The sequence below is a fragment of the Pyrus communis genome, chromosome 14 (assembly GCF_963583255.1).
Source record: "Pyrus communis chromosome 14, drPyrComm1.1, whole genome shotgun sequence".
NCBI lineage: Eukaryota > Viridiplantae > Streptophyta > Magnoliopsida > Rosales > Rosaceae > Pyrus > Pyrus communis.
In genome coordinates, this window is record NC_084816.1 from 18,128,974 (window position 1) to 18,268,319 (window position 139,346).

General features: G+C 36.8%; 14 protein-coding genes, 2 long non-coding RNA genes and 2 pseudogenes across 21 annotated transcripts in view; 7 read left to right on the top strand and 11 right to left on the bottom strand.

Moving 5' to 3' along the window:
- The window catches only part of LOC137714092 (GDSL esterase/lipase At5g55050-like), a 2,794-nt gene extending 2,703 nt beyond the window's left edge, over nucleotides 1-91 (bottom strand). Inside the window, exon 1 of the mRNA XM_068453381.1 lies at nucleotides 1-91. This exon is cut by the window's left edge and continues 281 nt beyond it. Coding sequence (XP_068309482.1) covers nucleotides 1-23 — 23 coding nt within the window. The 5' untranslated portion in view covers nucleotides 24-91.
- Nucleotides 92-5,605: 5,514 nt separating this feature from the next.
- LOC137716447 (5'-adenylylsulfate reductase 3, chloroplastic-like) lies at nucleotides 5,606-8,391 on the bottom strand. Its single transcript, XM_068455908.1, has 5 exons — nucleotides 8,216-8,391; nucleotides 7,682-7,837; nucleotides 7,430-7,556; nucleotides 6,273-7,086; nucleotides 5,606-6,172 (listed from the first exon to the last, which is right to left on the bottom strand). The coding sequence occupies exons 1-5, from the start codon at nucleotides 8,286-8,288 to the stop codon at nucleotides 5,942-5,944; spliced, it is 1,401 nt and encodes a 466-aa protein (XP_068312009.1). The 5' UTR covers nucleotides 8,289-8,391; the 3' UTR covers nucleotides 5,606-5,941.
- Nucleotides 8,392-12,518: 4,127 nt separating this feature from the next.
- Nucleotides 12,519-16,032, top strand: LOC137714200 (lactoylglutathione lyase GLX1-like). The gene is made up of 9 exons (XM_068453471.1): nucleotides 12,519-12,572; nucleotides 13,641-13,750; nucleotides 13,865-13,992; nucleotides 14,139-14,203; nucleotides 14,301-14,519; nucleotides 14,625-14,672; nucleotides 14,986-15,096; nucleotides 15,561-15,713; nucleotides 15,967-16,032. Exons 1-9 carry the CDS (start codon nucleotides 12,519-12,521, stop codon nucleotides 16,030-16,032), a joined length of 954 nt encoding a protein of 317 aa, XP_068309572.1.
- A 9,195-nt stretch (nucleotides 16,033-25,227) lies between these two features.
- On the top strand, nucleotides 25,228-31,618 carry LOC137715979 (uncharacterized). Its single transcript, XM_068455359.1, has 9 exons — nucleotides 25,228-25,760; nucleotides 26,226-26,271; nucleotides 26,416-26,494; nucleotides 26,581-26,626; nucleotides 26,724-26,822; nucleotides 28,088-28,156; nucleotides 28,248-28,581; nucleotides 28,829-28,974; nucleotides 29,077-31,618. Exons 1-9 carry the CDS (start codon nucleotides 25,356-25,358, stop codon nucleotides 31,042-31,044), a joined length of 3,192 nt encoding a protein of 1,063 aa, XP_068311460.1. The 5' UTR covers nucleotides 25,228-25,355; the 3' UTR covers nucleotides 31,045-31,618.
- A 6,505-nt stretch (nucleotides 31,619-38,123) lies between these two features.
- Nucleotides 38,124-40,791, bottom strand: LOC137715127 (autophagy-related protein 8C-like). 3 transcript variants are annotated; one of them, XM_068454356.1, is made up of 6 exons: nucleotides 40,644-40,791; nucleotides 40,444-40,513; nucleotides 39,724-39,779; nucleotides 39,238-39,290; nucleotides 38,556-38,674; nucleotides 38,124-38,462 (listed from the first exon to the last, which is right to left on the bottom strand). In XM_068454356.1, exons 2-6 carry the CDS (start codon nucleotides 40,478-40,480, stop codon nucleotides 38,374-38,376), a joined length of 354 nt encoding a protein of 117 aa, XP_068310457.1. In that variant the 5' UTR covers nucleotides 40,481-40,513; nucleotides 40,644-40,791; the 3' UTR covers nucleotides 38,124-38,373. The 3 variants fall into 3 exon arrangements, with proteins under 3 accessions (XP_068310457.1, XP_068310458.1, XP_068310459.1); XM_068454357.1 differs by having other exon boundaries at nucleotides 40,444-40,528; nucleotides 40,642-40,787; XM_068454358.1 differs by having other exon boundaries at nucleotides 40,444-40,510; nucleotides 40,644-40,757.
- A 6,312-nt stretch (nucleotides 40,792-47,103) lies between these two features.
- LOC137714149 (CASP-like protein 2D1) lies at nucleotides 47,104-48,531 on the bottom strand. The gene is made up of 3 exons (XM_068453427.1): nucleotides 48,295-48,531; nucleotides 47,986-48,097; nucleotides 47,104-47,475 (listed from the first exon to the last, which is right to left on the bottom strand). Exons 1-3 carry the CDS (start codon nucleotides 48,432-48,434, stop codon nucleotides 47,212-47,214), a joined length of 516 nt encoding a protein of 171 aa, XP_068309528.1. The 5' UTR covers nucleotides 48,435-48,531; the 3' UTR covers nucleotides 47,104-47,211.
- Nucleotides 48,532-50,142: 1,611 nt separating this feature from the next.
- On the bottom strand, nucleotides 50,143-55,365 carry LOC137715333 (probable beta-1,3-galactosyltransferase 2). Its single transcript, XM_068454623.1, has 11 exons — nucleotides 54,798-55,365; nucleotides 53,854-53,947; nucleotides 53,709-53,770; nucleotides 53,421-53,632; nucleotides 53,265-53,328; nucleotides 52,599-52,671; nucleotides 52,307-52,427; nucleotides 51,983-52,070; nucleotides 51,775-51,900; nucleotides 51,576-51,685; nucleotides 50,143-50,672 (listed from the first exon to the last, which is right to left on the bottom strand). The coding sequence occupies exons 1-11, from the start codon at nucleotides 54,908-54,910 to the stop codon at nucleotides 50,524-50,526; spliced, it is 1,212 nt and encodes a 403-aa protein (XP_068310724.1). The 5' UTR covers nucleotides 54,911-55,365; the 3' UTR covers nucleotides 50,143-50,523.
- Nucleotides 55,366-60,709: 5,344 nt separating this feature from the next.
- Nucleotides 60,710-62,190, bottom strand: LOC137716215 (protein S40-7-like). 2 transcript variants are annotated; one of them, XM_068455634.1, is made up of 3 exons: nucleotides 62,105-62,190; nucleotides 61,913-61,976; nucleotides 60,710-61,705 (listed from the first exon to the last, which is right to left on the bottom strand). In XM_068455634.1, the coding sequence occupies exon 3, from the start codon at nucleotides 61,682-61,684 to the stop codon at nucleotides 61,061-61,063; it is 624 nt and encodes a 207-aa protein (XP_068311735.1). In that variant the 5' UTR covers nucleotides 61,685-61,705; nucleotides 61,913-61,976; nucleotides 62,105-62,190; the 3' UTR covers nucleotides 60,710-61,060. The 2 variants fall into 2 exon arrangements, with proteins under 2 accessions (XP_068311735.1, XP_068311736.1); XM_068455635.1 differs by having other exon boundaries at nucleotides 60,710-61,701; nucleotides 62,105-62,188.
- A 13,762-nt stretch (nucleotides 62,191-75,952) lies between these two features.
- Nucleotides 75,953-77,112, bottom strand: LOC137714490 (ATP synthase gamma chain, chloroplastic-like; annotated as a pseudogene).
- Nucleotides 77,113-84,008: 6,896 nt separating this feature from the next.
- On the top strand, nucleotides 84,009-85,321 carry LOC137714158 (uncharacterized). Its single transcript, XR_011065406.1, has 4 exons — nucleotides 84,009-84,068; nucleotides 84,326-84,377; nucleotides 85,113-85,178; nucleotides 85,260-85,321. It is a non-coding gene; the product is annotated as an uncharacterized lncRNA (long non-coding RNA).
- Nucleotides 85,322-85,526: 205 nt separating this feature from the next.
- Nucleotides 85,527-86,434, top strand: LOC137714156 (uncharacterized). Its single transcript, XR_011065405.1, has 3 exons — nucleotides 85,527-85,618; nucleotides 85,753-85,797; nucleotides 86,027-86,434. It is a non-coding gene; the product is annotated as an uncharacterized lncRNA (long non-coding RNA).
- A 360-nt stretch (nucleotides 86,435-86,794) lies between these two features.
- On the top strand, nucleotides 86,795-91,534 carry LOC137714491 (aconitate hydratase, cytoplasmic-like; annotated as a pseudogene).
- Nucleotides 91,535-91,731: 197 nt separating this feature from the next.
- On the bottom strand, nucleotides 91,732-96,652 carry LOC137716184 (syntaxin-61-like). Of its 3 annotated transcripts, none has more exons than XM_068455592.1 (8): nucleotides 96,523-96,652; nucleotides 95,517-95,591; nucleotides 95,097-95,210; nucleotides 93,690-93,803; nucleotides 93,157-93,341; nucleotides 92,582-92,672; nucleotides 92,286-92,351; nucleotides 91,732-92,131 (listed from the first exon to the last, which is right to left on the bottom strand). In XM_068455592.1, exons 2-8 carry the CDS (start codon nucleotides 95,568-95,570, stop codon nucleotides 92,021-92,023), a joined length of 735 nt encoding a protein of 244 aa, XP_068311693.1. In that variant the 5' UTR covers nucleotides 95,571-95,591; nucleotides 96,523-96,652; the 3' UTR covers nucleotides 91,732-92,020. The 3 variants fall into 3 exon arrangements, with proteins under 3 accessions (XP_068311693.1, XP_068311694.1, XP_068311696.1); XM_068455593.1 differs by having other exon boundaries at nucleotides 95,517-95,586; nucleotides 96,523-96,641; XM_068455595.1 differs by lacking the exon at nucleotides 96,523-96,652 and having other exon boundaries at nucleotides 93,690-93,807; nucleotides 95,517-95,593.
- An 838-nt stretch (nucleotides 96,653-97,490) lies between these two features.
- LOC137716435 (AUGMIN subunit 4-like) lies at nucleotides 97,491-102,165 on the top strand. The gene is made up of 13 exons (XM_068455894.1): nucleotides 97,491-97,823; nucleotides 97,897-97,944; nucleotides 98,052-98,123; nucleotides 99,223-99,546; nucleotides 99,766-99,865; nucleotides 100,492-100,537; nucleotides 100,906-100,999; nucleotides 101,096-101,167; nucleotides 101,319-101,377; nucleotides 101,490-101,558; nucleotides 101,636-101,687; nucleotides 101,781-101,858; nucleotides 101,938-102,165. The coding sequence occupies exons 1-13, from the start codon at nucleotides 97,686-97,688 to the stop codon at nucleotides 102,013-102,015; spliced, it is 1,230 nt and encodes a 409-aa protein (XP_068311995.1). The 5' UTR covers nucleotides 97,491-97,685; the 3' UTR covers nucleotides 102,016-102,165.
- A 96-nt stretch (nucleotides 102,166-102,261) lies between these two features.
- On the bottom strand, nucleotides 102,262-104,353 carry LOC137716436 (uncharacterized protein At4g14342). Its single transcript, XM_068455895.1, has 4 exons — nucleotides 104,197-104,353; nucleotides 103,206-103,291; nucleotides 102,981-103,104; nucleotides 102,262-102,573 (listed from the first exon to the last, which is right to left on the bottom strand). The coding sequence occupies exons 1-4, from the start codon at nucleotides 104,200-104,202 to the stop codon at nucleotides 102,526-102,528; spliced, it is 264 nt and encodes an 87-aa protein (XP_068311996.1). The 5' UTR covers nucleotides 104,203-104,353; the 3' UTR covers nucleotides 102,262-102,525.
- A 3,850-nt stretch (nucleotides 104,354-108,203) lies between these two features.
- LOC137715024 (protein translation factor SUI1 homolog) lies at nucleotides 108,204-109,526 on the top strand. Its single transcript, XM_068454227.1, has 2 exons — nucleotides 108,204-108,281; nucleotides 108,944-109,526. The coding sequence occupies exon 2, from the start codon at nucleotides 108,987-108,989 to the stop codon at nucleotides 109,323-109,325; it is 339 nt and encodes a 112-aa protein (XP_068310328.1). The 5' UTR covers nucleotides 108,204-108,281; nucleotides 108,944-108,986; the 3' UTR covers nucleotides 109,326-109,526.
- A 356-nt stretch (nucleotides 109,527-109,882) lies between these two features.
- On the bottom strand, nucleotides 109,883-114,181 carry LOC137715023 (calcium-dependent protein kinase 2-like). Its single transcript, XM_068454226.1, has 8 exons — nucleotides 113,168-114,181; nucleotides 111,757-111,900; nucleotides 111,492-111,644; nucleotides 111,278-111,393; nucleotides 110,974-111,141; nucleotides 110,761-110,888; nucleotides 110,422-110,521; nucleotides 109,883-110,343 (listed from the first exon to the last, which is right to left on the bottom strand). Exons 1-8 carry the CDS (start codon nucleotides 113,916-113,918, stop codon nucleotides 110,269-110,271), a joined length of 1,635 nt encoding a protein of 544 aa, XP_068310327.1. The 5' UTR covers nucleotides 113,919-114,181; the 3' UTR covers nucleotides 109,883-110,268.
- A 5,613-nt stretch (nucleotides 114,182-119,794) lies between these two features.
- On the bottom strand, nucleotides 119,795-122,926 carry LOC137716541 (uncharacterized). Its single transcript, XM_068455995.1, has 4 exons — nucleotides 122,784-122,926; nucleotides 120,926-121,993; nucleotides 120,219-120,449; nucleotides 119,795-120,048 (listed from the first exon to the last, which is right to left on the bottom strand). Exons 2-4 carry the CDS (start codon nucleotides 121,684-121,686, stop codon nucleotides 119,919-119,921), a joined length of 1,122 nt encoding a protein of 373 aa, XP_068312096.1. The 5' UTR covers nucleotides 121,687-121,993; nucleotides 122,784-122,926; the 3' UTR covers nucleotides 119,795-119,918.
- Nucleotides 122,927-139,346: the final 16,420 nt, after the last annotated feature.

Consider the following 139,346-nt stretch of genomic DNA (forward strand, 5'->3'; position numbering starts at 1 on the left):
ACATTCACACTGCCCTCCCCCATTACATTACACTAGTAAATATATCAAGTGTAAGGAGGTGAGGAGTTTGGTTTATACATAAAGAGCATCAGTAAATGAGGTGTACATGTCCGTTTATGAAATTAAAGTCTATACATATGGATGAGAATTCCCGTGAAGATTCCGAATATCACTTTATTCTGTCTATTTATTGTACATTATATGATTAATTTTTGTTAGATATTTTTTTTATTCAATTTTAAGTAAAATATTTAAAATAATTTATAACAGCAGGATAATAGATGAACAAGATGAAGTGATTCTCAAGATCTTCACAAAGAAGATCTGGATAGGATCCTATTTCTATATATATAACTGAAATATGAATTTACTTTTGTAATTTAATTTTCTTTATTTAAAAACTCTCTTAGTCAACCAAAAGATAATGAAAATATTATTTAGTCTTCTTTCACAGCAAAAAAATGATAGGCAACAAAACCAGATTTTGTTTTTTTATTAAAGCCTCACCTACATATGATTTTAACATATCCAAACTACAAATTAATAAAATCATTTTTGTCAACCAAGAAAGAGTAAAAAAATTATTTAGTCTTTTATCACAACAAAAAAAAAATAATGGGTAATAATGTAATTTTACAAAACCAAATTTTGTTATTTTTTATTGAAATCTTACCTACACGTGATTTTAAAATAAATCTAATATTAAAAAAAATATAAAATAAAAAGCAAAAACCTCTCTTCCCAGTCCTCACCCCCCTCCCCCCACGTTGAATCTGAATTTTCACCGAATCCTCTTTGTGAGGATCCCGATGATCCGTAAATCATATCCGTTCATCGTCCATCGTGTAGTCAGAAATTATTTTAAATAATTTTATTTAAAATTAAATAAAAATAGTATCTGACAAAAACTAACCGCACAATGTATGATGAACGAATACGATTTTTGAATCCTCAACATCCTCATCTAAAGTATCATGAGAGGATCCTATTGGCCCCATGTTCTCTTTCTCTCCTTCCTATTTTAAAAACAAAAATAAAATGTTCACACACACTGGGCATATGCTAATTTTTCTCTTAAAAAAAAACCAATAACTAGCTCCAATTAAACAAATTCATTAATTAAGTTCCCACTCCTCAACCACTAACTCGTTTGTTCAACAAATTCATTAATTAAGTTTAACATCTAATTTGTCTTTTTAGATGTCTAAAATGCTTCTAATCACATTTTGACTTTGGATTTATAAGATATTTTAGTCAAAAATTAATTTACCCATTCGCATATCTTTGGCTTCACTAAGATGTAGATAAAATAGAACCCCACATCTAATCGGTTTTCATTGACTGGTTATCTTGGCTCCACTAAGATACAAAATTTTCATTATAGTATAACAATTAGGAATTGTTATTGACAATCCTAAAATCTTATTTTACACTCCAAATTTCTATAATTAAAAAGAAAAATAGACTTATAAGAATTGTAAAATAAGATTATTTGAGTGCTAATAACAGTTCCCTAACAATTTACATATAACAGATTCAACGTTAATATAACGTCCTGGTATAGAGCAATACATCTCCATTATAAGTTGCGTTTGTCAATGAAGTTTGGGGATTTGGATCCTCTCCTAAGCTTAGGAGGACCTCCTAAGCAAATCACATGGGCTGTTAGATTTTGATCCAACGACTACAAACAGGGTCCTTCTAAAAATTATAATAATTGTAACTATTGGATCAAAATATAACGACCTGTGTGATTTGCTCAGGAAGCTCAGCCTCCTAAGCTCAGGAAAGAATCCAAATCCGAAGTTTGGTGGGATTTTAAAGTCTCATTGAAGCAACCTCTAGCTACTCGTCAAATGAAATGGCATCCCGTATTCCCTATTCGGAATGAAAGCTATAAATGTAGTTTGCTTTTATATTTGGTTGAGACGAACCTGCAAAAACATATATCTTATCGACCCTTTTTTTTCTTCTTCTCTTTTTCCCTTTTATATTTGTATATTCTTAATTACCCAAAATCAGTCACTTAGTACTACAGTTTAGTAATATTCTTTCACTTGTAAGTGAGAGGTATTAGGTTTGATTTTCACCAAAGACGAATTTAAACCACATTATTGCTACCTATTTGTAAGGATTAGCTCACCCCCTTCCTCTTAATATAGATAATTTTGTAAGGATTAGCCCACCCCTTCCTCTTAATATAGATAATATCGTTTGTTAAAAAAAAAAATTACACAAAATCATTTTCCAAATATTTTCATAGCACGTATCATGTATCCTCTATTACATTATTGCCCTAGCAAAGGGCATTTAACATAAAGAAAATTAATAAAAAGGGATTGAAAACTTTGAGTTTTAACGATAAAGATAAAATAAATGGTAAAGTTAGTGAATAGTATCAAGATTGACTTTTTAGTGTAAAATATGATTTTTCGTTAAAATGAACAGTACCGGAAACTTTTCGTTAAAGTTATCTTTAACATATGCTTGATATGCATGTTTTTCCAAACCGTCTAAAGGGAGATGCATCTTTTAAAAAAAAAAGGTGTGCTACATTGTCGAAGCCATCCTTCGAGTTTGGTATTGATAAAGCAAGAACATTGTTAAATTTCATAGGGTGCCAAACCTATATTTATCCGAGATATATATAGGGTTTAGGGCCAACAATATAGAACAATTATTATTCAATAGTCCAAACTATTTAGTAGTACGAGAAATGAAGGGGCAAAATTGAATTGAGGAAATATTATTTTTGCTTACTTCCTAATCTAATGGATATAAAGTCGGACTATCTAATAGTTCGAACTATTGAAGAGTTAACCCTATATAGAATAAGAATTGTCCATGTTGAGTAGTTTTCAGCAGTGCGACATTTGTATGTTTGGAAGTTCTCTTAGAAGTCTTTTAGATGTTCAAAAGTACTTCTCACAACGTTTGAAAGAAAAAGTTACAAGTGTTTATAAGTTACAAAGTAGTTAGGTTATGTTGCTTTTTCAAAGAAACACCACTTCAAAAAGTATTTTCAAGTGCTTTTCTTCTATTTTTAATAAAAGTTTCAACACTCTTCTAACAAAAGTGCTTCCATTGAAAGCACTATAATTAAAATCCCTTATGATTTTATAAAAGAGAGTAATCACTCAAATAAATTAAGCACAACAGCAACAAGCCCCCTCATTAAAGAGAATTAACTAGCGGAAAACATCGTTTCATGTAAGTCTATGTCTTATAATAAAAGAGAATTGTTATTAGTACTCCAAAAATTTCATTTGGCACTCCAAGCATTCTATAATTAGAAAGAAAAATACACTTGTGAGGAGTGTAGAATGAGATTTTTGAAGTGCTAATAATAATTCTCTAATTAAAAATGTATATTGTTATATGAGTCACGTAACAAGTGGGACCATAATTCATGCGTCCTCTGCAATGTCCATTCTATATGTAAATGACGATGGAACTGTTTTGTGACACTTGGTCTTCTAATCTACCTACATTGCGCTTCGATAAGGCTTATACGTGGTTCGATCTCATTTAACGATTGATATATTATTAATTAGCAATGCACTGCCATCCGGATGCTTAACAAAACGGAGTAGGATTCTCTTCTTTTTTATTACCATCCATTTCCATTCCTTCTTCTAATACTCTTCTTTTTGTCTTATTCTTTATATAAAAAAATTCAAAACAAGATATAGACGCGGCGTAATCGCAACCGTTTAAATAAAAAGAGATAAAAGGGAAAAGAGATTAGGAAGGTTCCTGACAAAACAAGATTTTGGGTGATTATACTATTTGTTGTCGCTCGTGAGTCCTCGTTTTATACATACATGTGTGTGTGGCGCTCGCGCGCGTATTGGTGCATGCTAACTCGGAGTTTGCTGCTATTTTATATTTAATTTGTCTCTGTCGACCAATCTTTGAGAAAAATCAACGGCACGCCACATCAAGAAAAAAAAGTTCAAAGTTTATCAACTTTGGGATGGCTACCCAAAAATTTGGAATAAATAAGAAGAGGATTTCATCTTCATACGCAATGCAAGCATCCAGACCCACACTAGTTCTTGTGTGATTCTTTAGTTTTCTGAAATTTAGAATTGTGTTTTAATTTTCACTTAATCTTTTAGAAAAGAGAAGTAATTTCACACATTCATTTTAGCTTGTTACACACTCCTATTAAATCTTGATCATTGATTTCGCTTGATTTGTTTAATCTGATGACCATAAGTAAAGAAAAGTGTGTGTGAAGCTAAAAAAGTATGTGAAAATTACCTCCATTCAAAAATTCTCAAACAAAAACTTTAATGGCAAAATCGAAAATTCCAATCCAGCTTGCATTCTAATACAGTGTGCTATGTGTGATCCTTCGTTTGTTTGAGTGCTCCTTTGTTTGCATTGACCGGACTACCGGTTATCTATATACATACAAAAGGAAAAGATATAAAAAGGTGAAGCTTTCATGATACTCAATTGTCCTTCTTCCCCTAAGATTTCAAAAAATAAATTTACAGAAAAAACCATGTAGGGTGGTTAGTAAATTTATTATTTTTTGAAATATTAATACAAAATAATAATATCTAAAATAAGTAAAATTAAGACAAAAACAGTAATAAAGAGCTAATTACCACATGTGTGAGTATGTGGCAAGAGACTAGCTAGTGTCTATATGTTAGGCGTTCAAATAGAAAGTGAGCTAAGTACCATATGCATAGGTGTGTGACAAGAGGTTAATGTCTATATGTTAGGCTTTTCGATAGAAAATGCGAACAATCGGATGTACTGTTTCTCATGAATCACCACTAGTGGTTCCTTTATGACTTGGATCAATAAAAATAATTTGTAGTACAAACAAAAAAAAAACACTCAATTAACTCAGCAACCATATTTAGATATCCCGAGTTATTCCTTGCCGGAACACACAAAACAAACATATGAACTAGGTAAAGAGAAATGAAAAAGAGATGTTTCCATTTCATCAAAATCATAAACTTTTTCTACTGTCGTATGATCTACTTCACAGACCTCCCACTTAAAAAAATAAAACAAATAAAAAATAAATAGTCAGAATCCAATATAGTGGATGCTTTCAATTGTGATTTCATTTGAAACGCTCACTCTTGATCTGCCAATACCCAAGAGGCTTTCACATATTGAAGAGTAATGTGTCGGTTTCGTCCTGAAATATTATTCGACCAAAAATTAAGTTCCTAATTTCCCCCCTTTAATTGTCAACTTCACCTCTACCATAAGTAACTGACTTGTATGTGATACACTTTGGAGAATACTTCGGCAGTTTTTAATGAGTTTACTAACTAATTTTTTTCTTTAATAAATAGTGTATGGAGTCAACTTTAAAGAATAAATTGTCAAATAGATTCGCTAACCTATATACAACGATAAGAGCTTATGACCAAGAAAATAATTGTAGTATCCTTTAAAACATGTCATGTGTAATTCAGGCGACTTAAATAAACAAAATAGAATAGCTTCTAATATTATAGCAATGACGAAATAAGCAGTTTTTAATACATTTTAAGGACTTAATTTTCTAAAAAATATAGTTCAAGAACTTAATTTCACTGGGCGTAATAATTTAGCAACTAAATCGGCGGAGTACTGCATATTAAAATTTACTTCTTTCCTTAGGTTTATACTGTTAAGGCTTTAAGTTCATCGACTGCAACTTTGGGGGAATAGGTAGAGGATGGAATCCACTGGTCAGCTCCAAAAGGATGGTTTTACAAAAGATGAAGGCCCTTTTTTATTCAGCAAAACATGCAGCAGAGATCTTACCACCATATTTACACTACATGCCTACTCTGCCTAAGTACACCACAAACACTTCCATTGATATTCAGATAAGGACTGCCTAAATTTGTCTAAGACTAACAAGAACAGTTTCTTGTGCCGGTGCTTTCCCGTAACAGTTATCAGGTGCATCGAGTTCTCACCGGAGAGCATTCACAAAGGCCAACAACGACGCTGCATCCCTATTCTCTGATGGATACTTGACGGGCTTTGACGAGTGCTTGGGGAAGAAGAGAATTGTTGGAAAGCTCCCCAGCTTCAGTTCTTGCTGTGCATATTTCTTCTGTTCCCCATCAGCTCTGAACTTACCCACCTTCACCCCAGTTCCTGCCAGAATCTCTGCTAATTCAACATATGATCCTTCCATTGCCTGCAAACAATTGAGAAACGAAGCAAGTTAGATCAATCAAACTCAACACATTTTCGGCTTTACAAGGCAACCATGTTAATAAAATGTGAATAGTATCCACCTGGCAGAAACGGCACCATGGTGCATAAAGCACAAGAAGCCAAGGTTCACTTCGGTTTTCCAGTCTAGCCAAGTTCTCTATCCCAGTCCTGCTCAAGGAAACCAAGTTCTTGCTGTTAAAGATGTCTGGGACATTGGCACTCCCATTTGTTGTTGAGATCCCATTCCCATTGCCATTCAGGTGCAGCGCCTCTTTTTCTTTGATATTTCCGTTATGGAGGCCACATTCCTTTGCCTTAGCATCCTCCCACCACCATCTTCCCTCCCTTTCATGCTGCCCTGGCAGCACCGGCCTTGTGCATGGCTCGCACCCGATTGAAATGTATCCTTGCGAGTGCAAAGGATTGACAGGTACATTCATGACTTGGAGGAAGTTCCATATGTCATGGCCTTCCACATTGGCAACAGGATTCCATTTCACCAAGCTGCCAATTCCACCATCAATTCCTTCAAACGATGGGTCCACCTGGACAACCGGAATTTCAGCTCTTGTGCCAGGAGACTGGTCTTTTCTCTGCCCAGTGATCCAGGCACGAAGACCCTTAAGGGCTCGCCTTAAAGGCCTAACCTTCCTTACCCTGCAGCACTCCTGGTGGCCGTCTTCATAGAATGAGAACAGTCCTTTGCCTCGCACCAGTGCTTGAACTTCAACAGCATCAGGAAACATGTATTCAATGTGAATGCCATAGTGCTTCTCAACAGTGTCAAAAAACTGGTATGTCTCTGGGTTAAGCCTCCCAGTATCCAGGCTGAATACCCTGAAGGGCCGACCTGTTAGTTTGGCATACTCGATCAAGGCGACGTCCTCAGCTCCGCTGCACAAATGAACATTAACTAAACTTAATTTCTGTCATCCTAAATGAAATAAACTCAGGTAAACCTCTAGAAATTGTTACCGCTAATTGTTACGTATGCATTGAAATATTTTCTTAGCCGCTTGTCCTGATTTACTTACGAAAAAGTTTAATTCCCTTTCGTTTTGAAAACCTCGAAAGTAAGATGGAAAAGATTCCATAAAACACTCTGTAAAATAGTATTACAGATAACAAGCCCGTCTAGTTTAGTTGGTGGGTTCGAGCCCCACACTGAGCGCGCTTCAGTTTTTAGTAATTTAATTCATTTACCAGAAACAAGAAATTAGTACTAAAGTGGATTTACCTGAAAGCAATGGCAATGTCATTCCCAAATTTGTCAAGAGCCTTCTTCATGAGTTGAAGTGGGGAAGCGTTTTCCAACTCTTTTGCCAGTTTTTCGTAATCTTCTCCTACCACATTGTTGTCAACATCTACAATAATTCCGACAATCAATTTACACAGCAATTCCTTCACGTCCTCGCTCGAGGAGAAAACGAAAAGATTAATTTCAAGCTTCTCACAATGATACAACAGTTACAAGTTCACACATGTATACCTGGAGATGCCATTTTTGCAGCAAGCGGAACAACTGATTTGCTCCCTTTCGATTCTGCGGAAAGGGGTTTTGCCAATGATGGTCTCTGGAAAGAGGCCACAGCCGTCGATGCAAACGAAAATTGATCCGACGGATTCACAGAAGATGTCCATTGAGCTAATGGGTTTGAAATAACAAATTAAAAAATGCATTAAATCCCATTCAAATTCAAGTAAACAAATTGCAGAGCAGAGAAGAAAATTACACAAAACCCAGAAAAATTAACCTTAATTTCCAAGAATTCAATCCCAAAGAATCAAAATTTAAATAAATAATTAAACAAATTTATCATTTGGGTATTCACATTTCTCATTGCATGATCATGAGCACCAATTCAACTCAAATTTCAGAACCAACAAGTAAAGTCGATGAGATCAGAGTTAGCTCAGACAGCCCATTATCAAGAACCGCATACATTGCAAACAATAATAAATATAAATAAATAATCAACAAAAAAATGGAAAAAAATAAATTAAAGGAGGGAGAGAGAATTACCTTTGGGCTCGTGGAAAGATAGCGAAGCGTGAAGCAATGATTGGGTGGAAGGAGACGTAGCTACGAAAGCCATGAGAGAAATTTGAATGCTTAGAAAGAGAGAGAGAGAGAGGGTCTGTAATGTGTTGGCGTGGAGGGCACAGGAAAAGCATTAAGATGGGGTACGGGAAACAGTTGACGAGTGTCACGGTTCATTGAACCTGGACGCGAGTTCGTTCATGAAGTTTCTACATTTTTATTTAAAGAATAATGCTAAAAATAAAACAAAATAAAACCAGGTTGCGGTGCTAAGCCCAGACCCAACAAAGGTTATTACGTCAACGTCCATGGGCCTAGGATTAGCAACACCCAAAATCATAACTTTACAAAATATTTTGTAGACAAATTTTCAGTTATGATTTTGCTACAAATACGATATTCTTCTTCGTTTATAAATAGGAAATTGTACTTTCATTTTTTATATACAATTTAGCAAATCATAAAATGTATATGAAAAAATAGAAGTACAATTTTTAGTTATGAAAACACCCATATGAAAACATCCCTAACTGAAAATATGAGTACACTTTTTGGAATTCAATTTTCTTTCACTAAAACTCATCATGGTAAATTTTCCTAACAAAAACCCTAGTGACTAGGCTTCAACAAAACAATATCCATAATTAAGTTTGACTTGGCAAAATTTGAATCTTTAGATGTCCAAATTACGCCTAATAACATTGACTTTGAGTTTGTTACTTATTATCTATATTTAGTCTACATTATTTAATTAATTACCTATATGAAAACACCCCTATGCTATTTGAAAACATTTAATTGAATGAAATAATGTAGAATAAATATAGATAATAAGTAAAGGATATAAAGTCAATGTTATTAGGCGTAATTGGGAAATCCAAAGATGCAAATTTTGCCAAGTCAAACTTAATCATAGATATGCTATATGAAATTTTCCTTTCTCTCCAAGGCGAGAGATTTTCTCTCAGAAACTGAAAGTCTTTCTCACTGTTTGTATGAGACTTTTACACCTAAGATTTTTCAGTGGCGCTGACCCCAGCTTCGACCGAGGTCAGCTATCGTGTCCTCTTCTCTCCTTTTTCCTTCTTTTTCCTTGCCTTTACTGTTGTTTCTCCCAAATTTTAACTTTGGTATGTCCAATTCCTTGACCCCAAGGTTATTCCTCTTCCTGACTCTTCCTTGGTTCGATATGCAACCATGTTTCCTGTTGAGATTGTGTGTAGAGTTTTGGTGTTTACACTCGGGTGTTTCCAACACCATCACTTTCTCTTTGTTGTCTACCGGTTCCAGCAACGTCGCTCATGGGTTTCCATAAAGTTTCATATTGGTAGTTAGCTTCTCTCACTTTGTTGCCAACTATCCCTTGTTTATGGTTGTGCTCAGATAGCATATCAGGGTTGGAGGTGGCGTATGGTGAGGCAATACTCGGCGATGGACAGGGAATCGTTTGGATTGACTGGAAATCTGATGGTGGAGATGACAGTGGAAGCTTCTCAACTACTGTGTATTTTTTTGGGTCATACTGCTTGTTGGGCTCTCTTTATGTTTGTCTTTAGTCTTAGGCCCTTTTTTTGTAAGTGTACTTGGGCCTTTGTGTGTTGGTTGTTTAATAAAATCTCCCTTTCAACAAAAAAAAAAAAAAAACTTAATTATAGATATTGCTTAGTTGGAGGTTAGTCATTGAGTTTTTGTCAATAAAATTTACCATGATGGGTTTTAGTCAAGGAATTCCAAGGGGTGTACTTATATGCCTCGTTTAGTACGCCGTATTAGACTTCGGATAGGAATAATAGTGTGGGAGACTTGTTTGGTGCAGTTTTGGATTAAATAGCCGAATCCTCTTTGTGAGGATCCCGGGGATCCATGAATCATATTCGTTCATCATTTATCATGTGGTTAGAAATCATTTTAAATATTTTTATTTAAAATTAAATACAACAATATCTGACAAAAACAAACAGCATGATGTACAATGAACAAACACAATTTACGAATTCCCAGAATCCTCCCAAAAAAATCCACAAAGGATCATGTTGGTAAATAGCCAGCCGATTAAATATCTCGGGCCCACTCATTAAGTCCGGCTCACACCTGCTAAATATTTAATACTCACCAAAAGCTAAGGATATTTAAGCAGGTTCAAAAGCTAAAGCTAATTTGCGTTCTCTCTTCGGGAATCGGATCCTTTCCTAAGCAGGAGATCAGGATCCTTCTGACCCAACAACAAGGGCCGTTGGATTTTGATCAAACAGTTACAAATATGCGCCTTTTCCTTTCACTTTTCCTATTCATTGCAAACTCCATTTGATGTGCTTTGTTCTTCTTCCTTCTCACGAATTTCATCTGCTATACTTGGTTCGTCTTCCTCCTATTTCTCCGCTCTCTTTCTGATCTCTATGTTGAAATTAGTTGATCTGTCTTTTTCCTTGCAAATTGATGTCTTTTCTTCATCAATTTATATCTTCAATTTATTTAGTAGTATTGTTTTGGTTGGTGAATCGAGGTGGGTTTTGGGAGATTGAAGAAATGAGGAAGTGGGTTCGCATGGGAGGATGAGATTTGATGCGGGAGAAAGATGATGAAGAAAGGATGACTTTGAGAGTAGAAATTTTTCATTGTGACGGGAACATGGTGGTACATCACGTGTTTTTATATAAGTGGTGGGAAATTTTATTTTTTAAGTTATTAACTTTTTAACACACAAATCCTACCATTTATATAATGCCACGTGGTGTAACACCTCGTGTGCTAGTTACACTGAAAAGTCTCTCCTTTGAGAGAACCTGGGTTTCTTTCCTTCTTTTTTTTAATGTTTATTTTTTCAATTTTGTTGGTGTAATGATGATCAATTTTTGTTTCTCTTCTGTTTCTTTGATTTTCTTCTTTTTTCCATTTTAACAGGAATAATTTTTTAATTTTCTAGAAATTATTGTTGTTCGACCTATTATTCGATGTACAAATAATTCGATATAGAATTAAATGCCTGACTAATTTAATGAGTATTATTCGATGATTATTTATCATATCTGACTAAAATAGTCAATATAATCTGAGCTAACAAACGAAACCATATTAGACCATATTTTCAGTTATTCTATTAGAGGGCTAAGAAAAAAGAAATTTGACAGACCATATTTTCAGTTATTCTATTAGAGGGCTAAGAAAAAAGAAATTTGACAGACCATATTTTCAGTTATTCTATTAGAGGGCTAAGAAAAAAGAAATTTGACCGACCATATTTTCAGTTATTCTATTAGAGGGCTAAGAAAAAAGAAATTTGACAGACCATATTTTCAGTTATTCTATTAGAGTGCTTAGAAAAAAGACATTTGGCAGAGAATTCATTGTATGTTGAATTTTTTCTCTTTTGATGACGGTACTGAATACTTCATAGTCGAGAAAATTCAAACAGAGAATTAATTAGGTAAAAAGTATACGTAATCTAAAGACAAATCTATGCCATCCTTTTCACTTTATGTAAAATCAATAGTTCTAAATTAAGTGCATCAACCTCAAAATCTCATATATATATATATATATATATATATATATATATATATATATATATAAAAGAGGCCTTTAAAGGAGGATATTTCAATTTTTATATAAAAACGATTAATTGTTGGACGCACATCACATCAAACTTCAACGATTTGAATCGTTTATTTTTTAAGTTACACCTCTTAGATCATCCTTGTAAAATATCAATTAATTCGGAAATATTTGAAACATCTAATTAAAATCAAAGAAATTAAGGAATACTTTGTTTTATAAGAAACAATGAATTTTATTGTGATAATTAAATAGACAAATAGTTTCAGATTGAATTGATTTTTTGCAACAATGATTTATGAATCAAGACTTACAAAATGTATGGTTCGACTCATTGAAATTCGATATAGAGTGAGTCTCACAAGTAATACCTATTTTAGAAAAAAAATAAAGATCCTTAAAGAGTAAATAACTAACCGTCTAACATGAATTGTGATCAACCTAGAGACAAATATCTAGCCAAGTCAAAGAGGGTACGAAAGAACCGCTCAACTTTATATTAAGTTTCATAATTTGGCCAAGATGGAATTATATACATAGCCACGATATCGACGAGGATTATTATATATGCAATATGGTCTACCCATTTTTCAATCGATGAAAAGTCAGAAAAACCCATGAGTTTATATATAGAGGACAAGAACATATCAGAATCTATACAAGTTTTGTAACTATCATCTCTTACATTAATTCTAACATTTTCCTCAGCGTCCAGAAAAATATGAATACGAAGATGGTGATCAAGTACGAGCAGTTGGTCTGTGCTATTCTTTTGTTCCTCTGTTTGGTAAGCTCTCTGTGTTTATGACCTAACTTGTATCTTTGTTTGTAAAATGTACAATGTCAAGATCATCATTTACATTTTTTTTTTCTAGTTTTTTGTAACTAAGCAACTTAATTATACAGATTATTCATAATCGTCTTCTAATTAGAATCGTTAATCTTGTGGCGTACTTTTAGTCGAATAGGCTTGAGGAATGTCGATATTATTGTTTGTTTAAAATTCTATTCTTCTGCGTTCTATAAAAATAATGGAGGAAATTAGAAAAATGGTCTATGAACTATGATTGAATTGTAACTTTGGTCTTTAAACTAGAAGTTCATTAGAATTGGTCCCTGAATTTAACAAAATGTGGAGCATTGATCCCTCTATACTAACTCCGTGAGATTTTCTGTTAATTTAATGACGTGGTCTTTGTGGGCTTCATATTTTCTATTATCTCTCTCTCTCTCTCCCCCCGATCTTCCCTTCCGCCTCACCCTCCTCCAAACCCCAGCCACAACGTTGTAACACTCTCCCAACAACCAAAACAAAAGAAAGTTTCTAATCCAAATTCGGAACACTTCTCCGGATCTCCCTTTGCAAACGAATTCACAATGACATCCGTCCACGCTGTCTCGACAGGCAAGATTCAAGAATTTTGTGGGATGCGGGTTCGGGGTTCGGGTTCGTGGGCTACAGATTGGTGTCCGCTGGGGAGTGGGCATTAGCGATAGGGGGTTGGAAGTGGGAGGTTGGTGGGGAGTACTGTATCAAAGATTGAAGGCGAAGGGTGGGCTACGAGGGTTGGTGGGATGAGGTAGGCCTGCACTTTCTGTTGCAAACAGTTTTCACTAACGAGTAAACACTTTTAACTAACATTTAACGGAATTGGTAACGAAGGACTATTCCTCCACATTTTATTAAGTTTAATGAATTTTTAATTTAGAGACCAAAACTACAGTTAGATCATAGTTCAGGGATCATTCCTCCCATTTTCTCAAAATACTGATATCTACAATATTCAAAAATTAAATTATTTGAATTGTCTTGCTGTGTACATGTGTAACTGTGTATATATAATATACGGTTCAGTTTGTAGCTAGGGCAGTAGCCCATGATGATGTGTTAGAATGGATACAAAAAGATAATCATAGTTTCCTCCGTGCCAATATCCGAATTGGTGATCTCGATCGCACCATTAAGTACGTATTTACCTTGGCAAAGTATATTCTTGCATGCATGCAAATTTGTTTTAGTTTACGCTTGTTTAATATATAATTAATTAATTTTTTTTTTCTCATAATATTAATTGTCAGGTTTTACACAGAATTTTTTGGAATGAAAGTACTCAGTAAAAAAAATTTCCCAGCAGAAAAATACTCGAATGCAGTCGTTGGGTTTGGACCTGAAGAATCTCAGTTTGTCATAGGGCTCACAGACCATCGTATGTTAATTTCTTCACTCCAAAACTTTGTCTAATCGCTCAATAAATATTTGGTAATTTGATCTTCTGGTAAGGAAGCATTGAACTCGAGAGCAGAAACCCTAATATTTTATGCATGTATGTACTCATACAATCTTAATTCACAGACAATGCAGTGGACAAGCTAGACATTGGGACAGCCTTTAGTCATTTTGGAATTTCAACCCAAGATGTGTGTATCATTTTGTTCATTAAACTTTTGCTTAAGCTTTTGAGGAGTACTAACCGTTGGGTAACATTTTCGTTTCTGTGAATTAATCAACCTTCAGATTTACAACACTGTTGAAAAAGTTCGAGCTAGTGGTGGTGTGATCACTCGTGAACCTGGGCCGCTCGTAGATGGGGGAGAGGGAACCGTTTTCGCCTTCATGAACGATCCCGACGGCTACAGTTTGGAGCTCCTCCAGAGGCCGCCAACTCCACAACCACTTTCTCATATATGTCTTAATGTTCTTGATTTAGATCGCTCTATTGAGTTCTACAACAAGGTTTATTTGCGTACTTTCTCATAAATAAATAAGCCCTTATTTGATCTTAGCTATGACCATCAGAATGCTTACACAATTGCATTTTTATGCTGAAACGCCATGCAGTCCTTGGGCATGAACCTACTACAAACGTTTGACTTCCCTCAAGAGCGGGTAAATATATATTTTTATTTTACCACTATAGTTCATTTGTATACTTTCTTTTATAAAATGATATTTTCGACGAAAATTTAGACTAAGTCACATTATGAACCAATTATAAATTGATATAAAGTGAAAATTTGGACTAAGTTAAACAATAAGTCAGCCATAAATTGATATCAAATTCGTCACCAAGGACATCAAACCTATGTCTCACATATAAGTTGAGAAAAAACTACTAAATTACAGTATTGTGATGGAATTATTTTTATACTTTAGAATCTAGGCAAAACAAATGTTATATTAACTATATCTTGTGGTGCAGTATACCGTAGGTATGGTGGGGTACGGATCCAATCTTACTCAAACAGTTGTTATCGAGCTGAAATACAATTATGATGTGACGGCATATAGAAGAGGAAATGGTTATGCACAGGTGAGATTCAAAATCCAAGGAATTTGGATTTTCTTGCTTTCTTGCTTTATGGCTCGAAGCAAAATCCTGAACCTGTCTTCAATAATATGTGATTACATCTCATTCGAATTCTCAAGTTATAGTGTCTAGAAACCGGATCACGTTAACTCTACAGACACAAAAATCATACTTGCCTTGCCCCCTGATTTTCAGGCCCACCAAACCCCGTAGTCTCACTCTCACTCTCTCTCTCTCTCTCTCTCTCTCTCTCTCTCTCTCTCTCTATTTGGCCATAATTTGAAAACTGGACTAAAGAATTTCTCTTGATTAAGAGTCATCATCCCGAATGAGATTAAATCCCATTCTCTTCTCTTTTTTCCCTTTGTGTCTTGGGTTTTGTTGAGTAACTCCAATTAAAAATTAAGCCCCTGGTCATTGATTTCTATGTTCTAATTTTATTTTTTGTTCAAAAATTGTATTTGAAGGTTGCTATTGGCACTAATGATGTGTACAAGAGCGCAGCAGCTGTAAGACTGGTAATCAAGGAAGTTGGAGGGGAAATAATATTACCACCAGGTCCAATCCCAAAAATCGACACCAAAATCACTGGATTCCTTGATACAGATGGCTTTCAAACGGTAAGGAGCTAGAAAACCACATGAAAACTATGTTCTTTGATAATTTGATTCTGTCATGCTTTCGTTTTGCTATGTACATTGAAAAGAATTGAAACCTGAGTCTATCATAATCCTAACTCATTGCGTCACACTTTCAAATGACTTGAGTTACCCGCAAAGGCGACCTGAACCTCCTTTCATTACATAACTCAAAGATATGTTCTTTTTTATGGGCGCAAGCTTACAGAAACACTCTTCGTTGTTAACCCTGTAGGTGTTGGTAGACAATGAAGACTACCAGAAAAGAATTGAAGAAAGAGAGATGAAGCAAAATCCTTAGCATTTGGTATTGCTCGTGTATTTGTAATTTTTGTGTACTCTGCTCATGTAATTCTAGTTGAATAAAGAAGCCCTGATTCGAATGTGTATTTGTTTCTAGTCAATATTCAACTAACAATCCATCCAAGAAAAGAACCAGTAACTAAACCTACTATAAGATCGTATTAACTTTCTCCGATTATATGTCTCTGCATCCTTATTAGGTTTTCTCTTTTATGTTCTTTATTGTTTTTAGGTTAATGATTCATTTTGCCCTTACTATGACTGAGCAAACTTGGATTTTGTTCCTACCTTGTAAGTTTTCTTTCAAATCCCCTTCAACAGCTTTTTGAAGCTATCCTCAGTGCGTTCACCGCGAGGTATGATCTTTTAATTCAGAACAAAGTGCCAAGACTTCATAAGGATCCATGCGCTTAAAAATTCCCGGGTCGCAGGTTCTTCAATTTATACAAGATTGTTAAGATGGTATCATGAGCTAGATATGCTTGCACGATTGATTTTGGATGGTTCTTTCCGCTGCTCCGTTCAGTGAGAGTTTCTTGATTCTCTCTTTCGATTTCAGATTTATGTTGTGGCGAAAATTTAGGATTTTTTTTTTTTTTTTTTTTCGGATTTCGATTGTTTGTTTACAATCTTGGATCCATCTATGTTAAAGGCCAATGCCTCGATGAATCATTACATATCTTGCTTTTAGTTGAAGATTTGATTGTTATCTTGAAGGCCGATGCCAATTATTCTCGTAATGGTTGACGAATTAAGGTCAATAACCAATTGTTCATCACGATTGTAGATTCTTATTGTTAATTTCTGCGATTTGGGAGATTTTTCTACAATTTTATATCTAGGTTTTTCTGCTCATATTTCTGTGTTGGGCTCTCTTTGGCCATATAGCCCTCCAAGAAATTAATATTTTAATGAACAGTGTCAGGCCATTTTTACGTCTTAGATTTCGAGTGTCATGTATCTATCTGTGAGTAACTCTCTAGATTTCTTGTCGATATGTAATCTCAATAATTTTTCGAATAGGATTTCGAGTGTCACGTGGCGAGATGTAATTGATTATGGGAATTTTTTTTTATAGGATTTTTATTTTCTTCCAAATGTCCATAAATATGGTGGATATTGGCCTATAATTCACACACTTTCAGCTTTGCCCTCTCCAATATCTCTTTCAATTCAAGTTTGCAATGAATTCCAACTTTGGATCCTCTTCGGGTTCCAATTGGTGGTCCTTTTCCAATTTTGAATTGGAAGACAAATGGGTGCAGATGAGGCGAGAAGATGAGGAGTCCGATGAAGAAGATGAAGCATGGCGCAATACATCATATATGGCAGCCATGGTTGGGGTCATGGCTTATCAGGCAACTGAAGAACAACCTCAATGCGGTGGCTCTATTGTTGGTCGTGGTTACAAGCCACAAAATAAAGAGATGGCGTATCAGAATCTGATGAACAACTATTTCAACCCTAACTTGATGTACAACGAAGAGGATTTCAGACGTCGCTTCCGGATGATGCGTCATGTCTTCTAGTGTGTACTTCATGATGTCTAGCATGTCAATCTATACTTTAGACAGAAAATGGACAGAGTAGGCCATCCTGGTTTTTCACCGCATCAGAAGGTTATTATTGCACTCCGAATGCTGGCATATGCTTCCTTAGTTGATGCGATGGATGATACATATGGTATGTTTGAGTCTACATGCCTTGATACTCTTGTTGAATTCTGTGAAACAGTTGTTCAGCTTTACAAAGAGGAGTACCTCTGCCAACCAAATCGAGCAGATCTAGAGCAGCTCCTTCACAAAGCTGAAGATCATGGCTTTCCGAGCATGATAGGGTCACTAGATTGCATCCATTGGTAGTGGAAAAATTGTCCAATTTGATGGCAATAAGGCTTTAGCGGAAGATCGAGAAAGCCAACAATTGTGTTAGAAGTGGTTGCATCATTTCACACATGAATCTGACATGCTTCATTTGGAGTCCCAGGATCCCAAAATGATATTACAGTTCTTGGTTGTTCACCCCTCTTCAATAACCTAGCGGAGGGTAAATCACCTCAACTTGACTACTACGTCAACATGCGTCAATACAACATGGGGTATTACTTGGCAGATGACATCTACCCAAAGTGGGTGACACTTGTCCAAGCAATTGCAAACCCTGCGAATGATGTTGAAAAGTGATTTACCTTACACCATGAAGCATACTAGAAAGATGTTGAGAGAGCTTTCGGTATTCTACAAGCACGGTGGAAGATCATTAAGGAACCAACAAGGGGGTGAAGTCGAGAAAATTTAGACTTCATCCTGATGTCTTGCATCATATTACACAACATGATTGTGGAAGATGAGCGAGATGAGTATATTGATGGAGAGTTTGATGACGACCAAGATGATCCAAATAGGTCAAGAAGGGCTTGTGCAAAAATATATGATGGGCCTAATTTGCCTTTGAATCCAAGAACTAGTAATATCTCTTTGAATGAGTACATGAGGCGCCATAAGATGATACGTTTTCGTGCCACAAATAAGTACCTATAATAGGATCTTGTTGTGGGCCAAAAGAAGCATGGAGTAGACGTTTAAGTTTTATGTTGTTAAATATTTTTAAAAATGTTGTTTAAGTTTCATGTTGTTAAATATTTTTTTTATGTTGTATAATTTTTATGTTGTTTAATGTTACTTAATGTTATTTAATGTTGTTTAATGTTGTTTAATATTATTTACTATTGTCACATCCCGGCCCAGGGGGATCATTTCCCGGGCCTGCTCTACCACCGTAGCACGATATTGTCTGCTTTGGACTTACCATTCCCTCACGGTTTTGTTTTTGGGAACTCACGAGCAACTTCCCAGTGGGTCACCCATCATGGGATTGCTCTAGCCCCCTTCTCGCTTAACTTCGGAGTTCCTACGGAACCCGAAGCCAGTGAGCTCCCAAAAGGCCTCGTGCTAGGTAGGGATGAGAATATACATTTAAGGATCATTCCCCTGGGCGATGTGGGATGTTACAATCCACCCCTCTTAGGGGCCCGACGTCCTCGTCGGCACACTTCCGGCCAGGGATTGGCTATGATACCAATTGTCACATCCCAACCCGGGGGGGGGGGGGGATCACTTCCCGAGCCTGCTCCACCACCGTAACACGATATTGTCCACTTTGGGCTTACCATTCCCTCACGGTTTTGTTTTTGGGAACTCACGAGCAACTTCCCAGTGGGTCACCCATCATGGGATTGCTCTAACCCCCTTCTCGCTTAACTTCGGAGTTCCTATGGAACCCGAAGCTAGTGAGCTCTCAAAAGGCCTCGTGCTAGGTAGGGATGAGAATATACATTTAAGGATCATTCCCCTAGGCGATGTGGGATGTTACACTATTGTTTCATGTTACTTAATGTTATTTAATGTTGTTTAATGACTTTGGAAGTTATAGGGAAAAAAATAGCATTTAAAAAAAAACTTAAATAAAAATTCAAATAGAACGGCTAGCTAACGTCAGCAACTAGTCGTTGGTTTCAAACATTTGGCCCGGTGGAGCCCACGAGCCATTTGGCCTAGCCCTCGGTTGGAAACAGCTTTCGTGTCATTTTGGGCTATTTTCGACCCTATGACTCTCTGGCCGGATCGGTTGGAGATGACCTTACATATCTTGTTTTTAGTTGAAGATTTGATTGTTATCTTGAAGGCCAATGCCAATTATTCTCATAATGGTTGACGAATTAAGGTCGAGAACCAATTGTTCACCAAGATTGTAGATTCTTATTGTTAATTTCTACGATTTGGGAGATTTTTTTGCAATTTTACATATAGGTTTTTCTGCTCATATTTCTGTGTTGTGTCAATTTCTACTCAAGCATGATGACCGACTCGGTTAAACTTGAAAATCTTTTGGGAATGTTGACTATTAAGTTGAATGACGACTATGCCATCAAGTGGAATTTTCAATTTTGCTCTGTTTTTTGTGGCTATGATTTGTTTGATCATTTTACTGGTGAGTCTCATTGTTTTCCCAAGTTTGTTCTTACTCCTGAATAAGGGGTTGCCACTGAAATTAGTACTACATATAAAGCATGGATTAAAACTGATAAGTCTCTTTTGAGTCTTCTTATTCCCACTTTGAGTGATGATGCCATGGAATATGTTGTTGGTTGTAAAACTACTCATGAATCTTGGACTGCCTTGCAACATAGGTATATGTTTGTCTCTAGTGCTAGTGTGAATCATTTAAAGGCTGAGTTACACATTATTTAGAAAGGAAGTGATAATGTTGATAAGTATTTGTTGAGGCTAAAGACAATTAAAGACAAACTTATTGCAACTGGTGAAAAGATCACAAATATTAATTTGGTTATTGCTGCGTTGAGTGGTTTGCCTATTGATTTTTATATGATTAGAACTGTGGTATTAACCAGAAAAAAACCTATTTCATTGAAAGAATTCATGGCTCAACTCTTAGGGGTTGAAAATACTATATGAACTAGGATGCATTCTCTTGTTCAAAGCATGACCAATATGTACGTTAATGGTTTAGTTCCATCTTCTTCTTATGTTAATTCTGCATATCAGTCAGTTTCACAGGTATTTAGTTCTTTTACTGGTTCTAGTTCTTCTGTGCCATTTCCACCCAACTTTGGCTTTGGTCTTGTTGCTCCTAATTCTTCTAATTTAGGTAGTTTAACTTCTTAGTCTTATCAACAATTTCCTCCTACTAATGCCAATGGTTTTAATGGGTATTTAAATCATTTTGTCAATCAGGGACCTAAGTATTTTTTGTAATAATGGCTATACTTCTTCTGAAAATAACTATGGCAATCAATTTGGTAATAATTTTGGAGGTAATGGTTACAGAGGTAAAGGTAATGATGGTTATAAACATAAGTTCAATGGTAATAGATTTGGCAATTACTGGTCTGTAACACTTCTAGTAAACAAAATGTAGTTCCTGAACGTTACATTTGTTCAAGGAAGAGGCATACTGCAGTGACTTATCTGTACAGAAATGAAACTACTCAGGTTGTGCAAGAATGTCAAATTTGTGGTAAGAGATGTCATATTGTCATTGATTGCAGACACATGGGTAACTATGCTTACCAAGGTGCTCATCCCCCTCATTTACTCAATGCTAACCATGCATTTCAGGATTATTCTTCTCAGTTTCAGTATCCTATTGCTCAATCTCTAGTTCAGTTTTCTTTACAAGGTTAGATATTGCATTTACGGTTTACACCGTGTGCCAATTTATGAATGCCCATACTGATGTTCATCTTGGTTTGGTAAAGAGAATTCTCAGGTTTTTACAAGGCACAATGAAGAATGGATTGACATTTACTTCTGGGAATGAGATTGATATTAAAGGTTATAGTGACTTTGATTGGGATGCAGATATTAATACCAGAGGGTCTATCACAGTTTATGTCGCCTATCGTGGTGCCAATCCCATCTCATGGCAATCTAAGAAACCAAGTTCTGTTTCTCGTAGTTCCACTAAAGTAGAATATAAAGCTCTTGCACATGCTGCTAATATGTCATGGATTTGGTTGATTTTGAGTGATTTATGTGCTGTTGTTCCCAATCCACCTCTTTTACTATGTGACAATCAATTTGCCATTGGCTTGAGCTTGAATCATATTCATCATTCAAGGATCAAGCATTTAGAAACATATTTTCACTTTGTTCGAGAGCGTGTTCAAAAAGGAGACACGGATGTGCAGTATGTGCCTACATAAGACCAAATAACAGATATACTTACAAAGGGTTTACATGGAACTAATTTTCTTCGACATTGTCACAATCTTAATATGAGGTACCCCGGTTAAGATTGAGGGGTATTGGATATACATGTGCCATATAAGGCAATTGCCATGTCAGCATTAGCTTCAGATATAAGCTACCATTGAACTATTGTATAAATAGGCTTTCCCTATCTTTTCATTTAGTTAAGTCAGTCATATTGTAAAACAGAATATTCAGAGAAATACATTTGAGCTCTTTTTTCTTCATCTCACAAGTTCAATTCATACAAGATTTTTAAGAGTATGATATGCACTCCCCTCCCAACTACCTGATAGTGTTTCAAGCTAAATAGAGGAACGATAATCACCACTCACTACGCAAAACTCTCTTTAAGTTCTCTTTTTCTCTTAAACTGCTTTTCTGACTAGGCATCAGAGGCTATTTGGTGTGCACCCTCCCCTTTTTTATAGGGTGCTCGTTAATTAAGGTAACAATGTTTATTCTTTTGTAGGTAGAATTTCGTCATATCAACTGTGTATGAAATTTGCATCCACAATAAATGTTACTGGAGTTAAATAATGAAGGAAAAAAAAAAACCCACCCATGTTCATCTTCCCCCACCCCCCCCCCCCCCACCCTCTGCAACCCAGAAAGAAAGAAGAAGAAGAAGAAGAAGAAGAAAAAAACCCATCTTCATCTTCGCTGACCCCCCATTCCCTGCAACGCACCCCTTTCTTCCCCCTCTCGTCTTCCCCTCCCGTCTTCCCCTTCCCTCCACCTCCGCACCCACCCTCTTCCCTCCTCTACACACCCCACTCCTTAAATCCACACCCATTCCCCCCATTTTCTTTACCCGCGGAATCGGTGGAAGACAGGATTTGGGTTACAGGGAAAGGGGGATCGGGGAAGATGAAGATGGTTTTTTATTTTTTTTATTTTTGGGTTGCAGGTAGTGGGTGCAAGGGTGGGTGTGGAGGAAGAGGAAGAAATGGGTGGGTTGCAGGGAAAAGGGGTCGAGGAAGATGAAGATGAAGATGGGTTTTATTTATTTATTTTTCTTCTTCTTTCTTTCTGGGTTGCAGGGGTGGGCGGAAGACGAACATGGGGTGGGTTTTTTTTATTATTTATTATTTATTATTTTTTTTTAATAATTTAATTTTTAATAATTTTTCTTTAATTAATTAATATTCTTATAATAATTTAAAAATATTAAATGATTTTTTTTTAGTTTTTAATAATATTTTTTTAGTTTTTTTAATAAAAAGTGTGCCACGTCACAAGCCACGTCAGCATTTAACGGAGGAATTGATAGACAACTGACGGAAGGTATGACATTGCAACAAATTCGAAGATATGATATGACCTTAAAACTTTTTAAAGACGACGTATGAAACTATTAATGACCTAATAATTAAGGTAGTTCTATGTAATTTACCGAATAATTAATTATAAAAAAAAATAACAAAAATTGAACTCATGTCAAAATACATAACACATGAATACATAAATTTTTAAACTCATCTAACCATAAGTAATTCAGATTGTCGTGATCAGCATGGCGGTCGACAGTTGAACAAAGCACTCTTTGAAATTCTTAACAAAACAAAATAAAATACATATCCAACAACTTGTGAGGGCCCATAGCAGAAATTAGCTTCATAATTTCTCAATTACGTGGGACCATGTTACATATGTGGATACATAGTACTAACTCGTTGAATTTCAGGCGGCCTACACCAACTAATTTGTTATTCTTCAGTCTAAACCTATGGCCCACCATAAGACCTCATCACCGTCTGATTAGTCATAGCAGATATATGAATTGTTATAAAATTACATCGCAGCAGTTGATCACATCAAATGGAAAACCATAATGAAATGACCAATGAATCCAAGCACTACATACAAGAGGAGCGGGAAAATCAAATTTCAATTGTCGTTTTAGTTTAAGGATAAAATGGACATTGGGCTGAGGCAAGGTTTCTTTTTCCACGTGGCTCATATTTTTTTTATTCTTTTCAATATTTTGAAAATTAAGTCATCTCTAACCGAAGCAGGGTTAGATGACTCGTTTTAGCCGTATAGCTCTCTAAGAGAATTAATATTTTAATTAATAGTGTCAGGTCATATTTTTTACCATCTACAACCGAGGGGCCAGAGGGCCATAAGCCAAACATAGCTCTGTGACAAAAAACCATCTCCAACCGAGGAACTATAATGCCATAAGGTCAAACATAATTTATTATTTTAATCTAATAACTGCTACAACTTAAATTTAAAAACTACAAAAACTTAAATTTAAAGTCTATAATCATCATCATCTTCATCATCCGCTATTATAAGAGTATAGTCAGAGGTAAACAACTGTCGTTGGACCATAATTTTCCTCTTTTTCCTATCAAAATAGACCTTACTCATTGGAGTGTAATTCAAAGTGTTCCTCTGTATATTCCTATTATTCATCTCTTCTTGTATTTATTTGGTCCGTTCTTCATGTTTACGGTTCCTTTCTTCAACGACAATGACATTTTGTTTCGTCATGAATCGCAAAATAAACCGCCAGTTCCTGTTGGAGGATTTTTATTGTGCGATGTCAATTTGTTTGCATTAATGTCATGTTTTGACATTGTACTCCTCCAATTACGTGGTCCTGAAGGGAAAGGGCAAATAATCCCTCTAACACCGTTGGTCCACCAACATAGCATTGTGAATTAGATTATGTCATCTAGTCATACCACAAGACAGGGAAAGAGGAATACACAAATTATTTTATTTTTTAAACAAACGATATTATCTATATTAAAAGAACAAAAGAGTAAGTTAAGTCTTACAATGATTAGCAATAATGTAATTCAAATTCACATTTCCTTGTATAAATTCATCCTCTAATTTAGATCATGCAATTCATTTTTCATTAACTTACTATATTTATAGTTTTTTAATTTTTTATTTTTTCAATAAAAAGGATACAACTAGCCTTAAGTCATGATTATCCATCCCTTCAAAGCTTGTAGAGATTATAAGGAGTTTTATTTTGCTGTAACCACAATCAAACAAACTCATCAACTCAAAATATCAAATCAGAAACCTCTCACATTTTTTAATTTCTGAAAATATATAATCCTTTTTTCTTCGCCATAATTCAAGTTGGAAACACACGTTTAAATTCATTTGGTAAGTTCGCGGGGCGTGGAATGTCGCGCCAAAGACGAGCTAACAGTAATTGATAGGAAAAGGGCAAAGTGACAATTGACATAAAGCATCGCGGGTAGCACGCAAGGCAATCCGGGCAACGGGCAGCACCAAACGCCGTCTTCCTCAGCCACTGACGCCGTTTCGGCCAAACACTAGCAAAAAAGGTAATCAATGATTTATTGACCTACTAGCACCCGAACCTGAGGCTCGGAGTCAGGCTCGGACCTCACATTTCGAAATGTCCAAGCCACTGGCATCGAAAATAATGCAGGCAAAGCAAAAGATAGAGAGAGAAACAGAGCGCATTTTTAGAGAGAGAAAGAGAGAGAGACAGAAAGACAGAGAGATAGAGTGAGGGTTTTAGAGAGAGAGTAAGAGAGAGAAAAAGTGGGGGATGGGTCAGATCGTGAGGAGGAAGAAGAAGGGGAGGCCATCGAAGGCAGATCTGGCACGCCGGTCCGGCGAGCTGCCGGCGAAGCCGACGAAGAAAGAGTCGGACGTCCGGCGGAGCCTGCGGCGGAGAAATGTTAAGTACACCATAGACTACGACGACTACTTGGACGAGGAAGACGAGGAAGAAGACGAGAGGAGGAGAGAGAAGAAGGTGAAGCTGGTGATGAAGCTCGACCAGGCCGGAAACCGTTCGGCGCGTGATTCCCACGCGCATGATTCTGGCGGCGATGAGGATGAGGAGGACGGCGAGAGTGAGAGGAAGCAGCAGAAGAGGCGCCGGATTAACGGCGGCGATGATTCCGATAAAGATGATGACGGAATTGATGACGACGATGATGATTGTGAGGTATGTGTTTGTAGATAGGGTTTTAGCACCAATGCACGGATCTGATGATGAAAGAAGGAGAGCTCCTTTGAAATGGGGAGAGGGAGATTGTGTGCGCGCGAGTCCAGCTCAAAGTAGTGTTCTGATTGGTCCAGACTTCAATATTGCACACTCTCTCTCTCTCTCTCTTTCTAGCTTCTCTCTCACTCTTACACACACACTCTCTCTTTCTCTCTCTTTCTCTCTCTGTGTCTGTTGATAATAACGGTCGGAGTCAACTGTCAAAAACCAACACGAATCTGATCACGCTCTCCCCACGTTCCTCTCTCTCTCTCTCTCTCTCTCTCTCTCTCACACTCTCTCTCTCTCTCTCTCTCTCTCTCTCTGTCACATTAAACCGCAGTCTTTCTTGCTTTTACATTTTAATTTCGTTGGACTGTTTATTTATTTCTTTGGGGTTGTCATGGGGCCTATGGATTTTGACAGGAACGGGGTCGAAAAGCTGACTCGAAGCGGCCTGATTCCCCTCCAGGTTTGTTTTTGGTTGATTGCATTTCGATTTTTCGGGTTTCTGGGTGAATTGGATGTATGGGTTTTGGTTTTTTGTTTTTCGTTCTGAGTTTCTGATTTGTGAATTTGATATGGGGTTGTTGAATTGTTATTGGGTTTGTTTCAGGAACGCCGTCTGATCCTCATGCTGCGATTCCGTTGCCGGATAAGAAAACGTTGGAGTTGATTCTTGACAAGCTTCAAAAGTATGGATTTGCCCTCTGTTATTAAATGTTGGCTAATTTCAAAGCTAAATGCTTCTTTTTCTGACGCTCACATCTCGTTGTGGCAGGAAAGACACTTACGGTGTATATGCAGAACCAGTTGATCCTGAAGAGGTGCGGTTAATTTTACGCCATGAAATCGTTCTGTGTTCGTTCAGAGCTCTTCGCTATTTCAGGGGTTAGAGTTTCATAAGGTGTTTTAATGTTGCAGCTTCCTGATTATCACGAGGTCATTGAGCGTCCAATGGACTTTGCCACGGTGAGAAAGCAGTTAGCAAACGGATTGTATTCTACGCTGGAACAATTTGAGGTGAGTGCTCATATGTTACTAACCACGTACTCTCATTAATCTTCAGGGGATTAAATAGGCTTTGTTGTAGAAACACTGCATGACTTTCCTCAATATCCGACAACATTATAGGATCTTCTTAAAGTTAAGGGTGGGGGCTGAGGGGGCAGAATAATTTTTCTTCAACTTTTCCCTCCTTTTTAGTTTTTTGTTACGGTGATCACCTCTGTATATACTGTTGTGGTGTTTGTTAATTAGTTCAGGGAATTTGGGTAGCAAAGTGAAAGAGGGAGTACTGAACAAGTAATTTAGATACTAGTTGAAAACAAGTTGGGCAAACTGTGTTGTGCATATGTTAGAAGGAGGGCGAGAGAGATGGAGGATATTGGATTTAAAGCTCCTAAGTTTTAAGGGCGCAGGATGTGTATTCTGTGCAAATTGTTAGTGATAACACTTCACAATTGACTGGGGAAGTGGAGTCAGACCAGTGTTAATTGGGAATAAATTTTGGCTAAAATTTCACAGTATCTTCAATCTAATATAGGATTGCATTTTGCCTGATTTTTCCTTGGATATGCAATTGAGGATAGAAATGTTGATATCCTTTTTTCTTTCTCTGTTCAACATACCCTTAATTTTTTTTTTTTTTTTTTTTGGGGGGGGGGGGGGGGGTTGTGTTGGTGTTGGGGAGGGGGACACTGTAAAACATCTCACCTTTAGCACTCTCAGGGTTTGGAGTCAAATGTGATAGCTGATGTTTGCTTCAATGTTTGATATAATTTGATGAAGAATTAGGATCACACCATCTCTTTTGCTACCCCATTGCGGATTTCAGGCACATCATGCTTTTGGTTTGTGTTGATCATTATATCCATTCTATTAGGTCGATGCTAGGTACAAAGAGTTGTACAAAATCTTTCGTACAAACTAAGATAACACTTCTCTCCCTCTCTCTCTCTCTCTCACACACAATCTAAGATGACTACACTTTCTCAAGAGAACTAAAGAAATTTATGGAAGGATTTAATCTATGAAGATATTCTTGCTATATGCTTAAAAGGGGGGCGAGGGAGAGAAAAGTGCATAAATTCACATTTGAAATTGACTATTCTTGTAATTTAATAATTTTCTTACACTACTGTATCTCTCTCTCTCTATCCTAAACACACATTTTCTCTCTCTAGAATGAATAATTAAATAATTTTCTTACTCTAGCTCATTTCCATGAAATTATGTTACAAGAGGAGAGAAGTGTCTTGTTGGTAATCTGTTCCTCTTGGCTGCAGGGTGATGTTTTTTTAATATGTTCAAATGCAATGGAATACAATTCATCAGATACGATATACTATAAACAGGTAATTAACTTTTGCTGTCTTATTATTCAAGTCGTCTTCTTCTGGTTTATCTTGTTTGTTTCTTACCACTGTCTTGTGATATTTTTGAAAGGCATGTTCAATACAAGAGCTGGCAAAGAGAAAATTTGATAGGCTGCAAAGTGAACATGAACGCTCGGAAAAGGAGCTCAAATTAGTGCAGAAAACAAAGTCCAATTCTTTGGTCAAGAAACAGACAAAGAAGCCTTTGTGTCGAACATTACAGGAACCCATTGGCTCTGATTTCTCCTCAGGTGCCACTCTTGCCACTGCTGTAGATGTCCAGAACACTTCCCTTCCAACACAAGGTAGTGGTTGTGAGAGACCTAGCAACATTGATGGACCTGTAGAGGGTAATTCCTCTTTGAATGAAGCTAATGTGGAGAAGCCAGAAGATATGTCATCAGGTGCACAGAACTGTTTGTTTTCCTTTTTGGTAATGTAGAATTACGATTTGACACAAAAATGAACATGTGGATCTCAATGTTCTTGTTAAAATAGTGGATTAATTGGCAAAGTTGGTTTCTTTCCCCTCTCCTTTGATAGACACGCATTATCTTATCTCAAAAAGGATCTGAAAAAACTTGGTCATCATAATGTTGTAACATAGGAGAGGATTCACCTCTAATTATTTTATTCTTGTACTTTTTCTAGGGAAGGGTCTCATATCGAAAGTTGGGAGGAAGCCATCCGTGGTTGATGAAAACCGCCGTGCAACCTACAACATATCCACTCAGCCCGTGGTCAGATTAGAATCTGTATTTACTACCTTTGACAGTGAAATCAAGCAATTTGTTGCAGTATGTAACAAGGAATCTAGTCTTCACATTTAATCTTTTATTTCCCTACTAGTTGGCTTTTGTACTAACTTATTTTAATAATATTTATCCATATCGAATCAGGTTGGGCTTCATGCAGAATATTCATACGCTAGGAGCCTTGCTCGGTTTTGTGGAAATCTTGGATCTGTTGCTTGGAAAGTTGCGTCAAAGAGGATCGAACAAGCACTACCTGATGGGTGTAAATTTGGCCGTGGCTGGGTTGGAGAATATGAGCCACTTCCAACCCCTGTATTACTGGTTGACAATAGTACCCAAAATCAATCTGCTTTGGCTTCAAAGTTTTATTCATGCCCGGAATTGAGAAAGGATGACAGAACTTTTAGGACTTCAGTTCCTGCTAAGGAGCACCCTGTTACTAGGCCTGTTACAAAAGAGAGACAGCGCTCTGTTAGTGTGCCTACTTCAGGAGGGAGGCCATCTTTTCTTGGTTCTACTACTAGGGAACATTACTCAGAAGGGAAACCGACTGTGATCCGTCCTGTTGGAGCAAAACCTAATTCCACAGTTAATCCACAGAAAAACCTGCAATCTCGGTTTAGGGAGCCTGAGAAAAAGGTTCAAAGGGAAGTTGAGTTGAACTCCATACCCTCAGTTCATCCACAGAAAAACCCGCAATCCCGGTTTATTGAGCCCGAGAAGAAGGTTCAAAAGGCAGTTGAGTTGAACTCTATACCCTCAGTTAATCCACAGAATAAACTGCAATCCCGGTTTATCGAACCTGAGAAAAAGTTTCAAAAGGAAGTTGAGTTGAACTCCATACCCTCAGTTCATCCACAGAAAAACCTGCAATCCTGGTCTATCGAGCCTGAGAAGAAGGTTCAAAAGGCAGTTGAGTTGAACTCTATACCCTCAGTTAATCCACAGAATAAACTGCAATCCCGGTTTATTGAGCCTGAGAAGGAGGTTCAAAAGGAAGTTGAGTTGAACTCCATACCCTCAGTTCATCCACAGAAAAACCTGCAATCCCGGTTTATCGAGCCTGAGAAGAAGGTTCAAAAGGCAGTTGAGTTGAACTCTATACCCTCAGTTAAGCCACAGAAAAAACTGCAATCCCAGTTTGTCAAGCCTGAGAAGAAGGTTCAAAAGGAAGTTGAGTTGAACTCTATACCCTCAGTCAATCACAATAATGCCAATCTTGTTGCAGAAAAGCAATCATCAAGAAAATCGGAGGCAGAAGCTTCTAGGCCCAGAGATACAGTATCAAGGAACATGAATCTTCCACAACCTGCACCTTTTAAGATGCCGGATTCTAATGGAAATGTTAACCGAGGGTTGCCTAATGGGAAAAATGTTAGTGCTTCTCTGGACAACCGGATTAGTCCATCTGATAGTGCTCATAGTCAAATGGATAGGACAGCAGCTTTCTTTCCTCATGGACAGGTGCAGGGTCGTAGCGACTCTGTACAGTATTTGAAAAACTTGGCAGAAAAGAATCAAAAGCAACATAAATCGTCAAGTCAAAAGCAACATAAATCGTCAAGTCAATCATCAGTTGATACTCAACCTATTGGGTCATCGGTTCCATCAATAAGAAGAGATGATTCTGGCAATGCTGCAGCTGCTGCTGCCCGGGCTTGGATGTCTATAGGTGCTGGAGCATTTAATCAGCCTACAGAGGATCTCACTAAACCCAAAAGTCAGATATCTGCAGATTCATTATACAACCCAGCTAGGGATTTTCAGTCACAAATTTCACGAGTTCGTGGGGAGTTTCCAACGCAATTTCAAACTCAGAACAGTTTTTCATTTCCAACCTTTTTACAACAACCTGTTCGTATGGCGAATGAAGCACATTTTCAAGGCCGACCTACAGTTTTTCCTCAGTTACCATCAGCTGACTTATCTAGATTTCAGGCGCAATCACCTTGGCGGGGTCTCAGTCCAAATGCTCAGCCAAGACCAAAACAGAAACGGGAAAGCCTTCCTCCAGACTTGAATATTGGTTTCCAGTCCCCTGGGTCTCCGGTAAAACATCCCTCTAGTCTTCTGGCCGACTCTCAGCAGCCAGACCTGGCGTTGCAACTCTGAGTCTAGATACGTATTCAGAGGAATTAAACAAAAGAGTAAAAGGATGAGATGTCTCTGGCTTCTGGCATCTGTCTCAGGGATTCACCTCATGTCTCTGGTGCCATGGTTGCATCCAGTGTGAGAATGCCAAGGATCTTGTTATGACAGAATGATTTTAGAGGTGATGTTTATCCATTTTTGACTTCAACAAGGAGTTGTCCACACGTAACGAAGGATTGTCTCTGGTTAGATTAGCTTGCTCGACCTGATATGATCAGCTCAAACTTAAGAAGCTATAGGTTTAACAGAACTTCATTTTCTGGCCCAGATAAGGAATACAGACTTGTCGACGCAGGTGTTCGTCTCGGCAGGAGGAGGATCCATCTGAAGATTTATATCAAATCGCTTAGGAGCTGTTATATATCTGGTTGAGGCCTTGTACATTGTTACAGGTTGATGGGTAGAATTACTTATGTAGAATTTAGTCATTTTATGTATGTAATTGCATTGAGAATTCCACTTTATACTACTGCTACGCTTATAATGTACATGTGAACTATTGTCTCTAAAATTCAATGTTTCTGTTTTATGTTCACGGTCAAGGGTTCTGCCAATAATCTCTCTCCACAACCGGCAAACTAACGAAATTTTGTGATCGGTGGTGTCACTGGGAGAGCATCTTGGTTTCAAGAGTCTTTAGGTTGATTTGGTATTGCTGTGCTTTGAAAAAAAATTGCTTTTGTTGTGCTGTGAGAATAAGATTATTTTTGCTGTTTCATGTTTTTAGTTTTTTTTCATTCAAAACTGTGAAAATAAACTATTTTTAAGTGTTTACCAAACATCTTTTTGAGGTCAGTTTTTTTTTATACGCATTTTTTATAATAGCATCTCAGTACCAAACCAGTACTTTCTATGTACACCTTCATCGCTTTCACCTTACATATATATTAATACTAAGTTTCGAAGGAAAGACCAATAAGTCGTTTGGGGAGCTCCAAATGAGGTATGCCAACTTATTTTTCAAGTACTACACATCTTATCGCAGTTATAAAATCTTTTGAGGTTTTGAGAAAGATTCGGTAGTACCTACCCGAAATAAAATTTTGGAAGAGATTCGACAAATCCCTAACAAACTTCAAGAAGAAGTTCCGACAACTCTCTGCTGAACGGCAAGAACATTCAGCATCAGTGACAAACATTTTGCGCGACAAGCCATGATTTTCTCATAAAAAACTCGAAAATCTTCTACTTTACGCATTACATAATAATCCATCACTCAGTACTACGGTTTGGTGATATTACTCTTCACTTATAAGTGAGAGGTCTGTGGTTTGAATCTCGTGGACGGTGAATTCAATAACAAATTAGATTGCCCATTGTATGATTTAGCCGAATTTCCCCCTTCCCTTAGTGTAAAATATATCGTTGTGCTAAAAAAAAAAACATTACATGATAATCCAAATCTATAATTAGTCACAATCCAATCTCAAAATCAAAGAGTAAGAATTTAATTTAGTTATATCTCGATGTGCTTAATTGTGCTCGGCCATTAAGGGTGATTGATCCCCAATTTGATTTGGAATTAAAATTCTAAAATTATGTTTAAATGAGAAGAAGTTGTTGGATAGAAAGAGAGAAAAGTGGAAGTGTGAATAGAAACTCCCTTTACGTTTCAACATATGCAGTTTCTTTTGATTTTGCTTGAGCTATGTTATGAACAGAGTCATTGTCGTTTGACCAAAACAAATACTGAGATATTGACGAGGACAAAAAGATGGAGAAACATATTATTCTCTATGCCGACATGCAGACATTTTAGTCCACATCATTTTTTTGAGCACTACGTAGTGTTTACATCAATATTTTAAAAGGTAAAGGCATAGGTAAGGTGTTTTATGGGTAGTTCTATCTAGGTGAAAGTCTTGAGGCGTGAAGCGAAGCCTTACGGAATCTAGATTTTTTAATATATATTATACATGTAATTGTATGTATAATATAATACTTTATAGAACAAATTAATCAACAATCAAACAAGCAATCAAGACCAAATTGATATTAGAATACTAAAAAACTTACTTGAATTTTGAAACAAATTGTGGGGGTGTGGAGAATTTTGAAACAAATAGAAGTATGAGATTGTGGTTAAATTGAAATATGGTATTGGGGATTGGGAATTTGATTTTAAGATCTTTAATTTAAAAATAAATAAAAAATCTAAACCATTCTCCCTCCCTCCGCTCACATTTTCTCTCACTCTTTCCCTCTCTCTTTCAATTTTAAAGACAAAAAGAAAACATTTTACACATTTCGTGTGTGGGCATATACTAGTATTAAAAAAAAAAAAAAAAAGGTTGATCTATACAATGTCGTTTTGGGTCGAGTCTTAAAAAAAACTTTCTTTTTCTTCTTTGCAGCTGTCTTCTTCATGAAGACGCAGCCACTACAACAGAAAGAAAATCAGATGACAATCACTGCAGCAGGAAAAAAAAAAAAAAAAAAAAAGACCAGAGGGCAGAGCCTTAGAGGCCCAGCCTTTGATTTCAAGGGGTGCCAGCAAATTTCAGGCAAGGATTTTGGGCACCTCAAGATGCCCTAAGGCGTGCCTCGACCATGTTTAGGTAAGTTTTCGCCTACTCCTACAACTGGGCAGTTGCGATTTTACTCCCACCCCACCTCCAAAGTTGACTAGGCGTACCTCGGGGTGCGTTTTTTAAAACAGTGTTTACGTATAAAACTTGATCACTTTTTTTTATTTTTTTTATTTTATGAAAAATGTATTTTAAATAAACCAATTTTTGTTTAATGGTACATAACATTCAAACGTACCAAAAATTCATATAGTTGAGCATCAAATTAAAAAATTAATAATTGTGGAAATTAAATCTAACAGTTAAAACAGTCATGACATTCATAAATAGCATTGAAACATGCTGAGAATTGTGCAGCATGAGAAGTCGGGGGATGTTCATACACATTCACATGATATCATTCTGACTTTTCATTTCCTACTGCCTGACCTTGAATCTGCAAAACCAAACCCGCCGCCATGTGCGATTTCACGGCAGAAATAAATGGATAATACATGCAGAATTGCTGGAGCATGGAATGATAAATTATACAAGAAATTTAAAAATTAACCAAGTTATTATATTTTAGAATTTTAATCACCGGAAGGAGTTCGAGCGTTGCTCGAGGAGCTCTAACGAGAAGCCGACAATAGGAAAAACGGAAAAAATAAATATAATGATTCATACAGTTGGGGGAAAAAATGATGACATAGATCCTTAGAAACTAAATAAAAGTACTTAACAGTTAAGTACTTGAGCTGATTCTTCTGGTTCAAACAAACGAGACAAGAAGTTTTCCTGGATATACAAATTAATCCTTTTGCCATTAGAGGCTCTCCGTACTTGTACGGTACGTAAACACAATTCCATGCTCATTAGCTTGAGTTGTTGTGCCTATAAACTTTTAACCTTCTGAAAGAAAGGCGGGCGAACGAAATCCTCATGCTCGGTTTTCGCTTGTTCTTCATCGATCTATTGTTTCTGAGAACACAAACATCGCCATTGCATACGTAACGTTTGTTTCGGTGAGAGGCTTCTGAAAAGCAGCTGAAGATGTTTGGGAGAAAATGCAGAGTCATTGAATATACAGATAAGACTGCTAAAATTTAAACAACACAGACTGATAAAGTTCTCTCTTTATTTTCTGAATGAATACAGACGGACTTATATACATGAATAGATTATAGTCTTGGTCCCTCTGTGCACATATTACATGTCCTAATTAATATAATTAGGTATGAAAAATAATAAATAAATAATTAGGTCAATGTTGGATGGCTCTTCATCTAATTTTAGCAACACACCACACGGCACACGGTTGATTGCCATCCTCAAAATTCCAACAAATTGTTTTCCACAGACGTGTTGGTCTCATCTCCTTTCAAACTCTCAAGTATTGGGTGTCTTGCACATTGTTATTATTATTATTATTATTATTATTATTATTATTATTATTATATTATTTATTACAACCATAATTAGAAAAATAAATTGGTACTGAACTCGCTATTCATGATATTCAAGTTTAAAATCTCTCAAAAAAAAAAAAATTATATATATATATATATAATTATATAACACCATTGTATTAAGTGACTCACCTATTACTAATTGGTTTTGAGTGTCTGTAATGAGTTTTGAGTATGTTTTATTCTAAACCACTGTTCTAAAAATCCCCGCATAGCGCTGCCTCGGCTCTAGGCGGCTGGCCACCATCCCGATTTATGTCTGACGTTTGAAAATAAAGAAAGGGCACTTAGCCTGCTGAGGAGCCCACCTAGACCACCTAAGCAACCCGCCTAGACCTCCCAGACCATTCTAGGTTGCGACTCACTTAGACAGAAAATAGATAACTTTCATTTTGCATTTTATTTTTTTCAATAAATTGTAAAAGACTTGTTGAATACTTAAATGAACAGACATTATATGTTTGTTCCCCATGTTTTCACTATGTTCCAATACTTCATAATATATATATGTCATTCTATTTTGTAGTTTATGATGTAATTATGTATATTTTAAGTATAAAGAGACACTTATTTACACAAAATATAATAGATTTACTTAAATCCGCTTAGTTTACCTAGGCCCCACCTAGCCGCCTAGGCGCTAGGCCCCACCTAGCCGCCTAGGCGCTAGGCGCTAGGCCCCAGCCCGCAGCCCGATTAGTGCCTAGCGCCGTTTAGAACTTTGTTCTAAACTCTCAAGACGTGATTTTTACGTCATATGTATTTATATATTTCATATGATAGCACATGTATTAAACAATCTAAATTTTCTGTATTGTGTTTCTAGTATGCAGAAAATGAACTCTTTATATATTCGCTCTCTTGGTTTTTGCTAATGTTTATTTATATTAAAATATCACCGATCGACTTTGTCCTTTTTCTCTTAACTGCATAACCGGAATGGTAGAGTGTTGATAATGAATATCATAATGATGAGAGGAGGGATTTTTTTTTATTTTTTATTTTATTTTTTTATTTTATTTTTTTGGGAACAAAGGCAACATATATTCAACCACAAACATTACAGCATAAAGGGCCAAAATATACAACACAAAGGCCCAAAAATGAAACACGTAAACAAAGAACAGCAGCCCAACCAAAAGTTCAGACCAAAACAAAAGAAAACCCAGAAACTTTCGCTTCCGCTGCATCATCCACCACCACCGCCACTGCAACCACCAAAAAAGCAGCTGTGCGTGTCGATCCATCCAAAATCTTGCCCCAAAATAAACCACGCCTCATCTATACCTGCAACCAAATCTAAGCTTCACTCTGAACATAGCCACAGACCACCAAGAACCTATAGCCAACTGAAAGAAGCTCGTGGGAGTCCACGAGCAACACTGCCAACAAAGGCAGACAACAAAGAAAGGGTGACGGTGCAAGGAACACCCAACCCAGTGGAAACACCAGATCGATACACACCCACTCAAAACACCGCAACAAATCGTGGTCAAAGGTGACTGAAGCTCGGAAATTGGATGAAGATGGATGAGAGACAGTAGAGGGGAGAAAGGAAGGCAGATCAGCCAAAAAACCCAAGGAAGAAAACAGCGGATGGAAGAAGAGAAAGAGAGGAAGAAAAAAACAAAAGAAAACCCATGGATCCTAGCTGTAGCTAGGATCGACAGCAATAGAAAGGGACTCGATTGGGAACCACTCACATAGAACAGTGAGAATCACCCTCAACCAGAGGGAAGGTCTCTCACAGGGAGCACCTCCACACATTGTTAGCTTATTGGCTAAAGTTATGTAGAGGAGGAATTCTACATGAACTTATAAGTAAATTGGGTTACTCTTGGAGCAATAAGACTATTCCAATTAAAATACTCGTGAAGAAAGAGTCGTAATAAATGTAAAGAAGAGAGATCTACCACCCAATAGCAAAGGGTTTGAACCAAGAGATTTCAATATGAATGGGCTCATATTGCCAATTGATTTTTATGGTAGAACCTCAATTTCACGTCACCTAATTTATGTTGTCCATATGTGGCGTTTAAAAATACACCATATGTAAAGTATTCATTCTCAACATGTTTCTCATGCTCCTCTCGCAATGTCTCTTCTCTCATGTATTTATCACGTTTGAATTGTCTGCGAGACTTTTAATTTGTCTGTGTCACCCTAGTCTTTAAGACTTGTTATTCTTCTCACCTGGCAAGTCTGTTAAGTTTTTCGTTTAAATTAAAACAACTTATATATTACGAGTAAATTATTACGTGACATTTCGTACTAATAAAATAAAGATATATTGATAAAACTCAAACATAGTTTAATTTTATTAGCGCGAGAAAGCTATCGTGACTATATATCCTCATATACCGTATAAGCTGTTGTCATAAATGAGAGTTATGAGTCATGACCCAATGCCCACCCTGCAGGAACGTTTGCCCCCACATCTTCCAACCACCCAATTGCTAATATCCCCAAGCTTCACAAAATTCAACCACCCCATTGATCAACTCTTCTGAAGGAATCGTATCGTATTCTAATGATTTGTCTTTTACAATTTTAAGAGTATTTTTCTGTCGATCAAAGTAAATTTCATTAAAAGAAAAAACTAGTACAGAATAACGACAACTTAAAGGAGTCCGAGGTGGCCAAAAAAAAGCTCAACTCCACAAAATAAAAATTATAATGAAATAGGCTGAGACATGGCAAACATAGCGGTAGAATGAGCCATGGCAGCTTGCAAGGTCTGATGCCTTCCAAGTTCCGAGTTCAACTTTGTTATTGCTGCGCTTCGAAGAATCAGCCGTTACGGCATGTTTAATATTTTCAAGCACTTAAAAGAACATATTGAACATCTATCAGTAACTGGCTTGTAACTCAGATGGTTCAAAGAATTCAACAACTGTGTTCAATTCTCTAAACCGTCGGCATCCAACACAATAACTAAAGCCCTGGGTTTCAGCAATGAACATTACAACAGAATTTTGAACACAAAATAGGCGGAACGAAAAACAACTCGTGCCATCGCTTCCTTCGGCATCCAAAACAAAATTCAATAGAAAAGTCAATCATATCATCAAACACAATTGAAACGATGATAATTTACTAGCTGAATTCATTGAAGGATTAACCATATAACATTTTCCAGAATAAAGTCATAGACTCAACAACAGTTAATAGTTATCATACGAAAAGCAACCACAAATTTGGGGCTACTTTGAGCCGCAGTATGCAGTAGCCGAATTTGAAATCCAAGAAGAATATATACCTTTCATGCTTCTTAAAAGTCTTATTTACATAATGCAGAATTGACAGCATCAGAATTAACCGAATGTGTTTTCACCGCTGTAGGTCATGTAGAGGAAACCATCTTCGTCTTTGTTTTCCTCGTAGATAGCAGACATCATAGCAGCTGTAATACCACAAACCCAAATATGCGTTCAGGTATAGGGACCGACATGTTATTTACAGTATACATAAAACATTTTTGGAGTATTATTCTCACCAGTGGGTGGCAAAATGTTCTTCACAAATATAAATATGGCCTTCTCGGCACTGAGCTTAATCCTCTTCCGGACCACATAAACAAACTGCCCAACAGTCAAATCAGCAGGAACCAGATACCTGTTTCCATCATTTGACCATTACAAATAACCAATTCAATGAGATGACAAAAATTACAAAGAATGTTTTACAGATAGTGAAAGAATACAAATCAAGTTAACAATATTTCAGCTTCCATCAAGTGTAGTTCTTCTTAATCGTATTGCTAGCATTATAATTTTAACTCATTTTCCCATTAACTACTTTAACCGTACGGTATAACTCGGGAAAAAAATATTATCAAGCTATCAGGCGAGAATCTGTGAGGGCAATTGCTGGTGGTCTACAGGAATCTCACACAGAATGAAAGAAAATCTCAGCAGCCACACAAAATAATATAAAGATTATAACTTCTCAGTTTGGTCACATCAGTTACTGAAGATAATCCAACTGTAAATACATATGCTCAACACATACAATTGCACAGACGTGTATTCTTATGACGTAATGAATTTACAAAAGTATGTCCACACATACAATTGCACATACAATTGCACAGACATGTATTCTTATGACGTAAGGAAAAAACACAATCAAGAACAGACAAAGTATAGAGAGACTATGAAATATAAACAGAGACTGACTTTTTCTTGTCAATGTCTGGTATGTCACTTCTTTCAGCCTTCTCCACAATAACCTACACACACACACAATTAAAGAAGAATACAAATGTTACATAATTAAATAAGAACCACATACGACATAAATCACAGGAAAAAGGATCTTAAGAGTGTGATTATTTACAAGGCACAGCAGTTCAAGTCCAGAGCTAAATGAGTTTTACATGGAGAACTTATGACCCTTGATGAAGCTCCTTGAGAGAGGCACAACTCAAACACAAAAGCATGTGCTATTTTGGTAACGTTCAAGGCTAAAAATAGCTTTTTGGAATTGGATCTGATTTTTGTATTAATTAATATCTTCAGAAGTTAAATTTGATAATTTTCGAGAAAGAAGTTAAATTTGACAATCACATTGAGTTTAGGCTCTACAAGGCCTTAGCTTTAACTGCCTTCAGCATTGATAAAACTGGTTCTTGATGGACTAGAAATGATACTCAATATTCATACCGGAATTCTGTCAGGATACTTCTCCCTAATCCGAGCAGCTTCTGCCTGCCGCCTTTCTGGTACCAAAATGAAGATAAAATGAAAACGTAAGAAACAAATGAATAACTTGCAGAACTAGACAGTTTGATGCTGTCGTTCCATGACCATTCCTACGCATCCAAAGATAAATAGCTAAGCAAGCGACACTCTGCGTGGTTTGTTACTTCATACGCTTACATTTTCGTTCCCAGACTCCAATGACCATTCGTTTTCACCTGCTCAAAATTCTCACTTTTCATGCATACTCACCCTACAACTAATTGAATAAATTTATGACAAAGGAACGTCACACACGTATAATTTACAGATTCACATTCAAAATAGAAAGGCCTACGGCAATTTAATCACATAACCAAAGGTAATATTCGTACCATCTCAACTAAATCTTAAAACACCAGTAACCCAGATCATATAACTCATGATTATACACAGGAAAGACCAAGAATTGGGGAAAATAACTAAATTTCACATAAACCCCAAATCAAAGAGTTTTTTTTTTAACCTAATTGAATAAAGAACACAAATTTTCAATTAATGGTTCCTCTTGGGGAAATTGCAAGATACATATCGATCAACAAAATTCAGGGTCACTCAATCAAGCTCAATCACAATCACATCACTGCACATAACATCAGTACTTGTTTGTGTGTGTGTGTGGGGAGAGAGAAAGAGAGAGAGAACCGAGCGGGTGTTCGAGCTTGAAGGAGCTTTTGGCCATGGAGGATTAGGTTTGACTGTTTCTGTAGCACTTCTTGAGTTCCGGTCAACCACAAAAAAAAAAAAAAAAAAAAAAACAGAACCAAATTAGGGTTTCAGATCCAAAACGAGGGTAATAATAAAAATCACAACAAAAGCCCCTTTCTTTAAAATAAGCTTCTTACCAGAAGATCTGAATGAGAAAGGAACAAAATTTGGGAAGGAGAGAAGGAAGAGGAGAGAGAGAGAGAAAGTGGGGAGGAGAGAGAAGCTTTGTGAATTGGGAAAGTGAGATGATAATACTCAAAGAACCAGAGCGTGACTCCACAACCACCCTTACCGACATCGCCCTGCGGCCCAGGATCAAAATGGTTGAGTTCTATTTGAACTGGGCTACACCGTGGTGGCCCAAGTTTCGTTTGACCGAAATTACGGATTGGAATTAACTTGCTCCATAAGACCTTCTGTTCCTTTCCATCAAGTTCTTGGACAAAAGCGCTTTTGTTTGGATGTGGTCGGTGAGATGGGCACTGGGCGCTAGTGCGCTTAAGTGCTTTACATTTTTAAAAGCCTTCACTTTTTTTTTTTTTTAAAAAAAAGATGATCTCTATTAAAAGCATAAGCTTAAACTTTTATTTTAAGCTGGACATATGAGATCCGACCTACTTTACAACAAGAACAGAAAATATACTTATTATAGATTGACATACATCAATTCTTTCTTTTGGATTTATAAGTATAGAATTTAACATTTCTGCATGGAATTTTTTTTTTAGAAATTAGGACCACTAATTCATAAGTTTGCATAACATTTAGTAAATGTTATTTCTAAATTTCTATGAGTGAGAATTTCAAAATAAAAAATACATAAAAAAACCTCAATCATGAGTGGCCACAAGAGTAATCATCACTATCGCAGATCCTGTCACCACCACATGCCCTTATGGCCCCTATCACTGCCACAGCCATCATCGCCGCTGCCACCACCCACCAACATTATCGTCGTCACCACCTCCACTACTATATGCATTTCCTAACTGTTATCTTTCATTTATATGTTAATGAGTCTTATACACACATTAAATATTGTATTCAAATTTCATTGTTCTTTTAGGTTAATCAAACAAGAAAAATCACAAATTATGGAAAATAAATTATTTTTTTTTATTTCCGTCACTTTGGAATTCCTTAATAATTCTAAATTTCCTCATCCAAACACTATATTAAGGAATTGAGACCAAATTAATAAGGAACAAACTAAAATGTTAGATAAAGAGGATTAGAAATGTCTTTTATGAGTGTTACAAAGGTATTTGAGAGGGATTTGCAAATTCCTATTTAAGTGTCATATATTAATCTATCTCACATGCTTTTGTAATACTCGTGAAGGGCATTTCCAATCCTCTCTATATAATTTTTTATGGTCTATTCCTTACGAAGTTGGCCTTAGTCTTTTGGGACTTGGAAATCCCTCACCAAACATACCTTAAGGTCCTTAACAAAAATACTTGATTCCTTACATGTAAAGAGTCATTCCTACTGACATGACGGCAAGACATCATTTCATCGTACAAACTTCATTATAGAAGTCATTCATTCTCTTTATCTTCAAATAAAGATCATGTTTATAAAAATTGATATAACTCGGAGACCAATTAGTCATCCATATATATTGAACAAATCTACAGTTATTGTAACCGATAATATCCTCATGATTAAGCATCAACTTGATTGATTCTTAACTACACTGAATGATCACCAAGTCGAATAAAATTTTCCCGAGAAATAGCTTGGATTGAACATACAACAATTAGCATTTCACCAAACATATAACCTCCAAATGTGTTTTTCACAATCCAATGACCAAATATGTGTTTAATTAAAAGCCGAATCATATGTATACCACAAGAGACATCTAAATCAATTAACAAAAACACAAAGAAAACCCATCTGATGACTCGAATCTAAGTCCTCTCTTCTTCCACCTCCTTATCAGAAACAGAAGGTGGCTCAAACATGCTAAACACCCTATAAGCTGAGATCACAGCCAATACAAGAAAGCAGCAAAGAGCCAGGGCATGGAGAACCAATGCCACCTTCATTTTGTTTCAAAAGCGGGTATGGACGTGTGGTAGGTGAGATGGGCACTAGGCAGTAGTGCGCTTAGTGCTTTACATTTTTAGAAGCCCTTCACTTTTTTCTTCTTTAAAAAAAATAAAAAAATAAAAATAAAAATAAATAAAAATAAAGGTGATTTCTGTTGGAAACATGGGCTTAAACTTTTATTTTAGGGGTGTGATATTCACACACCCCATTTTACATTTTACATACCTTTTTAATTTTCAGCTATCGGATCAGATAAATTGAAGAAGATCAACAGACATAAATTATCAAGAGGTGTGTGAGAAGTAAAATGGGATGTGTGGATAGCACACCCCTTATTTTAACCTGGACACATGAGATCCGACCTACTTTAAAACAAGAAGCGAAAAATAAACTTATTATAGATTGACATACATCAATTCTTTTGTTTAGATTTATAAATATAGAATTTAACATTTATGCATGATTTTTTTTTTTTAATTTAGAACCTCTAATTCACAAGTTCACATAACATTTAATATGTGTTATTTCTAAATTTCTACAAGTGAGAGTTTCTAATAATTAAAAAAAAAAAAAAATCAACCATGAGTGGCACAAGTGTCATCATCACCATCACGGATGCCGTCACCACCACATGCCTTTATGGTCCTTGCCGCTGCCACATCCATCACCACCGCTGCCACAACCCACCATCATTATCGTCGTTGCCACCTCCACTACTAATACATTTCATAACTGTTATCTTTCATTTATATGTTAATGAGTCTTATACACATATTAAATTCTATATTCAAATTTCATTGTTTTTTTTAGGTTAACCAAACAAGAAAAATCACAAATTATGGAAAATATATACTTTTTTGGGTAAAGTACAAAAAACTACCTCAACTATTGGTGTCCTAACACTTTCATACCTCATCTTTTAAAATTGACAATATCATACCTCATCTTACGAATTTGTGTCAATGTTATACCTTCCGTTTGCTTGGCGTGAATTTCTCAGTTAACTACTGACGTGGCATGATTCAGGACCCACTTTCTATTAAAAAAAATAAATAAAATACTATTAAAAACTAAAAAAAAAAAATTATTTAATATTTTTTAAATATTAAAATAATAATAATAAGTTATAAAAAATAAAAATAAAAATAAAAATAAAAAGCGAAACAACTCTTTCCCTCCCTCCCTCCCTCCATCCCTCCCCCTGCGAAACTCCAACCTAGAACACAAATGAAGGGAAAAAAAAAAAAAAAAAAAAAAAAAAAACCCCTCATCCCTTCCCAACCTCCTCCCCCCCCCCCCCCCCCCCCCCCCCCCCCCCCAAAAAAAAAAAACCCCTTGCTGTAAGGCTGCAACCCAAAAAACAAAAGAAGAAAAAGAAAAAAAAAACTTTATCCCTTCCTTAGTAATTCTAAATTTCCTCATCCAAACACTATATTAAGGAATTGAGACCAAATTAATAAGGAATGGACTAAAATGTTAGATAAAGAGGATTAGAAATGTCTTTTATGAGTATTACAAAGGTAATTGAGAGGGATTTGCAAATTCCTACCTGGAAGGTGTTATTTATTAATCTATCTCACATGTCTTTGTAATACTCGTGAAGAGCATTTCTAATCCTCTGTTGCTAATTTTTTTATGGTCTATTCTTTACGAAGTTGGCCTTAGTCTTTTGGGACTTGGAAATCCCTCACCAAACATACCTTAACAAAAATACTTGGTTCCTTACATGTAAAGAATCATTCATCCTGACATGACGATGTGACATTATTTCATCGTACAAACTTCATAATATAAGTTATTCATTCTCTTTATCTTCATATAAAGATCATGTCTATAAAAATTGATATAACTTGGAGACCAATTAGTCATCTATATATATCGAACAAATCTATAGTTATTGTAACCAATAATACCCTCATGATTAATCATCAACTTGTTTGATTCATAACAACAACTAAGTGATCACCAAGTTGAATAAAATTTTCCCGAGAAATAGCTTGGATTGAACATACAACAATTAGCATTTCACCAAGCATATAACCTCCAAGTGTGTTTTTCACAATCCAATTATCAAATACATGTTTAATTAAAAGTCGAATCATATGTGACACATCGACCCGGAATGTCCACTAGGACTTTGAATCGAGTTGTGCTGGCCGACACCTGGAAGGTGACGAAGCCATAAAGTGTAGTAATGTGGAAAATGTGAATAAATTTAAAACTAAAAGTGCCTAAATACAAGAGTGCACTGTGAGTAGGAATGAACACATTTCACACGTGATGTCAGAGTATAAGTAAAGTATAGTAAGATAGAATAAGGATTATACCTTAAAGGTACTGAGATTTGCCAAGAATCCTTGTTGATAAGATAGTTCAGCTGCTAAAACCTGGAGAGGCGAAAAATAAGGGTGAGTGGGCCTAAAAATAAAGTTTTATAAAAACCTTTCTGAAAACATTGTAACCCCTCGTCGTAAAACAAGTATAGTTTCCCAAAAATCATACTAAATATAAGTATGAAATCAAATGCATGCCGACAATAAATCCAAAAATATGCCACAATAAAATATCTCAACGGCAATATGAATAAAATCATGTGCTCAACAATCTATATTAGCACGCAGTCAGAGTCACCTAATGTGACCTGTACGACAGGACTAAGTGTAATAATATACGCTCTAGTTCTACGATCATGTGAAGACTAGCGCTATGCGTGTCACCTACTAGTCGAAGTCGCCTAATGTGACATGTACGATAGGACTAGCACCTACTTGGATCCAAGGTGAGCATGGAGTGCGAGGTGAACATCACGTGAAGGATTGGCCTTGGTCTGGGGCGAGCACTAACACCGGTGCAGCAATAATGAGCGAACTATATGAATATGAGTATGCCATAATGATGAAATAATTCCAATCAACATAATAAACTTATTGAACTTACCTGCGCATCCCTTAGGATCATCTTGGTATTTCACAATAGTGCAACATTTCTCATAACATAATTTAATCATGGCCTGAAGTGCATGAATCAATTCAAAAGCATTTGTGAAAACTATCAATCATGCACACACACACACACACACACACACACACACACACACACACACACACACACACACATATATAAGAAGGAAAATACCCACTCACCTGAGGTCCGCGCTATAACTCCCTAGCACAAATATCGAGACGTCATGAACGATCGGCGCTTAGAACAATTATCAAATCATGTCTCAAAATTCTTACCGATAGAACACGCAACTTACATAAAACACATCCCCAAGGACCTTCTAGAATGATTTGAAACCTATTGACCAAAAGTCAACCGTTAGTCAAAGGTCTACGGTAGGGTCCACAATCTTACGTAACTCGATTCAAAAGGTCCACACCTCGGATTTCTAATCCATAACTTCCCAAGAGTTTCAATAAACTCCTAGAACAACATCCTAAAGTTTCGAAACGATCCAATGGTCGGATCTCAGCCAAACACAATTCAAATGGCAGTCCACGTTTTATTTTACGAACTTACAAATCCAATTCAGGAAGCTTCGTACTTCGGATTCCTGATCCATAAGTTCCTATGATCCTTAAATATTACGTACTATAGTATAGTAAAGTTTAGTGATGATCCAATGGTCAGATTGTCGATTGTTATAATATTTGAGTGGCAGGCCTTAACGAAATTATACTCAAACAATGAAATTTTGTCAATCAGGTGTCAAATATGGAATGAGGCTATCCAAATTAACCTACGATGGGCAGGTCAGGTCTTGACCCACGCGCCGGTTTCCGGTGATTGGAAACCCACTTTTTCGACTAACTCCAAATTCTGCCAAAATTTACAGGAAGATAGAGCTCAACCAGAGGAACAAGTTTTATACCTGCCACGAAATCCAAAAGTGGACGGAAGATGATCAATTTCGCCAATAAAGCCGGTGGGTGCCCAAAGCTTCCTAGCGTCGATTCGTTGCCTACGGTGGTCCAACGGGGTCAAGGTTGGTCGGGATTTACTCCTGAGATGATGGACTACAAAATCCAATTGGTGGTGTAGGCCATCGCTTTGCCAATTCACCGAAAAAATGAAAAGGGTAGCCGGAGCACCATTGGTTAATCAAGGTGGTTGTTGGTTGAGTTTTGTAGAGGGGAGTGAGAGCTTCAAGAGGGTGGTGGTGGCGGCGTCGAAAAATTCCACCGGAGTTGGCTGGAATTGGCAACGGAAAATGGGAGGTCACGCGAATGGGTAGATGGGAAGAAAAGGGCTACACTCTCTCTTCACCTGATTGGCTCTCTCTCTCCCCCTCTATTTAATTTGATTGGTTACAATTCCCACATGGTGGGAGTTTAATTAGTTTATAAACTAAAATTTGAGTAAATAATTTCAAACGTCCGTAACTATACCATTATAATTCGAACTCGCAAACAGCTTTCGCCTATGCATTCGTAGCTTCAAGATCTATTCGGAAACATTAATTGTGACTTCGAACGGTCAACGAAAGTCAAACAACCTCACCTCTAAGGGCATTTTCGTAAAATCACTATTTTAAATTTTATAAAACTTAAAATTAAGAACGTGTTGTCACATATGTATACCACAAGAGACCTCTAAATTAATTAACAAAAATCACTTAAAGAAAACCCATCTAATGATTCGAATCTAAATCCTCTCTTCTTCCACCTCCTTCTCAGAAATAGAAGGCGGCTCAAACATGCTAAACACTCTATAAGCTGAGATCACAGCCAATACAAGAAAGCAGCAAAGAGCCAGGGCATGGAGAACCAATGCCACCTTCATTCTGCTGCAGAATTTCCCATAGGAAGTGCAGGCTTCACTCCAAGAGACTGTCCTGTCCCCTTTGTAAGCTAAAGACACTATCTCCATCACCGCTGCCCCAGATGTGACCATTAGATAAGCTACAATCTGCACCCAAAATTTGAAACAAGAAAGAAATATATTACACAAAATGATCGATGAGACATTTTTGGTTAAATTTGAGACGTGTGAGCTTGTTATTAGCATTTCAAAATAAAACTAAAGATTATACATTTATCAAATATAGAACCAATATTGTGCTTAATTAGTGGGCTAAAACATTATGATTATGCCTTCAACACAAAGCAAGACAACAAAAAGAAACAAGCACAAATTTATCTTTAAAGAACTCTATTGTGTGTGTATCTATTTTTCTTTTCCCAAAACTTTCAAGAGAAATGAGCACAAATAAAAACTTTTAAACAGACAACAAAAGGCACTAAACTAGGGTTACTTGTTTGTTTAGTGTCTATCCAGTTCTATTTTCCTTGAACGTTTGCAACCGGTTTTATCTATGCATGTTTGTCAATTGTCAAACACACCTCCTATTTTTTGTCTAAAAGCCAAATGAAAAAGAAAAGAAATTGAATGGGGCCAAAAGGAAAAAAGAAAATGAACCTGGTCAGAGACAAAGAAAAGCCAAGCTTTAGTCGCAAAGCATCTGATCCATGAGGACAAAGCTGCAAGAAAAGCATACACACCAGAAATGGTACTGATGAAAACGATGTACCTGCAGAAACAAAGACACTTCAAACGTCAATCAATAACTTAAAAATATAAACATCAACGCAACGAGCTTCCAGCTTAGTTGTTTAAGAACATTCACTCATGCACCCGAAGTCCTAAGTTTGAATCCCCGGATTTCAGTATCGCTTGTATCAAAAAACAGAAACAGTAATTATCCAAGTAAATGAATGGAGTTGTTACTTGAGGCCTGTGAAATTGGAGAATTTTAGGTTGCCATAGCTGGGGTTGTCTTGGTGGTTGGTGACAGTGAGCCAAATGGTTGCAATACTGAGAGGAATTACAGAGATCCTGAGGGAGGAGTCTATGAGCTTCAGCAACATGTTTGCAGGTAATGCAAGAGCAGCAGCAACATGAAACCCCTGGCAGGCTTGGCTGGTCTTATATTATACGAGTGTGTGGGAGAGTGAGATGAAGATGTTGGTGAGACTAAGACTAAAATGGTAATGTGGTAATAAAAACAAAACATTTAAGGAAGAAGTTAGATATGACTAATGTACCATTACTTTACTTTCCCTTTGTTTTGGAAAAATCATCAATGTGGATTTATTGGTCTTGTTATTATGATTTTTTTATTTATTAATTAAATAAATAAATAAATAAAATGTTTGGGTGACAAATTAGAGCTTTAGTTCTTGAATTAAAGATATGAGACTATTCATTTATGAACTTGTTATAATATGAAGCAGGGATTCTTTTAAGTAATGTTGTTAAAACTTTCGTCCAAACTGAAAGGTTTCAAATAGAAAATGGAAGTTCTAATAATCACTCAAAACAACTAATATTCCATGTTATAACAATTTCAAAGACCAACGTTCACTAACTTTTTATTTTTTATTTTTGATAAAGCTAGAACTCCAATTGAATCAAATTTTAGGAACTAATGCTCCAAATTTTCGGTGCGGATGGTGTCCTTGTTAGTGGAGAGAGGAAAGATAGTGGGGCATTGCTTTTTCAGTGCAGCCGCAGCAAATCATGTCATGACGTTATGATGAATATCTAGAACAGATGGCGTGGCGGATTAAAAGTAGATTTGGCTGTGCTTTTCAAGAAAATGTTAACCCTAATTATAAGTGGACAGCAGAACAATTTTGATCATCATCTTTCCTTGTAATGGAGTATTACTATCTTATCGTATATAGTTTATGTGAGTAGAGAAATAGATACAAAACGTTGTTTTTGACATTTCAACAACTACAAATCCACCCTAAACATGATCTCACCATGACATGTTTGATCTTTAAACTCTTCTCTGCTTCTTTTCCTTTTTCTATTAACTATCTTTTGTAGTGGAAAACATGATTTCCCACCAAGAATGCTCCAAGTGATGGTGAAAAGAACTTATATGCAACGTGTTCACAATCACTGTAGCGTTCCAAGTGATTTATACAAGGTTACATAGTCTTGTATTAGTGGCCAAAAACACTACGAAAACAGTAAACTTATTTCATGAAAATTTCAATTAATAATAACTTATTGACTTCTCCTACATTTTTTTTCTTTTGGAAAATTTCTCTGACCAATATGGTTGAGTTTTGTCACTTAATAAGTTAATATGCGTCACTTTATTCACTTGGTTCACCTACTCAAATTCACTGCAGTCTGGGGAGTGGATGGGATATAAATATGGTGAGTTGCATTTGGTACAGAATGTAATTGCATATGAGCGCATCAACTAAGCCTAGTTTGGTACTGAGGTGATTCTAAAAAAAATTACTATAAAAAAAAAGCTAGAAGCTTTTTTATGTTTGGTAAACATACTTCAACTTTTTTTTCACAATTTTAGGTGGAAAAAAAAACCAAAAACACAAAGCTGCAAAACCCAACTTTGAAAAACCAGTTTTTTTTCACATCTGTTTTACATAAAAGTTTCTCAAACACTATAATACTGCTTTTTTTTTTTTTTTTTTTTTTCTTTTCAAAAGCACTTTTACAAAAAAGTTTACCAAACACTCTGCTACTTTATTTCACAGCTGCTTATTCTCACAGCACAGCAAAAACAGTTTTTTTTCAAATCATAGCAATACCAAACCGGCCCTCAACTAGTCAGTGGTCAGAGATGCCACATTGAAGCTTCATCACCAAGGAAAAAGATCGTAAACATTTCTTCTACAACATGAAAAAAAGATGGAAAAAATTCCAACAGGCACTTATTCTGGAACTTCATTAACATTGGAAGACTTACAATACAAATGTTCCCGGAAGCAATCAAAGAATGATTTTAACGACAATCTATCACCTCTTTCAAGTTTCGATATTGGGTATCTCACTCCTCGTCTAAAATGGAGCAGAATCCAGGAAATAGGACAGCTACTATCGTCGTGTTGAAAAAAATTTCTCTGTGTGGATTTTTATGATACAAGCTCACGCCATTTACATGTTCCTCCCGAGTTTGGAAGAACTTTTTGTCAATTAGAAAGCTGCATTCCACAAAGCATTCTCACCTTCTCCACAGCGCCTGTGGACCTCCTTGATCCTCTCCGAAGACTTGCAAATCCCACTGCAACTCCAATCAAATGAAGCAACACAGACGTTGCCTGCCTGAGCCTTCCACTCACAATCTGTGGTAACAATTAACAGCATTAAACTTGTAACTATGCGCTATGTCATGATAATATTTACTCCTGGCTTGAACTACCATTAACCTTTCTTCCAATTTTGTTTTCTTTGTAATTCTGGACATGAAAAGTTATCACGCATGAATGCGTAAACCCACACAAAACACACTGAACCACACGAGTAACATTGAAATAGCACCACAGGAATTAACACAGGCATCTCTCACCCACGTTATTTCGTGCATCATCAACCCTGACCTTGAAGTCTTAGACGTAAGTCATATGAGAATATACATCATAAATATAAGTGAACTCTCATGGTAAGAAATGCTCAAACAATCTCAGGATCCAAACTAAGATCTCATGATATCTTAGATGAGCTGCTCGTCACCATGATCAGGTGTGTATTGCAACTGGTATCAGCTAAACATTAAGTGTAGCAATTAAGAGGCAGTAATCAAACCATGAAACAATTCTAAATGCTCTGGAAGTTAAAGTTAATCTGACATTTCAATGAACAATAAAATGACTGATAACTCCCCATGGGGGCATACACAGCTACGCCTGATAGTATGTAACCCAGTTTATGTCACGAGCACCAAACTATGCCCGTTCCCGGTGTGCTACATAGTTAAAAATGTGTAACCAAAATAAATAATTCAACTTGTTTACTATAGGTGACAAAAATAAACACGACCATATAAAGCAAAGAATATCTTGGTCATCTATTGCCACTCTTAAGTAACAGAAACACAATGTTGGAGCTATGGAACATGTAACAGCCTATATAAAGCAGATGTTTGGCACCCGAACTTTTTGTCTCCAAAACTATTGCCATTGGAACCTCATTAAGACCAAGCAAGTTAAAAAGAAAAGGGGGGAAAAAACAGATGGATATGAGATTACCAGGTGGTGTTCCACAACATAATCTCCGGTCATCAACCTGCTCGACATCCAATCCAATGAACCACGATCCCAAAGAAACATCCTCATTCACATACTTGTGTAGCACATGCCTAGATGATTAGCATAACATTAGAAATAAGTAAAGGGTAGACATAATTTGAGCAGCAGGACTTCTACCATATAGAATACAGAAACATACTGGTTGATTGATATGTAAGTAGCCAAGTCTTTTGAGATAGCATAGAGCTGGCCTGTGGCATGACGGAAATACTTGTTCCCTTCCTCACCAAATTTCCAATACTCGGGCTCATGATACCTTACTCCCCTGTCAATAAAAAAAATAAGGTAAGGGAGAGATTGCCAAAAATGTCCAGCTGGAAGAAATAAATTAAGCGTGCACAGCTCACTTTTGAGCAAGGACGGGACCAGATTTCATGCAACCAATATACACCCTCGGCTTTGGTCGATGCCTAGCTAAAGTTGCTCCAAGTGTTCCTGTAATTATATATGATGAATGAAATCAAGATTGAGAGAAAAAAGGGAGAATGATAACAGCAAAAATTATTACACACTAGCTGGAGATCAGAATGTGCCAGTAAAAATGCCGGACACAAGTGACTCCTTAAACAGGACTGATTTCGCCATTTCAGATGAGTTCTAGAATAGCCCATTTCCAGTTTGTAAACATTGAAAAGACATATTTTGAACAGAGAAGCCTGATGATTATATACCTATATTTACGTGTACATCATCGTCAACTTTAACATAGAAATCTGCATCCCATGAAGCAACAGCAGTGGCAAAAAATATTTTTGTCTTCGCTGACAATTCAAGGTAGCCCTCAACATGATCCTGCTTTCATCAAATTTATGAAGATAAAATCGATTAGCTTTTTCTCAGACCAACACATTATGAAGATACCTCATATGAAGACAAAATCGATTAGCTTTTTCATCAAATATATGCGTTCCTCTGCCAGATGAAAAAGATTAACTGAACTAGCTGAAAAGACAAAGGCTTTACCAGCCGCATAATGTCACCATGCCTATTCTCCTCTGCTTCAATAGCTCTATCAAGGATACCACCTGATGTAGCACTAGCAATCGATAAAAGAAAAACAAATCAGGCTCTATTTGTTAAAGGTTTTTATTTGTTTAAGAAAAGGAAAATATTTCAACGTTGAGGTGACTATGTATGATAAAATAAAACGTAGACAATTGAGGGCAAATCATGTGAACAACATTAACTTTGAAAGACAGAATAAATGTAGGTTTTTATTTGTTTAAGAAATGCAGAAGTCAAAATAAAATGCGTACGTATGCATACAAAGACCTATAACAGAAACATTGGAGCTGACAGTAGTCTGGCATTACTATTGCTTTACATGATGGAGAGTAGGATTATAATGCAGGTGGTGGAGGGGAGGGGAAAATAAATTCACAATTCTAAGACACCAAACAATCAGAGAACAAAAACTATTGAACTCTATCAAAATAATTTCCAAAATGTTTCTAATAAAAGGTGCTCCAAGTAGATTGTTGTTTATCCCATGATAAAGATCCCAATGGGATAGAATCAAATTCCAGGATATTCTACTGAAAGACTGACACTTTCATGAAATTCATATCAGTAAAAACTCAAAACACCAAATCAAAAGTAAAACCAATAAATTTGAGCTCAAATACCCACCTGTGACCTATTACAAAGCGAACTACAATGCCCTTTTCTTCCTCAAGCTTCTTTCTTTTATCGGCTATATAGTAAAGACAAAGTAGAAAGGAAATGTCAGAGGCATTCACATATAGTTAGAAAATATAAAGAAAGCAGGTTATAGATAAAAAAAACCTTGAGGCATCCAAGTAGAACGGACTGAATCCCTGCGCTTTCGACTGCTAAAAGCAGTATTTATTCCTACAACCATCAAATATTTTCTTTTCTTTCTTGTCTCAGGAATTTTTAAATTTTCTGCAACTGGTGAACCACTTAGAATAGATTCCTGCGCAGCCCTTGCAGCAGCTAATTCCATCTCCAAATTTGAAATTTTTTTATCCAGCATGCTGCAAATTTTACAAGTCATCAGACAGAACATCGAGTCAACTTCAACAAAATGAGATGAGCTCCAGCATGGCTTACTGTATAGCACGATGAGTCTTTGAAACTTCCCCGTAAACATCCTTTGGTTCATTTTCTACATCCTTTTAAACAAAAAGAAAAGTAAAGATGAATAAACAAATAACAAAAAGGTAAAGAACCGGCTGTTTAGATAAAATGTACTTACGATTGTTGGATCACAACCAGAACCTAATTTCGGTGTTTCATCGTCAACCCTTGTTGTACTCGATATGTCTTCAATTTCAGGCACTGACCACATTCTGTTAGCAGAATTCATTTATTTTTTTATCAGTATACCACATGCGTGGAATTTAAAAAAAAAAAAAAAAAAAAAAAAAAAAACTCTAGCATAAACGTGCCATATTCACTTCTGGTAAAGTTCAAAGTAATAACATGTTTTGATGGGAATGTATGCACATTTTAGTAATCAGAATATGAAGAGTAAGCAGATAAACGACGTTAAAAACCAATCCTAATTTAGAATTCATGTAGGACTCGCCCCATCAGTACGTTTTCCGGCAATGAGAAGCAAAGGGAGGGAAAGAAAAGGACTAGGGAAGGAGGGCGGGCGGTGCAATAGGTGATGTCGTAGTACTTAAGGAGGAAGGGACAACAGATTAATCTCTTGAACAAAACAATTAAGACAAAACCTGATTACTAGAATGATGTCTGAATTGAAGCATTGGATCTGTTATATGAAATTCAGATCTATCCCAATCTCATCATTGTAAGGGACACAACAAACTTACCAATTCTGCCAAAAAGATAAGGGAACTCAACCAGGAAGCAGTTAATAACACTATCAAATTTTAAACGAGTCTGTCATCATCATTAATCTCCACTTTGAAGATACTAACTAAACAATTAAAAAAATACAGCAATGATGCATTAATTACAAAAACCCAGAAAACGCTCAAAAATCCATCATCACTCATCAAATTCAAAACCCACCAAACCCCACATCCAGATTACAAAAATAATCCCAAATCCCAAATCTTTGAGCAAATTTAAGGGGGGAAGAGAGCTACCCACTTCACCAAACCAATCATTTTCTCTGGGATTTCAAAGAATAATCGAAGCTTTAAATATGTGGAAATTTAAATTATTTACCTATCAGAGAAGAGCATCCCAGCACAAAAGCAACCAATGCAAAACAAAAGGGTCCATTTCCGAGACACAAAAGCACTCTTCGATGCCTCTCCTTCTCTGCTCTTCCAAGACATTCTTCTCTCAAATCCGACCAATCAAGCTAAATCATTTACCAATCCCAAGTCAATGAAGTCAACGCACTCGTTTGACCCAAAATTCAGATCCAGAAATCCACGTTCCTTAAAAAACAGGAACACCCAAGTGGCTCCTCCGAGTGCTCAAACAATGGAGGTTCTGGTTTTGTCGGTGGGTTTCTGGGTGTTATGTTTGTAAATTGCAGTTATAGAGAAGGTGGAGGTGGGAGAAAGGACCCAACAACCATGGCGTTTTCCGACTCAAAATTACGTAACTGACCTTAACACACCTTTCATATTCAATTTTATGTCCCAAGTTGTCCGCTTGGTTTTCCATACTTTGATACGACTTCTTACCTACCCAATGATCTCCGGAAGCATTTCTGCCTCAAAATATGGCAGACCAATTCCATTTGAGACTCAGAGTCTTGAGTCATTTTTTGGCCTGATACAGAAGGTCTATGAGTCTACGTCTATGTGCATGAGCAGAACATTAGTAAGTTTGCCAATGACGAGAAAAACTTATATGAAACCGAGTGAGTACAATATTTTTCTCTGTCTCGCTTGGCTAGGGTTCGAGATGGCTGCATTTATTCTTGGAGAAAGGGAGAAGGGGATTTTATTCTTTAGAGCCCTGTTGAGACCCTATGAAAATTTCTTTCAATTGTGTTAGCGTTTTGGTAGGAAAGATCTTTACTCTTAGTTTATGTGATAAGTCAATTAGGAAGAAGACTTGCGTAATATGTCATGTGATGATAGAGAAAAGAAAAAAAAAAGTTTATTCTTAATAAGTAGGTGATTAATATTATTAATATGTCGATAACACGAAACAGAAATAAATTTTCAATGAAGCTACTCATTAAAGCACACTAGCAATAGTAAACTTTTCAGGTCAATTAAATTGGTCATTGTCTAAGCCTCGGACTTCCTGACATCACAAGAACATTGCGTAAACCTTAAGAAAACATATATAAGAAAAGGTCGGCACAGTACACATAGCAATGGAAACAAAATTTGAATTGGGTTAAAACTGTGTTGTAAATTATTTTATGTCATCATACGTGACAATGTCTAAACAAATAGCATACTTTTTAAACTCGTAACAAATAATTACTAAATAATAACACTAATGAGACTAAAATTTAATTGCATACGAAATAATCTCACGTTCTAAAACCCAACTACCATTACACACCAGAAGGTGGCACGCACACGTGGAGGACGTGTAAAGAACATCATGGTTCAAATAATGGATTGTACAGATCAACAGACCCCAACAAATGAATTGCCAGTACCTGCAACTATGCGAGTGCGTTTGTGTAGGGTTGTAACCTTCGTTTTAGGGTCGTAATGATTAATCGGAACCTCGAACTTTTGTTTACATTCATAAATCATAAGTCCTAATCCTGGATGCATGTCTCTAAGACAAAGACAAGTTCATAGAAAGCTACGTACCTTCTATTTCTACATTCCTATTTTGCCCTTTCCATTCTTCTCATTTGGTAATTGCAACGCTATTGCGATATGATAAGCGTTGAGGATGGATTATCTCTGCAAAAGATTAGCCAAATTGAAGTGATGAGATATAGGTCGATGAGAATGACTACAAACTTGGGAGTCGAGTATGGAAGATTGGAGCGTACTTGAGTTAGGCATCGGTCCATCTAATCTTCGAGACTATATCGATCAAAGTATGTCACACGCTAATTATCTAGTAGATAGTGATTATTTAAAATTCATGAATGCTTCAATTTTATTCTTTTCACAATTAAAAAAGCCAATTGAACAATGGCTTCTTCTTCATGTGTGGCAGCATCGGTAAGCGACGACAACAGTTGTTTTTCTCTCTTTTTTTTTTTTTTCTTTTCTTCTTTTTTTTTTTTTTTTTTTTTTTTTGTCGTTTTGATTTCTAACCTAGGCTCGTGATGCCAACTTAGAATTCATGAATGCTGCACTATTATTCTTCTCATCACTTGAAGGAAATGTGAATAGTTTTACGACCCTAGTCACAATTAATACAGAAAACTTATTATAAAAAGAAATCTCGATAGAATTAATTACAATATTTACATTCCTATTCTAACATTATTATCCATTTTGTGTTTAGATTGACCAGTCACATTTCACAACCATTCATTTCATTACAAACACAACCCTTCTTACCCATGTTTTTTCCTTCTTATTTCAGTGGTCTACGATATGCACCCTCACCCTCAGGTTAGGTGACAGGGAAACAAAAGGAACCACACAAAACTCAGTGACAAAGTAGGCAGAGTATGCCATGTACTTATAAATTGTGAGGCCTCCGCTCTCAGTCTTTGAGCCCATGCATGCCGCCCTGCCAACCACCGCGCCAGCCTTGTGCCGGGCCATGTGTGAGCTGAGCTCGTAGGCGGCCACCCCACCGCTACTAAGTAAACAAGCCATAAAGCTGCCGCAGCTGCTGCCTTGCACCGTAAGCATGCTGTTAGCTTTCATAGTTCCATTCATGAGTACATCTGCCCACCTGTCCGTCCATCTAGCCCAAGACAAGGTCCAGCCCCATAGTTCTGGTTAAACCGTTACGTCAATGGATCCGGCCTAAGCCGGTTCGGATCATTTTTGTGCTACACGCGTGTGTAGCTGTAGTGAGCAGCAAATAAAGAAGTTGAGAAGTTTGTGAGAATGATACAAGCATTTTTAAATAGTTGAAGAAAAAGAGATGGAAACAAATGATGAAGGAATGAGAAGTTTGGCACTCAAGAAATTAGAATTTTTCCAATGAAGAAAAGCTTAGTAAGGCTGATGCAATATCTTGTTTTCTTCATGTTTCAAACTCTTGATGTTGATACATATAAAAAGGCGAAGATTGTTTATTCTGTTGATTCATAATTATCAATTTATATGAATCGTATAATAATTTCATTGTACGCGTGTATCTATCGTGACAAAGCCGCAACATATAAGGACATTGAAATAGTCATTCATTAATCTTTTGTGAATATGCAATACAGCCCCAATGTTTCTTACGTTTCTTTTGATCTTTTTAAACCAAAGTGGTCAAGTTGTTTGACGAATGCAATAATAAATTACAAAAAGTAAAAGGGCACACATTTGTCAATATTTTAATATTTTAATTCCAAAAGTATGTCAATCATACTGTTACAGTAGCAAATTTCTGATTCCGTTTTTTTATATGTGCATGAACGATTGTTTTTGAAAATACATTATCAGCAAAGATTTGAACTAAGAAAAGAAAGTTAATTTTCCTATCCTTACATAAGCAAATATGTCGACAGACCAGTGCTGTAAAGTGCAGGCAACAAGTAATAGATTAAAGAGGATTAAAGGGGGGAAGATCGCACTAAACATTAGAGCCATGCATGTGAATGTGATAGAGTCCTATTGCTAGTCCATATAAGGCTGCTAAGTTTGTTTTTATGTAATGTCCTATGAAATATTATAAATATTGTTCTCCAAGTGACCTGTAAAGCTTTATTTATTTCGTTATTTGTTTATTTCTCTCAAATATTTAGGGTTGAGTCCAAAATGATTATTCTTATTTTCCTCTCCCAGACATCCGTAGAGCTGTTATTTAAAGTAAAATAAGTAATCTCAATTACTGTTGTTCTAAATTATAACATAGGAGTTTCAAAAGGTTTACCTAAACATTCTTTAAAACTCAATTCAAGTCTCATTTAATTTATTGAAACTTAAAATTTGTTTAATTATCTGAAACTCAACTCGTCTCACTTCCCCTCTTATTATCAAAACTCTTATAACAAATCCGTTACAAGTTTGGTGGCGCTAATTGAACCTTTTGAATGTGTCCCTAAAAAATGTTGTGGAATTTCATTTTTCTTATTTTGAAATGAAAATTTTGAATGAAAATTCTTATTTTTACTAATTGTTTAACCATATGGCACTTATATGACACAAATCAACAACAATGGGTCTCATTTGTGCTACCTAAACGTTTTGACAAACTTATTAACTATTTTTGCAAAATTGGGAGTGAGACAAGAGTTGAATTTAAGATGATTAAGTAAGACTTAAGTTGAGTTTCAAAAAATGTATAATGATAGGATGTGTTGCACAATTGCTGAATTATAATAATAAAAAGAATAACGCTAGGATGTGTTGGGAAAATGACAAATATGAACACACAAAATCAATTCTCGCTCGGGTGTACGATTGATCATAACATTTCTAATCTACCCTTGAGATGATCGTGATTTACTCATCAGAATTTGCCATATTGTAAAGAATGAAGGCAATATATTTTTGATCAATAAAGTGCAATCACTCATTGCCCAATAAACTAAGAATAAGTGACCAGTTGGCATGCTTATATAATAAGAGTGGAGATTTTAAATTTAGGAGACAAAATGTAACTCTTGGTCTTAGGCCAAATGCCAAAAAGAGGTACGATGGTTAAACAGTTAAAAAACAAGACTAACGTTAAGAGCAGAGAGATTAAAAAAGCTCATTGAAACTTGTTTTCTAGCTTAACCAGTCAGAGATTGCACCATTTTTATTCATTTTTTAAGAAATAAAACAAAAAGAAACATAAAGAATTAGATTAAATTAAATAATTAATACCATGAATTTGGTAACAGGTCTCTTTCAATTCTCAGATTTATATGTGGTGAGGTCCTTCCTCCATATACTTTAGGAGCCATGGACATAGAGTAACAATTTTTGGATGCATTAAAAGGGTAGAAGGCAACTTGCTTTGGAGAGATTACAGAATGGATTTACTGTGCTAAGACAGCACATTAATTCTTTTAGGGCTTAATTAGATTAATAGTATTCGTGGTGATAGAGTAGTCAAAAGATAACTTATGTAGTAAAAAAATTAGGTTTAAACTTGTGTGGTGAAGTCAGTTAGGATTTGGGCCCAAAATTAAAATTTCGTCAACTCTCCGTTAATTGTTAGCATGCAAGTCTCACACATGAGGCTAAAAATATAAAGTTAACCTCACATGTGTTGTTCCCGTGCCAACAATTAACGAAGAGTTAGCAAAACTTTTAATTTTAGACCTAAATCATAACAGGTTTCACCATAGGGGTCGTAATTTTTTTACTACATAAACTATGTTCCAACTATCCTATTATCACAGGAACTAATAATCCAATTAAGCTTTTTTATCACTAAATAGAGGGTTGATGTTGATGTCATGCAATTATGGAGTAAGAGAAAATTTTAAGTTGCAATTATGGAGTAAGAGAAATCATTTTTGAGTGTGGCCAGTGTACAAGGAGTATTCTAATACGTCTTTGCCCACCTAACCTTATTACTTTTTTTTTTTTTTTTTTGGAAAAATCTAACCTTATTACTTAAATAAAGATGAGATGGGGCCAAACCACGAAAATGTTTATATAATTTGAGCCAGTTTTGACCACATTCATAAAGGGAGAACGAGAAACTAAAGAGTTTACAAGATAATGTTAGTAGCATTATGATATAATACTCAGGATAATCATTTTAATTCTGACATAGTGATCTCATGATTTGTTGGTAAATTAATGAAACTCTTTCAATGATCCAATTTTTATTCAATCAGAACACACGTAAATTGGTAATATCATGTAATTTCTTTATCTACCTGGTGCTGTGCTTATGGTGTTTTGACCACAATTTTATATTGTTATTCAATGATAGTCTTCTTTTGGCCCAATCGAGATTTCCTAATAGAGTCTGAGTAGACATCTTACAATGATGACTCATACACAAGTAATAACCGCCTATAAATGAGGGAATACAAACGAGACGCTATTCATACATATATCGAATAAGTAAACGTCATATTATGATGGTCAAAGCCTATGAAAAATGGGAATTATGTGCAATTAAATTCATGGGGAAAGGGGAGATGAATTCCGTGACAATTCTACAAACTTAAATTGGATTTTTTGCTCCCCTAAAACATGAACTACATGAAATTATCTGACAAAAAAAAAAACCCTATACAATGACATGAAAATTATAACATGGGAAAGGGGAGATGAATTCCGTGACAATTCTACAAACTTAAATTGGATTTCTTGCTCCCATAAAACATGAACTACATGAAATTATCTGACAAAAAAACCCCTATACAATGACACGAAAATGATAACATGACCTTCGTAATTTGCATTGGATGAGAGAAGAAGGCCTACAAAATATCATAGTGACTCAAGAAATCCAGTTTTTGATAAAACAGCATTCCTCACTTTGCTGAGATCCCTCCCTTTGAGGGTCCTCCCTGCACCTTCACAAACAGAAAAAGAAGAAATCTGACTCCTTGCAAGCCTCCTAGCAAAAAACTCATGAGGGGGTTCCTTTGGATCATACTCCTCCTCCTCCTCCTCCTCCACCACCTCATAATCATCACTGCTATCTCTGCCGCCATCATCCCTGCCTTCATCATCATCGTCACCGCCCTCATATTTTCGCCAAGAAACATTCTTGGAGGCCTTGTTTGGTTTCTGACCGTACAACTTGGACCAATCAGGAATGTTGACAGGTGCTGATTGCTGCACAATTTTGGCTTCATGATTGGTAGTATTGCTGCTGCTGCAGCTGCTGCCACTGGCGTAATTGTGGCTGCTGGGTTTTGGAATCATTCTTGCAGCAGTTGGGAGGTGCCTTGCTACAGAAACATTGGAACTTTTGGATCCAGTAGCCATGTCTTTACTATTGTTCCTATCTTTTAGAACCTCCCAAACATCTTCTTCCTCAAAGTCTCCATCTCTCAAGGCCCTCCAAACTCCACTGCCCTGCCTTAATAGGCCATACCTATTGTCCATTGCTTATTATTCCCTGCCTACCTATCCACAGAAATTGAAATACCAAAAAAATGAATAAAACTTGGAAACACAGAGATTACTTTTTCTGCGAGCGATATTTGAATCTAGTCAAAACTATGGAGAGGGAGATTCGAACTCGGGTTCAGAAGAAGATTATGTAGAGAGATCCTCAAAGATTACTTCAGAGGGTTTAAAAATGTGTCTCAGTTGAGGGAAATAAGAATCTACCTTTCTATGATTGAGAACCGCCAGGCACCACAACTTTCCCAAGATTCCAATCAAAGGGGTATCTCTGCAACATGGGAAAGCAAACATCAAGTTAAAGAGAGAGTTTCTGAAGATGATTTTCTTTTCTTTTCTTTTCTTTCCCCAGAAAAATGAAAAGCTCAAGGAAGAAAATGGTTTTGACAAGAATCTTACCCGAGGGATGATTGAAAGAGTCCCACTTGGAAGGGGTAGAATTTATGGAGAAGTGAAGCAGCAGCCACAGGCCCACAGGTGCAAAAGGGCGGTGAAAAAGTGGCATGAATAAGACAGACCTTTTCTAGGACTCCCAGTTGATGGTTTTCCATGAATTTACTTTTGGTTCCCAAGAACTTTTGACTTTGAATTCAAGAAGAAAGGAAAATAAATACAAAAAAAAAATATATTCCTCGTTAAGGGTGTGTGTGGTAGCAAAGGTCTTTGAACTTTACTTAATATTTAGTGTTTGTCGCTCTTATATTAGTTTTTCTCATCCTCCAACTTAAATATGCTTTGCATGAATGGTCATTTCATCAAATCCTTCTTTTCCGTCAAATTTAAGGCTATAGTGCTCTTTTTCACACAAAAACAAAACTAATTTATTTTAAAAAGAGAACTACTTGGCTCCTTAAGGTTAAAGATGAGTTGACTTTGTGGCAGTATTCACAAAATTTTGTGTTTATGATCATAATTGTTCATGTTATAAATCATTATGTAAAGATCATCTCGGCAAAAAACCCTTTAAAACTAAGATCATTTAGTCAATTCTTAAAGAGTTTCAATCATAAGCATAAAGTTCTGTGAATAAGTCACGAGATACTTTAAGGGGGAGTTTTTCTTCAGGAACCAAGTCTTTCTCTTTAAAAAAAATTCTTATTTTGTGAATGAAATTCCTATTTTAACCCCCAAGCTTAACTTAATATGAAAATTGACGAAGTTAACGAAAAGATTAAACTTAGTGGTATAGATTAGGGACTTTGCTACAATGTAGCCTTCCATGGTGAATATAATTTGGGCAGGAGGGATCTTCCCGGGTGATGCTATTTATTTATTATTTGGAGAAAAAGAAGCAAACAACTAAGTTCATCTCCAAAGAACATGTCAAATTTTAAACATAAAATTTAAATTTGAAGGCTAAATGTGGCACGTTCATCTTTTTAAAATTTTGTTTCCTACACGATATGTATGACATCCCACATCCCCCAGGGGTGTGATCCTTATATGTATATTCTCATCCTTACCTAGCACGAGGCATTTTGGGAGCTCACTGGCTTCGTGTGACATCCCACATCGCCCAGGGGAGTGATCCTTAAATGTATATTCCCATCCTTACCTAGCACAAGGCCTTTTGGGAGCTCCCTGGCTTCGGGTTCCTTAGGAACTCCGAAGTTAAGCGAGAAGGGGGCTAGAGCAATCCCATGATGGGTAACCCACTGGGAAGTTGCTCGTGAGTTCCCAAAAACAAAACCGTGAGGGCGTGGTCGGGGCCCAAAGCGGACAATATCGTGCTACGGTGGTGGAGTGGCCCCGGGAAGTGGTCCCGCCCGGGGCCGGGATGTGACACTTCGGGTTCTGTAGGAACTCCGAAGTTAAGCGAGAAGGGGGCTAGAGCAATCCCATGATGGGTGACCCACTGTGAAGTTGCTCGTAAGTTCCCAAAAACAAAACCGTGAGGGAATGGTAAACCCAAAGCGGACAATATCGTGCTACGGTAGTGGAGCGGGCCCTGGAAGTGATCCGCCCCGGACGGGGATGTGACAATATGTTAAATTTAAACTATTATTAATTACAAATTTACTTTTCATAATTGTGATAAGTATTTTCAAAACAAAAGATAATAATTAAAAGAGAGCTTTAAGGATAAAGACTTGAGTAAAGTTTATTTTAACAAAAAAATTAGGGAACTTTAACGAAAAGCTCCTGGTACAGTTCACTTTAACGAAAAATCACATTTTTACACTAAAAAGTCAATCATGGTACTATTCACTTTACCTTTTATTTTGTCTTTATCGTTAAAACTCAAAGTTTTCAAGTCATTTTCATTAGTTTTCTTAAAAAAGTATCCTATAACTTTATTAAGTGAAAAAGACTTAAACTTTAATGAAAAATTTTAACGAAAAAAATCATCTAATAACTTTATTTAATGAAAAAGGCTTAAACTTTAATGAAAATGACAAAAGTTTAATATAATAAAAATAAAATAGAAAAAGTAATAAAAACTTGACGTGCGGGTACCTGCGCGTCTATCACATATACTTTTTTTTTTAAACTGAACGGTACTACACTATTTCAGAAAATTAAACACGAATTATTTTTGAAACTAAACACAAGTACTACAACTATTTCTAAAATTCAACACGAGCACTACACTATTTCTGAAACTGAACCCAAATAATTCCAATCTCATATGTTCTTAGCACTTGTTTGTTTTGTTAGCATAACAAGATCAGTTCACATATATGATTTGTGTGTACACTTTAATTACTCATGTTTGAGTTTATAAAATCACAATTGGGACCTCTAAAGTCCTTCTTTGCTGCTTCCAAATGATTAGAGATTCATGTTGCTGCTTTCAAACGAGAAGCCTACAAGCATTTGGAACCTCTAAAGTCTTTCTTGCCACTTTTATTGACAGAGCTTTAATACTTTAGGGATGGATTATATACACCATCGTACAGCAAGCTTTCTTCTTCATTTATATATCTAGGATTGTTATGCTCACTGACTTCTTTGAATTTAACAATACTGGGACGCTTCGATGATTTGTGGTTCATGATCCCCCTTCACATGTTCAGCTATCTTGTTCTGATTCTTCTGAAGGACAACTGGAGCAAGAGAGCAACGGGAGGAGATGGGACAGACGAACGGCGGAACGAGAGCAAGGAGAGCCAAGGATAAATGCTTCTTCCACGCGCTTGAAGACTACTATTTTTTTATTTTTTTTTTATTTTTATTGTCCTTATCATTAAATAAAAAGAAAACTAATGAAAAGAGCTTGAAAATTTTGAGTTTTAATGATAAGGACAAAATAAAGGGTAAAAGGAATAGCACTAGGATTGACTTTTTAGTGTAAAAATGTGGTTTTTCGTTAAAGTGAACAGTACTGTGAGCTTTTTGTTAAAACTCCCCTTAATTAAAATTATAAGATGACTTTTGGTGAAAATTCAAAATTTTGAAATTCTTTTCATTAGTTTTTCTTAAGGGGTGTTTTGATATAGGCGCCTCGTTTTTTAATTTTTTAGATTAAACAAACACTCCTTTTGAAAATTTGATCAAACATTTTCCTAAAATTTTGGTTATTAATTTCAGTTTTTCACATAAGCTCAATTTTGTTTAGAATTTTAGTTTTTCACAGCTTTTCCTGGAAATTTCGTTTTTTTTTTCTTTCTTTTCCTCTTATCCCTATATTTATGCATTTATTATCCATCTCTATGCATTTTTTTTATTGTTTGTCATAATTTTACTTTTTTTTTTTTTTTTTTTTTTTTTGTGAATATAGTAGAATATGTATAATAAAATTGTCAGATTTTATTATTTAGAAGACCAATACATAATAAAGATTTGTTTGATTATATAGCTATGTCTAGTTACCTATAATATGGACACATTTAATTTTATAGTGGATCTGATTTTTTGGTACATTTGAAATCAAAACGTACCAAAAGGGTTACATAACAATGGGTACATTTGGTTTTATGGTACATTTGAATTTTTGGTACATTTGGTTTCTCGGTACATTTGAAATCTAAACGTACCAAAAGTCGATACTTTTGTTCTCAAATGTACCATAAGTTTTAAGTATATTTTTAATATATTTATACTTGAAAAAATATTTATTGAAAACTTTTTATTGAGACATTTTTAATAGAAAGAGATTTTTTTTTTTTTTTTTAAAATACTGAAAATAAGGTAATGAGGAATTAGTTAATTTATTTTTTATTTTATTTTATTAAAAAAATGTCATCTAATGCGTAGAAGGGGATTGACAAAATTAAATTCCTATATAGGCAATTAGTTGCTAAGCTACCTTATGCCTGTCACATCCCAGCCCGGGCGGGACCACTTTCCGGGTCCGACTCCACCATAGCATGATATTCTCCTCTTTGGGCCCCTAGCACACCCTTATGGTTTTGTTTCTGGGACCTCACATGAGAACTTCCCAACGGGTCACCCATCATGGGATTGCTCTCGCGTGCTACTCGCTTAACTTCGGAGTTCCCATAGAACCCGAAGCCAGTGAGCTCCCAAAAGACATCATGCTAAGTAGGGATGGGAATATACATATAAGACTCACTTCCCTGGGCGATTTGGGATGTCACAATCCACCCCCCTTAGGGGCCTGACGTCCTCGTCGGCACACCACGGCCATGGTTAGGCTCTGATACCAAATTGTCACATCCCACCCCGGGCGGGACCACTTACCTGGTCCGAATCCACCATAGCACGATATTGTCCGCTTTGGGCCCCCAGCACACCCTCACGGTTTTGTTTCTCGGAACTCACACGAGAACTTCCCAATGGGTCACCCATCATAGGATTGCTCTCATGCGCTACTCGCTTAACTTCGGAGTTCCCATGGAACCCGAAGCCAATGAGCTCTATAAAGGCCTCATGCTAGGTAGGGATGAGAATATACGTATAAGGCTCACTTCCCTGGGCAATTTGTCACATCCCAGCCCGGGGGTACCACTTCCCGGGCCCGCTCCACCACCGTAGCACGATATTGTCCGCTTTGGGCCCCGACCACGCCATCACGGTTTTGTTTCTGGGAACTCATACGAGAACTTCCCGATGGATCACCCATCTTGGGAATACTCTCGCGCGCTACTCGCTTAACTTCAAAGTTCCCATGGAACTCGAAGCCAGTGAGCTCCCAAAAGGCCTCATGCTAGGTAGGGATATGAATATACATATAAGACTCACTTCACTGGACGATGTGGGATGTCACAATGCCTCTGTATAAATGCATTTAAATTAATGACATGAAAATTAAATAAATAGAAAAGTATTGAGATGACAATTGATCAAAGCACCTTAATCAAATCTTTAAAATGAATGAATGTTTAATCTGACAACTATAGAAAAGATGTAGGGCATTCTAATTTTCCATTTTCTTAATAAAAATGATTAAAACAAACATGAGAATTGTTATTTTCACTCTAAAATCTCAGTTGCACTCTAACACCATCTCTAACAATGGGCAAAATGCCAAATTTCCCCCTATTTCCCCCCCAAACCCACTCCAACCCAAGCCAAATCTTTGGGCTAAAAGCCAAATGTCAAAGTTGGGCCAAATACCCCCCCATGCGTGACACACCCCGACCCAGAAAGTCCACTTGGACCCTGAATCGAGCTGTGCTGGCCGACACCTGGAAGGTGACGAAACCATAAAATGTGATAATGTATAAAAAGTGAATGAATTTGAATATAAAAGTGTCTAAATACCAGAGTGCGCTACGAGTGGGAGCGAACCCATTTCACACGCGATGTCAGAGCATAAGTAAGGTACAGCAGTGTGGGTAAGAATCATACCCTAAAAAATATCCATCAATACTAAGATTCGCCACAGATTCTTGTCGATACAAACTCAGCAGTTAAAACCTGGAGGGCACCAAACAGAAGGTGTGAGTAAGCAATAAAACCAAGCTTCCCAAAGTTACTACCTCTCTAAAAGTAATGCCCCTAAATGTAAAACCCGTATCGTTTTCCATAAGACAGTACAACATATATACATATATCCAAACCATACTCAGAAATGACCAAAACCACGGTTTGCCATCAACTCCACCATACATTAATAAGTAGGCCAAATGAACTAAATCAATACAAAGTGATATATCAGTCAGAGTCATCTAAAATGACTTGTACATCTTATCCATATCTCATTAATCATGGCTAGCATATAAGTCGGAGTCACCTATAGTGACCTGTACGACTTATCCATATCTCATCAATCATGGCTAGCATATAAGTCGGAGTCACCTATAGTGACCTGTACGACTTATCCATATCTCATCGATCCTGGCTAGCATATAAGTCGGAGTCACCTAAAATGACTTGTACGACTTATCCATATCTCATCAATCATGGTTAGCATATAAGTCGGAGTCACCTATAGTGACCTGTACGACTTATCTATATCTCATCAATCATGGCTAGCATATAAGTCGGAGTCACCTATAGTGACCTGTATGACTTATCCATATCTCATCAATCCTGGCTAGCCAATAGCTCAATAAGTATACCTGCACACGAGTCGGAACCACCTAAAGTGGTATGTACGACAGGACTGGGTGTAAATAAATACGCTCAAGTGATACGATCACGTGAAGACTGGGCGAATAATCGCGGGTCATCTACGAGTCGGAACCACCTAAAGTGGTCTGTACGACAAAACTGTGCACCTACCTTGAATCCAAGGTGAGCGTAAGGTGCGGGAGGTGAACATCACGTGAAGGACTGTGCCTTGGCCACGGGCGGGAGCACTAACACCGTGGTGCAGGTTTATGAGCTCTCAATGCATCTCAATATAACAAGTGCAACTCATGGCAACCAGTACGACAGTATCGAAGTTGCCTAACTCATAACTATAGTCATGCTATAACGCAATCGATTCAACTATTACCATAAACTCACCTGAACTTACCTGGGTGTCCTGAGTTCACCTTTGCACTTGAAAGCATTCCCAATAATTATATGCAAGTAATATACATATAGATATATCATGATGCAATCTACTACTTAACCATGTCGTAGCATTTTCAATTATAAACAATATGGTGTGAAGTGTACAATCAGTAACGTCCTACTCCCAAACTACTTATTTTCAGGGATAATTATTCATGACAACCCAATTAACTCTAATTTAACTAACTAATTCACAAAACTAAAACTTGCCTTTACAAATTTCCTTCGCATTACTCAATTTCCCAAGCAAGGCTTTTGTCTCAAATATTTTATGGCTGCATCTAACGTCTCGTTAGACTGCCTACGTACCCTAGACAGGGATCAAGCCATTCGTAGTTCATATAGTACTTCAAGCATTCACAATAAATATGTATGAAAGTAATATGCCTAATCAATTTAAAAGTATCGATAGAACTCTCAATAATATGTACGATAAAAAGGAAAAGATGCACTCACCTGGAGTCCACGCTATGATTCTCTAGCGCACGCATCGAGTCGTCCTGAATGATTGGTCCCTGCCATGAAGTCCAAAAGTGGACGGAAGATGGTCAATTTTGCCCACGAAGCCGGCGGGTGCCTAAAACTTCCCGACATCGATTCGTCGTCTACGGTGGTCCAACGGGGTCAAGGTTGGTTGGGTTTTGCTTCTGGGATGATGGGCTACAAAGCCCAAGTGGTGGCATCGGCCATTGCTTTGCCGATTTGCCGGAAAATTGAGAAGGGTGGCCGGAGCACCATTGATTTTCGTCAACTTTCGTGGCCTCAAACCGCCTCATACCATGGTTAATCAAGGTGGTTCTTGGGTGAGTTTTGTAGAGGGGAATGAGAGCTTCAAGATGGTGGTGGTGGCATCGAAAAACTCCACCGGAGTTGGCCGGAATCGGCCTTGGAAAGTGGGTGGTCGCGAGGAGGAAAAACCCACGGGAAAGCTGGGATTTTTTTTTTTTTTTCTTTTCTTCCCTTTTTCTGATTGGGCTTCACCTTAAATAACCAATTTTTGATTGAGGATTTAATTTAATCAACACTAAACCTTGAATAACCAATTTCGAACGTCTGTAACTATACCGTTATAATCCGGACTCGCAAACGGCTTTCGCCTATGCGTTCACATCTACGAGTATTACGATAATATGTTAAAAGAATAAGTCATACGTCTCTCTAGACGATGGTTAACAGAAGTCAAAGTCCTTGCCTCTAGGGCAATTTCGTAAATTCACGCTTTTTAAATAAAATAAAAACGTAAAATTTGAAACGGTTTGTCACAATGCGAGTGAACTCGCTGAAACTTGGGCCACTCTTGGCCCGCCCACACGCGTACACGCCCCACACACTGGGCCTGCAATGCTTTCCCGACAAGGGTGGGCCCCGCAGTCAGGTGGTTGTCGGCCAACATCATCATCCCAACGGTTATAATTGACATCCAATGGCTGGGGTTTAAGGATCGTTGGTTGATCCAACGGTCCAGATTCAAATTTATTTTTTTTAGAATATGTCATTTTGAAATACATTGAATTCAACGATTGAGATCGAATATAATCAAATCTAACGGTAAAAAAAAAAAAAAAAAAATCTAACAGCCCAAATTTAAATCCAACAGCTAAAATAATTAAAAAAAATTATTTAACTCAAAATTCACCAAAAAACTCTATAAATACCTATGTATTTGTTCAAAAATTCACACAAAACTCAAATTTTTCCTACAATTCTTCCAATTTATCTTTCTACCATTTCTTTCCATTTCCAAATTGGTGAAAGTTGAAGTTAGCCCAAGGTTGAAAGATTAGTGAATTGTGACATCCCACATCGCCCAAGGGAGTGGATCATGTAATCCTTATATGTATATTCCTATCCCTATACCTAGCACGAGGCATTTTAGGAGTTCACTGGCTTCGGGTTCCATGGGAACTTCGAAGTTAAGCGAGTCGCGCGCGAAAGCACTCCCAGGATGGGTGATCCATCGGGAAGTTCTTGTGTGAGTTCCCAGAAACAAAATCGTGAGGGCGTGGTCGGGTCCCAAAGAGGACAATATCGTGCTACGGTGGAGTCGGGCCCGGGAAGTGGTCTCGCCCGGACCGGGATGTGACAATTTGGTATCAGAGCCTAACCCTGGCCGTAGTGCCGACGAGGACGGCGGGGCCCTAAGAGGGGTGGATTGTGACATTCCACATCGCCCAGGGGAGTGAATCATGTGATCCTTATATGTATATTCTCATCCCTACCTGGCACGAGGCCTTTTGGGAGCTCACTGGCTTCGGGTTCCATGGGAATTTTGAAGTTAAGCGAGTCGCGCACGAGAGCACTCCCAGGATGGGTGACCCATCGGGAAGTTCTTGTGTAAGTTCCCAGAAACAAAACCGTGAGGGTCATGTGATCCTTATATGTATATTCTCATCCCTACCTAGCACGAGGCCTTTTGGGAGCTTACTGGCTTCGGGTTCCATGGGAACTTTGAAGTTAAGCGAGTCGCGCACGAGTGCACTCCCAGGATGGGTGACCCATCGGGAAGTTCTTGTGTAAGTTCCCATAAACAAAACCGTGAGGGCGTGGTTGGTGCCGAAAATGGACAATATCATGCTACGGTGGAGTCGGGCCCGGGAAGTGATCCCACCGGGGGCGGGATGTGACATGAAAGTTGAAGGCTTGCTTTGTGGAAAATTTAGTAATTTTTCAATATTTATCAGAATTTAAATATTTTTAGATTAAAATGTTCATAAAATTAATTTACGATAGTTTACATATTTTTTTTTTAAATTTAATTTAAGAAAAAAAATAGTCTAAGTTCATTCTTTAATAATTATGGGCTAAAATTTTAGCCCAAAACAGTTGGAGCAGAAAAGCTGTTTCTGGGCTAAAAGCTAAATTTTCCGGGCTAAAAAATTTGGCTTTTAGCCCAACCATTGGAGTTGGTCTAAACTTTTTATAATTAAAAAGAAAAATAAACTAAGAGTGCAAAATGAGATTTTTTGAGTGCTAATAACAGTTCTCAAAAATATTTATTAATTATTTAAAATATATTTGAAGTTGTTGTCGAATTTGATAGCAACCACTTTTGTTGTCAATCCATATCATGCCACACAGAAATTGATATTTTAGTTGAAAATCATTAATGCTGTCTTTTTGTTACTGTTATTGCTGATGTAGATTATTTTACTCCTCATTTGGAAATGCTCAAATGAGTGGCTAAAGTACTGAGGACGCTGAATTGATTGATTACTTCAAATTCGCAGTTGTTGGTGGGATGCCTTCCTTTCAACACCCACTTGGATTTGTTGAGTTATTTATCGTTTCATTTTTTTTAGATATTATAATAAATAATACAGCAATATTCCGATGCACAATTAATTAATAAATTTTTCTTTGCCTTCCGTTGCTGTGTCTACTTCCTCAGATTTGATTCCTCATTTTTCTTTAGGCAGCAGATGTGCACATGTTAAATTAGGGAAAAGAGTAATGATATTCATATCATATTTTTATACCAACTTAGTAATATTTGATGTGGACAACCACATCATTTGAAAAATTTGCAAAACCCAAAGAAATGAAGGAGAAAAACTCCTCGAATACTACAATCATCATTTAATTAACTAATTTTTCTTAATTATTAGTTTATTAAATAATGAACTAAATTAAAAAATCTGATTAATTCAAATGATGTGGCTGTTCACATCAAATGTCACCTAAGATGAAATAAAAATAATGTACAAAAACATGATATGAACAACATTACTGTTTGGAAAATGTTTACTTCCCCAATTGTTAGATTCTATAATTATACATTTATATGCAATGAATCAGAGTCAACAGCTATGACTTAAGCAATTGTTGTAAGGTGTAACCAAATATTTACATAAATACTAAGGAAAGGAAAATGGTTGAATGGAAAGACTTAAGGAGTTATATTTAGTTACAAGTTTAAAAGGTTTTATAAGAGATGATAAATTCAAGGGTATTTAATCAAGATTTTAAATGAATCTATGGAAGTTTATGGTTATTGAACCAAAATATTGAAGTAGTTCATAAAATTTCGTGCATATTCAGATATTCAATTAGGAATTGATTTTAAAGTATTTTAAAAATTGAAAATTTTGATGAATTTAGAAAGATTTTATAGTGTATTTTAAGTTTTAGGAAATCAGGCCTCTCCCCTAAGATTTTGAATAAATTCATATGGAGCCTATGAAACTCCATTAGAATTCCATCGAACTTCAGGTATTTATAATTCTTTTAAAAACCTTCAAAATCTTAATTGATACATCCCCTAAATGTAAAAAAAAAGTAAGGGAAACTAATGAAAATGACTTGAAAACTTTGAGATTTAACGATAAGGACAAAATAAAGGGTAAAGTGAATAGTACCAGGATTGACTTTTCAGTGTAAACATGGATTTTTCGTTAAAGTGAACAGTACTAGAAGTTTTTTTTCGTTAAAATTCCCAAAAAAGTAAACATAGAAGTTAAAACAAAAAATTCGACAAAAAATTTAAAATGAAAGAGAAAAGAGAACTACTCATCAGCTGAAAAAATAAAAAAAACACAAAGCATGCAAATCTTATTTAATTTATGAGCAAATGTTAAGTAGACCAAATTTGCAAATCATATAACATGTCACCAATATAAAATAAGCATGTTAGTCAACATTTAAGTAATAATTCAATTATCAACAACTGCATCACGTGATTTATAAAATTCAATTCAAATATTTGATGTTCATAACATACCTTTAATTTATAAACACATATACAAGAGAGAGAGATATCAAAAGAAGAATTTTGAGATTTTTGGGGAAATTTTGAGCCGTTGAGGACATTTTAAGAAGGACAAAAACGAAAGAAAAGTGATGCATGCGCGTGTAAATTGTAACGAAGAAGTGATGAGTCGAATCAAGACAAAAACAAAATAAAATTGTGTGATTGAAAGGGAAATCTAGATGGAGATAGATTCTCTGCCTTTCATTTTCTGTATCATTTTGTTTGTATGGTCACGGTTAAGTTAATATTTTATATTACTATTCTTTTTTATTTTATTATTTTTATAAAAAATAATATAAAATATTGACGAAATTTAACCGTGACTATACAAAATAGAAGAACATGAGAAGACAGAGAATCTACCTCCAATCTAGATTTTGGAATGTCCTGTTGTAAACATCAATGTGAGTCCCCACATGTAATGTCGCGAGCCGTCATTCACCGTATTTGGACGTACCAAGTTGCATCTTTCGTGCATGCCAAAAGGACAAAAAGCACGAGCAAATACCGTCATTTTCTTGTCATTATTTGATCGGAAGATATAATACAAAATTGAACACAGTGATATTCTATAATTTATATAATGAATCTTATTTAGTGAGATAAGATTTTGTTGTTGTATTCGATTAGGATGTTGACAGATCCTAATGGATTTATAAATTGATGAATTTTGATGAATCTGTATTCAATTGAGATTTTGAGAGATTTTAATTCTTTTAATGAATCTAGAGGTATTCAATCAGGATTTTAAGTGATTATCTGAATTCAATGTGTATTCAATCAAGATTTTAAAATAGTTTATTAAAATCCTTAAAAATCCAGATGTATTGAATTATAAATTTAAAGAAGTTTATAACATTATAGATGTATTTAATTAGAATTAGAATTTAAAGAATTTGGAAAAGTTGAGGAATGAGAGGGAATTGGAGAGATTTTGTAATATATTTTAAACATCCAGAAATCTCACATCTCTCCATGAAATTTCGAGGGAATTGAATCAAAATTTTACATGGAATCTCTCCAAACCAGTTAAAATCCATAAAAATCCATTAAAATTTCTCAATTTCCTAATTGAATACACCCTCAATTAATTTCTAGTAAAATTTTGAGTGAATTTCCTCAAATTCGTAGGGGTAGAGGTGCTATTTGTAAATGTTTAAAATACACTCTCAAATTTTCTCAAATTCCCCAACTTTTTAAAATATTTTAAAATCAATTCTTGCTAGATACACACCTTGATTGTTAAAAACTCTTTTAAAATCTTGAATGAATATACTTAGACTTTCAAATAATCACTTAAAATCCTGAGTACTCCTAAATTTGTAAAAAATAATAATTAAAAACTCTCAAAATTCCAATTAAATTCACCCCTAAGATTACTTGAAAAAGAAGCAAAAGAATCTTAGGGAAAAGGGGTCCTTAAAACTTAATAATTATCAACAAACATCAGAATCAAGTTGTTGAATCTGATTGCTTATCTGGTGCAATGATGTGCACTAGACGGCTGCGGCCGTGACCGTCATCCAAAAGTGGGGTCGCGACAAATTGACACCATAAACTTATATCATGGGAAAATCAAGAATCGAAGAAGTCATAAATACGGAAGAGAAAATGACAAAAGGATCAATTACCCCTCTTAATCAAATCTAGACCAGAGGATCAATTGCCCCTCTGAATCAAATCTAGTTCTTGACTTTTATAAGCACTGAATTACTGATTGTATTGTGGGATTCACATACTGTTTTATTTTGTATGCGTTGATAAACACATAAAGAGTCAAGGATCAAAATAATTTCAATACTCGTTCCGCCCAAGTAAACATCCTTATTCATGGCGGCTTTCTTCTGCTGGAATTTGGAAATTTTCAATCGGCAAAGCAGGATAATGTAAATGCAGGCAGAGAGCAAGAGTTCGGATTCCACCAGGAAAAGGATTAGCAATTTTGTTCTGAGATTATAAGTTTATATTACTCGCTAATCACTATTATGATATATCCTAATCAATGGGAGCGTGTTATATTAGGAGGAGAAGATCTTCATTTTGGACAAGGTCGTAGATTCTTGAAAGCTGCATATGAATTAAATTATTTCCCCAAAAACAGACAACTCCTTCAGTACAAAATATACAGCGGAGTCACAATCAACAGTGTCGAGCTAATAAGAACCATAACTTTGTCTTGTTTTTTTCCTAGGAAATGAGAAATTACCGTCCAAATGATAAGTTCCTGATCGAGTTCTTTCCCAGGCATGACAAAGTTCTATCCAAATTTCCCCATCAGTGTCTCGAGACAGTCTTTCTAACTACGATTATGCATACAACAAAAGAAACCGAAACATCTACGAAAGAACCAGATTTCAAGAATCTAGGTGATATCCTCCACATAATCTGATCTATGGACACAATCAATTGAGCAAGTTTAATCAGAGAAGTAGAAGATGAAAATATCTGATTCACATTTGAAGCTCCAATCCTGAAAACAATACAAAATCGCAAATAACAGGATCTGCTATTGTTTTACTTTCTGTGTTTGTGTGAGAGTAGGGTGAATTCAATAACTAGCAATGCACTATACTGTTAGGACCGAACAAGAATGAGATATATTTCTCCGTGTTATTAATCTCGTTGTCAATGTGAGAGCTCCGATGATCATTACAATTAAGAAACTCTCTAGCTATTCTGATGGTTTTCGTCTAGAAAATTGCCTAATGAATTCAATCACAAAACTTTCATCATGAACAATAGCACAAATATGGACAAAGAACAAGGAGAGGAAGATCCTGAGATTACTCAAACTCCTTTAGTGCTTCGGCTCCAGCACCAATCTCCAATATCTCCCCTGTAATCTTTGCATGTCGTTGCCGATTGTAAACATCTTCAAGTCAAAGGCATTGTCCGTGGCATTGCTCATAGCATTCATTCTTGCTGCTAATTCCTGCAATGCCCTCAAAATCTAACTGTTCCAGTAGAGGGATCATAGCATCAAGAATCTGAACAGGGTCTTGTCCAAATTCCATAACCGGCGAAAGCCCTTCCTCTTTACCTTCACACTCTCCCCTCCACACTCAGTTTGCCTTCCTTAGTCGTCAGCCTAAAGAACTCATCCTCCATTGCATCAACGCTATTCACATTCACATCAACAACCTCTCCCTTCGGCTACAATGGAAGCAATGTATGAATAATCGGTTCAGATTTCACCAACAACACGAATTTAGTCTACACAAGCTCAAATTTATCAACTTCTTCGCCAACGAACAGCGAAAAAATGTCATCGGCAATGACCTGAGCCTCTTTTGTTGCTGCAAATAACCCACTTTCAATAAACCTATCAACACAAATCTCAGGCCTACATAAAAATTACGAGTTACCCTTTTTTCCAACACTGATCAGAGTGATATCGAACCCAAATTTCTTCAGTTCCGCGATTCGAGCCTCGGCCTTTTTACCACAGAGTTGTTGAAACTGCCGCAGAGGCCTCGGTCGGCGGTGATCACAACAATGGCAACTTCCTTACAGGCCTAACATTTGCGAGAGGGACATCCACACTGAAGCCGCTCATTGATGTCGTATAGGACCTCCACAAGCGTCTCAGCAAAGGGTCGGCCATTGATGACTGCTTCCTGGGCCTTTGGAACCCTGGCAGCCGCCACGAGCTTCATGGCTTCGGTGATTTTCTGGGTATTTTTTATGGAATCAATTCGGGCCGGAACTCACGCAGACCGCAGTGGATTGCTGAAGATTGAGAACGGAGACGTTAGGGCGACTGGGTAGATTTAGCGCAAACAGGGGTTTAGGGTTTCTAATGTGTTAGAAATTGGGGGTTTTGCAGTAGTATTTATCAAATATAGTCAAAAATTAATTTTTAATTTCAAAAATGTCAATTTTTATAAAAAATTTCAGTTATATTCAAAATTTTATTTAAATAGAAACAAATACTTTTAAATTTAATAATTAAATAAATTAAAAGCCTTTTAGCTAAAATAGTTTGTGAGATTGACATAACTCCTTAGTCTAATCCTTAACAATGAAAATCAATAGTAGTATCCTCGAATTTATTTATTGTGAATCATTTTAGTCTTTCTTTGAATTTATCCATCGTGATCATTTTAGTCTTTTCATAAAAAATTTGCCAATTGCCTTGTTATTGCGATGATGTGGCTCCATGTGGGTCTCACAAATACAATCATATAACGACATGTGAATTAACTTTAAAAACTATTTTTATATTTAAAATTAAAAATGATATTAGTAAGAAAAATTAAAATTATAAATAAAAAATAAAAAAAAGGTTAAAGCAAGAAGCCGTCTTCTTCATTTGGTGGGTAAATCTAACAGGCATGCCCAAATCAAAACCCTAACCTATCTAAACCCTTATCCTCTCACAATCCAATCCAAATTTCCTCACCCTGAGATAATTTTAGTGGTTATTTCTTAAAATTTTCCTTTTCCAATTGGGTTCGAAGATTATAAAGAATTGATGCAATTCAGAAAGAGTTTATGCATTCATGAATTGGCGACGGGGGCAGAGACTCGGGTCGTGAGAAGAAAGAATGCGTTGAAGGCATAATTGAAATTTTAGTGCTCCCATTTTCGGTAACCGCAACAACGCTCAATGTCGGTGATGAGGGGGTCGAAGGGGATAAGGTTAAAATGGTGAAGTGTAGAAGCGAAGGTGAAGTTGGACTGGAGCTTGGGGCGACTGTGGCTAAAAAACCTTTAATTTATTTGATTGTTAAATTTGAGGGCATTTGTGTCTATTTAAGTGAAATTTTGAATATATTTGAAAGTTTTTATAAAAAATGGCATTTTTGAAAGGGAAATATTATTGGCACTCCAAAAATCTCATTCTACACTCCTCACAAGTGTATTTTTCTTTCCAAATATAGAAAGTTTGAAGTGTAAAATGAGATTTTTAGAGTGCTAATAACAATTCCTTTTTGAAATTAAGAGTTAATTTTTTGTTATATTTGATATCTACTCGTTTTGCAGAGACCCACATGATTGAATTGGACACAGCCAAGGACCAGGCTTCTCTGCCCTCCCAGTTCCCATACACTCTCATCCCCTCCTATTTGTGCAGTCACGGTTAAGCTACGTCAACATTTTATATCACTATTGCTTTTAGTTTTATTATTTCTATATAAAAAAAATCAATATAAAATGTTGACGTGGCTTAATCGTGACCGCATAAAATAGGAAGGAATGAGAGTGTATGGGAATTGGGAGGGCAGAGAAGTCAAGTCCCACAGCCATTGGGTTTTGGTTCTACTTTTGCATAGATTGAAGAAATTCAAATCTCTGCAAAAGCCTTATCGGATTGAATTGAACTTTACGAAAGCATCACAATCGAAACCTTTTTTCCCCCCCTCTGAAAATCGTATCTTTGCTGGTGGAAATTTACTCCTGAGATTTGTGGACTCGGGAGTCAATTTGCCCGTGGAGCTGAGCATATGGTTTTATTTTTATTTTTGGATAGTTTTGTATAACAAAAATGTTACTCTCATCACCTATTTGTATTATAATTGGAGAGATTTTTAGTGTGTCGGGAAACAGACCAGTACACCAAGTGTCATAATACAAGTGGTAGAAGATTTTTTTTTTTTTTTTTTTTTTTTTTTTTTTTTTTTTTTTTTTTTCAGTTTCCAATCACTTGAATTATGACACTTGTTGTACTGAGTCATGTTCCCATTACATTGAAAAATTTCTCCATTAATTGTATCATATCTCTAATAGAAATGGGATCCACATTCATTGACGGACTCTACCTTTATTAGAACAATATTACAAATAATATAAATAGGTGATAACTCCAACATTACTCATTGTACGATACACTTGCATGCGTGGGTTTTCCAATCTTCAATGTCGTTGAAAAGGATAATGCTAAATAAACTAAATTTAGAGACAAAATTTGTAAATGATGTATCATCAATAGGAATAAACACGTTTATCAAATCTTAAGTAATAAACTAATCGTTAAATTCTATGTTCTTTTTTTTTTTTTTTATGACAAAAAAAAAAAAAAAAAACAAAACAAAACTTCTATATCTTTTAATTTTTAAACTTTACTGATCAATCAATACCCAATTTGCTGACCCTTTGATGTGGCCCACTGGTATTTCAACACGTCTTTTAATTTTTTTTTCTCAATATTTGCTATCAAACCAAACACCAGCTATTACTTAAACGCATAGCCAAACACTACCTTTCTTTTTCATTATGGTCGATTCATCGACGCCGACCACTCCGGTCACTCCTCTAACCTTTCTCCTCTGTCAAACACCCCCACTATCTCTAATAGTCGTCCCATCCCGACTCATTCCCAACCCATCGTCCCACCCGCTTCCACCTCCCTCGTCGAGACCAACGCACATTCCTCTTCCAGATCGAAAGGGATAATGAGTTTGAAACATTGAACAAGTAGGAAAGGAGAAGTTTTATCTAATGTAGTTTTTTTTTTTTTTTTTTTTTTCCGAACAAACAATATTATCTACACTAAATGATGAGTGGATTCGACCTTACAATGAGTTAGCAATAATGTGGTTCAAATTCGTTTTTGACAACAATCGAACCTAAGGTACCGTTTGATATGTGGGACGGGACAGAACGCAGTGGGATGAGGCGTTCCATCCCACGTTTGATGAGCCAAAAACAGCGGAACGAGTTTTGACTGAATTTTCATTTCACCTCACCCCCTAGAACTACTCGTTCCACATCCGTAGAACACAAAATTAAAACATTTTAGGACAAAAATGACCCTTATATTTTTCAATATTTACCATCCAAATCATAAAACAAACCCTAATCATTCTCTGCCGCTGCCTCTCTTCCCGTAGCCTTCCTCCTTATCCTCTCCCATAGATGCTGACTACACCCAGCTAGCATGCAGCAGCATGGAGCCACTACTGTGGCGTTGCAGATTAACCTAGGTATGCGATTGATAGCTTGTTGAATCTGAGTTTTTGACTTTAATCGATGAATGTTTTATGATTCAAATTTTTTTGTACTCGTTTTCTTTCATTGTTTTGCATTTTAGTTGAAAGTTTTCTGGGTTTTAATTGATTGGGTATTGTCAATCTTGCAGCTGTCTCACATTTCGTATAATAGAAGAATCTCATTTCTAGCTAACAGTGAAACTTGTGATATATGTTAATCTATCTATTATCTATCTATTGGTGCGGATAACTGAATTTATAAACTTTCATGCCTACAAGTTAGCATGCTGATTCTTGTATTGGAATCCTAGACTTCAAGGAGATGGCAAACAACCAAGAATTCCATCGCCAGTCAAAGTCCATTTCGTTCCGCCGTTGTTTTCGTCATCACCATTGTTGTGAAATCACAGCTCTGTCTGTTAAGCCACAGTCGAACTCGAACGCTTTAATGGCATCCTGCACCAATAATAGCAAGCCATTTTTGAGCAACTCCAACAAGTGTGCAATGTCTGGGTTTAACTCTCAGTAATGAAGGAGCCAAAGCTTCAGGCCCTTTTCAATGGTTACTACATGACGCCAGTGATAACTTCAACATTAAGGGCTATGGAGACCACATGAGCGTCAAATTACAGATTCTTTGCCTTTGCAAGCAACTGTCAACGAATACAAACACCACCAAACGTAGATATGAGGTATTGAGATCTTTGATTTACAAGTTTAAAAACGCAAGGCCATGTGGCATTGGTTTTTCCATAGTTTCTTTGTGTGTTATACCGATGGCAAGGTGGTTAGAATGAAGCTTATTTGAATGAGATAAATGGTTGGGTCAGCATGTATGAGGTTGGCAAGTTTGTGATGGTTTTGAATGCGGACAAAGTGTTCGATGAAATAGCTAAGATACAAAATGAGGTTGGCAAATTTGTGATGGTTGGTAGCTGATGAGTGAAGCAAAGAATACTTGTATAAATAACAAACACCTCTCTTTTTCTGTAATTCATTCATTGTTCAAGGAATACAATTTTTAGTCATTCACTTTCTCTCTCTAAATTCTCTGCCATTGTTTTTCGTTTTGGTTCTTCTGCAATCTCCAAAGGCTAATCATGGTATTGTTATAAAAATGATGGAATTCATGGCATAACATATCTTCAACCATGTGCTAGTGTAAAAAATATATCATAGATAAACATATATGTGTTCAAATATGAACAAGTTCAAAAAAAAAAAAAAAAAATGTCGTGTCCCATCCCACGCATAAACATTGTACCAAACAACTAATGGAACAGGGGTAAGTTAGTCATTTAATCCTTTGGTTCCGTTCCGTCTTGTGCATACCAAAAGCAAAACCGAACAATCGTCCCGTTCCGTCCTGCGCGTACCAAACATAACACGGAACCTCCGTTCCGTTCCATTATGTCTTGTCCCATCCCGTTCCGTTCCGTCTCGTCTGCTTACCAAACGGTACATAAGATCTCTTACTTTTAAGTGAAGTAGAGGAAAATGTAAATCTCATTAAAAACATGAGAATAAATAAAGTAAATTATAGCAATGGTCCCTCAATTTATCAAAATGTGTAGTTATGGTGCTTTTTGTCAACTTCGTCAGAATTTTGTCAAAACAAGTTATGTTGGAAGGACCATTGCTACAATTGGAGTCTCTCAACTAATCAAAACGTGTAGCTATGATCTTTTTCAACTTCATCAAAAATTTTGTCAAAATGAGTTATTTTAGAATGACCTTTGCTACAATTGGGTTAACGTTTGAGGGACCATTGCTCCAAAGGACTATTTCTCCAGTTAGATTAAAGTTGAGGGACTAATGGTAATGAATTTTTAGTTGAAGGACCATAACTGCATGTTTTGGTGAGTTGAGAGACCAATGATAGTTTTTAATTAAGAGATCATTGCTCAAATTAAGTTAAAATTAAAAGAAAACTAATGAAAATGACTTGAAAACTTTAAGTTTTAATGATAAGGAAAAAATAAAGGGGAAAGTGAATAGTAACATGATTGACTTTTTAGTGTAAAAATGTGGTTTTTCGTTAAAATGAACAGTACCGTGAATTTTTCGTTAAAACTTTCTCAAATTAATGAACAATTGCTAAAATTTATCGAATAAATAAATTAGATATATAAGAAGAGTAAAAATGTGAATTTGATTAAGATTTTAGGACTGCAAATAATTACAAGGATTGTAAAAGCAAAAGAATTTACATTTTTGAATCGTACAAGCTGCACCCCGAAACACCAACGAGCAACCACCGCGACAAGGAGGCCTATGCGGTGTTATATGGACCGCCGACGAGTACTGGCTTTGGAGGGACTAATTACTGACTCCAGGACGATGCTGTAGCACATTCTCCTGCAAACGACGACTGCCGTAGAAACACAAACCAAACATTGGACTGCAATTCTTGGGCATCGAACACAATGCTGGTAATGTTTCAGTGAATCCCTTTTGAAATATGATTTGGAATTGGGGGAGAGAAATGTCGAAGCTGTTTCAGAAGGTTGCTGGGTTCTTTACCAATCGGACCATGGTGGGAATGGACAGAGCTGGCAACCGTTACTTCGCCAGAAAAGAGGAGGTCGATGGCATCAGTAAGTCTCTCTCTCCCTCCCTACTGTTTTTTTCTTTCGTTTATGCTGCATTATGGCTCATGGGTTTTGTTCAGTTTGAGTTTTTGTGATTGAATCTCTTGAATTTGCCAATTGGGCTGTCATTATTGTGCTTCAAAATTTGCTACACTGGGATAAAGGAATTGCATTGACTTTTTTTAGGTGTGAAACGAACTCTGTTTTGATTTATGATTGCATTTCTTAATTTGGTAATTGCATTGTTCCTATATTTTGTTTTGGATGCAAACAAACACATTAGATAAAGGTTTTTTCACTCTAGGAACTGTAGTTAGAGAAGTGGGTTCACCTTCCCTTGTGAGTTGTGAGTTTGCTGGACCAGGGAAAGATTTAATAGCAGCCTTTCCCTCATTTCCACCGTATGCCAAAGTTAGAGTGAAGAAAAGATCAGCGTTACAGTTTGCGCCTGGAGCGTTGTCGTTTTTCATTGAAACAGTTGTGAATTAATTTTTTGTGCTATTACTTTGGTTGCGGGCAGACGCCTTTTCCCGCTTGGATTGATACTGCAAGTATGCAACTCAATCTACAATATTCTTAATTCTGTCTGATTCATGAAATGGAAGCCATCATAGCTATTGTCTCCTGTTAACCGATCATTAGTTTCTAAGGCATGTGTTCTCATTAGTTGAGCTGAGTGTTTCTTCTCTATGAAAAAGAAATACTAAAGTTTGCATTGAGTTGTTTGTCGAAGGTGAGATAATCGATTACAATGTGGTATAGCATGAAGAATATGAAGCTGTACTAGTACACCTAATGCTCTTTTTTCTTTTTGTCCATTCTCGTTGACACACTGGTGAAAGAGAAAAGATGGATGGCATTCAAGGGCGAGGACGATCCGACCTCAATTCTAGGTACTTTCTTTGGACCTAATACAACTTTTGTTCAGTTTCAAATCCTTGGTTCACTTGCTTCAGAAATATTTTTCTTTGAGTTATCATATTAACAAAAAGGTACTCTATTTTGGGCTGTTGAAATATGGCTACCTATCCATATATACACTTTTGATATACAATGTCATTTGGAATGCATTGTTTCTGTGGCCTTATTTTTTCCTCTATCCTTTTTATGTTTACTCTTTGGTCATTGTAGTTGGGTGGATATGTTGGCTCAACGGGCAGCGGAAAAGGGCTCCAACACTGGAGGTAATCTTGACACATGTTACTCTAATTCCTTGGTGTGATAAAGAAGAGAAATTTGTTTGGAATTTGTTGGTAAAAAGCTGGAATATTTTTATGTTATTGTTTATTTTTGTTGGTAAAAAGGCTGAAATATTTTCTTTTTAATCACCATCTTATCTTCCTAGATGGTCCTGATATCATTTCCTCTGTCTAATTCTTGTCTAAGAGACATTTTCTTATTGTCGTTTCATTTCTTCTGTTTGAACTTTTCTACACTTCAGGAACTGGCAGAATTGGAAGCAAGACGTGAACGTGTCCAGCAGAATGTTGCTCGTATGTGTCATTGCTACCATTAGTTTCTGGTTTCTTCTGCTACCATTGAGTTGTAGGTTTACTAAGAAGCTTTTATTACAAGATCATCTTCTGTTGGAATTTTAATCAAAATGTATGATAAGTGAATCGAGGGATGCAATAGTTGCATATTAAGGTGGTATATCTTTGTCATGAATTTCTGAAATAAGAGAAGAGATATAGAGAATGAGAGTGACAGACGTCCACACATCCAAAGATAATGGCTAGTAGTGCAAGATTAGCCTCACCAGCCTTAACATAGGCCTCTTAGTGGTAAATACTTGAATGCTGGCAACAGTGGCAAAAAAGAAGTTATCATACTTTCATTTCTTATGTGTCAATTTTAAAGCAGTTAGCTGGTAACTATTTTGTTTTAATCTCAGTCAACAGATTACTCTTAATGCACTGTTCTCCCTATCTTTGAAAGGGTTATGCAGATCCAAATTGGGATCCGCCGTATAATTTTGATAAGTTGATTGAAATCAGTTTTAAGTGCTTTCTGGATTTTACTCAATGAATCCCATTGTTGATAATTTTCTGAAAATTCCCTCGAACTCCCTCACCAAGTTTGTCTCCTTATCATGACATCTTTAAAGTTTCAGTGGGAAATTGGTGTCACATACTTATAAGTTGGATTTGCATTACTTTCGGTTTTCTGTTTGATACAGAGATTTTAAGAAACATATATTTAACTATTATGCCTTTTATTTCTCAGAGTTCTAAAGAAAGAAGAAGAGGAAAGGAAAGCAAGAGAATGCAGTACGCACAAAATCATCAACACCGGTCAGCTTCTTACTGGAATCTTTATGATATCTGTACCCTTGTGCTCATACAATTATTCATTATTATGAGCTATGCTTATAGATAAAGTCGGAGGTCCAGATTTGAAAAGTTTCATTTGGCAATTTCCTGGGTATCCTGAAGGTAACTTGTCTTTTGCATCCTACCCACCTCACACATGTTGTTTAGGATGAGAATTTATATAGTTAGGCAGTTTATATGGATTTTTTCACAGAAAGGTTTTGCAGAATGAGGACTTTTATTTAAAGGCTATCTTTTAAGATTGTGGAGTCTTTGTTCCTAATTGATTCTACGGAGCATTAAAAAATTTTGCCTTAATTATTGTATTTTCGAGGTAGAATATGGCATATTAATTTGTTTTCCTTGTTTCTTCTCAAAGATGGTGTAATTCAGGAAGAATCTGTTGCCACAGAAGGAGTGAGGTAGGTCTGCTAACATGAGTAACAACACCACCACCGCTATATCCTGCTCAAGTTTGTTTTATCACCCATATTTCATATTTCTTTATGGCCATGTCATGTCTTTATGCTTACATTGTTGTGTTAATATGTCACAGGAACTCCAAAGAGAAAGAGGCAAAGAAAGCAAAAGAAGTTCCAGAGTATGTTCCATATTCCTCATCTGCAAGTTTGCGCAAGCATCGCTAATTACATCTTGAAATCATAAATAACATGATAATGACTGGAATTTGTGAATTCCCTTGTTCTCAAATCTATAAACAAAGAATCCCAAAATCTTCAAGTTTAAAGCGACATATATTAAATGAATGTCATTTTCCCTAAAAATGAGTGCTGGATTGATGATACTACATGTTGAACTTTTTTTTCCAGGTCTCCAGAGCCAACAGGATCCGGTCAAACATTCAGGCCAGGGACATGGCAGCCACCAACATGAAGTCGAGTTGATAATGCCGTAATGCATAATTAAGGGTCCGACCACGCTAACCCTTGTGTCGAAGCATAATGCACGGATTTGTTCTGCCGGTGCCAGAGTATAGCTGAGTTGTTAGAATATTGGCGAAGCTCCGTATCATTGTAGCCTTGTAGGGAGCTTCTTTTGTGGCACAATGCAGTGCATTTGATTTTTGCTTTCCCTCTGAGATCCAAATAAAAGAAAAAACAAGCGCAATACATCCTTCATTTTTAGTTTTTTGACAAGTGAATACAGAGTTGTACACCAAATTTTTGTTACATTTATGTACATCGAAGTCGCTATGACTTGCAATTTTGGTTACATTTATGTACCTCGAAGTCGCTATGACTTGCGTAAGAATTTTGTTGTGTGATCAAGGTCTTGAGAAATAAATTTAAGGTTGTATGCCATATCATTCCAAGTGCCTGCAGTTATATAAATAAACACTCGGTTTATAGAAACACTTTGGAACATTTGACTATAACATGCTCCGCCTAACACTAACTAGTTCTGACCAGCTATATTAAAATAACAAATCTGGACACAAAATTGCCCAAAATATAATCAAAATTACCACAAAGTAGGGTTTGTTCTTAATATTAATGTTGTGCAAACTACTTATGTTGTTTATTACTAAAATTTAAACTTACATGTACTTCATTTAAACTACTTTTCTTTGCGTCTCAATGTATCCGGTTTGTAATTTCTCTCAATCATGCACATCACAAACTTGTTGAGTAGTTCAATATCGATAGATAGCTAAAATCGTGAAAGGAGATGCAGTGTACTACATTACTTTTTTCAGTTGTCTTTTGAGGTTACAATTTGTGATTTTGAAATTATTTAGTGGTTAGTTTCATGGGATTTGACATAACATCTTCATCAGGTTCCGGTAGATGTTGTCGTTGATCATTCAGTCCAGGTTGATGTAGCAAGAACTGAAAATGCACTAAGGGAAAATATGGAACTTGAATTTGAGAGGAATAAAGAGAGATTTGCTTTCCTCAAATGGGGAGCATCTGCTTTTCATAACATGCTCGTTGTACCTCCCGGTTGTGGAATTGTCCATCAGGCAAAGAAATTGGTTGTATGGCATGAATAGTTGGTCATTTGGCTTACCCACTAGCTGATGTTATTAATCTTTAACCTCTTAGGTTAGTTGTTGAGGTGCGATTATTAGGGCTTTCTAGTTGCTGAATGTAAATTTCTGGCAAAATTCACTTATGGGAGGTATAACATGCCAATTTTCACTTTATTATGATTTTGCAGGTTAATCTGGAATTCCTTGGAAGGGTTGTTTTTAACACCAATGGAATTCTATACCCTGACAGTGTGTTTGGTACTGATTCCCACACTACCATGATTGATGGATTAGGAGTTGCGGGCTGGGGTGTCGGTGGGATTGAAGCTGAGGCAGCCATGCTTGGTCAGGTAAAGTGTCCTAATTATGCTTTGTCTTTCCATCGCAGGTGTGTTGTCATAGATAAGTGTCTAATTTAACACATCTATCTAAAGGGTAGTGTATCTAGAACTGAACAGCGTTAAGTCTCGTATTCTTATAAAATGCATTCACCTTCACTTTTTGGTTAGAATGTTTAATGTGAAAGTTAAATTACTCTCCTGGCTATGTCTTTCACACTGAAATTTCATATTTTCCAGCCCATATGCATGTTGTTGTCTGGTGTTGTTGGGTTCAAGCTTACTGGGAAACTGCGTGACGGTGTCACTGCTACAGATTTGGTTGTAACTGTCACACAAATGTTAAAGAAACATGGTGTTTTTGGCAAGTTTGTTGAGTTCTACGGTAAGTCCAGTAATCATTAAGCTGAAGATTGTAGTTTTAGTTTCCATACATCGACATACACAGTAACTCATTTGCATATGCATGTAGGTGAAGGGATGGGTGAGTTATCACTTGCTGATAGGGCCACTATTGCAAACATGTCTCCTGAATATGGAGCAACCATGGGCTTCTTCCCAGTAGATAATGTTACATTGCAGTATCCGATTTGAGATGGCTGCTTGGATCTAACTTCTAGGGGATTTGTAGCCAGCCTCGACAAGAAAGGGCATACACATCCTATCTGCAGTTGGACCTTGCAGATGTTGAACCCTGTGTTTCCAGACCAAAGCGGTATCTATTGCATTCCACATATGTGTTCCATGAAATGAGACTTTGTATTCTGTAATTTTAATCCATTCCACTTATATATAGACCTCATGACCGAGTACCTTTGAAAGACGTGAAGGCAGACTGGCATGCATGTTTAGATAAAAAAGTTGGATTCAAGGTGAGTCCTGGCAACGTATCATGTAACATACTCTGACTTTTTTGGGTTTCGAGTCAGATTCTCTTTCTATCTTCAAGTAGGCTGATTATTTGATCATTGTGGTTTATATATACCCATTCAAAGAGTTGGTTCGTACAAAAGTTGGCCTTGTAGTTCAGTCTATCCACTTTAATATAGCTAATTAGTTTCAAGTTCGTAGTTCTGGTCCTTGAATCTAAAAAATACTACCTTAGGTTCTAAATATATAGCTTAGCTTGGCTGTTTACTGATCCACGCTGTTGTTTGTGTTCTTCCTGTCCATTGCAGGGGTTTGCTGTATCAAAGGAAGAACAAGGTAAAGTGGAAAAGTTTTCATTCCACGGACAACCTGCTGAGTTCAGGCATGGCAGCGTCGTCATTGCAGCAATTACAAGTTGCACAATCAAATCCAGTCCCACTGTCATGGTTGGGGCTGGACTTGTAGCAAAGAAAGCTAGTGAACTAGGCTTGGAGGTTGGTTTTGACTTTGATATGTTGTTTCATTTGATGCCACTGGTAGAATTACAAAATCTTGATGCAGGACGAGTAATTTTATCTTACTTTTGCCCTTAAGTATTAAGGTTGTGGTGCATTATACATATGGATTTCTAACACAGTAATACGATAATGCGATTTTATACCAGGTACAGCCATGGATTAAAACAAGTCTTGCTCCTGGTTCTAGGGTTGTGACAGAATATCTGCTTCAGAGGTATGCCATAAAATGGTCGATCGTTTGGTTGCCTAATAGTGTATGAAAGCCTAAACGTTGTGTCTGCTTGCAGTGGCCTGCTGAAGTACTTGAACCAGCTGGGTTTCAATGTTGTTGGCTACGGCTGCACCACATGTATTGGGAATTCTGGAGAACTTGATGAATCCGTTGCTTCAGCAATTTCTGAGAATGGTATTAAAAATCTTAACTTACGCTTAAATTTCACTTATTCAGTGACTATTACTGCAAGTAGTCTGCAAGGAGCTAGTGAATTTTAATTATATGTTGGCATATATAATAATGTTTTGACAAAATATTTTATGATCTAAGCAGATTTTCAACCCCATGTTTTCCTCCAATAAATTGTATTGATGTACTATTTTTGATCTTTTGTTTCTGTCCGTGATTTTGTCGAGGATGGGATTTGATTCCGCAGGTTTCAGAGAACTTTGAGGCCCTTGATATCACCTTTTAGAGTCCTATTTTCATTTTTTTTCCCCTGATTTTCACTGCATGGTTGCCTTCTGCAGACATTGTTGCTGTAGCTGTTCTATCTGGAAACAGAAATTTCGAAGGCCATATTCACCGGCTGACAAGAGCTAATTATCTTGCTTCCCCTCCTTTGGTTGTTGCCTATGCGCTTGATGGCACGGTATGTGAAGAGCCTTTTTTGGGTGCATACTAATATGGAAACAGCTTTATATATTATGTTTGTTGAGTACATTTTTCTCTTCGGGCAAACAGCTGTATACGCTCCCCGCTACCCCACATCTCGGAAGAAAAGGTAAAATTAATGTCCTGTTCTTGTTAGTTTGTGGTAGAGGTTCTTAATTAACTCTAAATTCTTTCTAATCCCTCCAGGTTGACATTGATTTTGATACAGAGCCAGTTGGAATAGGGAAGGATGGGAAGACTGTATACTTCAAGGATATATGGCCTAGTAATGAAGAAATTGCACAGGTGGATCGATTTACACTTAGATTTTGTATCACCGATACAAAGTTTTGAACAATTGTCTAATGATTTGATCCAGTTGAAATGTTGACGTACGCACATTTGTAGGTCGTTCAATCTAGTGTCTTACCTGACATGTTCAAGAGCACGTATGAGGGCATTACGAAGGGCAATCCTTTGTGGAACCAGCTCTCCGTCCCTTCTTCGACTCTTTATCCTTGGGATGTGAACTCGACATACATTCATGAGCCCCCATACTTCAAGGACATGAGCAAGGATCCGCCAGGTCCTCATGGCGTAAAGGATGCCTATTGTTTGCTAAACCTCGGTGACAGTATAATCACGGACCATATTTCTCCATGTGGGAACATCCACAAGGACAGCCCTACTGCAAAGTATCTCCTTAAGGTTGGGGTGGGACGCAAAGATTTCAATTCCTACGGGAGTTGCCGAGGCAATGATGAGGTAATGACACGAGGAACGTTTGCCAACATCCACTTTGTGAACAAACTTTTGAATGGTGAAGTCGGTCCAAAGACAATCCACATTCCAACAGGGGAGAAACTTCATGTTTACGACGCAGCAATGGTGAGCTCCATGATGTTTTGAATTCTCTACATCTTTTGATTTTTATCTTTTCTTATTGCCGAAGACTCAGGTCGGCATTCATATGCAGAAGTACAAGGCTGCTGAGCAGAGCACCATTGTGTTGGCTGGAGCAGATTATGGAAGCGGCAGCGCTCGAGATTGGGCTGCCAAGGGTCCAATGCTACAGGTGAGTTTCTCTTCCCTCCCTCCTCCCTCCTCCCTCTGAATGCTGTATTCCTTACAAGGACTTCTTCTGCATCAGGGAGTGAAAGCAGTCATTGCGAAAAGCTTTGAAAGAATTCGTCGTAGTAATCTGGTAGGGATGGGAATCATTCCGCTTTCTTTCAAGCCAGGTGAGGATGCAGACACGCTTGGTCTAACCGGTCATGAGCGCTGCACAATAGAGCTTCCTCGTGACATTAGTGAGATAAAGCCTGGCCAGGATGTTAAGGTCACAACTGACCATGCAAAATCGTTTACATGCACACTCCGCTTCGACACAAAGGTACTTCACATGCTTCTGTGAATCCAGTTCATGTATAATCCCACTGAGAGTCACGTATCCGTGCCATCGGCTATAGAACAATTGTAGAGGGCCGACCTTAAGGTTCAGTCGATCGTTGTTTGAGCGGCGTTTGAGGTTTGATGTCTCTGGTTGTGCAGGTTGAGTTAGCATATTTTGACCACGGCGGCATTCTTCCATACGTCATTCGAAACATGATTAAATAGCAAGCTTTTGAGCTTTTGGATCTGCAGCCTCTCTCGCCTATGAACTTGCCTCAGTTCAACTTTGGTTTTTTCTTTTTTGTTGGATACCATATTAACAGAATGTATGAATATTTATGTATTAGTAACAGAATAAAGGCCAGAAATGTCAATTAGTCATTAGCACTGTTAATTAAAAAAAAAAATTTCTCAAGTTTAGGGTGCTTTCAGAAGCATGTCTGAAAACCAATAATTTTTTGTCAGACGCTTGTCATGTGGTGAATTGGTTACAGGAGATGTGGACAAAACAGAGAAAATTTTGTGATGAAACACAAGCACACGAGAACGAGACAAGTTTTGACATAAAACAAGTCCCATGTAAGAAACAAATGTGACGAACATAAAGCTCCTGTGTTTCACACTCCAGGTTGTTGAACATCAAATTCTGATCAGCCTCAAAACTTCTAAACAACCTTAAAAGATTGCAGACTCTTCCGGTTCAGAATTTCCGGGGAAAAGCTTTTACGAAGAAACCTAGATACATCCAGTAAAAATAATCTGTACTTGAGAGTTCTACAGTTGTATCTGGAACGCAGATCCCTCCTGCCATGGTCGATGACGGAAGACGCGTTCCATTCTTCAGACTAGGTGAGGAAGACCAATATAAAAAGGATGATGAACAGAACCAGCAAAAATAGTATCATCATCAACTGGCCTTTCACACCAGCCTTCTTCATCACTGCAGCCACCTTCTTCTGCAAAAATCAGAAAAACGAAAAATCTTTTCATCTCATGTGGGATCATTAATTATATATTTCAGTCAATTAGCAAGCTGAAGAAAAAGCTAAACTCATTCCAGCGGACAGAATCTCTTTGGTAGGACAATCTATCAAGGAAACACAAACTCACCTGAACAAAATCAAGACGATTTGATGTACCATCCATTTCCGTGCCCAATTCTTCTATAATCTTCTCCTGAAGCACCAACAGGCTTCCAATTTAGCAAATGAACGAAGCAAGAATAACCCAGAAGTTCACCGGGGGGCGGGGCAGAAAAAGCTCATTTGTAAATAATAGATACAGGTTCAAGAAAAATGAATCAAAATGCTCATCTGTTTTCCCTTGCCCCCTTTCCATCATACTATCCTAAGTTCATATGCAGTAGTCACAATACCAGGAAGTACAGCGACATACAAAATTCTTACCTGTGCGAGGAGCTCTTCATGAATAGTAAGTCCAACACCGCCAATTCTCTCCACACTTGCACTAAGTTCGTCCAACTCCTCATCTTGTTGCCTACAAGCATCAATTGATAGACATAAGATCAAAAGAAAGAGAGTTATACAGAAAACTGGCCAAAGGATTCGGGAAAGAAAAAAATTAAGCCTGTAGATGTAAGCATTTTTCGCAACCCAGTGAAAGGGAGAAGAATTCGGATTTCACTTGGCAACATTTCACAATAGGTGCATAGAACTCCGTATAACGACAACAAAAAAGGTTTACAATCAAATTACAAGCTCGGATGGTTTGACCCAGAGAGAATCTTTGTTCTTTCCTTTTAGAATATAAAAGTGTTCCATAATTTCAGTTATTCGATTCAATAAGACAATTCATTCCAGCTTATATAAAGAATGAAGAAGCACCTGCCAAACATTGAATTTTAACTGAGACTTACCTAAGAATAGAATGATACCACGTAAGTTTTCCACATAAGTGTCAATTGGATGTGGGTTGTGTGCGTGAGTTTGCAAAAAACAATAAATAGAAGTAAAAATCTTACTTTATGAGAAGCAATTGTCTATCTGATTCTGAGGTTATGAAGTCGTCGTTATGGTGCGCATCATACGGGCTGGACCTTTCTGTCTCCTGAGAATTTGCCACCCTCATTAGTTCTCGACGCATCCCATTCACACTAGTTCCAGAAGACTCCTTTCCAGCTTCGACTGCTTTCTTTAAAGAGCCCACCTGATAAACTATTTGATTAATTGAGGAGCTGCTATACAGTCATCCAAAGGCAAAAAGCAACCATGTAATATGCTGTACAAATACATAGCAGAAAATACCAAATAAAGGATCATTATGCAACAAAATATCCAAAAAAACAAAGAAAAACTGAAACTACATTTCTGTCACAAAACCGCACACTCAGACTGCCGTCATGTAAAAGATGTAGGTAATCATTGTAAATCATAAAGACAAGGTTTGTTATGGACTTACGACAACACCACAGGTGACAAGGATTACAGATATGAGATCTTCACCGTCACTAAAATGTTCTAAAAGAGTACAGCTTAACAGATTATACATTTATACCTGGGCACGAGCAGTGCTTGTCCATCTCCTTCGTTTTTCAAGTTCTACTTCATCAATGCCATACCATGTAGGATCTCTAGCTGCTACGGAAATCGCTTTGTCCAACTCATCTACCTTCCTATCAAGAAAGCATCCTTTTAGCAGTTGCAAGCAGAAGTTGAATTTCAAATTATTCTCAAAGTTTCGGGTTAGGTGATAAAAGAAAGGAAGGAATACAAAACAAGAAAATTATTTAATTGTAAGCCCCTAGTCACCTTCTCTCTGACAGGGATAAAATATTGGTCTGCAAAACTATTATTGGTTTACAGAGTTTTTAATGAATGCATAGAGATCAATTTTTATTGACAGAATAAAATATTTTTCTTAAAAACATGAAAATTTAAAGGAAACTTGGAGATTTGCTAAACCGATCTTTGATGCATCAAGTATATGACATGTAAAGTTAATTTAGCACGCACAACTAACTAGTATGAACCCAATGCTTCTACTACAATGTATAAACTATCTTAAGTCATTTAGTCCTCAATATTTAGCACATACAAACATAAAGAATGCATTGGATGTTTTGTCCCTTTGTGCACAAACCATAAAATGATTTTTATTTTAACATATTTGATTAATGGATGGATACAGTAAAATAACCATTAGCTGCTAATATATCCTCATCTTCTATCTTTTCCATTTTTTTCTTTTTAAATGAGTATTTGCAGCCTTGTAAACAAAGTAAAATATGATCAATTCTTGGGCTCAATACCATAAATTCCCAATGCTGTACAGATCTGAGGTGGTCAAGGGCAATTTTCTACAATAACAGATATTTTCATTTGAGCTATGGAAATTGAAAACTACTCCATTTCTTTAATTATTTTGAGAAGCTATGTTGCTGACAAACCCATATTAGATGGTCATAAGCCAGCCTATTTCAAAGAAGTAAATCATCCTTTCTTTTGTTTAACTGATCATAGTTTCAAGAGCACCAGCCCATTAAAAAGCAAATGATCCTCTTGACACCCACATCAACTTCCAATCTTCTATAGCTCAAAATAACCAGTTTTTTTTAGCGAGAATGTAAATCAAAACCATGACCTATGGCCATTACAAAAAAATAAACTATTGTCATCACCAATCTACAACAGGCCACCCACATTGAGAAGAAATTTTTAGTACACTGAAACTCAGTTGCAACATTTCAGTTGTTATTGATATGTTTATGGAAATTCAACAAATACCACTAAAACTTGTGTTACCAGCTATTTCTATTGGTTCATTCAGACATTCATGTGGTCACAATCCCAACTCCTGCATCACAACTTTCAAATAATTATACCATGACAAACACCTACAATCTAATCTTTATAATAAAGAGACACAGATAAAATTAAATCAAATGTGGTAATATTGGCGCACCTGCCATTCAATGCTTCCACAAGAAGCAAGCAGCTCCTTTGTGAGACGTACTTGCTCTCCATTATCAGATGAAATACGCTCCCATTGGTGAAAAGAAGACTGTAACTTATCAATCTATCCAAGCAGGAAATGTCATAGGCTGGATTAATTTCTACTCCCAAGCATAATGCCATGAAAACAAATTCCGCACATATACTGAGTACCAAATTCATCCGGGTTTGTGTGTGCTCGAGTGTGAGAGAAAGAGAGAGAAAGAGAGAGTGAGTCAAAAGCAGAAAGGTAATACTCCAAAGAAAGTATAAGAGCCAACTAAAGGGGCACATTGAGATGAAAACATGTATCAAACGAAATATATAAACTATACACCATTCCAGAAGCTTCCAAATGATTGAAGTGATTTGAAGTGATTTGACAACTTACAGATTCTTGAATCTCCTCTTTCACAACATAGAATGGATCTTGAGCTGAAGGCATTGTGAACGAAACTAGTCTATCCTATGAGCATCCGAAAAAGAAACTTCCATTAGAAAAACCATATCCCTAACTGCAGCCTACGATGCATGGACATGAAAATGGGGATACGTCAAATTAAAAAGAAGAATTGTTGTATGACCACAAGGGAATACGACACGACATGGGGATCGAAGGATACCACCGTGTCCATGCATCATAGACTGCAGCTAAACATGAGAATACATGTATATAGAAGCAACAAATTCAATTCTACTGAAAGATCCACTAAACAAATCAACTGAAAACAAAACATTCAGCAAGAGTTACTGAAAACGGTTTGGTCGGCCTTAGCTCCACTTCATTTTGATTAGCGTGAAATGAAATTCGATTTCCAAATATCCAAATGAGTTTTAAGTAAAACCCACCTGCACCTTTTTCTTCATTTTAAGTTTCAAGTTCACAAATATTTGTAATTTGGCAATTGAGTAATCCTTAATGTCATGAAAAATGAACAATCATCAATTGCCATCAATGCCACACTAATATTCCCGCTAAATTACAATTACAAGTTAATCATACATGAACATAATCAAGTCCTACCACAAGCAGATTTAAACACGGAATTTTCTGACATCCCATCGTAATCTACGGAATTGGAGAATGAAAGCACAAATTACTTGGATAATTAGCTGAACTAGATCTACTTAAGCATATCATATGGATACTACTTGCTTAATCACATTAACAACTGATCACATCATCGAATCCAATTTTCACTTAAAATCAGTAACGAATCAGACCGAATCTCAGATTAAAATCACCCAAAAATTGAATAACCCGACTGATTTGCCGCATACCGAACACCTTATACAAATCAAAACTCTCGTCCGATACACCAAAATTCCGATTTGAAACAACATATAGACATAAGTATACATATGTATCTATGTAATGGGGTGAGGGAGAGGCTTACCTGTACGGACTGAACGGCGGAGCAGAGGGACCTGATCTGTGAGATCCACGTCTGGACTAATGCACGGAAGCAGACGAAGAAGTTTCAGAAGACGAAGTTGAGAGAGAAACTGTATGGGCTTCGGTTTTGGACATGCAATGGAACCGCTTTAATTTTTAATAAGCCCATATAGTTAGACATTCAAATAGAGAAGTGTTATTAGCATTCTAAAAATCTCATTCTACACTTCTCACAGGTATATTTTTCTTTTTTAATATAGAAAGTTTGGAGTGTAGAATGAGATTTTTAAAGTGCTAATAACAATTTCCTTCAAATAACCTATACTATATTAACATATGTGTCGTTGAAACCAAATTCGCGTAGTCGCAAGAGGTGGAGATGCACAAATCTAAATACCTATAAAAGAATAAATAACCATGTGTAATCCCAAGACTGGGAGTAATCCCAAGACTGGGAGTGTACCGGTCAAAGACTTTGACTATCAAGTTAGTTAACTATACAAGACTCAAGCAATATCCCAGAAAATACGTATGCGAGAATTGTATTACCAGAGATGAAGCTAGAAGGATGTATTTACTCGAGTCGAGCAGAGACATTTTAGAATAATAGAATTCTTATTAAATCGGGAGAATCCCAAAGAATATACTAGAAATAGATATTGTTTTTTTTTAAAGTATGATTACTTGTGACGTACACTAATCTTTTGATAGTTAGGCCTCCAAGATTATAGAAAACATGATGATTCCTTGCTGAATTAGGTTTTCGTATCTTGCGGAACAAACATGAACAATCTTCGACCACTGCAATGGAAGTTAATGAATCCATTACCAAACTTCTAAAGTTCTGATCAGTTTTATTTTGCCGCTGAAAATCATGGCTCCACACGTGTAAAATAAATAAATTTATAATTAAATGATATATGTCGGTTTGGTTAGGTCTGGTTTGATATGGTTATGGTTGGTTTTAAAATCAGTTTAGTTGCTTTTAAAATCTTTGACATTTTCTTGGTCAAAACCACACCGAACAAGGGTACGGCAAACCACGCTGAATCCGTGGTGGTAACTGATTTGAATTCTTGCGTGAGAGTGGCAAATGCGGCATCTTTATCGTTAGGAAGGAAGAAGGAGGAAGACGACGGCATTTTGGTGATCGAGAGAGGAGAAATGGCGAAGGGCCTGCAACAACTACAGGGACAAAACCTGCCACCGGATGTGGCCCATGTTGTCGATCAGCTGGAACGCCACTGCTTGGCTCCCGATGGTTCCCTCGGCTCCAAATCCGCATATTACGACCTCCAACTCGTACTCTCTCTCTAGCTCTCTCTCTAAATTTCCCTGCCCTTTTTGGATTCTGAGAAAATGTCGAATTTTACAGGCCAGGGAGGAAATGTGCAGGGAAAGAATCCGTTACTTGGAAGCCATGGTAATTGAATTCTGCTTATTTCGGGGTTTGTTTTCTTTTCGAATTGTCGAAATTCAACTGGTTATTCTTATTTGACAGTGAATTTAAATTTAAGAGCTCTGATGTAGGCAATTTATGGTGAAGCAATTGCAATGGTGGAGGAGTATCAACAGGGATTGAAGCATTCTTCTGAGGCTGAGGTTCTATATTTCACACACTGAATTATCTTTATCTGTTAAGTTTTTTTTTTTTTTTCCAAATATGAGAGACACTCAAAGTGAATCATCGATATCTTAAGCGTACGGTTAACTTGTTGGAGACTCCACACTACAATGTTTGGTGTGTAGAATCTGTTCACCCCCTAAATTCGCCATGGGCATGGCGGGCATGCCGGGAATTTACTCGAACAAGGGAACTGGCGGGTGCGTGCGTGCCACTACTAGATGCCGCTAGTAAACGGGATCTGAATGGTTGAGGTTGCATCTGAGTTCGACTTCTAACCAAGAAATTGTATCATTGAGTGGGAGTGGCTCAAATCAAGGTTTTATAGAGATGTGAGAGAGCCCTTTGCTAAGAACAATGAACTCGCCCGAAAGAAACTTCACTGCCAGCTTGCATGTGAAATGATATTAAAAAGGGCAACTTGTACTTCCACCACATGTCTCCGCCACTTGCAATAAACTAATAATTAAAAGAAGCAAGTTGGCTTCTTTCACCGGATGCCCACTTTCATGCCCGTATTTGGCCTTCCAATCCATTTGCAATGAGAAAGCATGCAATTCTTTTGATTAAACAAAGCTCTTGGCAAACCTCCACCACCCAAACAAAAGGGAAAAACAATATTATAACGTCAAACTACCTCACTTGCAGCCAAATATCTTTCCAAGTTAGTCTTTTTGCACAATCATCCTCCAAATCCCATATTTAGCCGGAATGGGCACATTTTAGGTGCAAACAGAATCAAAGGGTGAATAATATGGTTCCCAATTTGACACCTTGCATAGGACTTAGGAGTTGTATGTTTCTCTTCTACTTGTTCCATTTGAAGGAGAAACTGGTAGAATATAAAAGCATGGTTAATTTAAAATGGGAACGATAGGCAATATTTAAGTAACTATGCAATGTTACCAGTTGAGAATTAGTATTCTGTGGAAGGTGTTTGTTCTTTTATTTATCCATTATCTGAACAGAACATACGATGATGATACTCAAATCTAGTGTGCCCTTAGTATTTATTCTGCATATGAGCCATTTAAGTTGTCTGAAACTGATGAGTGTGGGATCTTCATGAGGTGTCAGCTGTACGAGACATTAGAGCATCGAATGACCGTTGCAGAAGCGGCCCAAAGGTCTAGGCTTCCTCTTGTCTCAAAAGATGGTGAAGTTCATGAGGAAGAGATTGAAAAATGCAGTATAATGTCACGGAGTTCCCTTGATAGTACTTGTACCGGTGTTACAATCAGCTCAAGTTCCAACTCCACAAATTATACTGCAAGCAACAGTCTTTCTTTTAGTGCTACTGATATTGTGGAACCTGGACTTGGTGGTGCACCCAATCGCTTTCTTGGAATTACACCTGCTTATTTATGGCAAACACAGCTCCAGCAATCTCCCTTTTGTGTGGTATGGTCACCATGGTTCTAGCATGCAAACAGTTGTCGTTCTATTTTCATTATTCATTTATATCTACGCTTTTCTTTCTATGGCTGCAACTTAACATCTTTTCTTGTTGAATCTGTTAATTTTGCTATATATAATTCGTTAATACGAAGAAATAACCTTGGTAGATCTGCCCCTTATTAATGGAATCATTGAGATTCATCTGTGATGTCTCAACTACAGGATATGAAAGAATACCAGTTGTGTCTTTCCCGTGAGATTGAGGCTCGGTTGGAAGAAAAATGTGACAAGTTAGCTGATGCATTAGTAATTGATGACATTGGTCTCTCTCTCCCTCTCTCTCTCTCTCAAATGTAATTTTGTCAATCTGTTGTTCCAAGTTCCAAGTCATTTTCATTTCCACCTTATTCATTATGGGAAAGGATACCCACATTGAATCTTACTAATGCAATCTTTGATCACATGATAGGGGTCCATGGGCTGATCAAGCTTGCTAATATCTTGAAAATATAATACACTAAGGCTCGTTTGGTAACTAGGATTGCATTGGAGAGGATAACTCATAAAATTCAAGGTACGTTGAAGGTGGAGGTAAATGATTTCTTTTATTTTGGAGGGCATTAGAAGCAAGAATAGACATGAAGGAAACTTATCCACTCTAATTTTACCATTTGTCGGGATTGGAAGGGATAAGTTCCCCTTATGACTAATCCCCTCAAAATGAAAAATCATTCAGCTCTACCTCCAACATACCGTGAATTTTTATGAGTTATCCACTCCAATCCAATCCTAGTCAGTAAACGAGCCCTGAACAATTTTTTTTGAAGTGGATAATGCATACTGATATACTTAGCCCGTAATTATGACAAATGCTAGAACCATTATGCAATTCATATATAGTACACAATGGTTATACACAGAATTCATTCCACTGCTTGGTTGCTGCAGATTCATCACCCCTGCATGAAACTTCAAGTTCTCAGCTTCCAGAAAGGTTTGGATTACTCTCCTTAAGTAGGTTTTATCTTGATACATCCCCTTTCACATGGAGCAAGATTCTTTCTACCGATGTTTGGCAGTTTTATTTGACATGTAATCTGGTAGATAACAGTGACTAGTTGTCATCAAACATGAAGGATTGTCCATTTCTTAAGATCATTGACAGCCTCATTTTTGACACCGCTAACTCTAATTATTGCAAGTGATTAGAATTTGCAATTATTTTCTGCACCCCTCTCAAGTGTAGTGCACCCATAAACCACTGCTTTTTGGTGCTTATATAAATTTCTGGAACTACTGTTCTAAATGATTATGTGACGCTGTGATGTAATATTAATTCCACTTTTCTCATGATTGTATCAGGGTAAAGTTGATAACTGAGGAGATAGAAAGGGAGGAAGAGGCTTTGCAGGAAGATCTATATTCTGCAGATAGAAAATTTTCTGAATACTATAACGTATGAAAATAAAATATATATGTTTTTGTTCCTGAAATCTATACTGGCTAATTTTGTCTGTGAGGTTTTGTGACAAAGTGTTTTTGCGCGCACTAGGTATTAGAGCAGATACTGGGAGTTCTCGTCAAGTTGATCAAAGATTTGAAGTTGCACCATCAACACAATTATGTAAGCTTCTAACGTTTGTGATGGTTAATGTGATTTCAGCAATTAGATTTCCTGATACGCACTTAACATTTTTGTAAGTATCCTTTACGTACGCTCTGCTTTTCTTGTTGTTGAGCTTTCTGCAACGTTTATTGTAAACAACGCTTTATAGGATGAACTACAAAAAACATGGCTGTGCAAAAGGTGTGTGACCATGAGCGCAAAACTGAGGTTCGTGGTTTTCTGTTTATTGTTTTCAAACAGAGAAACTAAAGTAGTGACTGCTGACTGGATATATTAGTCGATCTACATGATGAGTATAATATACCCGATCATATTTCAGGAAACTGGAGTATGCTATCGTTGGTCAAACGTATACTAAGGAATCTGTACCAGCCCTACATAAAATTAGGTACTTATCGATTACATTGTAGAAAGTATGTGCAGCTTACTAGTTCAAGTTTATTTGAATCATTTTGTTCATTACAGGAAGTATCTTACTGATGCTACGGAAGAAGCTTCGGTTACATATAATAAAGCGGTCTGTTCTTCTAATTCTCATCTGTTTCTCTTTTGTATCATCCTCCGACATGGTTCTTGATCATGAACTGATGTTTCATCGTTTTTTTACCAGGTTACGCGCCTTCATGAGTATCAGGGTGTCGATCCTCACTTCGATCAAATTGCAAGGCAGTACCGTGAAATTGTTAAGGTAAAAAATAGCAATGCTCTGAGCTGTACATTTATCTGGTTCCTCTGATAAAATCTCTGAGAACATCATTGCCATGCAGAAACTGGAAAACATGAATTGGACGATCCACCAAGTTGAAATGGACCTGAAACGCCTCCCGGATCATCCGAACGCCTAGAACCGGCATGTTTCTTTCGCGGTTTTATTAACTTGAATTTTTCTATTTGTTGAAATCCGTTCAAACCCGATTTGTTCCAATAAACTTTGCCTGATTGGCGTACAAATGTAACTAGTACGCGGGGTTTTTTTTCCTCAATTTTCACCCAACTCGAACCTTTTTTTAGCTTCATAAACAGCTTTAGTGAATTAGATGAATGAATTGTGGCAAAGACAAAAAATTAACATGAACGAATACGGAAAGATATAAGGGCCACAAGAAGGCATTAGATTCATGAATTGAAAAGATCAAGTACATACAAAGTCATATATGATCTCTTTTTTCAACAAACGGTATAGAACGGGTTCGTTGTCACGTGGGATCCCGATCTAATAATACATTGTTGTGTTGAAAACCTTACGCATGCCACCGTTTCATTGGAAGGGGACAACACAGTGGCGGTGCACCCATTCCATATAAGTCTTTCTCGATAAACATTATAAAGCGGTAAGTTCTTATGACAATATAGAATCAATCGTCTTCTCTTTCTGGAGGAGGACCACATGGCAAAAGCATTTTCTGCACAACAAAGAAAAAAAATCAATTCAAAAATCATAAAGACAAGTATAACGGTTCGAAAATTTACAACAAAACATGCACGCGCATGTGCCACATAAACCAAATAGTTGAGTGGGATCAACTTGGCTTCTTGTTAGCACAAACTAACAAGGTCCAATTCATTAACTCAGGCATACATTATACATACCGTGAGCCTTAGAAGGCGTATCCGGCACCAATTTTTGACGTAATTTGATTGTCTAGAAGTTCAATACAAATTTGATGAGAAAGTTTAACATATAATTAATACTATATGTTTCGCTCTAGTTAGCCAAACTAGTTGATTAAATGCTCATTCCAAAGAACTATTAGCACTGACACCCAATTTATGTCCTCAAAGTCATAAAAGCGGCAAAGCAAGAGAGAACCTGCATAAAGTTGTAGCGTTCTCTTCCAATGGACTCATTCTCGGCAAGAGCAAAGTAAGCAAGCATTGGATAATGGCCGACATAGGATGCGTAGCTATCGCGTTGGATATTCACAGCCCATTCACTAGACATTCCAAAGGAAAAAGAATTTCAAAATTAACACATAACCCAATTAGAAATACAAAAGATTATTGCAATTTTTTAAAAGAGGAAAGTTATACTCACTATCTATTCATATCGGCATGCCCGGTCCCAACATATTTAGCTTGAAGATGTTCAAGCTGGGAATTGATGTTGAACCTATCACTGGCCTGAGCCCAATACAAGAAAAACAAACAACTGGCATGCTCATCACTACTTTCAAGTATTAGATCATCTCCAAGAGATTCTTTTAAAACAACATTAGCTAACTATAGCAAAAACCCATCAAAACTTTACTTCAAGAGACTCTTTAAATGGCACTCTAACATAGTGAATAGTCACTCCATAAGAGAAGAACAACAACAAAGCCCTTTCCCACTAAATGGGGTCGGCTATATGAATCCTAGAACGCCATTGCACTCGGTTCTATGTCACGTCTTCTCACTCCATAAGAGAAATAGAAAGAATTTTAGCTAAACATCAAAAAACTTTTAAAACTCTCAAACCATTCAACTCTCTCTCTCTTGAAAAGTAACAAAATATCAGGGCTTGTTTGGTATCCTTCTTGGATCCCATTTTTTTATTCAAAAAATGACGAATGTAGCTAAATTACTTAAAACTCACCGGTTTCAAAAACGAGTCCAAGAAGGTTATCAAACAACCCCTAAGTTTTTTTTTAGCACAAGCACAAACTACACTAAGGGGGAGGGGGAGCGTTCGGCCCCAGGACGCAGCGGGTTAAAAGAGGAATGCCCTAACCTAACCACATGGCAACCCACCACTTGCAAAACTAGGGGTTTTAAGATTGGAGAGTTGGAGAGTTAAGTGAAACTGGATGGCTAAAAATGTTTTTCAACAGAGCAGCCAAACTAACAAAAAAATTGAATAGGCTCTTGGAGATGCTTAATACTGAAAATTAGAGTTCTATGTGATGAAATTAGGGTTCTATGCTGATTTTCTTTCTCTTCTCTATCAGGAAACTAACAGAAAATTAGGGTTTTAACCAACTACTTAGGCAAGAACTGGACCATAATATCGCTATTGAGATGAGAAATTAAAGTTTACATGTAGTTACCTGCATATTGGCAAACGAGAAGAAGCAACCACCTCAACTGAATCACGCTCACCGTTATGAAGACGACTCTGCAACTCCAAATGTAAACCGCAAAACGTTGGGAAGTACACTTCGTTGTTTAAGTTAAACTTTGGTTGCCTTTATTGGCACCCAACTTTTAAATAAGTACACCCAACTAAATTTTTATTCACCTAAACTTCCAAATTACCCTTTTCACCCACAGAAAAACTGGCCGTAGACACCCACTGACCTCTTCAACCCGTCTACCCAACCCACCACTCCACCGCCACTCGCCGGCGACGGCTCCAAGTTGCTGGCCAAAAACAATGAGTGAGAGATAGGTGGGACGAGGACTGGGAGAGAGAACAAAAGAGCATTCAATTGGGCGATAGTTTAGGGGCTCAAATTACAGTTTACTCATATTAAACTAATCAATTCAATATATTGATATCACACTTAAATTTTCCTACCCACTATAAAAGTGTGATTTCTACATGAGTCTAATATATTAGTGTCAGATTCACTTTTCGGACCTACTCTAAAAGGCCTTATAAACGGTTTAATTTATTATTTTTTTCAAACAAAAACTAGGAACCACTCATATATGAACAAACAAAGCTCCATCACCTCATTGGATATCCAAAGTTTAAATTTTTTTTCATGGTTGCTATTGTAGAGAACAAATTCTACACAACCATAAAACTACTTTGATGTCTCTGCAACCAAGAAAGAAACAATAAGATACGTAAGTTAAATCTAACTTGTGTGTGTGAGCCAAATACGTAAGTTAAATCTCCTACAATTAAATCTAACTTGTGTGTGTGAGCCAAATACTATACGATACGTAAGTTAGATTTAATTGTAGGAGAATGTTTCTCAAGCACTAATTTTCTTGGTTAGGAACAATTACATTTTATTGTGTGTATGCATGCCTTTATATAGATTTAGGCATGAATTTGAAGGTGACCCATTAGGGCACATGTAGAGCTCTTTAAATGGTTGGTTTTAACGCCGTACTGTTCTGCTCATTTAACCAACAAGGAATGAATACGAAAGACATGAGTCCATTTAGTCCCCTTACTTGGCCCGCTAAGCCTTCCAACTCTGTCAAGTGGGGTGGCCTAACGGATTGTTTTACATGAGGCAATGTGCGCACGCTAGGCCACGTCAAAGTACAATTTTACCCATATATTTAGCGAATATTTATCAAAATTTTACTTTTTGTCTCAAATTTATGAAGATGTAAAGATAAAAAAGTTTCGCATGCTCACAAAATTACCCCCTTTCATAATAGCGTTTGAATAATTTTATCAATTGTGGTGGAGAAAGATCCTCCTAATTTGATTCATGTTATTCCTATGATACTAAATTTCTCGAGTTTTAAAGAACAACATTCCAAGATTAGTCACATGAATCCCATTAGGCAAAATATGCCCGATTTAGATCATGGAAATTGATGGCTATCTAACTAGCCAGCTACAAAGATTTACATGCTGCTTTCCCTTCTCTCTGCTTGAGAGTCTTTCTCACCGTCTCGTGTGAGTGTTCAAAATTTCATCACTTTTCGTTGTCGCTAATCCTAGCTCTTTTCTTTTCTGTTCCTTCTGTTTTTCCCTTTGTGATTTTCTACTGTGTTTTCCCTTTCCTACCAATCCTTTTCCAGTCTGTTCTCCACAATTCTTTGGCATCCCTTTTTCTGGGTCATTTCCAATTCAATCTGTAGCACCTTTTCATCGTGATTTATCAAGTCAGTGTATCGAATTCCAGTGTTCTTATTGGTTCGGGTGTTATCCACACCACCACCTTCTCTCTCTGCCTTTGGCAGCGTTGCATGTCGATCTCCACAGGCTTCATGGCTGGTTTTTTCCAGCTTGTGGTTGCGATTGAAGAGCTGTTCTCAGCTAATAAAGGCGATCGAAGTGGGGATGCTTTGTCGGAAGCGTGGAAGCGGGCTGCTGGATGGGATTTTCTGATGTGGAAACGGCTGCAGCAGAGATCTAGGGTGTTCTTTTCTGTTTTGAGCTCAACCTTTGGTTGGGCTTTTTCTGTTTTTTGGGATCGTCCTTTTTGGTTTGTGTATTTTGTATGTGGTCCAGTGGTTTGTAAATTTATATTGTGTGTTTAATAAAGATTCCTGCCTTTAGTTGACAAAAATAAATAAATAAATAAAATGCCCGGTTTAGGCAGTCTTTGCTTCTTATCCAACTGTGTAGGTACCACCAAACCAATAAGTTCAATTATTCACACGTATCTTGATATGCCGATTGGATGGACCCTCTTGTTCCCATTTTATCATATCAACTCATATGTTCTGGATTCTTCGTCGTGGCCCCACTCGCTTTACCCTCCTTTCTTTCTTCCCACCGAATGTCTTCCTTTTCTCACGAGAACAATTTACGCGAAACGCTTACAGCTGATATTTGAATTTTAAATAATAATATATTATTAAACAGAATGCGAAGGCAATAGTGAAAAAATTTCTCTTACTTTTTATTAAGAACAACTAGGGGTGGAAAAAATTTCCAAAAATCCCGAATCAAACCGAAAAAATTCCGATCCCAAACCAAAAATTTCCCAAACCGAAATTCCCGAAATTTTCGGGATGCTATCCCGAACAGATCCCAAAATTTCGGTATGGGATTCGGGATTGGCTTCTCGATATTTCGGAAATCCCATACCGAACCGAAAATATATAATATTAATTATTATATATATATATATTATTCTTTTATAATTGATGCTAGTAGTTTCTAATTCATGCTCTGCAACCTGGAATGCCCTACACCTTGCATATTTTTCATGTTTTGTTTGATATTCATGTGGATTTTATTATTGCTGCTGCCATGACTGATGATTTTAGAAGGCTTGATTCTTTTGTCTCTCAACATATTGCAAAAAGGGTTTAATTAATTTGAATTTTGACTATGATAAAAACAGTTAGGCATGCCAGTGTTCAATTAAATGGTATTGTGAATGAAATGAAATTCCTAGTTCATGAATGTGTTCTTGAATTATATATTTGAAGAACAATTCATAATTTCATATTTCAATTTGGGATTTCCGATTTGTCCCAAAATCCCGAAAATATTTCGGGATTCCCGAAATTTGAGATTCCCGAAAATTTGGTTTGGGATTGGTCTTCAAATTCCCGTCCCGAAAAATTTTGGTTTGGGATTCGGGATGCTAGTTTCGGTATGGTATCCCATACCGAACCACCCCTAAGAACAACTTATATGAAATAGCCATGTGATATTCCAATTTCAAATAACAATGTGTTGTTGACCCGATGCCACAACAACATAGAAACATGTTGCGTATAAGACTTTCTTCAAAGGAAATGTCAAAGTTTAAATACAAAATTTAAACTTGAAAGCTTATGTGGCACATTGATTTTTTTATAAATTTTGTTCTCCAACCGATATATCAAATTTAAACTATTATTTATCATATTATTTACTTTGTATAGTTGTAATTAGTATTTTGAAACAAAAGATAAGTATAAAAATGATGAAAAATATTTATTAATTACTAAAAATAAATTTGAAGCTGCTATCAAATTTGACAACAACTTCCTCCGCTGCCTTTCTATGTCATAACACATAGGAATTGATATATTAGTTGAAAAAGACTAGAAATGTCTTTTATTACCATTATTACTAATATGAACTTTTTGATATCTTCTTTAAAGATTCTCTAAAGTTGCTTTCCTCGCACTTGCATAGTTGCATGGATTATGCCAGCCTGGGTGCGTTCATTGTAAGCGTTCCCCCGGAAAGATTAACTAATTAAAAATTATATTTTAATCCACTAATCAGTAATCACACACGTCAGGTTGATCTCACCGTTCAAGTCAACAGACACTCGATCTCGTCCCTCCAGTTGCTACAGCCAACGGCTCAGGTTAACCGTGTTTTGTTGAATTTGTGGTGCTGGTGCTACAGCCAACGGCTCTCGAGGCCAATATATATAGACCCCAGGACTCCAAGTTTCTTCATATTGTCTCCTCCAAAGCTTGTTCGTCGAGTAAGGTTTCCCGACCAGAAAAAGAAAAGAGGCCTTACTCCTTCCAGCTTTCTGTTATTCTGGTACGATCCAATTCCAATGATTTGTTTTTCTTTCTTTAATTTCTTTGTCGAGTGATGTTTTAGGATGTTGATGCTATATGTTTTTGTGTGTCTGTAAATATTGATGCTTCTGTGAATCTGTCATATGGTGTTTGGGATGTCATATCATGCATGAACAAATTAAGTTATGTTCTTCATGTGCTTGGGATGTGATTTGTCCACACTTTTTTTTTCTTCCCCTGCACACCTTTGGTTATTCCAGCCCTTGGATTGAATGAATGATGGGAGAATTCAAGAACATAATAATGTCTACACGGTGTGCCGAAGTAGAAAATTAGTGTGCAAAATTGGATCTTGGAGGATTTACACAAAGCCCATGTGCTTTGTTGTGGGTTGATATTGGCGCCCCAAGATGAGCACGATGCATTTATTTCCACGAGTGCTAAATTTTCTTCTTTTTGATTCGGGAAAGTTTACGATTTTATGAATTGATAAATAAACAAAAACTGTCGTTATAATTTGTGGCATAGATGGAGGTAATCATGGTTTTATAAATTGAATTTCATGTGTCCATAATCCGAGTTAGTTGGATGATTGTTGGTAACTTGGTATTGAAGCAATATTTGTGGAGGTTATGACATGGCAAGAGGGCTAACAATGTTTTGTTTGTTGTGTGTGTGCAGCTGAATTTGCAGTAGATTTCTCAAGTCAAAGCAAAGTACATATATGGTTGAACCAGACGTTCAGATCCCAACTGCTTTTGACCCGTTCGCCGAAGCCAAAGACGTGGATGCCCCCGGAGCCAAGGAGTATGTGCATATCCGGGTGCAGCAGAGAAATGGAAAGAAGTGCTTGACGACAGTTCAAGGGCTGAAGAAGGACTTCAGCTACGACAAGATCCTCAAGGACCTTAAGAAAGAGTTCTGCTGCAACGGGAATGTCGTTCAAGACAAAGAGCTCGGCAAGATAATTCAGCTCCAAGGCGATCAGCGCAAGAACGTGCTGCAGTTTCTCGTTCAGGCCAAGATTGTCAAGAAGGATCAGATCAAGATTCATGGTTTCTGAGGACTTGGAGTCGTAGTCGAGTTTGTTACCGTTGTATTAAGTTTGCTACTACCTCCCAGAACCTCCTGGCTTGTTTGGATGTTCTGGGGTTGTAATAACAGAATTGTCTATATAATGTGGAATTTATGGACTTCTGATGCATGATGCTGGTCTTTGTTAATTTGCTTCCATTTTTGTTGGTTGATGAGGATTTCAGTTCAATTTTATGGGATTTCATTGTTAATCAACTCTAATGTTTTTTCTGTTAATATTAATGGTTTGCTTGGGATTTCTGAATGTCGTCTGTTATATGTTATTAGGTGGAGGACTCCAGCTCGAGTCGAGAGAGATAGACTGGCTAAACCAACTAATAAACCCACTACGTGACGAGAGACAGAGATCTGATGGTGCAAATTATTTCGACACGGGTTGAGTTGCCAACATTAAAACTATAGCATTTCTTACAAGAGAAATTTACACATCCTGTTTAATCTTGTTAATTTTTCACAGCCTTCTCAATTCTGACACTTGATTCTCCATCGATTTGTTTAATCCAAAATAAGAGTGTGTAGAGGTGAAAAAAGATGTGCAAAAATTATTTCTCATCATTTATTAATGTGAAAAAGAATACACGGAGCCAAACATGAGAGCTAAATTGATTTAGCTTGCTCTTCAGTGATTATCTCAAAATATCGACACGCCAGAATGTAGACAAGACAACAAAGATAAATACAAGATAAAATAGAGATGCCAACTTGTTATGCACAATTTGTGCAGCACAAACTGTTGCACTTGTAACTCAGAACCAATCCGAACTAAAACGTTCATTTCTCCGGCAAGCAATCGGCAGCAAGCATGAAGTACCATGCATGCGACTCGCGGTCCTCCCTCAGTTCACACATATATATTCTACGAGCAGAACTCATGGCTTGCAACAGTCGGAGAATGGCAACAAAACGAAACTTTAGAATAGCTTGGCCTGTGGTTGCATTCCACTTCTCATCATCGTGGAGAACTCTTCATAGTTGATCCGACCATCCTGTAATCCCAATGGAATTGAGTACTAATGTGCATGATAATGGAGAAATTCAAAAATGTTGTGTGGATGTTGACTTACATTATCTGTATCAACTTCCGATATTATTTCCCTAATTGTAGCTTCGTCACCCATTCCATACTCTTTCATTGCTGATTCTAGCTCGTCTCTTGTTATAAACCTGTAATAAACACACACAAAAAAAGCATTAGGTAATCGATCATTCATGCTTACCCATAAGCCTAATCTTATCCAATTTAGCGGTTAAGAATATGAGAACTGGATCCAGAGCAACTAGGAGCTGAGGTCAGTTATCACAGAATTGTAATTAACTGCAGCATCCTACAACTTTCTAGTTCTTTGAAAATGAACGTCCAAGAAAGCGTGCGCAATTCTTAGAGATTGGAAGAAAAAGCTTACCCGCTATTATCTTTGTCAAAATATTGAAAGGCTTTGTAAAGATGTTCGTCCCTCTCTAGCCTGTGTCTATGCATTGTAGCAGTGATGAATTCAAGGTAGTCAATTGATCCACTCCCATCCACATCAGCCTGAAATGCAAATGCAGAATATGAGTTGGGTGGGATGTGAAAGGTAAAAGAAAAATTGGATATTTTAAATTGAACGATAATGTACAGCTTCCATTAGCTGCTTGACTTCAGCCTCTGTGAGCTTAGAACCAAGTCGAGCCAATCCTGACTTGAGTTCATCATAAGTGATGGTTCCACTATTGTCAGTGTCCAAGTTTGTAAACATTGCCTTCAGCCCATGTATTTCTTCTTCAGAAAGATTTTCGGCAATAACCTATAACCATATTCATAAATTATACACAGTTAGAATCGAAGCACAATCAGATCCAATCTACAGAGTATATAGTACCATGACAACACTATTCAAAATTCAAAGTTGTCTGTGTCCGAAAACCTCTCGACAAACATACCTTCAATGCAAGTTTTTTCAGTTTGTTCATAGCTCTGAACTGCTTCATCCTAGAAAGCACTGCACTGTCTATGGGTTTGTCTGAAGCTTCTCCGCCATCTCTGATCCATGGATGTTCTGGTTGGCCACCCAAATTCAAAAGTTTTAGTTACAAGATATATCTGCTAGACACAATAAGCCAAGTAAAGTATCACGTAAAAGGAAGAGATCTATACCTAGAACCTGAGTCGAAGTGATACGTTTTTTAGGGTCCTGTGTTAGCATCTTCCGGACTAGGTCCTTGGCACTGTTTGATATAGATGGCCACGGTGAACTTGAAAAGTCAATCTCTCCCTCCATTATGGCATCAAATATCCCCTTCTCCGTTTCTAAATCAGTCATTGGAAACTATTATTGTTTAAACCAACACGAAAAATACAGAACCTGTAACTAGTACACAAAGATATTATGTTAAGCAAAACAAATATACTGTGTCTTTACCTGCCCAAAATGGAGGCACTCCACTTAGTAAAATATACAATATAACTCCTGCACTCCAAATGTCTATTTCCTTCCCATATCTGCGTCGCAATACTTCTGGAGCAACATAGTAAGCACTCCCAACTATATCACGATACACCTTTCCTGACAAGAGTTTATCATAGAAGATAATGAATAGCTATGCTACAAGTGGAAGCATAACATACACAATAAAGAAAAATATTCACCAAATGCTAACAGTTGTCGAGCATAGTACATATATTTGTGGTAAATTAGTAAATTACAAAGAAAATACAGAATCTACTCATCTCTAGTTTTAAAAGACAAGAAACACCAAAATCATAAGCAAATTTGACAAAAGAAAATCTTAAGCAAACAATCTAGTGACGTTATGATGCCATCTTAAGGATAATTGTGAAACCCATGAAAGTAGAGAACATATTAAGAAGGTCCAAAGGACGAGAACAATATATTTGGCCTGTTCCAGAAAAACCAAGTTCGACAAAAGTGTTAAAATACATGTTTCTAATTATGGTGCTAAAAGTAAACACAATTTATAGTTATGGGAAACTTTAATGCTGGCAAATTACAGGTCTGGACTCCATCTCACAGAGATATGCGAAAATAGGATGCAAACATAATATGCCTTTTTTTACTGTGGGTCACTGAGGGTAAGAGAGTGTTCCGTTGCTGTTCTCAGTCTTAGTGTGACCTTGCTTGACAGAGATGTGACCTTACTACCAGAGTTTTAAAAACGATGAAGCTGCATAATTGAAGACCATCTCTCCCCACCCCCCAAGCAATTAAAGATGTTGTTAACTTGCCATTAATACAACTGCATCAGACATTTACAGTATAGCTCTTTTCTTTTCCTTCCATCTCACTTCCATGAAAAGAATGGAGGAGGCCATTATGGAAATATGACAGCGAAACATGTTTGGTGTAGCGTGCATGGTCATCTATCAAACATGGCAAAATAAATGAAATTACCAAACCAGTGATTTCTAAGCTGATGAAATTCAATTCGTCTTCGTTCCCTAACATGAGGCTCAGTTTATCTACCAGTGTTAAAGGTAATAAATTCAACATTTATAATTCGGTTTTGATAAGGTGCTTATCTACCATCTGAATTGCCAGCTAACATGTCCTGGTTACCCTTACTTATTTTCTAAAACAAAATGGCGTAGTCTTCTGTCAACTTACAATATATTATGAAATCCAGCTAGGTTCTGCATTGACTTCGGGCATGAATTTAGTACCATTATCACTAGAAACATCATTTCCAGATAAGACAATTCCGCAATCGAAGCATATGCGCACAATTCACCTAATCCCTTATATCTATCATATCAATTGTGAAGGATACTGAATTTCCAAGCAAGCAACTACGAAAAATGATATCTAAATTTACCTTCTTCAATGAAGACGGACAACCCGAAATCGGTAGCCTTGAGAAGGGCATTCTCATCCTTGCTAGACAGCAAGAAATTCTCCGGCTTCAGGTCCCGATGCATCACCCCCATAAAATGACAGATGTGGACAACATTAACAATCGCCCGGCATATTGAAGAAGCCGCTCTCTCGCTGTAATGTCCCTTGGCAAGGATCCTATCAAACAGCTCTCCACCTGCACACAGCTCCATACAAACATGGACAGACTGCTTGTCCTCGTAACAACCTTTGAACTCCACAATGTTGGGCTGCCCGCTCAAATCCTGCATGATCTGAATCTCCCTCTTGATGTCCTCCTTGTCGTTCTTGGTGACAAGCTTCCGCTTCGAAATCGACTTGCAGGCGTACTTCTTGCCGGTCGAAATCTCGGTGCAGAGATAGATCACGCCGAATTGGCCTCTGCCCAGTTCTTTCCCAATGGTGTAGTGCACCCTGACATCCTCAAACGGTTTTCCGAGGATTGTGTTGTCTGCCGGCCTTTGAGCTGCTGCTTTGGGGGTTCTGGCCGGGACTGTCGGCTTCCATGCTGGTTGGGGTTCTTGGTTGACTGGCAGACCGCGTTTTTCGGGTCGTTGTTGATGAACAGCAGCAGCTTCATGGCTATGGGGTTTCTGCTGGTGGACCCCACCTCCTCCTTCTCCGCCTCCTACTGATCTGTAGCCATTATGTTGTCGCTCTGAATCTTTGCTTTTGCTTAGACACTTGCCCATTTGTTGTTTTTGCTCAAGTAATACCTCTTATGCTGGAATTGCAGAGGGGAGAGAGGGAGAGAGAGAGAGAAAGAGAAACAAAAAGACTTTTGGATCAGAAAGGTAAGGGAGAGAGAACCCAGATGAGGATTTGGAGAGAAAGTGATAAAGAAGGTAACTTGGAAAAGGGTTTGAGAAAAGTAGGCTGGAATTGCAAGGTAAATTTGAAGAAAGAAGATGGCCAAACTTTTCAATCAAGTGGAATTGTTGAATGTTTCAGGTCTACCAATTCAACTCAAGGGACAGAGACAATGACAGAGACACGGATTTCTGTAGCTATAGCCTTCACCGGGACTGCTTAATAATCCAACAAATTACATATGGAACGGATTTTACCAACTACATTAATGTATATTTTTGGTTGTAGTATCTAAACCGTCTATTTTTTAAAAAATATTATTTATAGATCATTCTTTTAAAATTGGTCAAAGCCAAAATCATACATTTAGTGAGCTATATAGGATGGATTGTGACCAATTAAAATGAATTTAAGTCTCGTCCGTTGTTTGTTGTGTCAAATGTGAAATGGACAAGATGAGTTATGAATCCACAATAGGATGAGTTATCTAACTCATCCTTACACATGAGTTACAAGTACTGTCTTACAAATTCCTACCAATTCAATCATGTCCCTAAAATCCAGTCTCATCCAGCCCACCAAACCAGCATTTGTAGTAAATAACATGGACGAATACGGTTATACAAAAAAACATAAACCCTTAATCCAACTGTCATGGTTTTAGATTTGGATGATTTTTGGTAGACATAAACTTTGGGGAAATACCTAAAAATTAAACGGTTCGAATTGTTGAACTATATTACTAAGTGGACCTCACAAAAACGTGTAAAAATTGTATAAAAAAAGTGATGTCATGAATACGTCTGCTTTTTTAAATAAAAAATTTAGAGTCCACGGTAAAAAATTTGTAGTGTCCATCATAACACAAGGTAATAGTATATTAATTAAATTAAAATCATATGGTGATGAAATTGTTTTATATAAAATTGCTCTCATAAACCGAGCTGTTGAATCAAACTTTGTTTTATGTTTTTCTCATCATTTATATGGTATAGTTTAAGGAATCCGAGTTGACTAATTTATTATCGTAGTTTCTTTCTTCATATTCAAGTAATTTATGCCTCCAACAAGAAGAAAAAGTAATTTATAAGCTGATATTTTTTATTAAATGATAGCTGTAACATTTTTATTGGAAAAAATAAAAAATAAAAGATACGTGTACTATGTTTTTTTATTATTAATACGTGTAACATGTTTATTGTTTATTGTTTTGAAAACTTCTACCATGTAATTTATAACCTGATATTTTTTATTAAATGATAGCTGCAACATTTTTATTGGAAAAAATAAAAGATACGTGTACTATGTTTTTTTATTATTAATACGTGTAACATGTTTATTGTTTATTGTTTTGAAAACTTCTACCATGGTTTTTGATGTATCGCCCCCTTCATAACCTAGTAGCGGTGAACAGGTAGACGTCGAGGACTAATGTAGGAAGACTTATCCTTGTTGTAGGACTTTTATAGTAAATCCATTTGCGCATGGATAAAACATCTAGAATTTCTTTTGGATACTTAAGTATAAAATTAGTACTTATGTTTGGATTATGAACATGCTTGTAGTGGAGGGTTTGAGACCCATTAGGCTTGTGAACTACTCTCTATGGGCTGGTTTGGTATTTATGTACTTTGAAAAAAAAAACTGCTTCTGATGTGCTGTGAGAATAAGTAGCTGTGAAATAAAGCAGTAAAGTGTTTGATAAACTTTTTTGTAAAAGTGCTTTTGAAAAAAAAAAAACAGTATTATAGTATTTGGTAAACTTTTATGTAAAATAGATGTGAAAAAAGCCGGTTTTTCAAAGCTGGATTTTGCAGCTTCTTGTTTTTGGCTTTTTTCACCCAAAACTGTGAAAAAAAACTGAAACTGAATTTTTACCAAACACAAAAACAGTCTTAGCTTTTTTTTATACCAACTTTTTTCAGAATCATTTCAGTATCAAACCAGTCCTATGCAAATTGATTTTAATCACATTTTAAGGCTAGTCATCCCAACTTTTTAGTAGGCCCCACGTATAGAACCTATAGTTTCATATCATTTATGTATGTTTTAACTTGTGTCATTTTCCAGATATCGACCAACATGATTTGATTTAAATTTTCATCTGAATATTTAGGCCCCACGTATAGAACCTATAGTTTCATATCATTTATGTATGTTTTAACTTGTGTCATTTTCTAGATATCGACCAACACGATTTGATCTAAATTTTCATCTGAATATTCAGATTGTGCATGTCAGATCTACTTTGAGAACATGATTTAAACCCAATTTTACAATGTGAACATTTTAATAAATTGAACTCTGCACATGAATTATAAAAAGTCATAATGATTGAACAACTATGAATAAAAAAAATTATTGTAATCATTTCACAAAACGCAATGACTTCCCGAGGGAAAAAAAAGACTTGAATTATTACAAAGAGACTATACTTTTGCAGAGTCTATGGTGAACAATTATCAAGTGTCAATGGAACTTTCTTTTTCTTTCTAATTTAATTATTGTTGCTCCTTTTGGTCATTGTTTAATACTTTTCTCAAATTAGAATGAGAGCTTTGAAGTTGATATCTCTTAAGAAAATTAAGAAAAATATTGTCACATTAATATTTTGTTAGTATGGCGGATAATTTAAATTAGTTTTGATAAGTCGTTCATACATGTGTACCAAAATTTGAGTGTTTTAAAAGTAATGTGTGAAAAAAGAAATGGTGGGAAAATTTGAGTGGATGATTTTGTTACATCTTGAGTTGTGAGTGTGAACTCAAGTACTAGTCGAATAAATTGCTTGATAATTTTACCTTACCTAAAGTAAAAACATAGTTTATAGTAACACTTGATAAGTATATCTTTTTTCATATATAACACGAGTAGATGTGCTCTTATCAAACCATATGGGGACTCAAGATATACTTAAATTACAAATATAGTTATTCTATTAGATTAAATCTGATTCATTATTTTCTTAAACGTGTGATTCAAATAGTCTTGTAAACAAATAATTTGTCCGACAACAAGTCCGATGAGAAAATGTTACATAACTTTGTAATATGAGGAAAATTTATAATATCACGTGACATTCAGTACAAAGTAAATAAAAGTTTGAGATTTAAAAATTAAATCATACCTTCATCTACTCCATTAATATTCTAGTGCACTTTAAACCACATAATATTTTAGCCACATTGAAGAATATAAGCTTTATTTCTATCATAATATGATACTAGACCTCTGCATATTTCGTTGTTAAACAACACATTGTGTACTAACTTGTGTCTCGAAACACTAATAATTTCACATTGTCGTGAAAAGTTGTGCATCAAAGGTTTGAATGTGATCATCCAACATGGGGATCCCAAAAGTCGCGTTCGATCAACACAGGGACTCGTATTGTGGGACCCAAAACTTCCACCAAAATAGTGGATAATACACACGGGACACTTGGGTATTCTATTTGTCGTGGCTATTGAAAGAGGAAAGAGAATCTTCTTCTGACTCTTTTGTTTTTGAGCATTTTAGGAATTCTTAAATTATGTTTGTTTATTAATATTGTGTGATCAGAAATTATTTTAAATATTTTTATTTAAAATTAAATATAAACAATACTTGAAGAAAACTAACGATACGATATACGATCAACAGATATAATTTGAAGATCATCGGATCCTCAACAAAGAGGAACCCGAAAGGATCCTCATTCTTGTGAGAGGAGCTGGAAACGTGGAACGTGTAACATCAATGAGTACGTATGGGACCCCATTAGGGATTACCAAACTTTTGTTTGCCAGAAAATGGAAATGCAATTTTACCTTCACAACTAGGCGTTTTGGGTTTTGATTGTGTTGTGTGCTCGTGCTTCCATCCACATGCTTTGAAGCCCAAACATGAAGGAAAAGACCTTGTGTTGTCAGCATCACAAAACTACAAACAAAATCCACAAAATAATAAGGGAAGTGTTATTGACACTTCAAAAATTTCATTCTACACTCCTCACAAGTGTATTTTTCTTTCCTAATATAAAAAATTTAGAGTATAGAATAAGATTTTTGGAATGTTAATAACAATTCCCAATAATAATACTAAAAATATGAATGGGGATTGCTAGGATTAGTCGAACAAGCATTAGTTAATATCAGCTCACAATAAGACAAGTCACGTGAGTAACTACTTTAGCATTTTTCTTGTGCAATTATATCATGAACGAAGTGTTATAGGAATAGTTACGTATACATATGTGCAGAGATCTGATCATTCATACTTTTGTAAGTGAGGATCATGCCAACCCACGAAGCAAAAACGGCCAGAATCAACTAACAAAGTAGATAAGGCTAGGGTGGTAGGCGCACTCACACGTGTACTGCTGATAATGCATGGCTAGGGTGGTAAGCGCACTCACACGTGTACTGCTGATAATAGCATGCATTTTCATGTGGCAATAGTTTATGTCCGGAAAAAGTTATTGGGTGTGTTGGGCGTATTATTGCGCTTAGACGATATAATATGGCTTTTTAGTTTTAGAAGCAACAAAAACTGACATGTATGAAGCTTGCAAGCAAGGATTGTGTAGCGATCGGCAACCTCAGGCCCTCAGCATAACTCTGTGCTTATCGTGCAACTTTATTACATCATTTTTCATTATCCTTGTCTTGTACAAGTTATGCGAACGCTTTGGAATAAAAAAATAAAAAAAAGGTAAATTACACAGAACTACCTTAATAGCTTCATACATCGTCTTTAAAAAGTTTCAATGTCATACCGTATCTTCGAATTTGTTGCAATGTCATACCGTATTTTTGATTTTGTTGCAATGTCATACCTTCCGTCAGTTGTCTGTTAATTCCTCTGTTAAATGCTGACATACCTTGTGACGTGGCACACTTTATATTAAAAAACTAATAAAATATTATTAAAAACTAAAAAAAAAAAGAATCATTTAATATTTTTTAAATATTAAAATAATTAATTAAAGAAAAGTTATTAAAAATTAGAAAAATTATAATTAAAAAAAAAAACCATCTTCCCCGATCCCCTTTCCCTGCAACCTAGATCCCGTCTTCTGCTGATTTCGTGGGTGGAGAAATTGGGCATGGAGAAAATGGGGGAAATGGGTGTGGATTTAAGGAGTGGGGTATGTAGAGGAGGGAAGAAGGTGGGTGCAAGGGTGGGTGCAGAGGAGGAGGGAAGGGGAAGACGAGAGGGGGGAAAAAGGGGTGGGTTGTGGGGAAGATGAGGTATGACATTGAAATTTTTTAAGGATGAGGTATGAAACTGTTCATGACCAATAGTTTAGGTAGTTCTGTGTAATTTACCCATGAAAAAAAATATGAGAGCAAGAAAGTCAGTTATGCTTGTTATAAATAAACACACAAAGTGGTGAGAAGAGATAGATCTTCACCACGTTATCAGCCTATAACACGTTATCAGCACGCTCATGACGTTGCACTACGGAAGAGATAGATCTTCACCACCAAGTTCAAAGGCCTCCCTAGTTTCTCAATCAAGTACCTCCCAAAACACACTTTCAATTTTGTTATTTTAATCGGCCTTAATAACATGATGCATTCACCATAATGCATGAATCCCAAATTTAATTTTTGTATTATTTGTTATGTACAAACGTCGAATCAGATTGATCAATTACCATCTCTGTATTATTTGAATATCTGACAGACCCAACAACTTACAGAGGAGATGACTGATGAGATCTACTCATTCAAATAAATACAGAAAAATGAAGAGAGGGAATCCCTTATGATGTGATATATAATCTGTACTCATTTTTTATACAACACTGGTGGGTAGTACTAACTTCAGAAAACAAAATTACACGACTGAAAAAAATATTTCAATGGCTAGTTGTGATCAAGGTGAGTCTCAAGCCCTCAACTTTTGGATTTTTCAACAAGAATAATCCGACCATTCCACTCAGTCTCATCTAGAGCTCTGATAGCCGCATCAGCATCTTCATCCGTTTCCAGCGTCAAAAATCCAAATCCACACGAATCTCCCGACCTTAGAAGAAACAAATTTGCAACAAAAATAAAAACTCAACTCAAAGAAGATTCTAACAAGTACGTATCACAAGGAAAACGCATGCACAAGGTAATAGCTAAGCAAAGCAGATGTTTCACTGACAGAGAACGCATCAATATATGCAAGTATACTGTAAACTGCACAATTACCTCTTGTCTCTAACAATCCGAACATGTTGTACTCTGCCATACCTAGAAAACTTCCTTTCCAGATCTCTCTCTGTAGTCGCGAAGCTAAAACCTGCAACAAATAAATTTCTCCCAGGTTTCCCTAATCCAGTTTTCCTATTAGGCGGTGGTGACCAAGGTCTCCTTCTAGGAGATCGGTGATGAGAATGATATTCTGGAAAAGGGGACCTTCGCCTTGGAGAATGCCTTTCCCTAATACGAATTAAGGGACAAAACATTAGGAACCGAACTATATGTTTTGGAGGGTAGAGAGATCTTTGACATAACCAATGTGTGAAAGTTCCGCTCATTAAGTAATCCATTTTACTTCAAAAATCTTGGACTATTCAATTTACATAATCAGAACTTTATGGTAATGCATATGAATTAGAAGTCAAGAATATTTTTCGTATAATTTGAGGTAAAGAAAAGCATGATTGATGATAGAAAGCTAGTTACGTCTAAGGTATCAATATTATATATAAATGTTGATGAAGGTTTGAGAGATTACAATCCAAAATTCAATCAGATAACAGTGGTTGATTGAGAAATGCAATTTTTGAGGTGGTCATGGCTCATGGATAGGAGTACCAAATGAAAGAGATAAGCCAAATCTTATAATAAAGTTGTTGCCATGTGAAACTGATAGAATTTTAACATATGATAATGGAGAGACTATAGAAGTTAACCTTGTGGACCTATGATGGACTCTTGAATATGGGGACCGTGATCGGGTTCGGTCACGATAATCCCTCTGGTAACCATATGAATCTCTGTGTCGAATGGATGATCGTGACTCTGATCTATCCCTTCTCCGGTACTTTGGTGGTGAAAGATGGGACCTTGGGGGTGAGCGGTGGGACCTTGGTGGTGAGCGATAGGACCATGGGGGCGAAGTTATATGCTTGTGAGAAGAGCTATCCTTATGCTGGGACTGACGCTGAATGCCCTGTGTTGAAGCATAACTTTGCCCGGCCAGAGATAAATGATCAAGTGAAATTCCTTTATGCAATTCAGGGGAAGAAATTTTCCGGCAATGAGATATTCGTGCTTGAGAACCTTGATGAGAAGGCGAGCCTTCAGGTGAACTTGACATTTGTCTCTTTGTCTTAGGAGATACTGATCCTCTGGCAGTGCTTTTGGGAGAATGAAGATCATAATGATATATGCCAGGGTGCCTGTTCTCACATAGAGAGTCATCTTCCTTGGGTTCACTATATTCATATTGTGATCTCTCTGAATAAAATCTATTCTCTCGTCCACCATGTGGAGCATCAATTGGCCTACCCATGTCAGATTCGATCTGTTGTCCAGCTCCCCGGTTTGCATTTGCTGTTAGTGGAGACTCCTGTGAATGAGCAGAATCTTCAGCTTCCGTTTCATTATGGAATGTTTGTGACTTAAAATGAAAGGAGGGGTTAAGAAAATTATTTCCATGCAACTCATCCATCTCACCTTGGTATTGGTTATTGTCCTTGAATGGAGACTAAGTCCCCTCTGGATCATGGGCAAATTTTGTTTCAACGACACTGTCATGACCAGACTCAGTTGCCACAACGTAAGAATATTCCGGATTTAGTGAGGGGGAACTACGTTGCTCATGTTGGTTCTGATCCTGATTGAAGTCACCTTCTCTTTCAAAGTTTTCTTCATCGCCATCAACTGCAAAGTTAAGGTCCGATTCTCTGGCCAATGTTGAATCATCTTTAACATAATTATCTAAATCTCCCATTGTTCTCCCTAGAGAACCAATATCCCTGCAATGTATTCAATCATAATAAGTAAACAGAACGGAGTTCTGAACATACAACTAAAAGATATCATATTCAAGTTCCATATACAAATTTTGAACAATTTTGCACACATAGATCTCCATTTGCCTGCTAGTCATACATTACTTATACATGAGTATCTTTTATTGAAATCCATGTAATGAGACCAACGGTATTGATGCCAACTTTGGTCTTTCTACTGCAAAACAATCAATAATTTCTATGTCAAATTGCAACCTGTTTCGATGTCAAACCTCCGAAACTAGCAAACCATTTTCAGCATACTAGAGGATAATGGATACCACAGATATAGCCAAGTTCCACAATATAACATTTTCACATCATTCTACGGGAGCCCAAAACAATCCATTACAAGTGACACCATCACAAAACCAAAATAATAACGATAAAATAAAAAATAAACAGATGAAAGCAACTTGCTTTCAATTTAAGCCCCAGGGCTAAGTTACCCAAATACCCATACCATCTCAAATTTGTGTAACACAGCTATGGCCACCCTAAAAACTAAACTTTAATTTAATTAACAGTTTGTCCCATGAGTACCAAGAACAAAACAGCATTCCAATTTCTAAATGTCAAATTTTAATTCTCTACAAACATTAAGAAACAAATACCCTTTAAATTTCAAGAGAAAATCACACCTGCACTGCTACACACTCACACTATGCTAAATATTACGAATACAAATCTAATTCGATGGGAAGATTCCATAAAATCAAGTATTGCTCATGGTATAAGAGTTCGAATTACGTACCTTTTACAGATACTTTTTTTTTTTCTTTTCTTTTTTATGGGAAATTTGGTTTTGGAAGAGCGTCCAAAGAAAAGAGATTGAGCTTCAGACCGGTCGCTAATGGCTGGAACAAGAATATGGGAAGAAGAAAGGAAGTTTATGATTTCCGTTGGATCTATGGAGTGCAATCAATTCTGTCTAAAAACTTGTTTTGGAGTCCGTTTCGGGTTTTGTGGACTTTTATGGGCTTATGTAGGTATCAGAATGGGCTCTAACTCGAATTTGAATCGAGCTTGGTTCAGTTTGGTGCTTATTCAAATTCGGGTTGTAATAGAATTAAAATAAACGAGTTTTAACGAAAAACTCACGGTACTGTTCATTTTAACGAAAAACCACATTTTTACACTAAAATGTCAATCCTGGTACTATTCATTTTACCCTTTATTTTGTTCTTATCATTAAAACTCAAAGTTTTCAAGCCATTTTCATTAGTCTTTCTTTAAAATAAATAGAGTTTTAAGGAAAAGTACGACTGGATTAAAGGAGAATACCATCTTGTTCCCAAAATAATTTTTCCTTTTAGAACTTTTTAGAAGGTCTGTTGGGCTCTGGGGATGATTTTTTGAGGGTTTAGAGTTTTCATTAGTTCATCAAGCCGTCAAGGTATGAAGTTGACAAAGTCGTCTCTGAGATTTTGGGGCCTCTATGCAAAATTCATAAAAGGGGCTCTTCTTATAAGACATTTAAAAAAAAAAAAGTGAACAATGTATTGATGCTAAAAAGCAATATTGAAATAAACTTTAAAACTAACTAACCATCTATTTCTAAATATTATTAAATGTAAAGAAAGCTACAAAATAACCATAGTACTAATAACTAACAATAATTTCAATTTAAAGAAACCAAATAAACAAAACTTAAAAAAGTCTAGCACTGAAGCTTCACTTAAAGATGGCTCTTCGTGCATTTTTTGCTGCAAAATCATCAAATAAACCTTCATAATCAATTTTGTCTAAAAAAGCACTTTCAATCGATATCAAAGCTAGTCCATTTAACCTTTCCTGCAACATGGTTGACCACAAGTATAATTTTAATAACTTTAACTTTGAGAAACTCCTTTCTGCAGATGCAACGGTAACAGGTATAGTCAACAAAATTCTGTATGCAATGCTTGCAGTCGGGAAACAACGCATTCTCTTAAAGAAGTTCAATATGTCAATGGATGCTCTTATTTCTTTTGGCAAACGCTCCCGTAAAAGCTTCAACTCTACTAATAATGCATCACAATCAACATCAAAGAGCTCATCTTTCTTAAAGCCAATCACAACAATCTTTCAATTTATCATTGTCTATCGAATTCAACCGTTCCGAAGTGAACAAAAACCCAAATATATCATCATACGCTTGATATTCTTCAAACATTCTCTTCAGTGAACCAATAGCTTGATCTATTATATACAAGAAGTGATGAACCCTAAAAGATTCCTCTGCTGATTGTTCAGTTGGTTGGGATGATTCACCTTTATTCTCATCAAAATGTCTTTTTCAACGAACTTGACACTTTTCTGGAAACACGGGATCAATTTCCATTTCAATAGCAAGTTTTTTAGCATTAATCATAGCCTTCGCAAACCCAATTTCTCTGTACTTTTCAAAATTAACGACATTAATAAGTATGTCTTTAGATTGCAAATCTTTGCTAACCTCATTAACAGTAGCCAATATTTCATACCAAATAGTCATACCCAATAAAAACTCAAAATTCCTAATGTCATATGTTGCCAAAGATTTAGCTCCACTTCTTGTTACTAAGTCATTGTCACTTTCCGCTAATTGGAGTAAAGCTTTTTTTATTTGTAGAGGTTGGTATTAAATTGCTTTAACACTTGCAACACGGTTTTCCCATCGTGTGGCCAACAATGATTTGAGAGTCAGTCATTTTATATTTTCTTTCAAAATCAGCCATCGTTTTGTAGAATTTGCAAACAAGTTGTAAATACATTGTACTGTTCCAAAGAAGTCTTTCGTTTTGCCACAAGAATTTGCCATATCACAAAGCGTTAAGTTAAGACTATGACAACCACATGGAGTGTACATTGCCCTAAGATTTATATCCAATAACCTCTTTTGTACACCTTGGTGTCTCCCTTTCATCTTTGATCCATTATCATAACCTTGCCCTTTTACATCATCAATATCAAGATCAAGAACGTTTAATGCATTTTGCAACTCTTCAAACGGTCCTTCTCCTGATGTGTTATTCACAATCAGATATTGCAAAAAATGTTCTTCTACTTTTACTGGAGTACTGTTCATATATACACATCTTATGATCAAGGTCATATGTTCTTGGTGGCTAAAATCAGGAGTACAATCAAGTATCACGGTAAAATATTTAGCTTCTTTGACTTTTTGAATGATTACAACTTTGATTTCACAAGATATCAACAATATCAACTCATTCTGGATGGTATGACTAAGATAATGATAACGAATCTCATTATTTTGGAAGCGTTGAAGATGGTTCTTTATCAATGGATCAAATTCAACCATCATTTGAACTAGGCCCATAAAATTTCCATTACTTCCTTGATAAAGCGTATCGTTATTTCCACAAAAAGCCAATGTGTATTTAGCTAAATATTTCACAATGGAAATCAATCTTCGTAATAACTCCCTCCAATGCTCTTTTTCTTTCTTGATCTGGTCTTGCACAACTTTGTCAATTGTTTCATTTTTCTGCAATCTAAGATGCAAATCAATCCAAGTGGTCATGTTCAAGATGTGATCAAAATTGTTTTCATGCTCTTTAAGCCTCACATTGAGATGTGTCCAATCTTTGTAGCCCTCATTTGCTAATTGACCTTTGAGAGACCCTTTCTTGAACAATTTACAACAAAAGCATAACACTTTATCAACATTCCTTGAATAGACTAGCCAATCTTTATCATGTTTCTCTCCATTGGATAAGTATTGAGTGTAAAATTCTGCATTAAAATGCTTATTAAACTGATCTTTAAGCGCCTATTAAACTGATCTTTAGGACCTTTCTCAATTGATAGATCTCTTGTAGGACCTTTTTTCTGCCAACAAATCAATACATTTAGGATCAAAACTATCCCAAATTTGAGGATCATAAATGTTTGAGGGAATGGACTCACTCGGTTGATCAGTGACAATAGGAGAATCATCATGATTATCATTCTCATCAAGGTCATCATCAATTTCATCATTGGCCAAATCATCAACTAATTTCTCATTGTCATCCTGCTGTTCCGTAATTAAATCATCCACTGAACTTTGTGGTTCTTTTTCTTTCAGAAAGAACCTATCAATAGCTCATTTTTTAGACTGAATCAATTGTTCAACTTTTCTTTTTCTTTGACGCTTCAAGTAGACAGATGGATATTTTCTAGTAGGTGCTATCTTTTATATCTCAAATAAGATCACAATAAAATTATAGTAAGTATGAACAATGAAACCTGATAGTCCATAATACGTGTGCGTCTAACAATTTTTTGTGACTGCTCTTCTCTTGATTTTGTCCTGAAAGGTACAAAAGAAAAAAAAATCATTATAGATGAGAAATACCCAAATCTTCAAGTTTCGAGTCAATATACTTAAATTAGTAAATATCTTATTTTGATCTAAGTCTACATCACTCTGATCAGTTGAACTGTCTTAATGATTAGGAAGTTTTTCTTTAATTTCATAAAGTTATAAATTAGGGTTTAATAATTTGTGGGAAATATAACAATAGGACGAAGAGAAAAAGGAATTACACTGGGAGTCTGGGACACTCACACTAGCACAGGGTTCTAGTGCTCTGCGCTGAATTATTTGACTCTGTAGTGACGATAATCTGGTGTGAAAAGAAGAAAAGTGAACAATGGATTTTGGCGTGAGAGAGAGAAGTAGTCTGAATTGTTTGCCTCAGTAGTGGGGTTCTCCAATTGATTAACTTTGCCCTTTATTAGTTATTATTTTATATATTTTCATATAGATAGTACTAGTAGTCTGATGGCTTTTAACCTTTTAGCCTTTTAGGTAGTTGTTTGACTGATGGTTTTTAGGTAGTAGACTAGTATTCTGATGGCTTTTGGCCCATCAGATTTTTATATGTATATATTTTGATTTGATTAGTATTTCTATATATTATTTTTATATAGTATTATTTTATATATATATATATATATATTATCATATTCAATAAAAAATAATTTTGGGGCCCCCAAAATTTTGGGGTCCTGTGCCATGGAACTGGTCGCACTCCCCTAAAGCCGGCTCTGGAAGTTAATCTCGCCCAAATTTTGTACGAGTGTTTGGTACCCATATTAGTCAATTTCGTGTGGAAACTAAAGCCGGCTCTGGAAGTTAATCTCACCCAAATTTTGTACGAGTGTTTGGTACGCATATTAGTCAATTTCGTGTGGAAACTAATGGCTTATATAGTACCAGTTTGGTACTGTTTAAATTTATAAAAATAAAAAAATAAAAAAAAATAAAACAAGCGGGCTTCTTGCTTTTTTGTATTTGATAAACATCCAAAAATCAAATCTTTTTTTTCACAATTTTGGGGTGAAAAAAGAAAAAAGCCAAAAAACCAAAGTAGCAAAAGCTAGCTTTAAAAAAATCGGCTTTTGGTGCTTCCATGTGACAACCCGTTCCAAATTTTACGTTTTTATTTTATTTTAAAAGCGTGAATTTACGAAATTGCCCTAGAGGTAAGGACTTTGACTTCCGTTGACCATCAACTTGAGAGATGTGGGACTTATTCTTTTAGCATATCCTCGTAGTACTCATTGGTACGAACGTATAGATGAAAGCCGTTTGCGAGTTCGGATTATAACGGTATAGTTATAGACGTTCGAAATTGGTTATTCAAGGTTTAGTGTTTATTTAAATTAAATCCCCACTTTGTGGTGGAAGCCCAACCAGAAATGGAGGGAGGAAAGAAGGAAAAAAAAAAAAAAAAAAAAAAAAAAAGAAAAAAAGAAAAGGAAGTGGTTCCCGTCCACCCGCACCCACCGCGGGTCCATTTTCCAAGGCCGATTTCGGCCAACTCCAGTGGAGTTTTTCGATGCTACCACCACCATCTTGAAGATCTCATTCCCTCTACAAAACCCACCCAAGAACCACCTTGATTAACCATGGTATGGGGCGGTTTGAGGCCACGAAAGTTGACGAAAATAAATGGTGCTTCGGCCACCCTTTTCGATTTTCCGGCAAATCGGCAAAGCGATGGCCGATGCCACCACTTGGGCTTTGTAGCCCATCATCCCAGGAGCAAAACCCAACCAACCTTGACCCCGTTGGACCACCGTAGACGACGAATCGACGTCGCGAAGTTTTAGGCATCCGTCGGCTTTGTGGGCAAAATTGACCATCTTCCGTCCACTTTTGGACTTTGTGGTAGGTATTAAAGTTGCTCCACTCACTGAGATCTTCATTTCTGTGAAGTTTGGGAATTTTTGGAAATAGTTGGATTTTCCGGCGAGTCGGGGCGGCCGACCGCCACCCTCGGCGACGCGTGCGGCGGCGCGTGGCCAGTGGGCTGCGAATGCTATTTTTAGGCTATGTCAAAAGTCTTGAATTCAGTTTTTTCATTTGAATGACGTAGGTTGATAGTTGGAACCTAAATTCGTTACGATACGTTACTTGATAAAAATGTGAATCGATGATCCGACCGTTGGATCGTCACCAAAATTGGATACATTATAATACGTAATATTTAAAGATCATAGGAATTTATGGATCGGGAATCCAACTTACGGATCCTCCTAAATTGGATTTGTAAGTTAGTAAAATAAATGTTCACGGCCACTTGTTTTAGGCAATTGGCGGAGATCTGACCGTTGGATCGTAATGAAATTTTAATATGTTATTCTAGAAACATATTGTGTATCGTTCGGAGTTGCGGATTGGAAATCTGATATGCGGATCTTCCGGGTCAAGTTATACAGGGTTGTAAACCCTACCGTCGATCTTTGATCGACGGTTGACTTGTGGTCAATGGGTCTCAAACTATTTTAGAATGTCGTTGAGGTTGTGTTTTATGTGAATTACGTATTCTTCGGATAAGAGTTCTGAGATGTGATTTGATAATTGGTCACAGAGACCAATCATTCAGGACGCCTCGATGTGTGCGCTAGAGAATCATAGCGTGGACTCCAGGTGAGTGGATCTTTTCCTTTTTATCGTACATATTGTTGAGAGTTCTATCGACACTTTTAAATTGATTAGGTGTATTACCTTCGTATAATTATTGTGAATGCTTGAAGTACCTATATGAACTGCGAATGGCTTGATCCCTGTCTAGGGTACGTAGGCAGTCTAACGAGACGTTAGATGCAGCCATAAAATATTTAAGACAAAAGCCTTGCTTGGAAAATTGAGTAATGCGAAGGAAATTGGTAAAGGCAAGTTTTAGTTTTATGAATTAGTTTGTTAAATTAGTGTTAATTGGGTTGTCATGGATAATTATCCTTGAAAATAAGTAGTTTGGGAGTAGGGCGTTATTGATTGTACACTTCTCACTGTATTGTTTATAATTGAAAATGCTACGACATGGTTGAGTATTAGATTGCATCATGGTATATCCATATGTATATTACTTGCATATAATTATTGGGAATGCTTTCAAGTGCAAAGGTGAACTCAGGACACCCAGGTAAGTTCAGGTGAGTTTATGGTATTAGTTGAATCGATTAAGTTATAGCATGACTACAGTTATGTGTTAGGCAACTTCGATACTGTCGTACTGGTTGCCATGAGTTCCACATGTTATATTGAGATGCATTAAGAGCTCATAAACCTGCACCCCGGTGTTAGTGCTCCTGCTCGTGGCCAGGGCACAGTCCTTCACGTGATGTTCACCTCCCGCACCATACGCTCACCTTGGATTCAAGGTAGGTGCACAGTCCTGCCGTACAGACCACTTTAGGTGGTTCTGACTCGTAGGTGACCTGCGATTATTCGCTCAGTCTTCACTTGATCGTAGCACTTGAGCGTATTTATTTACACCCAGTTCTGTCGTACATACCACTTTATGTGGTTCCGACTCGTGTGCAGGTATACTTATTGAGCAATTGGCTAGTCAGGATTGATGAGATATGGATAAGTCGTACAGGTCACTATAGGTGACTCCGACTTATATGCTAGCCATGATTGATGAGATATGGATAAGTTGTACATGTCATTTTAGATGACTCTGACTGATATATCACTTTGTATTGATTTAGTTCATTTGGCCTACTTATTAATGTATGGTGGAGTTGATGGCAAACTGTGGTTTTGATCATTTCTGAGTATGGTTTGGATATATGTATATATGTTGTACTGTCTTATGGAAAACGATACGGGTTTTACATTTAGGGGCATTACTTTTAGAGAGGTAATAACTTTGGGAAGCTTGGTTTTATTGCTTACTCACACCTTCTGTTTGGTGCCCTCCAGGTTTTAACTGCTGAGTTTGTATCGACAAGAATCTGTGGCGAATCTTAGTATTAATGGATATTTCTGAGGGTATGATACTTACCCACACTACTGTACCTTACTTATGCTCTGACATCGCGTGTGAAATGGGTTCGCTCCCACTCGTAGCGCACTCTGGTACTTAGACACTTTTAGATTCAAATTTATTCACTTTTTATACACTATCACATTTTATGGCTTCGTCACCTTCAAGGTGTCGGCCAGCACAGCCCGATTCAGTGTCCAAGTGGACTTTCTGGGTCGGGGTGTGTCAGTTTGGTATCAGAGCATATGTTGGGTAGTATTGTGTTCATCACACGCGTGATGTGAGCACTCTTGGTTTTTGTGTTTGACGTTCGAATGATGCCACCTCGTCGAATATGGAAAAATATGTTAACTTTTCTTCAGTTTTGGACAATTTTGTGGTCTTGACGACATTTTATAAAATTATTTTGGCGGTTGTCCTTAGAATTAAAACGAAGATTTTCCTTGTGGAGGAAAGGTATAAAAGTGAGGCAAGTTGATGGCCTAAGTAAATGTTTTGATAATCATGTATCACCAGAGATATTACCAAATAATTCTATCATTGTCCTACCGCCGTTAGTATTGATCCTTTAGAGATTGGAAATCTTAGTTAGTCTTGATTTCTTAGTAACATTTTGCGGAAGATCATCTGAGGGATAATTATTTTTTTTGGTCCCTATTAGCACTAATATCTTCAAGCATACTTGTGTTCATGTTGAATCTTTAGGAGGAAGATCAACTGTCGATGAAGTCTTTTTGAAAGTAGATATTAAGCAAGGTCTTTTTCTAGCATTAGGATTTTTCAATCAACGCTATTCCTAGATTTTTGCTTTTGTAGTTGTACTTATTAAATGGGTGAGAATAGGCTTGCGAATGTAAGTTGTCATATCCTGGGAGTTGTAGAAATCCAAAAAGCAATCATTAAATCCTCCTAGGATCAATGAACTACTTCGCTTGAGCCGAATAAATTAGGATCGTGGAAGCTTAGGAATAAGCTTTGCAATAGGACGGTAAACTCATGATTGTTGTTTTTACCCTATCACTTATCTAGGTAAACGAAAACCCTTTGACTAACCACCTCTCGATCACTTCCATAGGTAGACATTAGAATCGAAATGCGGGATGATATCTCACTGTTAGATTGTTATAAGTGTCGAGGAAACTGTGAAGACCTTGTAGTTCGTGTCGTAGAGTTGGTTAGTAGTTCTGTAAATTCGAGGACGTATACTTTTGGCGTCATATCCCAAAAATCTTACCGCGGATACCACCACATTGTTAAGTTTGTATGGCAACATGACGGAGTATTGCTTTTATTTTTCACGATTAGAACCGTTTGAAACGAACCATCTTATTCATTGACCTAAAGTCAACAGTCATCACCTTATTTCGAAGGCTAGGTGACACTTCTCGGTGGAGATTTTGATGATGCATAGTGATTGTCGATTGATGTGACAAGTCAATTTGGATTCAGACTTTCTTAGTAGGTTAACGCTTATGTTTCTCGGTGGTAGAACCGCTAAAGATGAACCATCATACTTATGACCTAGAATTAACAATTTCTAATTTCATTGGAATATTGATTGGAACTTTTATGTAGAAAAGTGTGTCCAAATCTTCATTGATCTTAGAACTTTTTATTACATTTACTTTTTGGAACAAGCTAAGTTCTGTCAGAGGCAATAGTAGAATTAAATTAGCATATATGAGTGCACTATCGTGTATCTACTCTCGTACAATTCTAGCATGTCCTATTCTATTTAGTTGGGAAATATGAGTATTGATATAGAGTTACCTTTAATCTATCAAGAAATGGTTCAAATGATTTTAATCATTTTGTATGAATGGAGTTAGGAAGTATCTTTTGATATGCTCAGTTCGAGATATGTTGTATATGTAAAGAATGTGAAATTCATTAATCGTGATGCTAAACCAATGATACGCTTATATGATGTTCCAATTGGTGGTTGTTTACTTAAGTAGAAAACAATGTTCTTCTTGCTATAAAAATTGAAGTATTAGCAATAGTTATTTCCTGAAAATGGGTGTTGAAATTTCAACAACAAGACACTTGTGAAGACCACTAAGATAGAAGTGGGATGTAGTCAACCTCTTCGGGTGATGTGATCTAGAAGTTCTCTTTGTGACGTGACCAAACGTGGAAGTAGGGAAGAGATAAAATCGAGGCTCCCTTTGATGTTTTCTAAATGAATCCTCACTCTAGATGCACCCCACTTTTGATTAATGTTGTGGGGATATTGAGGATATAGAGTTCAAACTTCCTTGGGCAACTACAATTTTCTAATTGCGTTTAGAGGATGATGACTTTTTGAGAAAACTACTCCTAGACTTCTATACAAATTCAGCAAACAGAAACTTGACAAGATTATCATCTTGGTGTATTTATATTTCATCGTGTTACATGTTTCACTTCCAAGCCTTTGGAAGTCGTTATGAAGGTTTTGAGTATTAGAAGTTGTTCATTATTGCATTTCTATCCCTAGATTAACGATTAGTTTGAAATGAGTTACTCAGACCTTTGTGGACGAGTTGCATCTTGTTTGTCCCACCAGTAGCATGGTTGCAGTATATCCTTATCTCCATTCTAGTCACTTGTAACCACGGTTACAATTTCGGGTTAACTATGGTATCATTGGAGTTGATGTATGGAGATTTTACGCACAGCGCATATTTAATGGATGAATACTTTTGTTAGAATTATGGGTAACTACGGTTACATTCCTGTTTAGGAGTATGGTATTCTTCGAAATATAATACAAATATTGTATGTGCAGCTTGTGATTTACAGCAGATTATTACGAACAAATATTTGATTGAGATTATGATGTAGGAAATTTATGTTATTGACGATGTTGCCTCAGAAGGTAGTGAATGAGTACGATCGAGGCTGGTATGTGTATTTCCCATTGAGGGGCAAGATGGTAATATTGCACCCTCGGGAATTGTTACTTGCTTATCAAGACAACAGTGAATTGTCGGTTTTGCGGGGTGCAGACCGTAGTATTAATAACTTATTCGTTGGGTTGTTAAGTAAGTAAACAAGTAGATTATTCTACATTAATATTTGTATTTACTTATTTAATTCGTTAATGGTTGTTTGGGATTGACCCAAAAATATTACATGCTTAATTTCGAAGTGCATTACGCTTTGAACACGTTTATGAGAGGATAGTAGGAATTTGGAGGCACGAAAGAAGAGTCACTACACTCCGATCATGACGGAATGTCATCCTATTTTATGTAGTCGCTATCACTTTGTGTCTTCCTCGTGTATGTATTTACATACATATATCTCTTTAATTTTGAGTATTCTACTTTGGACTGATGATTTTAAATTTCAAGGACGAAATTTTCTTAAGGTGGGTAGATTGTGACAACCCGTTCCAAATTTTACGTTTTTATTTTATTTTAAAAGCATGAATTTACGAAATTGCCCTAGAGGTAAGGACTTTGACTTCCGTTGACCATCGACTTGAGAGATGTGGGACTTATTCTTTTAGCATATCCTCGTAGTACTCATTGGTACGAACGTATAGGCGAAAGCCGTTTGCGAGTCCGGATTATAACGGTATAGTTACGGACGTTCGAAATTGGTTATTCAAGGTTTAGTGTTTATTTAAATTAAATCCCCACTTTGTGGTGGAAGCCCAACCAGAAATGGAGGGAGGACGGAAAAAAAAAAAAAAAAAAAAAAAAAAAAAAAAAGGAAGTGGTTCCCGTCCACCCGCACCCACCGCGGGTCCATTTTCCAAGGCCGATTCCGGCCAACTCCGGTGGAGTTTTTCGATGCTACCACCACCATCTTGAAGCTCTCATTCCCCTCTACAAAAACCACCCAAGAACCACCTTGATTAACCATGGTATGGGGCGATTTGAGGCCACGAAAGTTGACGAAAATCAATGGTGCTCCGGCCACCCTTTTCGATTTTCCGGCAAATCGGCAAAGCAATGGCCGATGCCACCACTTGGGCTTTGTAGCCCATCATCCCAGGAGCAAAACCCAACCAACCTTGACCCTGTTGGACCACCGTAGATGACGAATCGACGTCGGGAAGTTTTAGGCACCCGCCGGCTTTGTGGGCAAAATTGACCATCTTCTGTCAACCTTTGGACTTCGTGGCAGGTATGAAAGTTGCTCCACTCACTGAGATCTTCATTTCTGTGAAGTTTGGGAATTTTTGGAAATAGTTGGATTTTCCGACCAGTCGGGGCGGCCGACCGCCACCCGCGGCGGCGCGTGGCCAGTGGGCCGCCAATACTATTTTTAGGCTATGTCAAATGTCTTGAATTCAGTTTTGTCATTTGAATGACGTAGGTTGATAGTTGGAACCTAAATTCGTTACGATACGTTACTTGATAAAAATGTGAATCGATGATCCGACCGTTGGATCGTCACCAAAATTGGATACATTATAATACGTAATATTTAAAGATCATAGGAATTTATGGATCGGGAATCCGACTTACGGATCCTCCTGAATTGGATTTGTAAGTTAGTAAAATAAATGTTCACGGTCACTTGTTTTAGGCAATTGGCGGAGATCTGACCGTTGGATCGTAATGAAATTTTAATATGTTATTCTAGAAACATATTTTGGATCGTTGGGAGTTGCGGATTGGAAGTCTGATATGCGGATCTTCCGGATCAAGTTATACAGGGTTGTAAACCCTACCGTCGATCTTTGATCGACGGTTGACTTGTGGTCAATGGGTCTCAAACTATTTTAGAATGTCGTTGAGGTTGTGTTTTATGTGAATTACGTATTCTTCGGATAAGAGTTCTGAGATGTGATTTGATAATTGGTCACAGGGACCAATCATTCAGGACGCCTCGATGTGTGCACTAGAGAATCATAGCGTGGACTCGAGGTGAGTGGATCTTTTCCTTTTTATCGTACATATTGTTGAGAGTTCTATCGACACTTTTAAATTGATTAGGTGTATTACCTTCGTATAATTATTGTGAATGCTTGAAGTACCTATATGAACTACGAATGGCTTGATCCCTGTCTAGGGTACGTAGGCAGTCTAACGAGACGTTAGATGCAGCCATAAAATATTTGAGACAAAAGCCTTGCTTGGGAAATTGAGTAATGTAAAGGAAATTGGTAAAGGCAAGTTTTAGTTTTATGAATTAGTTTGTTAAATTAGTGTTAATCGGGTTGCCATGGATAATTATCCCTGAAAATAAGTAGTTTGGGAGTAGGGCGTTATTGATTATACACTTCTCACTGTATTGTTTATAATTGAAAATGCTACGACATGGTTGAGTATTAGATTGCATCATGGTATATCCATATGTATATTACTTGCATATAATTATTGGGAATGCTTTCAAGTGCAAAGGTGAACTCAGGACACCCAGGTAAGTTCAGGTGAGTTTATGGTATTAGTTGAATCGATTGAGTTATAGCATGACTACAGTTATGTGTTAGGCAACTTCGATACTGTCGTACTGGTTGCCATGAGTTCCACATGTTATATTGAGATGCATTAAGAGCTCATAAACCTGCACCCCGGTGTTAGTGCTCCTGCCCGGAGCCAGGGCACAGTCCTTCACGTGATATTCACCTCCCGCACCTTACGCTCACCTTGGATTCAAGGTAGGTGCACAGTCCTGTCGTACAGACCACTTTAGGTGGTTCCGACTCGTAGGTGACCCACGATTATTCGCCCAGTCTTCACGTGATCGTAGCACTTGAGCGTATTTATTTACACCCAGTCCTATCGTACAGACCACTTTAGGTGGTTCCGACTCGTGTGCAGGTCTACTTATTAAGCTATTAGCTAGCCAGGATTGATGAGATATGGACTTATTGAGCTATTGGCTAGCCAGGATTGATGAGATATGGATAAGTCGTTGTAGACATCGAAATTTCAGTAAAACAAATGTTCACCAATGCATTAAAGTTTTGACGTGTCAAGGCATACATGGCATACGCCACGTGTTGTACAAATTGTACACATGGCGTGTGACTCAACAAAATAGGAAGAAATACCCTTGAAGGACAAAACAAGTTTTTCTTCTCATGTTGGGCAATGACAAGGCAAGCACACTTCAATCCATTACGGATCAAAGCAAGTTTTTCTCATTTGGGCAATGACAAAGCATACACATTTCAAGTTTAAAATGGTGTTAAGTGGGAAATTAGGCCATAAGTTAGACCACTTCAAGTTTAAAATGGTATTAAGTGGGAAATTAGGCCATAAGTTAGACCACTTCAAGTTTAAAATGGTATTAAGTGGGAAATTAGGCCATAAGTTACACCACTTCAATTTCAATATTGCTTTAAGTGAGAAAATTAGGCAATGGTGCTTGGAAAGGAAAAAAATATTTTGTGGTGGTGATTCATTCTCAAAGCCTATAAATAGGCTTCTCCATCAAGGTATCAAGCATCAAGGAATTCAAAAATACATTTCTCTACTCCAAAATTAGAAGAGAATTCCCCAAATCCTTGAAGCTTTGAAACTCCAAAGCTTCCAACCATCCAAATTCCCAAGAATTCCGAAGAATCAAGAAAGCTCTCTTCGTTCTTCGTTAAATCCTCTTTCAAGATCAAGCCCCGACGGCCCTTGAAGAAAGTGTTCATCGTTCATCCTAAGATCAAGCCCCAACGGCCCCTTGGATCAACAGCACAAACAAATCCACACATCCAATCGTTCTTCAAGACTAAGCCCAAAAGCCCTTGAAGATCTGCTCATCCATCAACCTTCAAGATCAAGCCCAAAAGCCCTTGAAGAAATCCATACACCCATTCTTCAAGATCAAGCCCAAAAGCCTTGAAGATCCGTTCATCAACTGTTCATCCTAAGATCAAGCCCCAACGGCCCTTTGGATCAACAACCTCAACAAACTCATACACCCATTCTTCAAGATTAAGCCCAACGCCCCTTGAAGATCCGTTCATCAATTGTTCATCCTTAGATCAAGCCTCGACGGCCATTTGGATCAACAACTCATCCACAAACCTACACCCTACAAAGATAGAATCAGAGGACCAAATTTGAGAGAGATCGTAACCCCAAAATCATAAACACAAAAATATTATTTTGTACACGTTATTCTTGTTTCTTGTTTCAAGGAATCTTTCGTGTTCACAGTCGTACAGGTCACTATAGGTGACTTCGACTCATATGCTAGCCATGATTGATGAGATATGGATAAGTCGTACAGGTCACTATAGGTGACTCCAACTTATATGTTAGCCATGATTGATGAGATATGGATAAGTCGTACATGTCACTATAGGTGGCTCCGACTTATATGCTAGCCATGATTGATGAGATATGGATAAGTTGTACATGTCATTTTAGATGACTCTGACTGATATATCACTTTGTATTGATTTAGTTCATTTGGCCTACTTATTAATGTATGGTGGAGTTGATGGCAAACTGTGGTTTTGGTCATTTCTGAGTATGGTTTGGATATATGTATATATGTTGTACTGTCTTATGGAAAACGATACGGGTTTTACATTTAGGGGCATTACTTTTAGAGAGGTAATAACTTTGGGAAGCTTGGTTTTATTGCTTACTCACACCTTTTGTTTGGTGCCCTCCAGGTTTTAGCTGCTGAGTTTGTATCGACAAGAATCTGTGGTGAATCTTAGTATTGATGGATATTTCTGAGGGTATGATACTTACCCATACTACTGTAACTTACTTATGCTCTAAGATCGCGTGTGAAATGGGTTCGCTCCCACTCGTAGCGCACTCTGGTACTTAGACACTTTTAGATTCAAATTTATTCACTTTTTATATACTATCACATTTTATGGCTTCGTCACATTCCAGGTGTTGGCCAGCACAACCCGATTCAGGGTCCAAGTGGACTTTCTGGGTCGGGGTGTGTCATTCCATAACTTATACGCAAATCTAATTTTCAAGAGGTGTGGAGACCTTTAATGAAACTTTCAAATATCCAAAATGACCTTAAACCATTAAATCAATATATCATACTAACTGGAAGGACGTCGTCGCCTACCTCACCCCGACGTTGTTTAGTATTCCCAGCTTCAACAATCATCGTTGTTGGCCCTTGATTCCATATCCTACGGTGTTGTTTCTACCTCTATTCTTCCTCCCATCTCTCATCCATCTTCTCTCACTCCCACACCAACAAAACCACGCTGAGAAACACCACCATATTTTTTTGTGAAACTAGATTAGGATTCGAATACGATTTTTACATCGTAGACTTGCGCATATTGCACTACCAACATCTGCTTCTGAGTGTTAAGAGAGGGGGATGCGTGGTTATGTCAAAGGCTCTCCATGTCCCTGCTAAGCTTTTCCAACATTCCTCGAAAGGGATCTAAGAGCACCATAGTGTGGGAAAAAGGATTCTCCATCGTGTTAGGATTCTAGGATGAGATTCCTATAGTAGTTCTCCTGCCTCGATGAATGTAGCATCCATATCCATACTGGTAGCCATTAATGGGTCAGTATGATCTGCCATGTGTATGGGTAGAGTGTTTGCAGGGGAATATAGGTTAGCCTCAAAATGAAATCACCAAACTATTGGACCCAATTCTACGCAAGGTTATATGAGGATCTATATTGACAAAGACAAACAAAGGGTCGTGAAACCGAGCTCCCGAGATGGTGGTTCCCGATGTAGGCACTTTGACGATCAAGTCAGGTATGGTATGAGATGGGGAAAATGGATAATAAGTGTATAAGATGAGTTCAGATTGTCCAACCCTTTGTGAGGAGTCAGAACATCTATCTATAGGCGATGATGAATCATTGCGTGGACTGGTAGCTCCGTGGATGGTCTACATAAAAGGGAGTCTACCACTCAGCCACTTGACTCTATCCCTTCAAGTGTCACAACTGCCTGACATATCAACATAAGGTTAGCGCTGTTTGTCCCTGCGCGTAGTGGCTTGTCATGTTACTCACGTCCTCTGCTCTGGCTAGGTTTCCATGTGGTAGAGAATAAGGAGTTTAAACTGGACAAGGCTGGTTGGCATAAAAAAAAAAGGAGCATAGCTGGATTTGATGTGGGGTACCTACGATACGCACTATGGTCAGAGTGGGCACACGGGATTGTATTAGGAACCA

Bases quoted from the DNA above. Each gene is read 5' to 3' on its own strand.
- LOC137716447 (XM_068455908.1), bottom strand. From the start codon at position 8,288: ATGGCTTTCGTAGCTACGTCTCCTTCCACCCAATCATTGCTTCACGCT. The intron at 7,838-8,215 runs GTAATTCTCTCT...CAAACCCATTAG, and splicing joins ATCTTTCCACGAGCCCAAAG to CTCAATGGACATCTTCTGTG. The intron at 7,557-7,681 runs GTATACATGTGT...GAATTATTGTAG, and splicing joins TGCAAAAATGGCATCTCCAG to ATGTTGACAACAATGTGGTA.
- LOC137714200 (XM_068453471.1), top strand. From the start codon at position 12,519: ATGGTGATCAAGTACGAGCAGTTGGTCTGTGCTATTCTTTTGTTCCTC. The intron at 12,573-13,640 runs GTAAGCTCTCTG...TATACGGTTCAG, and splicing joins TTCTTTTGTTCCTCTGTTTG to TTTGTAGCTAGGGCAGTAGC. The intron at 14,673-14,985 runs GTAAATATATAT...CTTGTGGTGCAG, and splicing joins TTGACTTCCCTCAAGAGCGG to TATACCGTAGGTATGGTGGG.
- LOC137715979 (XM_068455359.1), top strand. From the start codon at position 25,356: ATGGGTCAGATCGTGAGGAGGAAGAAGAAGGGGAGGCCATCGAAGGCA. The intron at 26,272-26,415 runs GTTTGTTTTTGG...GGTTTGTTTCAG, and splicing joins GCGGCCTGATTCCCCTCCAG to GAACGCCGTCTGATCCTCAT. The intron at 26,627-26,723 runs GTGCGGTTAATT...TTAATGTTGCAG, and splicing joins AACCAGTTGATCCTGAAGAG to CTTCCTGATTATCACGAGGT.
- LOC137715127 (XM_068454356.1), bottom strand. From the start codon at position 40,480: ATGGCCAAAAGCTCCTTCAAGCTCGAACACCCGCTCG. The intron at 39,780-40,443 runs GTTCTCTCTCTC...TTTTGGTACCAG, and splicing joins CAAGCTCGAACACCCGCTCG to AAAGGCGGCAGGCAGAAGCT. The intron at 38,675-39,237 runs GTCAGTCTCTGT...TGATGGAAACAG, and splicing joins CCAGACATTGACAAGAAAAA to GTATCTGGTTCCTGCTGATT.
- LOC137714149 (XM_068453427.1), bottom strand. From the start codon at position 48,434: ATGTTGCTGAAGCTCATAGACTCCTCCCTCAGGATCTCTGTAATTCCT. The intron at 48,098-48,294 runs GTAACAACTCCA...TTGTTTCTGCAG, and splicing joins TCCAATTTCACAGGCCTCAA to GTACATCGTTTTCATCAGTA. The intron at 47,476-47,985 runs GTTCATTTTCTT...TTTTGGGTGCAG, and splicing joins TTTTCTTTGTCTCTGACCAG to ATTGTAGCTTATCTAATGGT.
- LOC137715333 (XM_068454623.1), bottom strand. From the start codon at position 54,910: ATGTCTTGGAAGAGCAGAGAAGGAGAGGCATCGAAGAGTGCTTTTGTG. The intron at 52,428-52,598 runs GTAAAGCCTTTG...TGATGAAAGCAG, and splicing joins ATGGTGACATTATGCGGCTG to GATCATGTTGAGGGCTACCT. The intron at 51,901-51,982 runs GTGAGCTGTGCA...TTTTATTGACAG, and splicing joins GGTCCCGTCCTTGCTCAAAA to GGGAGTAAGGTATCATGAGC.
- LOC137716215 (XM_068455634.1), bottom strand. From the start codon at position 61,684: ATGGACAATAGGTATGGCCTATTAAGGCAGGGCAGTGGAGTTTGGAGG.
- LOC137716184 (XM_068455592.1), bottom strand. From the start codon at position 95,570: ATGCCTTCAGCTCAAGATCCATTCTATGTTGTGAAAGAGGAGATTCAA. The intron at 93,804-95,096 runs GTGCGCCAATAT...CTTGATAGGAAG, and splicing joins GTGGAAGCATTGAATGGCAG to GTAGATGAGTTGGACAAAGC. The intron at 92,673-93,156 runs GTAAGATTTTTA...TGATGCTTGTAG, and splicing joins AGACAATTGCTTCTCATAAA to GCAACAAGATGAGGAGTTGG.
- LOC137716435 (XM_068455894.1), top strand. From the start codon at position 97,686: ATGGCGAAGGGCCTGCAACAACTACAGGGACAAAACCTGCCACCGGAT. The intron at 99,866-100,491 runs GTCTCTCTCTCC...TGGTTGCTGCAG, and splicing joins ATTAGTAATTGATGACATTG to ATTCATCACCCCTGCATGAA. The intron at 101,688-101,780 runs GTCTGTTCTTCT...TTTTTTTACCAG, and splicing joins CGGTTACATATAATAAAGCG to GTTACGCGCCTTCATGAGTA.
- LOC137716436 (XM_068455895.1), bottom strand. The intron at 103,105-103,205 runs GTGAGTATAACT...TGGAATGTCTAG, and splicing joins CATGCCGATATGAATAGATA to TGAATGGGCTGTGAATATCC. The intron at 102,574-102,980 runs GTTCTCTCTTGC...TTTGTTGTGCAG, and splicing joins AACGCTACAACTTTATGCAG to AAAATGCTTTTGCCATGTGG.
- LOC137715024 (XM_068454227.1), top strand. From the start codon at position 108,987: ATGGTTGAACCAGACGTTCAGATCCCAACTGCTTTTGACCCGTTCGCC.
- LOC137715023 (XM_068454226.1), bottom strand. From the start codon at position 113,918: ATGGGCAAGTGTCTAAGCAAAAGCAAAGATTCAGAGCGACAACATAAT. The intron at 111,901-113,167 runs GTAAATTTAGAT...AACTCTTGTCAG, and splicing joins GTCCGTCTTCATTGAAGAAG to GAAAGGTGTATCGTGATATA. The intron at 110,344-110,421 runs GTAAGTCAACAT...TTGGGATTACAG, and splicing joins CGGAAGTTGATACAGATAAT to GATGGTCGGATCAACTATGA.
- LOC137716541 (XM_068455995.1), bottom strand. From the start codon at position 121,686: ATGGATGAGTTGCATGGAAATAATTTTCTTAACCCCTCCTTTCATTTT. The intron at 120,450-120,925 runs GTTAACTTCTAT...AATTCGTATTAG, and splicing joins GTCCATCATAGGTCCACAAG to GGAAAGGCATTCTCCAAGGC. The intron at 120,049-120,218 runs GTAATTGTGCAG...GTTTCTTCTAAG, and splicing joins CGGATTGTTAGAGACAAGAG to GTCGGGAGATTCGTGTGGAT.